The sequence below is a fragment of the Euleptes europaea genome, chromosome 11 (assembly GCF_029931775.1).
Source record: "Euleptes europaea isolate rEulEur1 chromosome 11, rEulEur1.hap1, whole genome shotgun sequence".
Lineage (NCBI taxonomy): Eukaryota > Metazoa > Chordata > Lepidosauria > Squamata > Sphaerodactylidae > Euleptes > Euleptes europaea.
In genome coordinates, this window is record NC_079322.1 from 52,211,603 (window position 1) to 52,333,498 (window position 121,896).

The following is a 121,896-nucleotide window of genomic DNA, read 5'->3' on the forward strand; positions in this document are numbered from 1 at the left end:
GCCAGGGAGTCTCGCTACAACACAAAAAGCTTCTTCAGATATGCAAGGAGCAAAAGCAAGGTAAAAGAGGAGATAGGTCCACTGTTGGGTGAAAATAGGGAAACTCTGACAGAGGACAGAGAGAAAGCAGAGGCTCAATGCCTATTTTGCCTCAGGTTTTTTTCCCTGAAGAAGAGAGCAGGCTCATCTAGAGATGGTCGCAGGCGAGGCATGGCGTCCAGGCTGCTAGTTAATGTTGACAGAGAGTTGTCGAGAGGCACCTGCCTGCATTGGATGAGTACAAATCCCTCAAGCCGGATGGTGTGCACCTGAGAGTGTCAAATATCTAGAGAGCTTGCAGAGCCTTTGTCTAACATCTTCCAGACCTCTTGGAGGATGGGAGATGGACCACGACTGGAGGAGGGTTAAGGAACTGGTTGGAGAACCACACCCGAAAAGTAGTTTTTAATGGCATTTCATCTGATTGGAGGGAGGTGTCAGAGGGCTCGGTTCTGGACCTGGTGCTTTTAAGTGTTTTTATAAATGATCTAGATGAGGAGGTGGAAGGACTAGTCTCTAAATTCACGGATGACACTAAACTGGGAGGAGTAGTGAACACCCCAGAAGACAGAGATAGAATTCAACGAGATCTGAACACACTGTATCATCTGTATCATTTACAAATTCTTCATATTTGCTTGAACTGCTTTAAGTTCCTTTTTGCTCGTCAGCCTCCTCTCTCTTTTTCTTTATACAATTATCTTAACTGCTTGTAATTGTATGGTTAATCTGTATTGTTTAAAATGGATCAAAATAATGAGTCAAAGAAAAGAAAGGAGACAGAGTTCCCTTCGATGAAAAATAGTGCTCATTGATTATGAATGTAACAATTTCCCTGAGATTCCCATACGCAAATGTGATGGGAATTCCGTAACACAAGTTGCACAGTGGCCAGAAATTCAGCCTCTGTAATGCTGAAGTGTAGAGATCAAGAACAGATGCCTTCCTCATAAGAATTGCCTTCCTAGATCCAAAAGTCCATCTGGTCCAGTATTGTGGCTGCAAACCAAAGTGGAAACCAAGATTCTGCTCACACATGGGACTATTCAGCTCCCTCTTCCAGGATTCACTCCAGCATATTCCCAAAAAGCCTCAGACAAAACTAGGAGTCTCCGTGGAATGCTGCCCCTGAGGCACATAACAGTGAAAGGAAATATCCACCCATACATGCCTGGCTGTACATTTAAGGGTTTGAATTTTAACCATGGTACCGAGATGCCTCTGGAAGCTTACAAGCAGGGCGTAAAGGTTGTAACAGGAAAGTTCCTATTGCTTCCTCAAAGTGATCATCGATAAAACTGGATAAGGCTGTAGAGGTATGACTATGGGTGGACACTGTGCTTTTACATCTTTCTTATGTCCTGGCAAGAAGCATGATTATGATAGGAGCTAAAGTCATCTGTTGATCTTTTAAAAACGAAATTACTGAAGGAGAATAATACTTGGGCACTTGTGTTTATTGCACCATACATTTCTGTGTAACTTTTTGCTGCCTTTCAGTGGTCATCCCAGAGTTAAACTTTTTTCACATCTACCTAACTAAATGTGTCAGAAATGTTCTGTGTCCATGGTGAATCCAATGAGAAACTATTCAAATAAAAAAATCTACATTTATTCTTTTACTTTATTTAAAAAAAAAGGAAAATAGAAGGGAAGGAACAATTTTGTTTTGTCACTGGTCACTTCAGGTAACACATATGTATGTATAAATTTTCCTGTCTCCATAAATTGCCCAACAATGTGTTCCTGTTTCCTTTACATCCTTATTCCTTATCCTGAATATTAAAAAGGTAAAGATAGTTTCCTGGTCAAGCACTGGGTCAATACTGACCCATGGGGTGACATCACATCATGATGTTTACTAGACAGACTATGGGCAAAAACGCACGGTCGCTTTAGCCTGCTTTCTTCCCTGTTCCAGCCAGGATTCAGCCAGGATCGAACGCACGAACAGGGAAGAAAGCAGGCTAAAGCGACCATGCGTTTTCGCCCTAAAGCAACCATGTGTTTTCGCCCTATTATGTTTCCAGGGTGGTTTGCCATTGCCTTCCCCAGTCATCTACATTTTACCCCCAGCAAGCTGATTGTGTGTGTGTGTAAAGTGCCATCAAGTCGCAGCCGACTTATGGCAGCCCCTTTTGGGGGTCATGGCAAGAGACTAACGGAGGTGGTTTGCCAGTGCCTTTCTCTGTATAGCAACCCTGGTATTCCTTGGTGGTCTCCCATCTAAATACTAACATGGGCTGACCCTGCTTAGCTTCTGAGATCTGACAAGATCAGGCTAGCCTGGGCCATCCAGGTCAGGACAGCAAGTTGATTATCTCTGCAAAATATTAGATTATCCCTGCAGCTCTATAAGAATCATGTTTGTAATGTGTCCCTCTAAATTCAAGGGGAAATACTTTGAAGTAAGTATATGCACAATGACATCTGAGACTATGCATATTTATTGTGCCAGCAGGATATAACTATTTTAATGAAGAAATATTCAGAATAAAGTTAACCTGCACTCAATAGGACTTACTCTAAAGGAAATGTGCATGTGAGTTCTTTTCTGTTACAGTTTAATGTACATTTGCACACAGTTGGGGCACCTAAGCTTATTGAGTTCCATGCTATGCTCACAATGGACCAGAAATCACTTATTTGTGATTCTTTTCATCTTCTGAATATGTAAATATCATATTTAATCTTTGAAGAGTCGGGTTAGTCACGAAAACGTAAACTTCAAAGCAGTCTAAATGTGTACTTTCCTTCTAATTGTAAAAGCTTCTGAAAGCATGAAAAATTATTCATCTATGACACACATTATGCCTTCACCTTTCTTCCCGTTGATTTTATTTATTTACTTCATTTATACCCAACCTTTCACCCAAAGCAGTGTACAAGAATCTTGCCTTCTCTATTTTACTCTCAAAACAGCCCTGTGGTGTAGGTTTGGCTCGGCTCAGGGTCATTTGGCTTCCATGTCAGAATGAGAATCTAAACCTGGGTCTCCCAGCTCCTATATTCTAACCACACTGTCAGACAGTGTCTTGCCCAAGGTCATTCAATAAGTTTATGGCTGAGGTAAGATTGGACTGGAAAGGGGACTTCCCAGTTCACTTAATCGCCTTCACCACAGCACCACAATAATATTAATAATAAAGGCTGAAAAGGCAAAATGGAACAATAACTTTGATATTTCATAAACAAATATTTGATCAACTAATCAGATGCTAATGTATGAGGCAGCTGATGTATAAGAACAATTAGTTTTATTTATTTATATTTTTATTTATTTTTCAAATTTATAACTCACCCTTCCTGGCCAAGGCCAGGCTCAGGGCAGGTAATTATAAAACTGGAAATGGCTCCATTGTAAAAGAGGTATCCCTCTCCCACACACATAGGAACAAAAGTCTGTTTAAAAAAAAAAGCCTGCCAGGATCATCTTAAAAAAAAGTGTAATTTTTGCTTCTGCCCTGACCTGGATGGCCCAGGCTAGCCTGATCTTGTCAGATCTCAGAAGCTAAGCAGGGTCAGCCCTGGTTAGTATTTGGATGGGAGACCAACAAGGAATACCAGGGCTGCTATGCAGAGGAAGGCACTGGCAAACCACCTCTGTTAGTCTCTTGCCATGAAAACCCCAAAAAGGGATCGCCATAAGTCGGCTGTGACTTGACGGCACTTTACATACACACACACACACAATTTTTGCTTCACAACCATTGTTTTAATTGATATACGCGTTTATTGCTAATTGGTTAACCAATCGGTTGATCACCTAGCACTCATGCCAATCATCGAGGTCATTTTCTTTCATTGGGTGCCAGCCCTAATTCGAATCTGGGTTGTTTTAGGCCATTTACGCATGGGAGGTTTTGCCTTGGATTTGCCACTTGCTAGATGCACAGTTGCCCCATCCAAATTCTCAAAACTCAAAAATAAGGCCCCATGCAGAGTTTTGAGAATTCAGATGGGGGAAATGTGCATCTAGGCAAAAACCTCCCATGCGCAAAGCCAAGGCAAGACCTCCCATGCAAAAGGGGCCCTTGGTGTTTTGTTGACACGTTATTTATTTATTTTGTACAGCGCTGCCGAGCACGGCGGGCCTGGCTCGGGCTAGGAAGCCGCCCATGCACAAATCCCATATGCAAAGCCAAGGCAAGACCTCCCATGCAAAAGCGGCCCTTGGTGTTTCGTTGGCATCTTATTGATTTATTTTGTACATCGCCTGGCTCGGGCTAGGAAGCCGCCCATGCGCAAATCCCATGTGCAAAGCCAAGGCAAGACCTCCAATGCAAAAGCGGCCCTTGGTGTTTTGGCACATTATTTATTAATTTTGTACAGCGCCGAGCACGGCGGGCCTGGCTCGGGCTAGGAAGCCGCCCATGCGCAAATCCCATGTGCAAAGCCAAGACAAAACCTCCCATGCAAAAGCGGCCCTTGGTGTTTTGTTGGCATGTCATTGATTTATTTTGTACCGCGCCGAGCACGGGGTAGGAAAGCCCCCCCCGTCCCCCGTCCCAGGGCCGCTGCGCCTCGCGCGCTCCTCCCGTCCCTGGGCGCCTGCTTCCTGCCCGTTGCGCTCAGCGCGACCCTTGCGGTATGCGGCTGTTTTTTGGCAAGGGAGGCACATGAAGGCTTTCATTGAGTGCGAAGACAGAGAGCAGAGACAGAAAGCAGAAGGAGGCGGCCGCTGCCTTTGTAGTCGGCGAGGAATGCGGAAATGTTGAAGCACTATGTCAAACTTTTTTGAAACGGGGTCAAGTCACATTCAGCCAGCGTGGGAAACCGAGGGGGAGAGGGGAGGAGAAGAGAGAGAGAAGAGAGTGGAGGCGAGGTGGGGGGGGGCGGGCAACTCCGCCGCGGCTCCCAGGCTGAGCACAGGGGCCGAGGGAGCGAGAGGGAGAAGCGGCCGCTCGCAGGAGCCTCCGGGCGGGCAGCGTGGCGAACTAGCGCCAGGAGCCCGGGAGGGGGGGGGAGGCTGCTCTTCGCGAGGCTTTGATCAGCCCCGGAATAGTTCGCGCGAGCCCTTTTACCCCCCCCCCACTCCAAAGGGAGGGGACAGACGGGAGGGGAGGGGACGGGCGGGGGGGTGCGAGATCCTCGGCTTTAAGGTGCTGCCCGCCCCGGCGCTTGCAGGAAGATGCGGATTCCGCGCAGCCGCCGACCCCCGCCGGAGCCGCTGGGACTACCTGTGTGGCCCTATCGCGGCGGCTGCCGCTGCTGCTGCTGCTGCGGAGACCTGCCGGGACCTCAGCCGTCCTCAACCATGTGAACGCTGGAATCCGGCGCGGTTCTTCGGTCGGACCCACCGCGGCTGGTTCTTTCGAGCCCGCAGGAGAAGGCTCGCTCCCTCTCGCGCTCCCCTTTTGGGTTGCATTGCTGAACTGAAGCCCCGCGCTCTCGGGGATCACTTGGGGGGGGGGCAGTTTTCCTCCGAAGACCCAGGCAGCGCCAGAGCGAGACCAGGTACTTTTCCCTAGTGCCCATGTGCTCTCCTGTAATGCAGTGCTCCATTAACGTCCTGGTGGCGGGGGGGGGGGGAGTGGAAGCAATTTTGTAACTTCAGACATTCTTATTCATTCCGACTGTGAGGGGGTCGAGGGGGGAGCGCTTTGTTATTCCGGTTTCCCCCCCCCCTTCCATTGCCATGCATGCCCTACAGGGGGGCTTGCATTGGGTGGTCTCGGCGCACGTTTTCTGTGGAATGCCGTGGCGCGTGGGGGGGGGGGCACTTTTGCGGGCAGTCTGAAGACCCCTCGTTATGGTGTGCGTTTAGCGGGGGGGATGGGGGGTTGCTCTTTGGGGGGGGAATGCTTTTATTGTGCATACTTTCTATTGAGGGGGATGGCTGAGGGAATTGAGGAGGGTCGCCCGCAGCTGCCAGCACATCAAGAGCACGCATGCATTCGTAATGTGACTTGGGAGGGGGGAGACGTTGCATATATAATATATATATATAGAGAGAGAGAAAGATAGATAGATATAGATAGATATGTGTGTGTGTGCTGGGCGAGGGGAGGGATGCTTCTTATCCCGCCGCCCCCCCCCCACGAGGATGTGCGTTTATATGCATTCCTAATGTGGCGTGGGGAGGCTTTGCATGTAAATATATATTTTAAAAAATCCTGCTGGGCTTGGGGAGGAATGCTTCTTATCCCCCCACCCCACGCGGATGTGCGTTTAGACGAGACCGGTAACTTTCCACTGCCGCGGCCGGCCAGCGCGGCTCGCTGACGGGCTGCGTGCGGGGTCTGCCCCTCCGGCCAGGCGCACCGGTGTAGCGGGAAGCCCCGCCTGCCGGCGACCCCACGCGCTCTCCTCCCTCCAGTCCCGCGACCTCACACGCACACGCTCTTGGAGGCCGCCTGGGCAGTGGGGGGGGGGCGGCCTCCATCCCAGAGGCGCTCGGGATCCCACCCCCCTCTGGCCGTCCGAGCTTGCTATTGGCTGCTCCGCGCTTCCCTCGGAGGAGGCTCTTGACTCGTCCAGGGGCACGTGGAGTCTCCTCTTTTCTACCGCGGATGCCGTTCCGTATGGTTTGCTGGATGCGTCTTTTTTCTCTTCGGCCGTTTACGCACGGGAGGTTTTGCCTTGGGTTTGCCGCTCTCTAGATGCACATTTTCCCCATATGAATTCTCAAAACTCTGCATGTGGGGGGCTTATTGTTGAGTTTTGAGAATTTGGATGTGGGAAATGTGCATTGAGAGAGTGGCAAATTCCAGGCCAAACCTCCCAGGCATAAATGGCTCTTCCAATATGCACATTTTTGCCTTGGGTTTGCCGCTCTCTAGATGCACATTTTCCCCATCTGAATTCTCAACACTCTGCATGGGGGCTTCTTGTTGAGTTTTGAGAATTTCGATGTGGGAAATGTGCATTGAGAGAGTGGCAAATTCCAGGCATAAATGGCTCTTCCAAAATACACGGGCGGTTTTGCCTTGGGGTTGCCGCTCTCTAGATGCACATTTTCCCCATCTGAATTCTCAAAACTCAACAATGAGCCCCCGTGCAGAGTTTTGAGAATTCGGATGGGGGGAATGTGCATCTGGGAGAGCAGCAAATCCAAGGCAAAACCTCCCGTGCGTAAATGGCCTTCTAATCCACTGCCGGGCTTAATTCGAGGCAGATTCCCAGAGGTCTACTCGGTGGTGATCGCTTTTAGCATGTGCAGAACTCCTGGCCCCCACCGCAAAATAACTTTACTCGCCGTCCACCTTGTAGAGACTTAGGGTGGGTTTGGTGTGCTTATTTAGCCGGCGTTCATCATTGCTTTTCGGCATATGTTTTCTTTTTTTTACTAGTGTATCAATAGCTGAAGCAACGACACACGAGGATCATAGCGCTAGTTCTCTGATTAGGGAAAAAACATGCCTCGTGTTTCTCCTCCCTGATCATGGAAGGGAGGCTCTGCTCCCGATGTTACATTGTTAATTCTTGACTGTTTATACGTGCAGCTATTTACATGGATTAACCACACCTTTTGCAGAATGAAGCTTTGCTCGCAACAGGACTCAATTACTCATGGTTTCCTGAGGCCTTAAAAAAAAAAACCACATCACCTTTAGGATACTTTTTAAAGGGCATTTTCATATGTGAGGCTTATATTAGTGTTCGCCTTTCTTGCTGTCTGCATTGCTCATGTAAAACCTCAATTGGCTCGAATGCAGATTCGGTTTGAAAATGGCTGCATTGGTCTTTTATTCCCTCATGTAACAACATGCACACATGTATATCTAAAAGCAAAAAAAAAAAAAAACATTTTAGTGTGACGTGGGAAACTGCTCTCCCATAACTAGCTTTAACCAATGACAGAAATGCTGCCTTCGAAAGTTTGCGAAGATCTGGGGGCAAAAGTAAACCAGAGCAAACCGTCTACATTATAAATGTTATAAAATATGCCATACATTTTTGTGTCCCATGTGAAATGAAAGATAACTCAGAAACAACAACTCTGGCCAATGGAAGAATTCAAAACAACCAAAACATATTGCAGAACTGAAACTTTTGTTTTTTCAAGTTACAGTTACATTTGCTTCAATAAATACAATACCTTAGCAGCAAAAGTAGCAAGCTTGTATTGTTGCAGACATTGCTTCTTTCTGTTCCTGTTGCCCTGGTCACCACTGGACACTAAAGTGACCACCCCACCCTGCTACCACTGTTCACGCATCCTTAAGTCACATGCTCAAAATAACTCAGAGCAATCTAATCAGTCGGCAACATGGTTGAGATTATTTCATAGAATCATAGAGCTGGAAGGGACCACCGGGGTCATACAGTCCAACCCCCTGCACAATGCAGGAAATTCACAACTACCTCCCCCCCCACACCCCCAGTGACCCCTACTTCATGCCCAGAGGTTGGATCACCCCCATTATTTGCATAGATGTTTATGTGTCAGTACATTGCTTCTGCCCTGATCTGGATGGCCCAGGCTAGCCTGATCTTGTCAGATCTCAGAAGCTAAGCAGGGTCAGCCCTGGTTAGTATTTGGATGGGAGACCACCAAGAAATACCAGGGTTGCCGTGCAGAGGAAGGCACTGGCAAACCACCTCTGTTAGTCTCTTGCCATGAAAACCCCAAAAAGGGGTCGCCATAAGTTGGCTGCGACTTGACGGCACTTTACACACACACACACACACACACTGCTTCTAATCCATTCTCTGCAGAACTTGTGAACAAACATGAGATTTATTTCCCCAAAAATTAATTCACCCTGAGTAAAAATATATGATAGCTAGACCTAGTAAGGGATCGCTAACATGAGTTGACGGTTCTTTAGCAAATGTAACAATATTAAACATGTCCCATTGCCTTCATGTGCTATCAAAAATTAGAGGATGGCATATGGATGAGGCAGGTGATATCTGAGCCTAGAAAGTTGTGTAAACAGAGGATAAGAAGATATCCTACATAAATATCTGTCACTGCTTATCAGACCTTATACCAAACAGGGTAAACATCTTCTGCAGCTGCTTTCTTGTAATTGTTACTCTGTTACCATTTAGTCATATTTTCTTTCAATCTGTGAGTAGGTGACACTTAGTAAATGTGCAGAGTTCTCTAGAGTGTTCTTATGTTACTGAGGTCCATATCTTCCTTGCCAATGAACGCTGGACAAATTTCATTTGAGCTACTAATGTTGTCATAAACTTCCTCAATATGAGCTCACTACAGAGAAACAGTGAAAATTATCTGATGATATTAGTGATCCCTGGCACGTACACGTACAAATTCTAAAATGGAGGGACAGCAATAGCCCAGTAGCACAATCAGGCACCTACACAATGTTCTCCTTGGTCACTCTGTAGAATTTATATCTTAAGCTATATCTGAAACAGCATATAATTGTTTTTACTTACATTCTCTGACTCCTCACATACCTTAAGGAGTCAATATTCTTCTCATTCTAAGGGCTACAATGTATGAATAAGATGTATCTATATCTAATCCCTTTTTTCAAAGATTTAGTCTCCACCTAGATTTTAGGATACTTTACTTATTTCCAGTGAACATTTAACAGTTCCTAACATGATGAACCATGATAATTCTCATACTCAGGCACATACATTCTTTTATTGCGTCCTTTCTTCTAGAAGGTTCTGTGCTCCAGATCTCCCATCTATCTCCCTTCACTTAATGGTGCTGAAGATACTTCACACATCTTTATTATTGGTTAACTTGACATCAGTACCAGATTTTTTTTTCCAGAAGCATTTCGTATGTTCAACTGGTCCTGTGAAAGTCTGAATGATGCCACTTTGAAAAGTAGATCAGTCAAGACAGGCAGTTATTCTTTATCTCCATTGATTTTTGTTCATGTCAAGTTAATGACACCGGAAGCCTGGGTCAATGTTTGTTTCCTCAGAAGTAAATCCCACTGCATTCTATGGTGCTTACTCCCAGATAAATATCAATAGAATGTGCTGTTATCCTACATGAGTTGCAATCTTGTGTTCATTTATGTGAGACTTAACATTCATGGAATTATTATTAATTATGCATTCATAAGGCTGTAAGTTATTTTCTCTCTCAGGACTCTGACCTCCACTCCATAGAACACTGTAGATATAACTAGTTCAACAATCATTCCATATTTTCAGGCATCCTAGGAATTGTAGTTCTGAGAAGGGGAGCAGGGGACTCTCTAAAAGAAATCTCCAGCTCTTCACCCAACTATTAGAACTACTTCTTCTGAGGCTGAGATAGTTAGAGTTTATAAAAAAATAATATTTAAATTTGTATCTAAGAGCTGTTGCTCCTGGTTTTGTCTTTGTGTTGCTGATGGGAGTTTTCTTGAATAGAGTTATTGAGAGAATTCAATTTCTGAATATCCATCTGCCTCCAGTGGTTATGAAGGAGACACATAATTACTTATTTCATGATTTTCCTAGAGCCATGCATTGTATAGCTATCATGTTTTATTGGTCCACTTAGGATAATCACACTTTCAGATCTACATTTATCTTACGATCTGTTAAGCAGAAAATGGTAGAATCTCCAGTTAGAGGCATGAAGAAACAATTAACCACTTAATATTTGTTAAGCAGCTCTGTTAGAAATTAACAAAAAAGAGTCATTAGTTTTCTTGACATTGAAAGTAGCAGATGGTGGGAGCTCAGAAGTAAGTAATGGAAAGTACTTATCCCAGGAAAGTACTTTTAGGATTAAAGCCAGAGTTACTTGTTATAATACAAAAGCTAGAAGGCACTCTTAATTTTAACTGGACGTCCTTAGTATTGTATTCTCTATAATCAGCTAAAACCTGACAGTCATCCATCTTCCATCTGCCCTTGCTGTTGGCTGAACTGCTGTGGTGTCATGGGATGGCCATAAACCTTTGAAAACTTCTCAAGGAGAAGCTATCTGTAATTATTAGGGTTGCCAACCTCCAAGTAGTAGCAGGAAATCTCCTGCTTTTACAACTCCAGCCGATAGAGATCTATTCCCCTGGAGAAAATGGCCACTTTGGCAATTGGACTCTAAGGCATTGAAGTCCCTCCCCTCCCCAAACCCCGCCCTCCTCAGGCTCTGCCCCAAAAACCTCCTGCCGGTGGCGAAGAGGGACCTGGCAACCCTAGTAATGATAGCAAAATGGTGCAGCATATTGGAGAAGTGAAAACCCTGACCAGAGGAGAGAAAACATTACATATTGCATAGAAGCCGGAGTGGTTTTTGTTCTTGGGTAAAAGGGGAAAAAATAGGCATGGATACTGAGGACTAGTCCAGACTAGGATGGCGCAGGCTGGATCAATCTTGTCAGATCTCAGAAGCTAAGTGGGTTGGCCCTGGTTAGTATTTGGGTGGGAGGCACCAAGGAATTCCAGGGTCACTATGCAGATGCAAGCAATGGCAAACCACCTCTGAACTTCTCTTATCTTGAAAAGCCTAAGGGGTCACCATAAGTCAGCTGTGACCTGGTGGCTCTTTCCTCAACCACTGAGCACTAACAGAGATTGGAATGTGGGACCAAAAGACAGGAAGAAGAGCACCCATGAAGTAGGGAAAAAAGGCAAAGAGGCGGGGTAGCTAAAGAAAGGGAACAAATCAAGGTCTGAGAAGTTGGGCGAGATGGAGGAAGCAGAAAGCTGACAGAAAGAGGAGACCTTATGAAAGCTGGACTTCAGAAAAAGCTGGCACAGGACCTCAAAAGAAAAGGGCTGTATGGTTTTCACAAAAAAAGGCACCGAAAGGACTGGCAAAATGGCATGAAAAGGGCTTAGAGCGGGGTCCCCAACCCTTTTGAGCCTGCATTTGGATTTCTGTCATGGCACGGTGGGTGCCGCAACAAAATGGCTGCCAGAGAATGGGTGCCGCAGGAGGCGGAGCCAGCCACGAAATGATTGCCACGGCTTAACTTCAGTAACACAGTCAGATCCTTGTGCTGTGGGGGCAGCTGCTGGGAAAGCAACATTTTTAAAAAATCTGCACAGCCAGTCAAACCTCCCAATAGTCACTCAGAAGCCTTGCTGGGCAAAAGCCTTACCTGGCCCCACCCACTACCTAAAAACACTTGGCAGGTGCCAGAAAAGGTGTTGGCAGGCACCATGATGAGAATGGGCACCACTTTGGGGACCCCTGGCTTAGAGGATAAATGTTTGAAGGAAAAACAGAGGAAATGGAGGACCAATGGGATCATGGGGAGAAGCACTTAGAGAATGGTGGTCAATAAGAGGTTAATGAAACCAAATGGTTATGTACTGGATGGACAGATGGGCAGCACAACGTCATGTTCAAGGCTCCCTGCATTTTACTTTCAATAACATTTCCAGTTAGTTGTTTTGTTTTCATTCTTATTCTAGTTCACATTCTAGTCTTGAGTGTGCCGAACTGTTAATTGATCCATAAAATACATGAATTGGCCTACTGGAATGTATTGTTAGTGAATCTTGGAACTGTTATGTTAAATGCTAACATTATTAATTTTTCAGTACAGCTTTTGGCAACAAGGTCCCTGGTGGGTCAAGACTGCCAGTTTATTACAGCGAATTTTTGATATTAGTGCGTCATAATTTAGCGATTGATGGAGCAGGGTAACCTGCTGTGATCGCATTTGTAAATGATGTTTTTTTGTTTTCTGTTACCTGAAGGATGAATTTGTTGGTAGCCACTCACAACTAATCACTGATCTTGGATGATACTTTTTGGACACAACGCTTCCATTCTCTCAGTGCTCTTTTACCCCATCCCCTGGTGAGCTGGTCTCATGCTGATTCCTTTGCAGCCCTATTAGCGAAGAATGAGAATTACATCTGTTTTACTCTTCCAATTTTTTATGACATAATATCTATAGGTTATTTTATTGGACTGTTGAATAAATGGAACTATGTGTTCATTCTGCTTTTTGAACCAGAACATGGGAGCGTGATCCAGAAAAAGTCAAGCATTTTTAGAATGACACTGATTTCAGCAGAAGAGGTTTAATTAAGTGTGAGGAAGCTTTCTCATTGCCATCATCGAGATTTAAAAGTGCTTAACTACCGTATGTTGCTCCCTGTGATAATAAACCGTACATAATCTTCTTTCAGTTCTTCCTTTAATTCAGATGAAGAACATGTATCATGATTTCAAAACTTGCTAGTGTACCACTGAACAAGGATCAGATGGGGATCAGTGTCAGGTTGTTTTCTAAATCAAAAAAATATGATAGACCAATAGCTATGGTGTATTTTTTTTTTTTTGCTGTCAAGTCACAGCTGATTTATGGCGACCCCATATGCGTTTCAAGGCAAGAGGTGTTCAGAGGTGGTTTGCCATTGCCTGCCTCCACGTCATGACCCTGATATTCCATGGAAGTCTCCCACTCAAGTACTAGCCAGAGTCAGGGCTGAGAGTGTGTCACTGGCCCAAGGTCCCCCAGCAAACTTGGTGTATTACAACTGGGGAAAGGTTGTTGTTGTTTTTTAATTATGTCATTGTTTCTTTCCCTTTCCAAATTAGGATTAGGAAGGTCTTTTGGTTTTTCATAGTCTTTCAGCAGTGCTGTACCATCAACTGGACAGGCTTCTTTTAATGTTTATCATCTTCTGGACCACACAGCATTTATACTTCACCTGATGTCCGATTACAGGTTGCTCATTGTACATCCACCTCTGATGCAGATTCTGTTTGTCTAATCTAACCATTTTTGTAGCATTGACACAACCTTACTTAAAAAAAAAAATCACATGCAGTCACTCAAAATCCTGTTTAGAAAAAGCATACATATTGAAATAAAGTCTTACATCGATGAGTAGTACATGTTCATAATCAAGCAACACAGGTATGTATCCTGTCATGCATTGGAAGATATATATATTGGAAGTGCTATGTACAGTTAAAAAGGTTAAAAATATTTTAAAAACATTAAAATAGCACAATGGCATATCCTAAGGTTAACGTCTGTAACCACAACCAAACTCGTTTTGGCCTATTGGGCCTTCATCAGTGGTTAATTAAAACCCATGTTAGCCTGCACACATTTACAGAAATAAATACATACATACATACATATACAAATAGTTCAAACCCAACCAGGCATGTGTATAGGTTGTAAAATCTATTACCAATTACTCAAACATCTGATCAGATTGGTTCTAGTTGTAATACTGGTTAGTATATGTCTCTCATATACTATGTGTGCAGGTATCAACCTAGTAGAGCAGACCACTGATGAAGGCCCAATAGGCCGAAACGGGTTCGGTTGTGGTTACAGATGTCAACCTTAGGATATGTCATTGTGCTATTTTAATGTTTTTAAAATATTTTTAATCTTTTTAACCTTTACATAGCGCTTCCAATAAATTATATTTACAGTGTGTGTGTGTGTGTGTGTGTGTATATATATTTTCCCCTTTTACCCAACCTCGGGTACCCAGCTCCTGTCATGCATTGCCAGTTGTACCGTTCAACCAAAAGTGTGTAGTCCTGTTTGATTAAACTGTGCTAAGTAAAACATACCGGTGAAATGTCTAATAACAAGATATTCTGTGATGGAAGCCAGTAGAGAAACACTCCAGGTACTAATGGTGTTCTCTCTTTTCTCCCCCTCTCTTTTCCCCTTTAGATCTCATTAGCTTTACCCAGACAATGATCCTGAAGACTAAGATAACTGCCAGCAGCTAAGCAAGAAGGTTCACTGGGTGACATTGCTAAAATCCTGGAAGGTTGCAAGAAGCTGTCCTGCTGGCTGGTCCACCATCAGGAAGAGCTCTGAGAACACTGCTCCACTAAACATATTTGTAAGCCTGGGACCAGGACAATACCACAGTGCCTGCGATACCACAGAAAGGATTGGGGAAGAAGGCAAGCAGTGTTACCATGGATAAGGACAACATGACCCTAGCTGACCAGCAATATGAATGTGTAGCTGAGATTGGTGAAGGAGCCTATGGTAAGGTTTTCAAAGCCCGGGATTTGAAGAATGGAGGGCGCTTTGTAGCGCTGAAGAGGGTGAGAGTGCAGACGAGCGAAGAGGGGATGCCACTTTCCACCATCCGGGAGGTGGCTGTACTGAAGCACCTGGAAACATTTGAGCATCCCAATGTGGTCAGGTGAGGAAACGGATCAGGGCTTGTAGTCTTTGGCTTGGTTATGTAGGTGAAATAAAGGAATGGTGGATGTCCTGAGCATTGTGTTTGGATGTGTGGGTTCATTTAGCAGTAGAATAGATGGCTTGAAGTTTTGCTCAAGCAAATATGTTCCGAGCCTAACCCATCTTATGCTTTAGCTCTGCCTCCCACGCATTCAAGCATCCATCTCCAGAGGCATAGGTGTGTGACTTAAGTATTTGAGTGGATGGGCATGGAGCCATGTTGTAATCTTCTAAAGTACAAAAAGGAAGTATAATGAGAGAAAAGTTCCTTTGTCCTGAGTATTAGCTGTGCCTAATACTGATGCTAAGGAAATCGGGCATGGTATAGCCCGATTTCATCAGCTCTTGGGAGCTAAGTCAGTACTTGGAAGGGAGTCAGTACTTGGAAGGGAGACCACCAAGGAAGACTCTGCAGAGGAAGGTAAGGGAAAACCACCTCTGCTTCTCACTTGCCTTGAAAACCCCTTGCTGGGATTAACGGAAGTCAGCTGCGACTTGACAACACTTTACACAAACATAGTACCAATGCTATTCTTGTAGCATTACCAAACATTGTGAGCACTAGCAATAACCATCTTAGATGTTTGCTGGAACAATTTGGTCTAAGCTTTTTAGCACATCCTAACCCTGAAATATGAAGGAAAATGAAGACTGTATCAAAATCCTATATAAAATATCAAACTCAAAATAAATATATAGTATCTGAAATGTAACAAAGGCTGAAATTTCGCTCAGTCCTCTAAACTTCAGCCACAAAAACCTGTGTCTAATAAGTCTTGCAGCATTTCTGAAAGATACTCATGTTTTATTGAGATCTCGTGGAGGGGGGAGTTCTGCAGTTGAGAGGAACTACGTAACAAGATTGGTATTGAGATACCTACATTATCTACATGGTTCAGACATGGTGAATACAATGAAGTCCTTTAAGCTAATCCTTAAGGTCATGTATGGAAGATAAGGTTGGAAGCAGTCAATTAAATGTGTTGGGGCCTAGCTACTAACTAAGAAGAAACACTTTCAGCCACTTCGTTGTGTGTGGCCTTCAAGTACATAATTTCTTACAGCAATGCAGACATGACTAGGAGATCCCTGAATAGATCTTCTCAGCATTTTAAAGAGACAAAAACAGACACCAAAGCTCCCCGCCCCATTCAGATCAGAGCTGATGTGCAGGGGTTTTAACCTTTAACCTTGCATTGTTTTGTCAGTCAAAATCATCCCCCCTTGGACCATTAATAATCCTGAAAGGGGGGGATTGCAGGCCTTCTTTTTGCCTTTTCCCATCCAGAATGAATAATTGGGGGAGGAGTTAAAATGGCATACCTGCTCTCATTATGACCTTGCTCTGAATTAGGACTGGTTTGGTTGCCCTTTAAAAAAGATCCTGAGAAGATCCATTCTTGGATCTTCTCATTTCATGTCCATTTTTGCCTTCCACCCATGATAGCTGTGATCTGTTTAAGCAGGCCCTTTTTCTGGTAGTCATTTTGTCCTGCAACTCTCTGAGGTCATAATGTTATGACTAGTGTTAAGAATCAGGGAATAGAAATGACTGCTCTTCATCATTACTGTCCTCAAATCATGATGGCTTTAGCCTTAATTGATAAATGCTCAAGACAGTACAAGACTATTTGTTAGCAACTGTGAGTTCTGATCTAAATTTTCCCCTAACGTTCTTGTTCATTGTGATAGTTGGAGAGGAAGATTCATTGACCAGTCATGGGTGTAGTCCTAAAAGTTTCAATCATACATTTCTTAAGATGAGTAACATGCTAGATATGTGGTACTGAGTGGTTCAGATTTGAGTGGTGATTAATCATTGTAGATCATGCCTGTACATACCAGAATTTAGAAGAAGCCAGGCTGTAAGCTTTTCCAAGCAATGTGAATTCAGTAGTAATACTTTAACTTTCAAGTTTAGTGCATTATTTTACAGAGCAGTAATATTAACAAGTAAGTTAGATGCCCATTTTTTAAAAAGCGAAAAAGCAATTTTATACTTGCAACGTTAAAAAAGAAACTGATTTAAGGAGTCCTGGTTCTCTGCCTTTCCAAACATAGTGAAAAAATGGTGTCACCAGCAGGGAAACTGGGTAGGCTGTCATTTGTGTAAGATGAAGGATGGGATCACTGAAATTGAAATTAGTTCAATTTTTCAAGCACTAATCAAATTCCATTCATTTCAGTAGAGCTCACTCTAATAAAGATCTATCAATTATTCTGTGCATGAAAGTTTTCAGCCAGCTCTTTGACTATTTCATATTCATTCCTTGTTAATGTGTTTACTAAGCTTTCTTAGGAAGGTAAAAGTCTTGCTGAAAACCAGAGACATTCCATTGACTGGCACTGCAATCTAAAGCAGAATGGCTTCTAAGTCCTTTCAGTGGACTTCAGCGGACTTAGACGAGTGTTATTCTGTGTAGGATTGCAGTGTGCATCTTCCCCCTTGTCTACTAAACCAGCTAAAATAGAAAAAAAAATATGTTGGTCTATTTTGACTTGCTCTGAACAAAACCACATTGGTTAATTATATTTATGCAAGCTTTTTCTGAGTTGCCCAGAAATTTTAAAATTCAAAATTAATGTTTCTTGTAAAGTAATTATTATAAGCTATACCCAGAATGTATAACAGAACATTTATTTCTTCTGTATCACATTTTAGAAGCCCATTCAGAGGAAAACCAATAAAAAATGGAATATATAATTGTAATATTCTGAGTAATTACCTACCTTGGTACCAAGGTGCCACCCTCTTTTGAGAAGAGCATAGAGACAAATCCAAGTATTTTTATCAAACATTTTTTTAACACAATACGATGTTACTATATCAACTCTCACAATCTATTTTGGTGATGGGTCTCAAAATAGGATTTTTTTATAATAATTTTTTATTATAAAAATAAATCTTATAAAAATAGGATTCTTAATTTGGAAGACAGTTTTTTACTGTCTACAGGAAATCTGAAGAGTAATTATCAATTTATAGCTTTAGTTGTCTTCTGATTAGAGAATTAAGAACAATAATAAATATTTTGGAACTATATGAGACGAACACGGCACATTACATAAAGGCCTTTCATACGTAATATATTTTCTACATGGAAAATATAGCTATTTGAGAGCTAGAACCTTGACATTTGCTTAATAATAATGTAATGGTCAAGCCCTTAGGGTTTTGGGGTTGTTGTTTTTTTATTAGAGAGTGCTGTCAACCAGTAGGGATAGCTACCAGATTGAAAAAGAGAAACTGCTTTGTAACATTAAGCCTTGGAATTCAATTCCCTTTCTGTGTTGAATTCCATGTTTTCCTGAGTGTCCTGAACAATTGGTTTTGCATGAGTGGTGATCCTGACTGGATTGTGTCCGTATACATATTCCGTATCTGATGGCTGGAATGATTAGTTAGATTGAACTCCTACTCCTCAACATTATCCTCCATACCATAATAGGTGATCAGTACTACAATGTGTGTCCATTTTCTATATACACATGCATATATTGCATATTCACAGAAATGTGGGGAATTTGTCCTAAGATGTTGAGTGAATTCAGGTTGTTCTCTTCATTGCGTTGGTTCCCTTCAATACGATGGTTGAAATAAAATACAAAGAAGTCTATTTCTATTGTTTATAGCATGCTCTAATTCTGATTGTGAGGGTTAATAATTTTCCTTCATATGATTAATGTTCTTGGCCAAGACCAAGGCCAATTCTGGTCTGTTGACCACACTGCATTCTGCATTTAGCAACATCAGGGTTTGTTTGTTGTTGTTGTTTTACAGCTAACAGTGTTTTCTCTAGACAACTCTGATGACCTACAAATTATTCAGGATGGAATACGTTTACCTAAATTTTATTAGTGAACCAAGATACTTGGGTTTCTTGCTTGGGACAATGTTAAGGTAACTTTCAGGCTCTCAGGGGAGGGGCCGTGGCTCAGTGTAGAGCAATTGCTTGGCATGCAGAAGGTCCCAGCTTCAGTCCCCGGCATCTCCAGTTAAAGGGACCAGGCAAGCAGGTGATGTAAAAGACCTCTTCTTGAGACCCTGGAGAGCCGCTGTCAGTCTGAGTAGACAATACTGACTTTGATGGACCAAGGGTCTGATTCAATATAAGGTGTGTTTCTTATATGTGTTCATGTGTACTCTGGTAGGAGTTTTAGGTTCTAGAGCATTAGATTTTGTATCAAACTCCCAAGTAATAAAATAGATCAGTGTTTCTAACTTCTATGCATTTCCTCACTGGTCATCCCAATCTAGAAGACTGAGTAAGAGGGTGGCACCAATCCATGGGGCTCCTTGAGTGCATTACAGAACTCAAGATTGGCCATCAACTTCAGCACTAGATTATTTCATTGCAAGACCAGCCAAGATGAGAAACAGAATGAATTAATTGTTAACCATTCAGGAGTGTTCATAGTGCTGTGGAAATGTCCATAATTTGTCTTCAGGAGGTTCCAGATTCAATCCTCAGCATTTCTGATTTAAAAACTTGTAGCAACAGTACTTGCCAAAGACCTCTGTGTGAAACTTTGAAATGCCAGTCATACAAAAGTAGACTAAATAGACCAGTAGCGTGACCAATTATATGGAAGCTCCTTAAGTAATTACCAAAGAACAAATTTTCTTTCCATATATATGCACAACGTAAGTGGCCTTTTAGAAATTAAACTGCTGATCAAACCCTAGATATATTAACTAGAATTTAGGACATTACAAACTGCCTTGGAAAGAATTTTTGATGGATAAATATTCCATTTTTTGCATTTCTTCTACTGGAAAGCTTTTGTATAAATACCTTTAAAAAAAAAAAGAAAGATCACAAGAATAATCATGTCTTGCTACATTTCACTTATAATATTTCTGATCTTTCAAATGCATTTGTTAAGATATCTTTAGTGTATCCAGAGTTCAAACAAGAGGATGAAATGCTTCATTAGCCTTTATTGAGCAAAGAAGATAAATCTGGCACAAATACATCTTCGAGTTATGTAAGTTACTGCTGCTCTGTTTGTGGAAAACATGAAATATACATAGACAAAGGAGAAACTTTGCCAGGAATAAATGACATACTGGATTCAGGAAATTCCTGTGTGTAAAATTAGAAGTATTTCCTGCTGTAATGTATCTGCAGGAATTATTTTTCTAATTATATTTGTTGCTTTCAGCTTCATCAGCCGGCACAAAGAGAAATCTGCATTTAAAGAGTATGATTCAGAAGTGGAATTACCAAATCAAAATCATTACATTTCAAGATAGGGACAGAATTTTGTTTGTTCAGGCTAGAGAAGGAATGCTCATTTTCAAATGTAAATGTATTGCATTTTGAAGCTCTTGTGATTGTTTTTATGGTGTTCTGCAAGTAAATAGATAAAATATTTAATGTGCTGTAATCCATAACACTTTTTAAATCTGCTGAGGAGTTAACTTTTTAAAGCTCTGAGTACACAAAATCTTTACTAGAATGCAGTAATCTGAGCTCTGTTCCTGTTGCTAAGAAAGCTGCCCAGAATTTGGGTATAAGTGGCTATTTCTAGAAAAATTAGCTATGTGTGATGGAAGTAGTGATTTCCAAGCTTACAAGGATACTTGGTGCATAATGTCTTTAGAAATGCGTGTATCTCTCTCGCTAACTCCCAAGGCAAAAATTTTGGAAAATCAGCTTTAGCTCCAAAATCATGAATCAGTCAGTGGGAAAGGTTACAATGTAACATAAGGCAAACCTCTAGAGAGTGTGATAAGTGTTGTTCATATGTTTGCACAACTCTCTGGAAGTTTAAATGTCATGGTTGCTTATGATTTTGGGGGACGGACCCTATAACTAATGGGGAGGAATGAATCTCAGGAGGATAAAGTGGGAAAATAATCACTTGAGCTCTGCCAGCCTTTGTGCCTTCCAGTCAAGTGTCATAAACTACATCTTCACTCACAACAGCCTCCTCTACACAAATGCTAACCTGCCATTTTCATCACCAAGCTCTTTCACTGAGCTGGTGTGGGTCTTTTCTAGACGCTGCCGTAACACCTCCCACTTTCCCCCAGTAAACTATGCCCATAGTGTAAACCCATACTGCCTTTACTTGGTATTCATTCTGCTTGTAAATTGGCTTTGAGCGTTGTCGCTTGTGACAGGCTTGGTCTGTCCTTGAAGAACTGAGGGACAAAATTCCAAAGGAAAAGAAGCAACATCAAGAATAACTGGAAAAGAACTTCAAATACAATTCCTACAATGTTATGTTAGTTGTAGCCTCACAATTTACCTGGTCTATCATTATTATTGTTTCCATATTGCCGACAGGAGCTGGAGCTAAGTGGCAGTAGGGTTTTTTGTTTGTTTTTTAGTCACTCAGTGGACTTCATGGCTGAACTAAGATTTGAACTGGGGACTTAACCAATTATCTAAAAGATGGTTAGCACTCTTGTACCATATGGAGGAGATTGGCATTTTTTAAACCTTTGCAGGACATAGATATAATCAACATTTTTAAAAGCCTGTTGCAGCACCTGTTGGACACAGTTGCCTCTGTACATAGACTCTATGGAAAGGACAAGGAGGGATGTGTGGTGGTGGTAGGGGGAAGATGGTGCTATGAATGTGAAGGAGGGCCTAGAGTCCAGTAAACTAAAAACATAAGAATAATAAAAATCCTCACAGAGTTGCTATGGATAGAGATAATAGAAACAACAGGTAATAATCCTTGGGATGTATTATCACCCTCCTGACCGGAACTCAGAAAATGCTAAGAACTTATGAAGAACCTTGCTGGATCAGATCAATGATCTTTTTAGCTTAGCATCCTGTTTCGCTTATTGGCCAACCAGTTGCCCTGGAGACCCAGCAAAAAGAGACCAAGGCCTTCCCTGATCGGACCTCCTAGCCCTGGTATTCAAAGGTTTGCTGCATCTGACTGAAGATTCCCATTAGGGACCATGGCTAGTAGCCATTGATGGATCTGTCTTCCATGAATCCGTCTAATCCTTTTTTAAAGCTAACTATGTTCATGGCTGTCACAATGTCCTCTGGCAGTAAACTGCATAATTCTATATGTAATTACTCATTTAGTAAAGAAGTATTTCGTTTTGTACATCCTGAACGTATTGCTGAATGTATTGCTTATCAACTTTATTGGGTGCCCCACACCCAGTAGTGGTGCTATGGGAGAGGGAAAAACTTTCTCCGTCTCATACATAATCTTATAAACCTCATCTGGAGAACTGGATTCCCCATTCCTCCACATGAAGCCTGCTGGGTTACCTTGGGATAGTCACAGTTCTCTCCACACTCTCTCAGCCTCACCTACCTCACAAGGTGTCTGTTGTGGGGAGGGGACAGATGGGAAGGTGATTGTAACCCACTTTGAGACTCCTTAAAGGTAGAGAAATGTGGGATATAAAAACCAACTCTTCTTCTTCATCATCATCATCTCATCCTCCTCCTTAGTTCCTTGAGGGCAGGTAACTCCCTACCTTGAGCAGGTAAATCAGAGGCCCACCCCTTAGTTGTATTTTTTCTAAACAAAAGCTCCAATATCTGTACTCTTTCTTCATAAGAAGCATGTTCGAAAGCCGTAATCATTTTGGTTACCCTCTTTTGCACTTTTCCTTCCTCTGCAATATTCTTTTGAGATATGGTGACCAAGCTATAAGCAGTATTCCAAATAAAGTCATACCATAGATTTAGACAAGGACATTACAATATTGGTCATCTTATTTTCAGTGTTTTTGTTATAATTCCCATCATAGTTTGTCTTTTTTTCTGCTTCCATGCACTGAATCAACATTTTCATCAAGCTTTCCACTACAATGCCCAGATCTTTCCCTCAATCTCTATCAGGGCAGTTCTCAACAGCAGTTGTTGATGTTTTTGGTCCAATGAGCCTACATTTAATTTCTTTTGCCACCTTGTTGTCCACTGATCTAATTTAAAGAAGACTTCCCGTAGCTCATCACAACCCTCCTTGGTTTGTAACCATTCTCAATTCACCCCCACTTCTTGATCTTGATCTGGATAATGAAATAAGGGAGATCCAAAGAAGAAAAGGTTGTAATAATGGTGATTTCATCTACCCTCACCTTGCCAAGAAACAAAAGAGTAAAAGGATTGTTAAAGGGAGATGAGAAGACTGCAGAGAAACTGAATGCATTCTTTGTGTCATTGGAAGACATGGAACAGTTACCCACATTAGAACTTCTAATCAACAAATTAAAAAATAGCAAGACAGAAGATCTTGTTAGTATACATCTGAAGATATTTGAAGAACTCAAATGTGAAATTGTTGGTTTCCTAACGGTAATATCCAACCTGTCACTAAAATCAGCCTCCCCATCAGCATTGGAAAGTAGAAAATTAAACAATGATTTTTTAAAAAAAGGGATCCAGGACATTACAGGCCAGTTAGTTTAATATCTATTCTGGGTAAATTTATGAAACTCGTTATTAAAGACAGTTTAAGCATAGAGGAACAAGCCCTACTAAATAACAATCTGTATGGCTTCTACAAAGTGAATTCCTATTTCATCACGCTTCCGAGCTCTTAGAAAATGGTAACAAGCATCAAGCAGGTTCTGGAGAGGTGGCACATAAAGTTATAAATAAATAAATATGAGTTTGATGTTATGTCCATTGTGGTGGGTGGAAAGTGCCATCAAGTTGCAGCTGACTTATGGGAACCCTGTAGTGTTTTCAAGACAAGAGACAAACAGATGGTTTGCCATTGCCTGCCTCTGCACAGCAAACCTGGACTTCTTGATGGTCCCGCATCCAAGTACTAACCAGGGCCAACCCTGCTTAGCTTCTGAGATCTGATGAGATCAGGCTAGCCTGGGCCATCCAAATTAGAGCATATGTCCGTTATAGATAGCAGCAACAACAACAACAAAAGATAGTCCCATAAGGAGACTTTTCACAAAGTCCCTCATTAAAAGATGAAGTGATGGCTGCTAGCTTAGATAGATTTAAAATTCTTTAGACAAATTCATGGAGGCTGTTAGCCACGATGCCCAAACAGGTCTGCCATGCTCAGAATGCCAGTTGCTGGGGGAGGAAACTACTGAGTCAACTGGTTGGCTACTTTGGGACACAGGATGCTGAGCTAAATGGGCTGTGGGCCTGATCCAGCAGTCTCTTTTATGTTCAATGTCTTTATCAAAATGGGTTCTTTAATAGTTAAATGGGATTAAAGAGTTAAATGGGATTTCTTCTGACTTTTAATATTTGGCAAATAATATTTGTTGTGAGCATTTTGAGTGGCAGTGTTCTTTATTGTATTGCTTTAATTATCTTCTAACTAATGTCTTTATTCTCATGGTGTTCACTTTTTTTGAAGTTAATTATTATTCAAGTGACATGCACTAGGGCTTAGTTTTGATAGGAATAGGAAAAACTAAGATAATACCCAAATAACTGCAACATGTACTTTGATACAAGCGTATTTATGATGGTTGTAAAAATGATGGTGACTCATCATCTCATCCCTTGAAAAATTTATTGGGGGACCCTGAAGGACTTTTTGGGGATGGAATCTCATTGCCCCATGCCTTCTCAGCCTCTTGCTCTTTCATCTTTGCCTGGCTGTGCCTGTAGCCCCTTTCCTTCTCTTCCACTAGGGTTGCCAGCTTGATTCTCTGTGATAACAGGAGCTTTCAGGAGGCAGAACCCTTGAAAAATGTGCATTGCAACATCACTGGAAACCTAGAAGTGATGTCACAACCACCCCTTGATGCTCCAGGAATTCCCCAAAGATTTGGGAGTTCCTAGAGTGTTAAGGCCCTGACCTGGATGGCACAGGTTAGCATGATCTTGTCAGATCTCAACCTCAGCAGGATCGGCCCTGGTTAGTACTTGAATGGGAGACCACCATGGAATACCAGGGTCGTTATGCAGAGGAAGACAATGGCAACCACTGTTAGTCTGTTGCCTTGAAAAACCCTACTGGGCTGCCATAAGTCGGTTGTGATTTGACAGCACTTTACACACACACACAAAGTGTGTCAAGGGGTGACTGTGATGTCACTTCCAGGATTTCACCAGAAGTGACATTGCAACACATGCACCATTGCTCCCCCCTTATTTCCCACTCCAACTGCCCAGAGGAAAGCAGTAGGAGAGTGGCAGCAAAAGTGGGAGAATGCCCGCTACCACTGGCTAAGTGGTAAGTCTATCATGTACCTACCTACTCACTTTTTTTGTTGCTCCCACTGGCAGCCTCTGCTTCCCACTCACTCAACCGCTCACCTTTTTCTGTTCCTCTCATCCCCTTCCCTTTTTACCTTTTCTATCCCTACTCTGTTATCTTATCTTTTACATTTTCTAGACTCTTTCCCCCTTCCCCTGTGCTGATACAAACTGAGGCTTGGAATCCTCAGCAATGTTGGTGACAGGTTGCCTAGAAATCCCCAAAATGGCTCCTGAGATCTCACAACAGAGTACTGTGAGATAGCAGTGGCATACTTTTCTTAAAGAAGCAGACACTGTGTCTGTGATTTGTTTAGTTTTTCTAGCACCTTAATGTATTTCTTTTCTTTTTTACATTTCATACTTTTCTGCAAACCTTGCAGATTTTTGGGTCTGCACTCTATGGCCAAGTTCAGAATTGTGTGTGTGTGTGTAAATGGCTTTAAGTGTTGTGTTTCCTAAATTATAAATATGCTGCCTTGACAGTAAATAAAATATCAGTACAACCTAAATGTTTTCTTTAGATCTTTGTACCCTGCTTTTTCCCCCAGTGGGGACCCAGAGTGGCTTACAGTGTTGTTGTCCTCCTCCTTCATTTTATCCTCACAACAATCCTGTGAGGTTGGTTAGGCTGAGAGTGATTGACTCAAGGTACTCAGCAAGCATCCATTTCAGTGTAGGGATTTGAACCTGGGTTTCCCAGATCCTAGTCTGACACTAACCGCTACACCACACTGGCTCTATAAGGAATTAAGTATTAGATTTTTCAGCAGAACTGTACATGAGATCTGTACATGAAATTTGAGGCAAGGAGAACAAATAGTTTTAAAACAGCGTATGTGCGGGTTTAGGAGGGCAAAATAGTCACATATAATTAAGACGTTGCATTTTTTTCTGACCTTAAAGAAGACAACCCTCTGCCTAGATAAATTATTGGCATAAATCTGTTCTTCATTTTATTTGCAATAATGTTCTAATTAAGTGAGCATTTGAATCATTTTTCAGAACTATACATTTGAGCTGAAAAACCCTTGTTATTTATAGAAAGAATGTTTTGTCAGTTTCCATGGAGAATGGTGTGGTGTGGTTTTAAGTTTCCCTATGAGAGAGACTTTTGAGAAATAGACTAGAAACTCAAGTGTCTGTTAATTGAATATATGAAGCTGTCTTATAATCAGTCATTGGTCCATTTGACTGCATATTGTGCCCCCTGACTAGCAGCAACTGGTTAGGGTCTCAGGCAGAGAGTCTTTCCCACTAACTGCTGCTTAAATTCTTTTAACTGGAAATGTCTGGGTTTGAACCTGGGACCTATTGCATGCAAAGCATATACTCCACCACTAAACCATAGTCTCTCATTAGTGGGCACCTAATATATATGAGGTAAAGGTGCAAGCACTGAGTCATTGGTGACCCATGGAGTGATATCACATCATGACATTTACTAGGCAGACTATGTTTATGGGGTGATTTGCCATTGCCTTCCCTAGTCATCTATACTTTACCCCCAGCAAGCTGGGTTCTCATTTTACCGACCTCAGAAGAATGGCTGAGTCAACCTTGAGCTGGCTACCTGAAACCGACTTTCGTTGGAATCAAACTCAGGTTATGAGCAGAGCTTTGACTGCAGTACTGCAGCTTACCACTCTGCACCACGAGGCTCCTTATATATTTTTTAAAATCCCCTTTATCTTAACATTACCCCTCATCATTATTTTAGCATGTAAAATGGACAATTCTGGAGCTTGCATTACTTATTCCTATGCAATTATATTCAACAATGAACAGCCAAATTTCCCTGGTATTTATTTAATTATTTCTAAAAAATACCTTGCTTCTTAGCTAAAGAGTTTGAAGGTACGTAACAGCAAAACCTCATTAAATCATAACAATAAAACAGGAAAAAAAACCAAGTAAAGCCAATAATGTAAATAACAGGGTAATAAGCCAAAATCAGTGCAGAAGTAGAGTGAGATGGGAGGATTGAACATAAGTAATAAAATAATTCAGACAAAAGCCTAGATGAATAAAAATGTTTTACCTGGTTTTCAAAACTCACAAGCTCAGGAGCCAGGCAAATATCTATGGAGAAGGGAGTTCCCTAGTTGAGGAACCACTACCATAAGGTTGTGGGTCTATTACCTTGCTTCTGAAAGTAAGAGGGGATATGGAGCAGGGCATTCGTGGAAGATCTTAGGCAGATTCATATGGGAGCTAGTGGACCTTTCAAGTACCCTGGTCCGAGCCTTAGAGCACAATCCTGGGGGGGGGGGCAAATCAGAATAGGAGCTGCCATGACCCTGCACTGATGTAAGTGCCCATTTATCCCAGGATAAGGGGCACTTATGCTGACATGGGAGGGGCATTCACACCAACACCGATAAGCCACGCCGCCATCGCAGCCATGCCAGGAGCAAAATCCTGGAAGTGGGAGCCCATGCCAGCGTATGGGAGGGCATTCCAGGGGATGGAGCTGCCTTTAGGCAGCATCCTTACCCCTTTAGCCCCAGGAATGCCCCCTCAAGTTGCAGCGTGGCTACGCCACCTTTTTTTTTTTTTTTTTTTTGGCATAGCCTTGTTGTTTTCTATGGGGGCATTTCCCCCATTTTACATTTTAAGTTGTTTTATTTTCTCCATGGCAGCCATGAAACCTCTGTGGAGGCGCCACGACTGTGCCTGTCCTGGCCGCCGTGCATCCACCCCCCCCTTAAGGAATGGGCTGTCCGAGTTTTAAAAGTAAATAGCCAGTCTTCTGAATTGTGGTCAGAGAGGTGCAGTTCTTTTAAACTAGTGCAGTTCTTTTAAAACTGGTTCCCATCAGCAGCCTTGCTATTGCTGCATTTTGTACTAATTGAAGCTTCTGAGATGTCTTCAAAGGCAGTCCCTTATAGAATGTAATGCCATCTGGATGTGATCAGAGCATAAACCAGATCCTGCTTATATGGGAACAGCTACAGCTGGTGCACCAGCCAAAGTTGGGAGCAACTGCTATGTGCAACAAAGGAAACCTTCTTTGTCTCCATCTGCAAACATGGATCCATGAGGGACCCCAAGCTGTGAATCTGCTCTTACAAGGGAAATGCAACTCCATCTAGCACAGGCGGGTGACAGTATTACAAAGCAACAACGTCCTATTATTCTCTGTCCAGAACTTTATTGTTCTGCATCCAGCCTATGATCATTTCCAGAGAGCAGTTCAGGATATCCATTGTCTTACCAAACAAGGAGAAAGACAGATGAGTGCCATCAGCATAACTGATGGCATTTCACTCCAAACATCTGAACAGCGTCTCCCAGCAGTTTCCTGTTGACAGTAAACTGCGGGGACCATAGTGCAAATGCCACAGTTTTGACCAGTAGTCCTCCTGCCCCACCTTCTGATACTGCTCAGCTGGATGGGACCAGAACAACTGTTGCCCAACTTACATTTCAACCAGGTCAGAACACTTACCGTGGCTGATGGTATCAGGAGCTCCTGAGATGTTCAGAAAAAATCAGTAGAGTTACTGTGCCTCGTGCTCAGCCAAGGTTGTATTCATCACAGTGACCAGGATATTTTCAGTCCTAAGACCAGGTGAGAAGCCACATTGATAAGGTTCTAAATTAGCCAAGAAAGCCTGAAGTTGCCCAGCCATCACCAGTCCAAGCACCTTGCCCCCAAAGGGAATATTTGCTCATTAGTTTTTAAATAGTTCATGCCTAGTCATGGCTTCTTTAGGAGGCGACTCTTATTTGAACAGATCGATATATACGTTTTCTGAAATTGTCAACGTTTGCCTTCTTTTGTTGCTTGTTTGGACTACAGCCAAACCTACTCAGAGTGATAAAAGATAAAAAGGACACACATTCCTTTTCAGATTCCAAAGAAGTCATGTGTTTGGGCCTCTTTATGTAAGTACCAGGGCATATAACAGCTCACGTGTACTAGTTCTCAGTAGAAAACCTTGCCTTGTCCTGGCAATGCCAGTGTGGTGCACTGGTTAGAATTTTTGAACTAGGACCAAGGAGACCTAAGTCCACAGTTCCTCTCTGCCATGAAACTCTTTAGCTACTGTGGGGTCAGTCACTCATTCTCAGCTCAGACTACCTTGCATGGGTGCTTGAGGCTAAAGTCAGCAGTAGAGGTCCATATATGCTATTCAGTGCTCTGTGGGGAGAATGTAAAGATTAGCTAGATAATCCTGCACCTGCTGCCCAGGGCTACTCCCAAGACTAATTCAAAGTCTGGCTCATTTCCCATGGTAAGCTACTCATATGCTTCCACTGTAAGGCACAAAATATGACAAAGTGTTAAAGAAAGTAATATTTGGCATGACAAAAGCTGAATTTCATACCTGGTGGAAGACGCTCAAAATCAGGTCTCCTCAGACTTGGATCCAGGCTTTGTGCTGGCATAGGGATGGGAGGAGGAGGAGGAGGAGAGGAAGAGTTGGTTTTTATATGCCGACTTTCTCTACCATTTAAGGAAGAATCAAACTGGCTTACAATCCCCTTCCTTTCCCCTCCCCACATCAGACACCTTGTGAGGTAGGTGGGGCTGAGAGAGCTCTAAGAGAACTGTGACTAGCCCAAGGTCACCCCGCTGGCTTCATATGTAGGAGTGGGGAAACAAATCCCAGTTCACCAGATTAGCTGCCACTCATGTGGAGGAGTGGGGAATCAAACCTGGTTCTCCAGATTATAGTCCACCACTCCCAAACACCGCTCTTAACCACTAACCACGCTGGCTCTAGCCCTGAATGATAGGATTCCCAGTTTACGTGATCATGTGTCTTTTGCACCCACCACATCCTCTTCTATGCTGTTGCTTGCCCATGCTGTTGCACACTTGTTTCACCATAGCAAAGGCATTGCAATGACTCAGTGCCACAGACTATGCACTCACAGTGTTGTTACACTGAAACTACACAGTTACAGCATCAACATTACACTGGTTTAGTGGTACTTAGAAGTGGTTTATCCCATCTAGTCAATATAACTGGAGAACAGAATAGTGCTGTTAGTCTGTAGTATTTAGAAGACAAAATATTGTTACAGCTTACTGCAGCATATACATTCATAGTAGTGTTGCCAAGTCCCGCTTCACCACCAGCAGTTTTTGAGGAGGAGCCTGAAGAGGGCAGGGTTTGGGGAGGGGAGGGACTTCAGTGCCATAGAGTTCGATTGCCAAAGCAGCCATTTTCTCCAGGTGAACAGATCTCTGGAGATCATTTGTAATAGCTGGAGATCAGTTATAATAGCAGGAGATCTCCAGCTAGTACCTGGAGGTTGGCAACACTAATTCATTGTGAAGATAATTTCAGACAGTAACCTTATTGGTCTGCAGTAAAACAGCTAGATCTGAGCCCAGTAGCATCTTACAGACGAACAAGATATATGGGGCAAAGTTTTTATGAGTCAATGATCCCTTCATCACATTCATAGTCAAGAGTCTACTCACAAGGATCTTTCGAGAGTCAAAGCTCCCTTCATCAGCTTTTCAAGATAATGAATGGACAGAAACGACCAGATTGCACAGTATGGATAGAACTGAAAAGTAGTCTAGTTTAGAAAGCTAATATAAGGGTGACAGTAACAGAGCAAGAGAATTTTAATCATAAATTGTTATGTTTTAACTGAATATGTTATGAGCCACCCCAAGCCCAGAGTTGTCGAGGAGGGGAGGGATATAAAATGAACGAATGCATAAATAAATGAATAAATAAATAGAAGGTTAGACTCAAGGCTTGTAAAAGGAATCTCACCTTCCTTAAGAATGATGCCTTTGAAATATAAGGATGTCCTACAACTTCCGAGTTGACTGAGAGGAAACACTTTTAGCTTGAGGGCCTGAACATTTGACCTGTTGCCTCACAATGGGTTATCACTTCCAAAATCCATAATGGTAGCGTTGAGTAGGCTATTAAAGACTATGGCCCTCCCCAAAGGATTAATAGACCCAGATTTGTCTACTTTCAGAGAAGTTTCATCTGGATTAATCAATTCAGTGGAGCATTCAATAATAAAGTTCATTTGTTGTGTCTAGTAAAAGGCAATCTTTTATTGTGTGGATGCTGCTTGAAAAAGTATCGTGTTGTCACATTGCTGCTGTAACAGGGAAGACTGCTCATCATGTGAAGTGTGCATAGATAGTACTGACTTGGAAGTTCTTGATGATAAGCGAAAATGCTATATGATGTATCACATGAGATGTTATGGCACTGATAACAGGGAAATTCCCACAATCAGTATTCCCTCAGTCAAAACCCCTTAATTCATGTTAAACAGTTGCTGATGCTCAGAATTCCACTGAAGACTGAGTTTACATAGCATCTGTGTATTAATTTGATAAAGAACATGAGAAATGTTTCAGAGGAGGCCAAAAGGCTTCATACAAAGTAACTAAATAAATGCACCAACCAACTATACATAAAGTTGGACCAGAACCAACGGGTTGAAATTAAATCAAAAGAGTTTCTGTCTAGATATTAGGAAGAATTTTCTAACAGAGAGGTTCCTCTGTGGAACAGGCTTCCTCAGGAGGTGGTAAGCTCTCCTTCCTTGGAGGTTTTAAAAAAGAGGCTAGATGGACATCTGTCAGCAATGCTGATTCTGTGACCTTAGCCAGATCATGAGAGGGAGGGCACCTTGGCCATCTTCTGGGCATGGAGGGTCACTGGGGGTGTGTGGGGGAGGTAGTTATGAATTTTTTGCATTGTGCAGGGGTTTATACTATATGACCATGGTGGTCCCTTCCAACTCTTATGATTCTATATAGACTGTGATTCCAAAGTCAGGCAGCTTTTAAAAGTCAAGGTTGCAATTTGCTGGAGAAGGTAAGTAAGACAGAAAAAAAAACATTTCATGTGTGTGGTCACATCGAAAGAATTCCCCTTGTTTGATTATGTAAGATGTACCGGTAAATGAGTCATTATAATTTTAATTGAATCTTGTTTTGTTTTTTTTTAAACTAACTTCAGTATTTCTCAATGCCAGTAATTAATGTGTTTTAGAAGAGATCGGAAGTATGAAGAAGAATGAAAAGAGGGTTTTTTCCCTTTAATTTGCTGTGAAACGAAGTAGGGAGTCTTGACATATGTAGTAGAAAATAAATCACTGGGATAAACAGCCTCTGTTGCTGGTTAGTATTTCTGAGAAATGTCCCTTCTTGAAATCTTTATATTAAGCACTTGTAGTGAACATAATGTTTTGCCAAACTAGCAAATTTATCCAAGCATTGTGAGAATGGAGTTCTCGGCTCTGTTGATGGCTTTTGTTTCTCTCCATCTTTGGAGCTAGATCTAGAATGAAGGGGGTGGGGTGAGGATTCTACATCTGAGGGTTTTTTTCCACATTTGATCTGGTAGTTTGCATACAGCTGCCGAGTAGACAGTTACCTTTGAAAGGAACATTTGGCTGGTTTAATTTGATTAGAGCAAGCCACCTCAATCATTTCTTAACTAAGAGTGCTTTCATTTTTGCTTGGCAGTAGGAGTTGGGAAAGTACTGATTGGTAACGATATAGGGCAAAATAGCAGACAAGAACACAAATAAAGTGAATGATAAAATGGCCTTAGTGGAATTTTTTATATGCATAAACCCCTGCTTAGGTGAGGTTTTCTGTTTAACAACATGCAAAAAAATACCGGTAAGTGGAAGTGGTTTAAATTAACAAATGTATCTTCTGGCCTTTGTGGCAAAAAACCCCTATTCGTAATAAGATTAATTCTGAAAGTTCTAGCAAAAGACTGATTAAAAGGGCTATTTTATATGATATTCCTTAGGCTTTTCAAAATTTTAAGCAAAATGAATAGGGAAAATATAAACATTTTTTCTCCCTTTTGCCTCTTTTTTGGATAGTCATCAAAGAGCACCGCACCACTAAATTTCATTGAAAACATTTTCCATTTAAAACATTTCCTAAAAGTTAAATTTAAAAAGCTATATGCTCTTCCATTGAGACAATTACTCATTGTGTAATGCTCATAGTTATCAGACAAAAATTCTCTGATTTTATTTCTTTGTTTAATCTGAGATCAGATAAAGATACCCTATGTTTCTTCTGCTTAAAGATAAAAACAGAAATTGTGGAAATGAAGGGAGAACAGTTTGAGATAATAGAAATACATTATAGTAGATTAGGATGTGTCATACAAACAGCTAGATAAAATATGAGGGAAAACTGCACTACAAATATGTGATGAGAAGGGTTATCATACATAAGTGATTTGAGTGTATGTTTCAGACACATTTTGGAATGGAAAAAAGACACCGGAATGTTGTATTTGGCTGCATCTTCAATTGAAGGATCTGGCTAGATTACAGAAATGCAGGGCATCATTATTTCACCCACAACCTGTTTAGAAACAGAGGTGTTTTCCACTCAGGGATGGCCTTGTGTGGTTTCCATGTTGCTGCTATAGCTGCTGATACAGCACAGCAGCAACAGGACTTCCTTATGGCAGGTTTCCCTTCATTCTCCCTGCCCCACTCAGCAGCCATTTCTCCTCCTCCATGCCACTTGATTTGAAAGTTTTAAAAAAATTAAGAAGCATTTGACATATTATAACAACGTATTTCATTAAAATGAATTCAGAGAACCTGACAGGCAGAACATTATCAATGTATCTAATTCCCAGCATGGCCAAATCCGTGGATACTTAAATACAGAAAATGTAGTCATGAACAGACAAGACAGATCTTTCTACAAACCTGAAGATGCCCCAGGTTTGCAGAAAAAAATCTTATATAGGCAACCACAACAGTATTGCCAGCCTTCAAGCCTTGGTTTCTGTCAGCAAATGGCAGGGGAGGGGAAAGGCCCCTTTCCAGGGCTGTTATGGCCTTTGAGGGAGGACTCATTGGTGCTCTGCTGGCACCAATCACCAGATGACTTGATACCACACAACATGCTTTACTCACCCAGGAATGACTGCTTGCTACTATTCAACAGCAGCTATCCCACAAAAGGCAGTGTGGTGTAGTGGTTAGAGTTTCAGACTAGGACCTGCATATTGGAAAACCAACACAGCAAGCTCTATCCCATTTCTTTGCTTGCTTTTCTGGTTTTCTGTTTGCAGGGATTGGAGGAGCCTTACAGAATGTTATCTTGTACTTGTACTCTGAAGTAGCGCAATCTAGTCTATTGCCTCCATAGTTTTCCTATTCCAACTTGATTCTTCTGAACATGCAAACCACACCTTTTTAGATAGCTATCTTTTGGGGTGTAATCAAGCAGGGATTGAGTTTTGAGTGAGGGGATGGCTCTATGCTGGACCTCCCAGCCATGTAGTGTAGGCATAAATAAGAGTGGCTTACAACAGCAGGATTTGCTAAAGGAATAGATTGTAGTAAGCCTCCTTTCTATTCTCTGCCCAAGCATGGAATCCAGTATCTGGCACAGGCATCTGTCAGTTTATGGAGTTTCAGCACTGCCAAGAAAAGCTTGAAAGATGTGTGGGCAGAGCCTGGTGAAAGAACTCCTTATTGTTCCATACATTATGAGTTAGAGCAGAACTCAACAAAGCTTTGAAAGGTCAAGGAGTAGGACTTCAATATTCTGCACTGTTCCTTGTCCTTCTCCCATCTCTACCTCCAGGCTATCATTCTAAACTGAAAACGCTTTTCCCTTTTCTATTGTCAGAATTAATTTAAATCTCATCATTTGGATTTTCTTCAGAGCAGAATTTGGGTTTGGAGGAAGGCCCAGGGGAAAAGAGCATTAATACGGGGGCCAAATAACGACAAGTGCTGTCCTCCTTGAAAAGGTCCCATTTTATTTCCTTTGGTCTGAATTGCAGTGTATCATGCATGGCAACATATGAAGCTCATCAACATGTGGGTCCCATTGGACTCATAGAGAAAGTCATCGGTTCGCAGAACATACCAGGCAAATGAAGAAGACATCTGAGTAGACAAACGTATCTCTGCAGAAAAGCAGAAACATTCTTGAGGATTAGAGTATAATAATGATTTTGTTTGACTACCAGTGCAATACTGTGCATAATTATTCCAGACTGGAGTAAATAATGCATAGGATAACACTGTCTGCCAACCTGCTTCCGATAAAAAGTGTTGGCAGTATTGACGTGTCACTGGGTATCCTTCCAGACTACTAAAAAATACACAGCCAGACAAAAATAATTAAGAAGGACTAGGGAGTCTGGAAAAGAAAGTGATGTGCTGAAAAGCAAGAAGGAGCTATGGAAAGAACATCTTATCAGGCACTGTTTCCTTGAAGTAATATTCTTAACAAAGAAACCTTTTACAGGACTGGTAACGTAGTGACTTAATGACTAAAGGAGGCACTGGCCTTTGAAATGTCTTGGATGCAAACTAGGGATGAGAAAATTAGTTTAGGTGGATTCAGCCTAGTCCCTACCAGACATTTGTCTACATCCCAAAACCACATTAGAATTTGGCAGTCAGGACCAAATTCTCTCAGCTCCAAAGTGGTCCAGGGTAAGAGAACCTGGTGCTGTGGGTCACTGTTAGCCATGTGCTGAAAGCTTGCCCAGTCTGACCTTACTGGTTTGGCCTTGATCCCGGACTGTTTACTTCGTTTTCAAACCAAGTCTCTTTTCTGAACACCAATACAGGGATAAAAAAAAAGTATAATTGGTAAAACTGGTGGCCTGATCCAGTCTAGGCCATCTCCTGGCGGGTGGGGGATTATTGTTATTTATTTACTTATTTATAGTCCACCTTTCTTGCTGAGATTCAAGGCGGATTACAGAATTAGAAAACAATGCAATGAAAACAATATAATGCCATACAATTAACAATGCAACATAGACATTAAATCCACAGTCTTATTTGCATTGTGAAAATGCACTCCTGAACAATTCTGTTTTATACATTCTATGGAACAATAAAGCGTGAATGATAAAATGAGTATTTTGGATGGTGTACCACGCTATCCTTGTTCACAAAAGCATGTATATCCCTTCCTTTTTCATCGCTTGATTATTTGACGCTTGAGTAGTAGTTGAATGTATAAACTGACGCCATTGGACAGTGAGTAGCAACTGGGCAATATAAAACTTCTGTCAGTAGTGATTGAACAGTAATGGCTTATTCACATATGCAATCCTTCACTTATAACTGTGGTCACAGAGTAATGAAAATGTATGTGTGAATGTGCTTAGACCTGATCTGCATGTCTGGGTAAAACCACATGTTTAAAAGAGTCTACCACATTTTGAAAGTTTGAGAGCCAGCGTGGTGTAGTAATTAAGGTGTTGGAGTAGGATCTGGGAAACCCAGGTTAAAATCCCCACTCACACCATGGAAGCTTTCTGGGTGACCTTGGGCCAGTCATACATTCTCAGCCTTAACCCTGTCTAGTATTTGGATGGGAGACCTCCAAGGAATACCAGGGTCATGACACGGAGGCAGTCAATGGCGAACCACCTCCAAATGTCACTTGCCTTGAAAACCCTAAAGGATCGCCATAAGTCAGCTGTGACTTGACAGCAAAAAAACAGAAACCACACTTCACATCAAAATTTCCCTGTCCGTGGAAAATCAGCACATCAGAGAGAAGTTTCTATTTTCCCACATGCAGGGATCTTTCTTGGGGGAACATACAAACAAGCAATGTCACCTACTGGCTCAATAAAACGACCTCAGGAACTCAATTATATGGATTGTTTCACTTAAAGGGAACATCAGCAAGCATTCCACAGCCCTATCTGCATTCCTAACAATCAACACACTTCACACTAAAAAAAGGAGCAAAAACTGACTTACTTAAAATGTCTGGAAGCAAAGAGTAAAGAATTACAGTAAGCAAGCTCAAAAAGATGAGCAACAGGCAGCATAATTATTGTCTGGCAACATGAGTGACAAGACAGGGATAACTGGTGGACATTGTTCCAGGTTTGTGACAAGGAAAAACATTTTTTCTCACTATACGAAGACTAAGTAAACCAAGGAAGAAACCAGGAGGAGGAGGAGCTGCTGTGGGCCATATGTTTCCATTGTCTTCTGTGATTCTCTGTAGCTTCCCTGGTTGGCAACAGTTTTGGTGGCTGAAATTCTGAGATGATCCTCTGGCTTTGACCTCTGCAGTGTTTTCTGTCTTTCCAGGAGTTTATGCCCCACTCCAAGAGTCTTTTAGCTCCCCAAAGGCTCACCCATAGTTTGAGATCCACTGATTTAGGAGAAACAGGTGATAGATGGAGACATGAAGCTGCCCTTATACTGAATCAGCCCATTGGTATACCAAGGTCAGTGTTGTCTCCTCTGAGCGGCAGCACGTCGTCTCCAGGATCCTAGGCAGGTCTTTCCCATCACCTACTACCTGCTCCTTTTTGCTGGAGATGCCAAAGATTAAACCTGAAACCTTCTGCAAGCAAATTGCATGTTCTTCCTCCAAACCACAGCCCCTCCCCAAATGCTATGGCTGATTTTTTCTGTGCAATTAATTTTTTCTGCAGAGCTTTTGAGACCTTAAAAAATGCAGGTGCCTAGTTTTGTCTATTGGTGAATCCAGCTCTGTTTATTCCTCACCATCACCCAGGAACTTCTTGATCTCAAAGAAAAGAAAATGGCAGTTGGGACAAGGGAGCGATAGGAGACAGCGGTTGGCATCTGGCTTGGAATCTGCATTTACATTTATCCTTGATCCACTCTTACTCCCGTCTTACTGCAATCACTGTAAATAGTGGAAATATCTTTTTAGCAACAAAAACAAAAATACAATAGGTTGTACTTATGGTACCTTCAGTACAAAAATCTTTTATCCAGTTTTTGTCACTTTTGTTTCTGAATATAATGTGACCCTGTACACACAGTTTTCACATGCTCTAGCTTGTTATCAAGAAATAGGAGCCTGAGAATGGCCGGGGGTGGGGGGGAACCATCAGGACTCCTAAGTGAGTCTTTATTCTTACCATAGTAGGCAACTGTTATGGAAACACATCTGCATGATTTTCACAGTGGATATAAAAAGGATACAATATACAACAAAGGACTCTCATCCCCAGCAAGAAGGAGTTTCTCATAATTTTTTTTGTCTGCTCTTTAAAGAACTATTTGGCAGGCATCCTGCTAATGTTGCCTTGGTAGCTTCAAGCCTGATGCAAGTTTTAGTTCAAGGTGCTCTGCTTAGATAGAATATGTAAATGGAAGGACAGAAGGGCAGGGAGTGTTTGTTTAATGGAGAGTTTTCAAAGTGTTTTGAGATCTATGGGATGTATGTGATGGATCTGTTATGACTTCAGAGATAGAGATTCAGTATAGGCTTACTGCAGTTTTATACCAGTTTGACTGTTGTGGATTCTCCAAAACAATATGAACCATTTTAGTATGAGGAGAGTGCTAAGAATTCTGCATTAGCGCTCTCTAACCCCTCCCCCAGGGTTGCCAATCTCCAGGTGGTGGCTGCAGTTCTGCTATTACAACTAATTTCCAGGCGACAGTGATCACCTGGAGAAAATGGCCATTTTGGAAGGTGAACTCTGTGGCATTACACCCCATTGAAGTTCGTCCCCAAAACCCACCCTCCTCAGGCTCCACCCCCAAAATCTCCAGGTATGCTTGCAGATGCCTGGGTACAATTTAGTATGCATACAACCCATATAGTGTGGACTGGTTTGAAATTAGACATTTAGCAGCTCTGTGTACCTGGGCTTTTAAGTAAGAAAATTCCCTGTTTGCTGTCCATACATGTAGCATAATTCTGTAGCATCAAACCAGATTGCTGTGCTAAATAGCAATAGTTCCTAAATACTGTTAGGAGCCAGGGATGTAATAATTGTCTTTAAGTCCAGAGATCTAGCTGTCTTTATCACTTCGTTTAAAATGTACAGAATATTGATGGTGTTCACATTCTGCACAGTGGAATCTTTTAAAAAATATGGCATGAGTCGAAAGGGTAACTTTGCCAATGTATTAAATACTTGGCAAAAAAAGGTGTTTAAAAATTAAGTAAATGTTGTTCAACAGAAACATAGTTGGAAATATTTTCCAGTGTTTATGTTCAGATTTCAGACCTGTCTGGCTACTCTGTGTTTGCATGTACCGGGATGGATAATTAGCTAAATATATTGAAGAGTATTAAATCCTCAGCCAGATTTTGCAGAATTTAATCAGTCCATCTAAATCCCTCTATCTAGCAATATAATTCTGTGAAGAGAGACTGACCCCTGTCGTTGACTCCACAACAGGCTTCTGATGCACAGGAGATTGATGTGGCATTTAACTAATTGCTAAAAGAAAAATCTAATCTATAGGCACAGAATTTTTAGCCAAAGTTTAAAATGTCTATATGCCTTTGATCTTGGGGACTGGTATGTGGATAAATTTAGATGCATGATACCTAATATAGCAAAGAAGGTGAAATGATTTATCTCTAGAAGTTGTGGGGTGGAGGTTGATAAACTTGCTGGTTTCCAAGGGGTGTTCTAATCTATTAACGAAAGCAACAAAATTGGATGTGGCAGGGGACTCATAGTTTGTTTTTGTGACCATAGTTGTAGTCAGGGCAATGCTCTTCTTTTGACCTTACTAAGCCTCTCTAGCCACATAATTTATGAGCCAGAGTGGCTATAATTCAAATTCAACCCATGCAAATAACTGTACATGCAGTTAATCTGGTCACAGAAACAGTATCATATGGGAAAAGAAAGCTAATGGGTTACCACTTCTCCACAATTAGACCTTCCATGCTCCCCTCTTCTGGTGTTTCACAGTTCTAATGAGGAGACAATCTAAGACAGACAAACCCAGTAGAACCTTGTTCCGTTCAGCGGTGGGTCCATGTCTCAATGGTAGAGCACCTGCTAGGATTGTAGAAGATCCCAAATTTAACCCCTGACATCTCCATTTTTTTTTAAAAAGGGTTAGGTAGTAGGTGATGTAAAAGAACTCTACTGGAGATCCTGGAAAGCCCCTGCCAGTTAGCGTGGAGTGTACTAGGCTCTGAACTCTGACTCAGAAGCCTCTGAGAAAAAGCCCAAGGAGCCAGAAACATGGCCTGGGGGAGAGCAGGAAACTGGAGCCCTCTGCAGTCTGTAGCCTTCTTAGAATAGAAAGTAAATTTTTTGGCTGCATAATTCCATTATATGTAGATGTAACTTGGAAATATGCTGACATAGCTCCCTAGTGACACAACACTGGTATAAATCCGGTGCCAGAGTTTCTACACTGGCATAGGGTCCAGAAATGGTTCGTTCCAGGGGCATGCCAATGGAGGAGAAGTAGGTTATGACGCACACACCCTCTTTCAACCGCTTCAATATCCCACTCAATCAGCCCGGCCGTATATGCTGAGGGAAAAAGCGTTGGCCTGAGTATATTTGTGAGGAGATTATTTTCCTTCTCCTCCAGTCCCACACCAGTATTTACCTCAGAGAGAAATAGGACACAAGAAGCTTTTTAACTTAAACAGACAAAACAGGGATGTTTATTAAACAGAACTCACAGAGATTGATTTTCAGGGAAAAGGCAGAAATTGGAGGGAAAACTCAAAGTCAGGTTTATCTACATAAGATTACTTCAGAGAGATATCTTAGATGTTTTCTTCACTCAAGTTCCTTCAGTTCTTAGTTTCACGCTTAGTTCTGTCCCTCAGAACTGTTTCTTAGATTCAGATTCACAGACTCTGTCCCCAGCCTAGTTCACAGGAGCGAAGGAAGTCTGAGTTCCTTTCCCTCCTCAGAGAACTCACAGAAGTTTGGGGAAATATCCAAAATACCTCTTCCAGTTCTCTCTCTGATTACCCCACACCAGTGGCTGTAATCCTCCACACCTCCCTGCTACCGGAATAGCTCTACCTCAGAGACTAATTCCCCTTTGTGACTTGAGAATGGGCCCTCTCTAACCCAATTCTCACTCCTGTCACTACCACAGGTTACGTGTTTCAATAGCTTCGGCTTTAACAGAATCCCTCAGGTTCACAGTCTGGCTTCTGCTCAGTTTCGCTACCAAACTCAGAATCTATCACAGCCTTCTCTGGCTGGTTCCAATCTTAGGACTCCTTTCACAGCCTCCTCTCAGGCTGGTTCCTAAGCTTCCAGTCTATCACAGCCTCCTCTCAGGCTGGGTCCCCAGTGCTATCATAATGTTATGCTTGCAAGAACAATGGCATAAACACTCCCTTTGGATGGCAGTGAAAAAACAAGGTCTCTCCACCTGCTTCCAACCATGCCTACGGAACCACAGTGCAGTTTGGGATACTAGGTCTACAGCCAACTACAGATCTCCTAAGCACTGCATAAACATCAGTCATGTCTCAGATGATAAGAGTGTGTGGCATAGGGTTACATCTCTTTGGCCTCATGTCAGACACATTTAGAACACACATGGGGGATTTTGTCGATGGGGACTCTAGAGAAAGGGCACTTTACACAAAACGGAAGCACTTTGTACAAACAGCTAAGGGGGGAGAACAAATATTGTTACAGCATATTATACTGCTCCTCTCAGCACCCTTACAGGAACCAGTTCAGGACACAAACACTGACCCTTCATTCGTTCAACTCAGGATGCAGCTGCAATGCATCCCACACAGGTAAGCAAGGGAAGAGGGGATACCCTGCCTCAAATTTTGGCTGCTGCAGATGTCTTTCCCTTCTCACTGCAGCATAGACTTGCTATGTATTGGATCAACCACTCTTTTTCCTTCGACAGCTGCTATCCGAACTTTCCCACATAGGGGATAGAGGGGATAGATAGTATACACAGTACTGAATAGGGCCTTTCTTTGAGACATGCTGAAAGAACATTGTAATGTTGTCAGCTACATGCAAGTGAGGGATAGAGGTGCACAACCAAATTTCTGATTAAACACTAGCTATTGCAAGCATTGCTGCTGTTGGCCAAATACTCGTGACTCTTTTGGCTGTCCAGGATCAGTGCCCGTAGCAGCCACAGAAACTGCAGATGTAATTTTAATGCAACTGTCTACAGGGGATTGGTAAGAATGGGCTCAGTTACTATGCTGCTTCCCCCACCAGGTTTCTCCATCCATGCAGAAACTTCCGAGGGGGAGGGGGAGGAAAAGCCCCTCCTTTACATTCATAGCTGATGCCATGTGTAGAATGCTTGTCTATTGTTACTGTGGAATATTAGTCTTCGCCGTCCTTGTGTTTCTTTTGGCTCTTTACAGGCAGCCCTCTGACAGGAGTAGAGTCCAAGGCAGACCCCAGTCACAGTTCATTGCCAACCACATAAGGAAGCTACAACATGGCTAACAGCTGCAGTGACCAGTGAACATCTAGCCACTCTGCCAACTCTCTTGTTCTAGATGACTCCTGCATCATTGCAAGCTACTTAGCAAACCTTTTTTTTTATCAGCAAAGTTGTACCTATCCTGCTCATGTAGTGAAAGGGCCTCCTCTGATTCTGTTGTCATCGCAGCTTTCCGAGGCTTATCTGACCAACAGAACTGGCAAATTCATTCATCTGACTTACATTCAGAACTCCATTCCTGATTCTGTCCAATAAATGTTCGGATTGTTTCATAGTTGTGTGTCTGTTTTTAATGGGGATTGTGGGGGGGGGGGTAGGTAGATAGGGATCTATGCCCCCTGCTCATTACTAACCTCAGTTGTCTTTGGGTGGGACTACCATGAGGAGGCTGAGAAGGTTTCTCAGTGATGGCACAATTGTACTGAAGCAAGGGGGAAGATCCTCCAGGTTCTCTATCATTCTGGTCACTGCTGATTGGCCTCTTTCTGGCCTAAAGGTGAGCTTTGCCTTATTCCCAGTTTCCCTTTTGTTGGGATTCAGATCTCTTCCTTCTGTTTCCCACTACTGAGCAGGTGACCAGTGTGCCTTCTCTGAAGTTCTTTCCTCAGTTTATGTTCCCTTGTTGCTCTCTTGGTATTTGTGTCCCTGTTCCCTTCCAAAGGTTGCCTTGCCTTGGGGCAAGATAACCCCTCTGACCAGAATCCTTGTCTAGGAAAGTCTACAGGATTTCCATGGGAGTTCCTTTGGTTGAGTGACTGGTGGAGGTGTCCAGCTGATATGGATAGGCTGTCAATGCTTCCTTCCCTGTGTGTCCACCTGTGAAAAGGATATGTGTGTGCAGGATGGTATACAAATCTTCATCTGTGGTATTTCTAAGGGTCAAGTAATTATATACAAATCTTCATCTGTGGTATTTCTAAGGGTCTAGTAATTATATTGTTCCTATTAGGTACGCTACAGTCCTCCATACAGTGAAGGGTGCTGTGTTTCTGTTATTCCTTCCCTTGTTCGGTATGTGGTGAGGAAAGGTGATGTCAGTGAGGTGTGTCAGTGTGCAGTGGCTGGCTGTTTCCATATATAGCATGACATGGGTGTCTTCAGCATGTACTGCATGATTGGTGGTTGTGGGTGTTGTCGCTATGGATTCCAGTGCAGTTGGTAAGTTCTCAGTTCCTTGGACTTGGGTCTTTTTGGGAATAACAACTTGGGATACCAATGGATGCCGTGCTGGCACTGGTGATGTCACCAGCATTTGGGGCTTCAGATTGACCTGCCCATTTCCTGACTAGCATCCCTCATGCCTAAACAGGTACACTAAAAATACCATGTTACAAACTAGTATTTCTACCAAATTAGTTCTTCAGTTGACTTTCTCTCTCTCTCTGGTTCTGGAATATATCCTGTGAGGTAAGAAGTAATTCTTGATTCATCCATTCAGCTGAAATTTGGAGACTGTTCCAGGAATCCAAGCTCCATTCAATTCAACCTTAATTGGGGCTTCTCTCCTTAGCCCAAGTAATCTTTGAAATAGCAGATTGAAATCTTAAACGGAAGATTGCTATGCTTCCACTTACAGGTTGGTTGGTTCAGCGCTTTGTTCTTAGCGATATTAATGCTCACCCAATTTGCAAACGTCTTTGATATCTGAAGATGAAAAAGTTCTAGACAAAGGCAAAGCATTTTTCTTAACTGCATTGTGACCTGTCTAGTAATATAGTATGTGCAATTTTCTTCACAAGAGGCAGATGGTATCTTCAAGTGAGAGTTGGTAGCAGACAGCTGAGCCTGGAGACAGTGGATGTCTAGGACAGATGCCACTGAGCACTCAAGTTGAAAAAGGAACTCTGGTATCATGGAGAGCCCCCCCCCCATTGCTTCCTAGTGGGTCAGTAGATGTAAAAATACTGACACACATGTGCACAATGACTATACAAATAATCTAAAGGTTTCATTCAGTTATCACTATCTGATCCTGGTTTATATGGTTTAATTGAGAAGAAAAATAGCCTACACTTCACACTGGATAGGGAATAACATGACCAGGACATTGATATCTGAGCAAGAAACTTATATTTATTTATGCAAAACATTTTTATCCATTCTCATAATATGGATTCCCAGAATTTCAGCATTAATGGCAATCCCCTATAAAAGTGGTATAAATGAGTTCTACAATGATAAGCTAGTACAGATTCTTACCCAGTACCAAACTTGGTAACTGCAGGTCAATAAACATAGTGATTAGAGTGTTGGATTGAGAACGGGGAGACCTTGGAAGAAGGGTGGGATTAAAAATAAAACTCAAATGTTCCTCAGTAAAGATATTGGACTGGAACCAAGCAGCTGGTGAAAGGGGGAGGAGGGGGGTCTCCACTGACCATCTAAAGGTCTCTGCTGCGAATCATGAGACCAGTTTGGATAAAAGCCATGAGGTATAGGGGATGTAGTTAACTGGGGAATTGGCCAAGTGTGAAGAAGAATGTTGGACTGGATCCAATCCCAGTTTTCTCCCCAACAGGAACCAAATGCAAGTTACAATACAAAAACACAATATAAACAAACTGATAGGGAAGAAAGGCTTCTGAATGCAAGGCAGCTCCTCCTTTCTCACTGCCAGCAGATATTCCAGTTCCAGGATATAACCCTCAAGCCATGGGGAGAGGCTGTGGTTCAGTGGAAGAGCCTCTGCTTTGCATGAAGAAAGCCCCAGGTTCAATCCCCATCATCTCCAGTTGAAAGGACCAGGTAGTAGGTGATTTGAAAGATCTTGGCCTGAGACCCTGGAGAGCCACCGCCAATCTCAATAGACAGTAGTGAAATTGATGGACCAATAGTTTGATTCAGTATAAAGCAACTTCATGTGTGCCATGAACCTTTTTTCTCTTGTCTTTCATCCTATGCCACAGGCTTGTGTTTGTGGGCCAGTTCAGGCTTTAAAAGGTTACCTGCAGAAAAAAGGTGGGGCAGAGGCTGAGCTACAAAGTCTTGCAGCAACTGGCTTGTGTTCCAGTCCCCTCCCCTTAATATGATACATTGTAACTTACTAAATATATTTATCTTAACGGTACCAAATTCTGTTTGGCTCATAATGTTGAAAATGAAGATTTATCCCTGTTTGGGGTGGGGACAGGGTTGCCGACCTCCAGGTTGTGGCTGGAGATCTCCCGTTGTTACAACTGATCTCCAGGCGACAGAGATCAGTTCCCCTGGGGAAAATGGCCACTTTGGAAGGTGGACTCTATGGCATTATATCCCATTGAAGTCCGTCTCCTCCCCAAACTTCCCCTTTCCTAGGCGCCACCCCCCAAAATCTCCAGGTATTTCCCAACCTGGAGCTGGCAACCGTAGGTGGAGAGGGGGAATGGGACTTTTGACTATATTGCAAATTAAACTGCCTGATTTTCAAAGCATCCAGACCAGCTGTTTGTTTGTTTGTTTGTTAAACATACCTCTAAAGTCCCACTGAGTGGGCAAGTCAGTTGTGCTGGTCTGTAGAGCACATTATTGAAATTATTGAGCATGCCTGTGTTCTCTTGCATGATAAACAGCTTGTAGATTTAGGAACTGTATCCGCTTCCAATCAGGGTATCTGATGAATTATGTATAGTGTACCGGAATTCACCTTGCTCTTCCTATGTTATTTTCTGATACATGGAGGTACATATTATGTGATGCCAACTTATAGCTTTAGTTATTTACAACTAAGTATTTCTATTCTATCCTCTTAGGTTGTTTGATGTATGCACAGTGTCCCGAACAGACCGAGAGACCAAACTAACACTTGTGTTCGAGCATGTCGATCAAGACTTGACCACTTATTTGAATAAAGTTCCAGAACCTGGAGTGCCAAGCGAAACTATAAAGGTATCAGAGAAGGGTAGGGGGAGGAGGTTTGTACATAATTTTATGCAATAATATGCTAACTGCAAAGGGACGTAAAATGGAAATCTCACTAATCAACCAACTATGGCTCTAATTGAGTTGCACTGGTCTTTTTGAAAAGATGTGGTTCAGAATAAAAAATTTCACAGTTGAAAATCATTCTTCATAGAGTGCATACTGTTTAGCTTTGCGCTTACTCAGCTTTATATTGTCACCAAGTTATTTCCTAATTCTGTTAAATTGGCAAATGGCTTCTAAAAGAATTCAGGAAAAGCCTAAGCATGCAGGCATGGTTCAGATGTAATGCTAATCTATATTCTGGAACTACATGAATGAACCTTAGATTCATTCTGTTCTCCCCATCACATGCTTGGAGTCAGTTCATGACTTCCATGTTAACGCTAACCATAGTTGGTTACAAGCTGTGGTTCAGAAGTAGAGCCTCTTCTTGGCATGCAGTAGGTCCTGGGTTCAATTCCTAGCATCTCCAGTTAAAAATAAAAAAAATCACATTATATGTAATTTGAAAGACCTCTACCTGAGACTTTGGAGAACTGCTGCCAGTCTGAGTAGACAGTACTGATCTTGATCGACCAAGGGTTTGGTTCAGTTTAAGGCAGCTTCATGTGCTCACAGTTTACAAACCAGAATTTGAATCTGGTTTATAATCCTTGGTAGGAAAAGACAAACTGAAGTTGAGTTATTCAGATGTAACAGCAAACGATTAATGGTCTGAACTGAAGAATAAGGAACGGAGCAGAGTATACAAGGAGAGCTAGGTCGCATACAGCTAAAAATAAGAGACAAGTTGGTACAGTGTGAGAATGAATTTTAATTCAACTCTGAGACCCCTATGTCTTTTGCATATGTTTCATCAGGGGGATCTGTAAAATATCACAGTCTGAACAGTTCCCACAGCAACAGAGTTGTCACATACAGTTAAGCCATGGGTGGGTATTACATTTGAGCCATGCCATAATATTTATTATTAGCCTGTAAGAAATGATTTTTGCTATATCCTCTAGGATATATGCTACCATATTCTATTCACCATATTCTGCCATATACAGGAGGCTGCTCATGTGACAAGTGTTTTTACATTTTGGATAGTGCACTACTGGTTGTGATAGCTGAAATGCAGCAAGTGCAAAAACTATATAAACAAATTCAGGAGGCCCTGATAAAACCGTTCCAGGCCACTGTTATCTTAAAATATTTCTGCAATAACAACCTACCATAGTCATCCTACCATACTGGGCAATTTGCCGTGCAGTCCTGTGAAGAGTTACTTTAGTCTAAGCCTATTTATTTCAGTGGCCTTGGTGGTGGAAAGTACGGTCAAGTCAAAGCCAACTTATGGCAACCCCATAGGTTTTCAAGGCAAGAGATGTTCAGAAGTCGTTCGCCATTGCCTGCCTCTGTGGGCTTAGATTGGATTAACTCTGCATAGGATTGCACTGTTGATACCGTGCAATTTTGTCTAGTGTGAGAGGCAGATGATACAAGGAGTGGGCCTACAGACTGGTGCTTTTCATGTGGGCAAGGGCATCTGATTAGACCAGGTTGCAGTGTGTTCTCTTTACTGGTCTTCATTCTCAGCGCTGGATCCTGTGCTTCACTAGTGCTGAGCTGTGGAGCATAGTATAAAGTTTCTAGTCATTATCAGCTATGAAAAACAGTTGCCCTACTTTACATGGCTTAAGCAGCTATCCATTATGAGCCTTGTGTGTTCGAAGTGGAATGGACCATGCGTCTGTTGCCCTTTAAGTATACTTTCCATTCTGTCCACAAAGCAGCCAGTGTATGTCATCATCGCACGTCAAAGAATCAATTATTGTGAAGATCTGGCTTTTCTGAAAATGTCAATCTTTCATGTTGAGCTCAGAGTCATATGCCATCTGCCATGTACGCACATAATCGGTTGACCATGTCTGAATTGTACTGCAGGTGTTCACAGAAAGCACTGCAAACAAGGGGGGAAGTCAGGGGACAGAAAGAAATTATATGAAGGGGAAAAATTCCCAAAAGATCTATATCTTGAGCAATGGTGAATGAATATGGAATAGTTTTGATATCATCTTCTCTTTATTGCTACAGCTTGAACAATGCATGAATATTGGCTCTGTTTCACTTCTGCCTAATTGAAGAATATGTGTTAGATTAAGACTGTGTACATTGTGCCAAAAGCCCTGTACAGAAGTGACAAAGTCATATCCTGGCATATTTACTGTTTAAGGCTACAAGCATCCGTACCGGTAGCTGGATGTAAGACTTGTTGAACGGAATGAGACTTCCAAGTAAATAAGCAGTGCATTGGTTTATAAATCTGCAGTATTAAAGAAATTACTTGAAAGTGAATATAAATGCCATCAGTGATATGCGGACTTCTGGGGCTGGAAGAGATAAATTGTCATTAAATGCAATCCTACTCTCCAAGAGGAAATGTTCCACACATTATTTATTTAAATATTTATGCACTGGCTCCCCACCACCACAGTGATATACATAAGCAATAAGAAAATGATAAATTAGCTGCCAAATTTGTGCCTGAAAAGGATGGCCTTATTTATTTTTTTACAAAAGATTTAGCATAGGAGCCTCCATTCCTCTTCATAGAGGCATTTGATAATGCCAAAAAAGCATTGTGACTGACTGAACATGTTGAAAGGATGGTGAGTGGTGAAAGGCACCCCTGGCCAACACTGCTCCCTGATTTCTAACAGGAAGCCCAGGTCTAGCAGCACCCCCCAAGCTACAAACATTCTCCTTTAGGGTATTACAACCTCCTCCAGAACAGGAGATGTCCCAGTGGTCTGACTTTGCCCCCACCAGTAGCACCTCCATTGCTCTGGGATTAAGTTTCATCTTGTTAGCCCTCATCCATCCCATAACTGCCTCCAGGCACCTGTTCACAGTTTCCACAGCCTCCCTAGGATCTGGTGGAAGCACACAATAGAGCTGGGTGTGATATTAGTGGCAGGTCAGCCCAAATCCCTGGATTACCACAAGCAGCTTCATGTAGATGTTAAAAAGCATGGGAGACAAGATGAAACCTTGTGTGACTCCATACACTGGACCCATAATGCAGTCAATAATGTTTGTAGCCTAGCTACTGTGATGGAAGGGAGATGGAGATGTTCTCAGTTTAACATCTCACGGGCTTTAGGGAGGGGTAAGCTGATTATTAAGACGAGGCTTTCAAATGGAGAAGCTAAGAAGTAAAAAGAGCTAAGGAAGGGTGCTGGATAGTCAGTTGACTGAGAAGCAGAACCTGAAGATAGATAGGTGGAGATTAGGGCTTGAGGAAGAAGGCAGAGGTGCAGGAATTGAGGCAAGAAAGCGTTTTATTAGAGACAAGGTTCTGAAGAAACCTCACAGAACTACTTTGGTTCTTAACAAATGTTGCCAACAAAGTTACAATTTCTTCTGTTCAGATTGTGGCTCCTCAAGAGTAATTGAGAATTCTACTTAGATTTAGGAGCCTAGATCATATGTGATCTGACATGGACTCATGAGGTCCATTGGAAAACTCACTATCAACCATATATAAAATGGAAATAACAGCAAACTATGTAACTGGCTCTTTTGTGATAATTATTAATCATTTCGCAAACTAAGAACAATAATTTTTTCATAATAGTGGCCTTGTATCTTTCCCGGATAATAACAGTTGTATGTTCTTATTTGATGCAACAAACCCAGCAGACAACAGATATACTCCTGAGTTTTGCAAGCTGCTACAATTTAGAAATTCCAAAAGGCTTCAATATATCATCCATTAATGGAGATTCCCAGTAGCTTTCCAGCCATTTTTACTGCGGAAGCGGCAATCAGATTGCTATTTGAGTGGGAGCATGCGTGGGTTGAACTATGAATCCATGTTTAATATGATTTCATTTTAAATTAACCCTTTTTCTGTTTGGAAAAGAAAAGTACATATTTGGGCAAATGCTTTTATGTGTGAGAGAAAGACATGGAGAGATACAGAGAAAGAGAGATCAGTTCTGACAGCAATCTGTTCTTCCCCAGTACAATATAAAGGAAATAGCTGCCACCCAAGCTTACTCTCCACAGTTTAATGGAAACAGTTCCAAAAGAATGTATAGGATGTTAACAAATATAAAAGGAGTTTAATGAAAGAGTATACAGATGTCTTTCATGTATTTTAAATTAGAAAGGCTAATTTTGAAACGAAAAGGGGGAAAAAAACCAGAGAGCTACAAAGCCATATGCTTCACATTACCAAAGTATGTCTTGCAAAGTCCTGTCATTCAGTGAGAAAACACACAGACCAAAACCAGAGGAAACACTGGAAAAAAACACCCGACTTGTGGGAAGTCAACCCATCTCTAAATATGTGCTTTATTCTCCTTCTGGTGTTCTTTGCTCAGTTACCACCAAGATTAAACCAATAACTTGCCATGTGGGAGGAAGGTTCCACTCAGGTTTACCTTCCGCCTCCCCTCACTCCAGCATCAGCATTCTGATTGTATACTGGTGAGAAGACAAAGAAGAAGAAGAATTGGTTTTTATATGCCAACTTTCTCTACCACTTAAGGAAGAATCAAACCGGCTTACAATCACCCTCCCTTCCTCTCCCCACAGCAGACACCTTGTAAGGTAGGTGGGGCTGAGAGAGTTCAAAAAGAACTGTGACTAGCCCAAGGTCACCCAGCTGGCTTAATGTGGAGGAGTGGGGAAACCAACCCGGTTCACCAGATTAGAGTCCGTCGCTCATATGGAGGAGTGGGGAACCAAACCCGGTTCTCCAGATTTTAATTATGGTTAGTTTGTGAAACCAGACCCAGAACCAAACCCAGTCCACTGCTTCAAACCACCAGTCTTAACCACTACACTAAATTGTCAATGGCCATTTGCAGCCAAGGCTGCTGTTTTTCACTGTAGCAGACTGTGCACTTGAACTCTTGAAGGCTTATTCCATGCCAGAGTTCTGCTGTTTTATATTGATCTCTTTTTTTGTTCTGATGCTTTTACAGTGCCATCCAAAAGAGAGTTAACACCTAAGTCCATTGAAATAATTAAGTCTGCTTTTGTCTTTTAAACATTTTTTTCTAAAAAACTTCATTTATATCCTGCCTTTTTCCCCAACGGGGACCCAACATGGCTTACATCTTTCTCCTCTCCTCTATTTTATCCTTACAACAAACCTGTCAGATAGGTTAGGCTGAACGTGTGTTCCTGGCCCAACGTCACCCAGCAAGCTTCCCTGGAAGAGTGGGGGATTTGAACCTGAGTTTCCCATGTCCTAGTCTAACACTTTAACCCCTAAACCATGCAGGCTGCTTTGAAAATTTTAGATGTGTCTGTTGTTTACACTATGGATGCATTACTATTGATACATTTTATGCTTTGGGAAGTTTCTAGTTCGCATTTTATGGCGTAGTGTTTTGTGCTTGATTCATGTTGTGAGCTGCCCAGGCAAGAGTTACCAATAGTCTGATAGCTTCCTGTGTCCCATCTGATCATTAGGAACCAGAGGCAGCTGGAGAATGACTGGCTGTACTCCAGCTGCCCAAGTTTGATAATCAGTTGAGGTCGCAGGTCTGCCTGCTGATCATGCCGCTGGGGAAGGCTGTGGAGAGTCACATGCCTTGAGAATTCCACTGGAAAAGAATAGTAGAGAGCAGTTGTGGCCAACTTGCTCCATGTCAGAGATACGGCTGAATACCTTCCCAGCACACATATGCATCTTGGTTTGGGAAAGTTGTCTGGGAACATTTCTATAGCCCTAAACCTACTCTGAGAGGAGCTTCCGCCATAATCGAAAAGAGCAAATTGGGCCTTGTTCATGAAAGTTCCCTGCATTATCAGTAGGGCTGTTGGAAAAAAAAAATCGGTAAAATTTGGATTCGGCAAAATTCGGCCTGTTTTTATTTGGGAAATGCCGAAGTCCGAACTCCCCTGCTTCGGGTCCGTGCAATTCGGCATGAGATCCGGAGTTCGGGGAAAAATTCGGCCGAATAAAGCCATTAAAAACACCATCGCGCCTTTCTGCGGCTCCAGGGGGGCATTTTTGGGGGTAGAGGTCCCAAACTTTCAGCGTAGCTTGAGGGGACCCTTCTTGCAAGAACCCCCCAGTTTTGTGAAGATTGGGTCAGGGGGGCTGAGATATGGGTCCCCCCTCCTTAATGTGCATCTCTGACAATGGGGGTTTGGAATTAGCAGAGCTTGCCGCCCAGCTCCCAGCCCTGACAAACAGCTGAGCTGGGGGGAGCAAGGGCGGATCAGGTGTGAAGAAATTTGCAAACCATGCAACGCAACACGTTTGCAACCATGCAAAGCAACACGTGACGCCTGGGAGTTTGCAAACCATGGAAAGGGACAGAGGCACACTAGCTATGCATAAGGAGCAGGAGGGGGTGGAATTTCCCCTTTTGCATCGGACTCGGGACCAGGAAAATGCATTCTTTAAGTCACAATTTGAAAACCAGTTTTGAGCAAGCATCAAAATAGACCTAACCGATCTTATGAATGAGGGAAAACCTGAGGACACACAACTGAAGTCCCCCCCTCAAACCAGGGAGAGAGAGACTCGAGGGGGCACATCCCCCCAGGCAGAACGAGCGAAAGCCCCCCTTTGGCTTCCCCCCCACCCACAGAAACTGCTCCCTCCCCACACACACACAGACTCTGCTTCACACACACACACACACACACACACACACAGGAGAAAAATTATAGAGAAAAGCCCCAAAATGGGTCTTACTGTGGATGTCTTCTGTTCCATCTTCTTCGCACCTGCCCCGCCCTTGCTCCCCGCAGCTCAGCTGTTTGTCGGGGCTGGGAGCTTTGGGCGTGGGAGGCAAGCTCTGCTAATTGCAAACCCCCATTGTCAGAGATGCACATTAAGGGTGGGGGGAACCCCTTCCCAGCCCCATATTTCGCCCCCCCGATCCAATCTTTACAAAACTTGGGGGTTCTTGCAAGAAGGGTCCTCTGAAGCTATGCTGAATGTTTGGGGGCTCTACCCCCAAAAATGCGCCCCCTCCAGCCACGGAATGACTCGAATGTGCACACGCACCCCTCCCCCCAAGGGGGATCTCTCTCTCACACAAACAGATACTCTCTCTTTCTCTCCCCGGGCCGCGCAGCAGCTGGGCTCATGCACTCAATCACGACTGATTGGCCAGAAGAAGACCCAGCTTGGACACGGATTGGCGGCGGGAGAATGCTGCTTACTAACTGACGGTTATGCTGCTGCGCCAAACCCCGAATTTGCTGAATTTATTCGCCGAACACCCTGAACTCGCTGAATTCGGCTCCCCGTTTTCCCACCTTTTTAAAGTTCAGTTCCATCCGAACTAAAAACCGCCAAATCAGGGGAAATTCGGCTGTTTTTCGGTTCGGGACGAACTGAATCGACAGCCCTAATTATCAGATCTACTGGGCAGCAGTAAGAAAATATACAAGAGATTGGGCCAGCAAGACTAGACTTTGCTCAGTTTCCTTCATCTCTAGTCCACTGATGTTGTCAAATTCACAGTTAACTCGGTGATTACAAAGAGTCCTGCTTTGTAGCAATCCCCTCCAAAATACCCAGCAGGCAATTATGCTGGGTTGGCATTTGGATGCAAGAGGATGCGGTATAAAACTTGTAGCTGGAGCAGTGCCAAATTGTATTGCAGTGGTGAGCTGCTTGAGTTTTTCATGGCTCGCTAATTTTTTTCTGTTTAGTCCGGTTATCACTATTGATTTGCTGCACATAGCCCATAACTGAGGTATAGGAGGTCAAGTCTGTGGATTGTAGTAAGCCAGAGGTGCAAATGACTCCTAGGAAGACTTTTTAAAAACACAGCTCCACAACTTGTTTCTGGAGCAAAATATATATATATATACAGCAAAACATCTTCATTGGTAGGGTTGCCAGTTCCAGGTTGGAAAATTCCTGGAGATTTTGGGGGTGGTATCTGGGAAGGGTGGGGCTAGGGGAAGGGAGGGACTTCAATGGCATATAATGCCAGAGTTCAACTTCCAAAGCAGCCATTTTCTCCAGGGCAACTGATCTTTGTTGGCAACCCTATGGGTTTTCCTTTTAAAAAGCTGACTTTTCATGTTTCCGCCTGTCTAGCTGCCATAGGCTCAGTTGAGACATCAGACACACAAAATAATTAAATTAACGATCTCTGGTTAGTGTGACTGTCTGAACATAGGCCCATTCTACTAACTGTGGCTAGTTAGGATATGTCATAAAAGGATTAGAAACCACAGCTTGAAGTCGGTTTGTTAACTACAGTTAACCTTCACTGTGGTTTCATATGACATACAAATGTAGACATCCTTTCTGAAGCCTAATTTGTTCTCTGTCACTATCCTTGGTGAATTGCAGGCAAGGATACCACTTGGGTCTATGAGATGGAAGTCGGAGAAAGGCTAAAACAATAATTTTTCAAAGCAAACCAGGATGTACGGTTATCTGTGAGCTGAATCCTGGTTTCACAAACTAACCATAATTAAAATCAATAATTGTTTCATGTTATATAGAACCAGCATGGTGTAGTAGTTATAGTGTCACATTAGGTTCTAGGAGGCCCAGGTTCCAATTCCCCTTTTGCCATGAAAGCTGACTAGTTGACCTTGGGCTAATCACTGTCTCTTACCTAACCTACATCACAGGATTGTTGTTGCAAGGATAAAATAAAGGAGAGGATAATGATGATGTGAGCTGGTTCAGGATGCCATTGGGACAAAAAAATTTCTAAAAAAAATTCCAAACTGAGCCACAATGATGACATAGGACTTTTCTTTCTCTAAAACTAGAAAATTGGGGGTTTTAAACCTGAAATGATAATGAAGCATTATCATTTTACTGCACATATTACTGTTTCATAGTTTTCTTTTGAGGTAGTATTGTTTTGGGGAAGGAAGGCAGGATGGTATAGTCCCATCTCATCAGATCTTGGGAGCTAAGCAGGGTCATCCCTGGTTAGTATTTGGATGGGAGACCACCAAGGAATACCAGGGTTGCTATGCAGAGGAAGGCACTGGCAAACCACCTCAGTCTCTTGCCATGAAAACCCCAAAAGAGGTCGCCATAAGTCAGCTGCGACTTGACAGCACTTCACACACACACAGAGTACCGGTTTTCTTCATTTTATCCATACTGTATCATGCCTAATATAATGTGCTCAATTCAATTTGAGTAATTCTAGTCCTAGTACATTGCTCATTCAATGTTTCACACTGATTGTATTGACCTAAGCTGTGCTTATTAGATGTCTCTTTGTATGAACTGTTATTGACTTAACCTGTGTAATTTGCTTTGAGTCTCAGTAGGAAGGGCGGACAATAAATACAGTAAACAAATAAATAAATAAGATAATGTACTGAATTCTGCACTAATACCACTAACGTTGTATTTGTGGAACTGCCAAAGCATAAGAACACATAGTCCTGGTTATGGGTTGTATGGAAGTAAGTTGCTACAAACAGCCTTCAAGAATTCGAAGTCCCTAACCTCCACAATCTTAGCAAGACGACTTGGTTAGGCCTTTTACTGTATGGTTTGTTTCTTACAAATCTTTTGAAGATAGCCCCTGATGTGCTAGTTAGCGAAGTCATGCTGCGTTGCCAACAGCAAACCGAGAACCTTTCTCCAGCAAGGATAACAAAGACCCACCCCATGGTGATTGATGAGAATGTTATAAAAGTGAAATGAGCTGGAAAGTCATCATCTTGTCTTTTCCTTTGCCACAGGAAAAGCATACCAAAGAGATCTCTTTTCTTCTGGTCTTGATAAGAAGTCTAACGAAGCATAAGGAGAGGTTACATGGCATGGAAATGTGTTCCACCCAGCTGCTCACTAGTTTGCAAGGCGCACAGTAAATAATACTGTTAGTATCCAAGGCACAAAAGAGAACAGCGCTCTTTTGATAGTGATTCCTAGCCTCTTTCATTTGCTTCCCTAAATATACAGTTTGCTTCCAATTCATTGAGTGGCATTTTGCAACAGTGCATACTTTCGTGCGGTGGGCTCTCTGATTGGTGGGTTTGTTTTTTCTTAATTGGCATGAACAAATGAAAGGTTACTTAGGCCCTGATACATCAGAGGCATTGTAAGTTTAAAGTTGTTTGCTGAACTGAGCAATATCTAGTTTAACCCTCTGGATTCATTCTCCCTGGAGTCATTTGTAGTGAGAAAAAGTTGTAGTTTCTCACCCAACTGCAATTCCTTGACACAGTCTTATTTTATTTAGAAAATAATATATAATTTGGAAATCTTTCCAAAGCTTTCATTCTGTTGGTCCTTTGGCAAGTGCATGTTAGTTTCTGAATTAGTTGGTGCTTTTTTCAGCACAATGTGTTGGGTTTAACACTTTTGCTGGGTCTGGAAATGTGTTTTTCCACAGTTGCCTATTTTCAAAACACTGCTAGATTGGATCCTGTTTCCCTTTATGTGCGATTACTTCTTATAATTGACAAATTTTACCTTGTCATAGTTCAGAGACAGAGCACATGATTTGCATGCAGACCGTCCCCATTAATCCTTGGCATCTTTCCTTAAACATTCTTCAGTAGCAATGCTAGGAAAGACCGCCACTGAGACACTGGACAGTCATAGCCAGTCAGAATTGATGGCTTGAAAGACAAGTGGTCTGAGATCAGAGTTTCTGGGATAGATGACCACATACATTCATTATATCTAAACTGATTGTCAAGATGGTGCAAAACATGAAGGTCATGTTCTCAGTTGACATAAAATCAGTATAGATGTATTAACATATGCATTAACAGTATAGATGCATTAACACAGACAAATGCTTACAGGAAAAGTTTCTCATGGTTTAGTAATGTTTTGGTCACCTGTGGCAGCAGCTTGCCAGTGAAAATAGGAGAAAAGAAATACCACTTTTATGGATGACCATCCTAAGTACATCCCAAATATTCCATATAATTACAATACCAGTTGTTGTAAGGAAACAGATCAACAAAGCCAGAATTATACCAAGGATAACGTGCTGCAAGATAGGCCCAAATGAAACAACAACAGAACACCTCAGGTGGTCACATAACAGCTCTCAGTTCAAACCAGTTTAACGCATCATTAATTACCTGCAACCTCTGCTGGACAATGATACTCCTCTCTCACAGGCACTGGCAGGCAAACCTTTTCTTCTCCACAGAGAGCCTCCTAACCTTAAACAACTTCTCACCCACAATAATACATATCCTAACATTAATGGACTCTGGAACCAGGCCCTGCAATAAACCAAGATGCCAACTCTGTCCCCATATTCACATTGAAAACACTATCACCAGACCAAACAACACCAGCCTTACTATCTGAGGTTCAGTCTAGCATTATATATGCCACCAAGTGTCAGCAATGCCCTTCCACTCTCTGCATTGGAGAAACAAATCAGTTCCTACACAAAAGAATAAATGGACATAAATCTGACATAAAAAATCACAACACTCAAAAACCAGTGGGAGAACATTTCAGTGTTCCAGGACTTTCCATTGCTGACCTAGGAATGGCAGTCCTCAAACAGAGACTCTTCAAGGGGAGATTACAATGTGAGATTGCAGGACTTGAGTTCATTCACAAATTCAGAACAATAGAACCCTGAAGGCTGAATGGGGACACAGGATTCTTAACTCACTACAGATGCTTATTTTCTGCCCCTAAGCATTTCTCCCCTGCTCTCACCAGGCTGATTACATTCTGCATTGCACCTCTGAATCCTGATGCTTTTCATTGCAACACCCCTCCCACCTTCTGACTGGGATATAAGGACTCAGGGATCTCCATTCCTACTTTCATCTGATGAAAAGAGCTTTGACTCTGGAAAGCTTATTCCCCAAAAATCTTGTTGGTCTGTAAAGTGCTACTGGATTCAAATCTAGCACCCCAAATACAGTTATAACAGAAACAAGTAGATGCATAAAGTATTCCAGGTGCCAGAAGACCGAGGGGGAAGAAGGAAGGACAGTCCCTCTGCTCCTCCCTCACTGTAATGTCACATCCCTCCCATACCTTCCAAAGGATAGGTCAGTTTAGGAAAGAATAGCCTTAATCCTTCTATGTGTATCCTCTTGATGTCTCCTGATAGAAAGTACAAAGACAGGGGAGTTTCCCTCTCATATGGCCATTGGAAAATTTGGGTACATTGGTGATGGAGATGGAAGTCCCCACCTTAATGCATGCTTTAATGCTTTGCCTTAATGCATGTATGGGGACATTACTGAAAAGAATATGATTCTCCGTGATGAAACTGCACGTAAAACGCATAGGGGTTGTAAAATTATTTAAAAATTCATTTCCCTCTGCACCTTGTTTCCTTGCACACAGGTAATTGCCATATTATCATTTTAATGGTGCTCTTCCACATACCTTTGATGATAGCTAGGAAGGTCCAAACACATTTTTCTGGCTTCTGCCAGGTGACTAGAGTAGAGTTTGAACACTTCTGAACTAGACAAATTAGCTTCCCATTTCATCTATGAGGTCCATATGTTTAGTAGGAAAGCTGCAACTGAGATCTGAGTAAAAGTCTGCTTCCATAATTTAAAGGCTTAACTGAATTTATGTTCGGGTTGTTTTAAGAAAGCTGTTATCAGCTTTTGTTTTTCTTTTGGGTGCTTTATTTCACCAGGTACTGTTTGCGAAGAGGTAGCTCCTTGCTGCTAGACAAGTCATCCTTAGTCCACAGAGTCGATAAATGCGTAGATTCACTTATTTGAGCAAATTTGATCTCCTGAGTCTGAAGCTGCGTGCAAAAGCTTTTTCCCCCCTTGGTGCATTGTTTCAGCTTCCTAATCACTGACCAGCTGTCTTGTTAGTGAATAGAACTTGTGGGCCCCTTGCCATGTTTCATGTGAGGTCTTGGCTGGGTGGCCAAGCAGGCGGCCTGCAGCCACTGTCAAAGCAATTCAAGAGGCATTGGCACAGCAGTGCCCCCATTAATTTCTGTTTGTCACATGCTGTCATGCAAGTTACACCAGAGAGGAAATGACCGTTGGGGGGGGGGGAAGTGTGCTTGTGGCACTTGGTCCCCTCCAGACATTGTGCCTGAGGTAAAACAAGTGGATACAATTAGCTGTTGTCCACAAGCAGCTGTGAGGAAGGAGAAACCCTGATCTGGGCCCCAGAGCCATGTGTCTTTCCTGTCAGCGAGGAGACTTATCAACATCTGCCATATTTTAACCCTTAAGGGTTCTGCTGTAAACAGCCCAATCAACAACTGAACACTGTAGTGTTGAACCAGTTGATATATTATAGAAATTGTGTCACAGCATAGCTTAGGATATGAGGCCTGTAAAGTGCATCATTCCATAGTTCCTAGAACTCTAGAGCCGGTGTCTGCTGCCTGTGGGCCCAAGAGCCACATATGGCTCAGTACCAAACTGCGTATGGCTCTTTAAAAAACAAAATCAAATCTTGAATTTAAAATATCTTGAAAGGTTAGGTGGCATGCTGCAATAACCAGTATTCATTTATTTACTTCGTTTATAGGTGGGGTTGCCAACCTCCAGGTGGTGGCTGGAGATCTCCCGCTATTACAGCTGATCTCCACCCAATAGAAATCAGTTCACCTGGAGAACATGGCCGCTTTGGCCATTGAACTCTATGGCATTGAAGTCCCTCCCCTCTCCAAACCCCACCCTCCTCAGGCTCCCCCCCCCCCCAAAAAAAAACACTCCCAGGTATTTCCCAACCTGGAGCTGACAACCCTGTTTATATCATGCCTTTCTCCTAAGTAGGCACCCAAACATTGTTTTACTCTCCTCCATTTTATCCTTATGACAACCCTGTGAAGTTGGTTAGGCTAAAGGTGTGTGACTGGCCCAAGAAGAGAGGTGAACAGTTGCCAGTAATCCAGTTGCCGATTTAGACCAGGGCACTGAAACAATTGTGTAGGTTGCACCTGAATATATTTATTGGGAGACCTTGTCTGTACTGCTGCCTAATAAAGGGCTTGCAGAAACCAGAATTTGGGCTGCAGAAAGGTTAGGGATTATTAATGTGTTGATAATCATTAAATTGTACTTCATCTTTTTGACGTGGTGAATATAATTTCTCATGAAAGCACCCGTCTGCCAAGAGTGCCAAAGATAAGCCCGCACGTTTCTGTCTAACCTGACAGATACCATTTGCCATCAGTTCAGTTATAATACATTTTCATTGGGTGAAATTGGTGAGGTATAAATAATTGTATGCTGATTATTCCACAGGAACAATGAGCATGGAAATCAGACCCAAGCAGAGATTTCTATGCAGTAATGTAAAGAATGACCTGAGCAAAGTTATTTAAAGGCCTAAAGTAAATTAAATGTAAATCGGCTTTGGAACTAAATTTCAGTCAAAGAGAAGCATTAGTTGAATTTATATTTACTGAGATGGGAATTGCAAACATGGTTGTCACACCAAGCATGGAGGATGCTTTGATAGCTTTGGAAACATTTGATGCTGCCATTCCAGTTGCCTAATTGGTGACATCTCCTTCTGCAAGTCCTTGGTGTCCTGTGTTCAGTCCCAACAGAAGTTGGCTTCAGGCAGCCGGTTCAAGGTTGACTCAGCCTTCCATCCTTCCGAGGTTGGTAAAATGAGTACCCAGCTTGCTGGGGGTAAAGGGAAGATGACTGGGGAGGGCAATGGCAAACCACCCCGTAAACAAAGTCTGCCTAGTAAATGTCGGGATGTGATGTCACCCCATGGGTCAGGAATGACCTGGTGCTTGCACAGGGGACCTTTACCTTTATTATATAGCACCACATTGGTTTATTGTTTCTATTTGACTGACACCCGCCACTGGAATGGTTAAGCATGCCATTAGAATTTTAAAGATATTGAAGAATTTGAACTGGAATTGTATGTTTTTAAATTGTCTAATATGTTGTGAACCACCCTGAGCCCAGCATTGCTGGGGAGGGGTAGGATAGAAATAAAGTAAATAATTAAATAAAAGGAAAACTGCATTAATTGGTGGAATTGTCACTGTTAGGAGCCAGAGCTACTTAAAGCAAATATAATATGATTCAGAGAGGGACTTAAATTGTTGTAGGCCAAATCGGTACATCAAATCTCTCTGTCTATCTCTCTCTCCATTACTCACTCATTGGATTTTCTTCAGGTTAAGAGTGAATTCAAGGTTTTCAGCTACTTCCAGGAGTTGCCAGTTCCGTCTTCGCCACCAGTGGGAGGTTTTTGGGGCGGAGCCTGGTTAGGGCTGGGTTTGAAGAGGGAAGGGACTTCAATGCCATAGAGTCCAGTTGCCAAAGTGGCCATTTTCTCCAGGTGAACTGATCTCTGTTGGCTGGAGATCAGGAAGTAGGAGTTTCATTTTATAGGAATTTTTGGTGCACTTTCAGACCAGAACTATAGAGGTGGGGCTTTAAAAAAAACAAGCCATGTAATGCAAATAGCTGTATTGGTTGAATTAGAGGAGAATAATTCAATGGAAAAATCAGTTTAAAGCTACTTTCTGAAAACAGTAATATGTAAAAATGATAAATATTTCATATATGTATAAAAAGAGGGGGGAGGGAGGTATTTTTGAGCTTCTCTCTTGTTTCAGGGGCCTCAGAGGGTGCATCCCAGCCCTCAGCTGCCACCTGCTGGGCACCCTAATTCCCCTGGCTACCCACAGGGACACATTTCATCATTAGTCTTGCACCAGAAGTCCTGGTCTTTTTGGTTGTTCATCTGCTGGCTACGGGCTGTTGTCATGACCCCTAGCAAGAGATTTTCTCCCAGCAAGGTCCTCTCAGACAAGCCACCTGTTTCTAGCAATATGAACTCTCTTGTGTCCCACATAACTACCAGATCCCTAAGGTTCCTGCAGACTGAGAGGCTCACTCTCCTGCAGCGGCCCCTTAACTCTTCTGAAAGAGGACCCAAGTGAAGCCTTGCACCTCCAGGTCTCCCTGAAGGGCCCCCCTTCAACTGACCAGATACCCTCATTTGGAGCCAGGGCCAGTTTGCTGCCACCTGCAAGCCACCGCTGGGGAGCTGAGGGAGGTTCTTCCTTACCTCTTTTGTTCCCAAGCTCCCTGGCCACAAAAACAGCCCTGGGTGAGACCGGGGTTCTGGTTTCAAAAAACATGGCCCCTACAACTATTTGTGAAAGTTCTGTGTTGTTGTTTTGGTCCAAATTTGGCAGAGAATCTGCCTGTACGTATGGTGAATTGTAAAAGAATAGGAACACAGCTCTTGGATTTACCAATTCTTTCATGTGCAGATTGCTAATGCTGAAGTAAAATGACATTCTGATCTTGAAATCCATGTGAGAAGTTCAAAGTGTTTTGAGTATGCTAGGCACTCCCAGTTATCCTCACAGTTAATTCTTACAAAGTCAGTATAGCATGGAATTCTGTGATTTGATTCAGTTAAACACGTTAATATGCCAGTTTTTTCTTGTTCAAAGTAATTCTAATATTTACCACCTTGCAAAAAAAATATATACAAGCACGCCACTTTGAGTTAGCTGGTAACAGTGTGTATTCATTTTCTGCCTTAGCCAGTATTGTTGTGTAATTTGCCAGGCCAATAGAAGTATCTGTGCATAGGCAGACAGACAGATGTCTGTAGCTATAGATACGTTCCTTTAAAATAGATGCTTTCTTTCATGCCTTCTGATCAAAACTCTTGATTGCTTACTCTTAGGACATGATGCTGCAACTGCTACGAGGCCTTGATTTTCTGCATTCACACAGAGTGGTCCACCGTGATCTGAAACCCCAAAACATACTAGTAACCAGCAATGGACAGATAAAACTAGCTGATTTTGGGCTTGCGAGGATTTACAGTTTTCAGATGGCTCTTACCTCTGTGGTAAGTTTCAGTATGTCTTAGTTCTCTTCTAGTCTAATTTCCTCATTTGTCTTTTGCATAGAGTTTGTTTATTCATGAGTTTAGAAATCGTTAATGGCAAAAGACAGTTGCCAGTATTTGCAAAATATTCCGTTTGGATTTTATCTGAAGCAATTGCTGTTGCTCTGGAAAGAAACTATTCCCACAAACGACTGGGACTGAATGACACAGTAATAAGCTTTTGCATATTTATTTGCATATTTATTTGCATATATTCTTTAGCATCTTACAGTAAACTAGTTATTACTAATAATATTTGCAGTGTATGTGACAGTACATATCTCAGTAGAGATAGGATACTTTAACAGAAGGCATGCAACTGTCTTGAAAAGAACTGCTGCTGCTGGCTTTTTGCTTAGCAACCAAGGCGTGAAAATGTGCTCTGAGGGTTCCTTGCATGACTTCTTATGTCTTGAGACCTGACTACTTCAGTTATTATGATTATGCAATCAAATTGTATGTTTGAGCCTGGAGAAAGTGAAGTGAAGCAGGGGAGAACTCTAGAAACCCAGGGTTCTTTTCTTGATCTTAGGGTGATCGTGTTAGTTAAATATGCATTTAAAAGAATAAATAACCCTGCTGTGAGTCCCACTTATAGTTTTCCAGTTGTCATTTGTGCTACCTTCCGGGAACATTAAATAGGAGCATTTGCCTACTGCCAAAGCAAACCTGATAATTCCAATGTGGAAGGAACAAGAGCTTTGTAGTGGTAGCTATGATTGAAAAATGGTATTTGAGAGTTGACCCCAAGCACAGGAAATCCAAGAAAAAGTGACCAGTTCTCCATGAAATTGACTGCTTATTAACCATCTGATCCTACTAAGCTATAGGCTTAAATCATAGCAATCAAACGTCCAGGTCTTGCCACTGGTTCCCTGATATGACCCTGAATAATGTAGCTACTGGCCATTTATGCTTGCATGTTCCAGGCTGAAGTGCCCCGCATATTTTTTTGAGTTTTTCACACTGAACCTCAGGTGAAGCCGGCACATACCTGCTTCGCATTTCTTAAGAGCCCCTTTAACGTGACCTTTTGTGTATGCTCCACCCCTGCCTCGAAGAATCCCCTCAAGGAAGCATGCAAAATCACAGAAACGGTGGTTGCTAAAGGAAGGAACGAAGGAGCAGGCCAGTGGGGGTGGAATTTCTCCTTTTGTGTTGGAACTGTGAATAGGCATTTTAAAGGTCGCATTTAATGAAAGAACTTTGAGCGAGCATCAAAACTGACCCTGCATAAATGGCCATAGATTCTTCAAGAATGCTAGAATCATCTCCAGAGTTCATTACTGTGGGGCAGTGCTCCAACACGATCTTATACTAATATGTGCCAAGTCTGCCAACACTTCTGAATGAAGAGAATGCTAGAATGTTTGGGCTTGTCCAGATCAAGGTAAAGAGAATAAAAGTATATCAAATAGTCAATATATTCTTGGGTGGTGTTTGCATGCATTTGCTCCTTCCATTCCTGCCTGATGTATGAGGAACCAAGAGGAAGGGACATGATAGACATTTTCAGTGGTTTATTATAAAATTCAGTAAGTTAAAATAATATTGTAATAGCCTTTCCATAATATTGCGTTAAAAATAGTATTACAGTAATGGCAAAATACATGTTTCACATTGTCCAGAAATTTGTCATTCCAATACATTAGAAACAATTACCATCTCTCAATAAATGAATTTGTCATACACCTTAGTGCAGTATTTCTCAGAGGGGAGTCTTTGGACCCTGGGGTCCACTAGGGTAGTGCATGGTTTCCAAGGGTAATTTGTAGCCACTCACGTGCCCATCCTACTAACATGAAAAATAGCCCTCTGTTTTCTAGGAATTGGGGACAAGGATTCTCTACCTGGGGGAAGGGGACCAAATTGTCTTCCCCTTACTTAAAAGAGTGAGAGCTAGCAAATTCTCCCACCTCCCATGGTTACCTAGCTTCCATAACACCTCACAGCACTAGCCAGAAAATGCACTGATTAGTTACCAGGATCCAGTAGCTGAGACCTAGGAATTCTGATTGGCTAAGTGGCAACAATTCTAATAGTTCTAATTCACCAGTTCTAATACAGTCATCGTAGTTACTTTAGGCAGAAAACTGAGCTAGTTTTCACTCTATTGTCCAATGCAAATGATTTCACCATAGACATACAGAGATGCCACTCTGTGCCCAAAGACATTAATACCCAACGGTAGTTTTCTGCTGAATACCCAAAGTTTAGGTTTTGTGTGACGCTCATCTTTTTCTGTTTCCATGAGCAACTTTGAAACTTTTTCGCGGCCTTTGCCCACCCCTGTTCAGCTAGCCTCTGGTTAGAAGATTTTGCCTCTCTCTGGCACAAAGTCCCTTCCAATCAAGGGGTGGAATTGATTAGACCTTGGGTCAGGGCCCTCAGGTCACTAACCTTTGATAACTATCGCCCTTGTCTGTTTATCTTACAATATGTCAATTTAGTAATTATAGCAGTTCATATTTTTAGCTGATTCTGAAATTGCGGGGGTACAAAATAATTTTACATTTGCCTAAAATATTTAGAACCTCCATTCCACTGTTAAATGTATCATGCAATGTTTTAAATCAACACAATAGGATATAATCAGAAAACAAAACAATAAACACTTTTTTAAAGTTCAAAATGACTACATGAATCAAATAAAATTGCAAAACAAAACATTTACAGAAAGAAGCCAAAGGTGGGCCAATCCTCACATATAAATGCAAGTTGTTCCAAATCCTAGGGAGTTCATACAGTAAAAACCCTGTTTCTTGTTGTCACAGTTCTAAGCTTTCATGATGACGGCATATGAAGCAGGGCATTATCACTTGACTGCAATTGCCCCCTGGCTGATATAGGGAGAAACAGTCCCTCATGTATGTCCTAGGACGGTCCTAGCATTCATAGGTCAGAAACAACAACTTGCATGTTGTGCCTAAAAAACCGTTACCCCAGGTATATCTGATCAAGGATAACGCACTGGAGATCAGGAAGTACTTTTACAGCTTGCTCTATTTAATGGTACCAAGTTTAAACATAAAAGCTGGGATCAAAATCTCTCCAACCGAAACACAAAGAGTCAGACTGTAGAAAGAATCACATTGCTGTTCAGTATTCTTCCACCTTTATACATTTTCTCAATAACAATACATTTCTTCTTTTCCCATGGTTTCATTTTTAATCAAGCAAACAAACAGTTCTGCAATAAGCCAGTTCTTTTACTGAAACATGATGGTTCCTTTGCCTAGATAACGAGCTAGCAGAGCAGAGAAAACCGGCAGTGTTTTCGGAATGTTGCACATTGAGGAATGTTAGTGTATGTGCTTTAATGCAAACTAAGTGAATTGAAAGCAAGACGAGGGGGGGGGTTTGACACGCATTTATCTACACGGGTGTCATGTCTAAAAGGAGGATTCCTGCACCTGTTTATGTACACGGGCAGTTAATAGTGCCACAGGTAAAATACCTTTATTGTGGGCACTTCATGCATTGGTCCAAGAAGCAAACGATTAGCCAATACAATGGACAAAATAGATTGGATAGGCCCATGCCCTCCTGTGCCCATTAAAAGATGGGTGGCCATATTTTGTACCAGCCGAAACTTTCAAGTCATCTGCAACATTAGCTGCCCCATGTAAAGTGCACTGCAGTTCGCATGCTTGGGAGTTACAAAAGTTTCAAAGTCTCCTTGACACAGAAAAGGGCAAAGCCAATGCAATAGATACAAATGACAAAAGGACTTCTTTACTATGACTGAAATTTCCCTCTCAAAAGGCTATGTCTAGAAGCATATGAGTGAGGAAGCAATGTGATATGGGCTGACCAAATATTAATGCCACCCCAAACTGTATGAGAACTCCTTTCTTCCACTGACATTCTGTAGATGGTTGCACATTGATACAACCATCATGTAAACTTGTGTCAAGATGGATCTCCGTTTGTAGAATCTTCTTGTCTTTGTCCTTTGTAATGCCTCTAGACCTTGCCTAGGCAGTTCTGATTTGCATTGTCTACTAATTCTGTAATTGTCGTTCAGTTGCATTGTTCATTGAATGTCTGATGCTGTATGAGTGTGTCTTTAAAATCTGCCATTGCCTTGAGTCACTGCATGAAAGGCAGGCTATAGATAAAGTAGTTAAATAAATAATCATAGAACTAGTCTTACAAAGGAGGCAATAGGTCATCTAACCATTTATTGATTGCTTTGTATTATATCCTGCTTTTCAGCCTGGAAGTCCTCACAGTGATTTACATTTTAAGGTGAAATGTGAATAGGTCATCTAACCATTTATTGATTGCTTTGTTTTATATCCTGCTTTTCAACCAGAAAGTCCTCACGGTGACTTACATTTTAAGATGAAATGTGAACTCGTTTCTGTCCCCTCACCAAATCCCAGTGTATTATCTCCCTTTACTAAGTTTGGATGAGTTCCCTGATGCTATCACATCAGTTGATTTTCTGTTGGTGTATTCCAGAATGGCAGTTGCTAGATGGTGTGCACTCTAACCCCATCTAGTTCATCCCCCTGCCCTGTTATAGGACATTTTGTGCAGCAGGGATCCCTCGCTGATGCCTGTCTAAGCTTTTCTAGGAAACTGACCATGAAAGAGATTTCAGTCTCTTTAGGTAACTTCTTTCATCACTGAACTTTTCTTATCAATCAGAAAATTCTTCATAATATTTAACCTCAATCTTCCTCCATTGCAACTTGTCCTTGCCTTGGCAGAGAAGGTAAATAATGTCTGAATTACTTCACAGAAATCCCTATATCTGGTTGACCGCCTCATGTACTGACAGTGGTCACACAATGAGCTTATCGAAGTCCCTTTTCAGTACTGATGATCAATGGGCATGTTAACTCTGTCATTTCTTATATAGCAGAGCAGTAGCTTACTGCCAAACAACCTCCCAAAATTATTTTACGAAGTATCAATTCACTCCCAAAATACATCTTAATTCTCTGGCCATTTTCCAAACTCGGTCTCTTCCAGGGGAACAGAAAGAGCTATGAAAGAAAGAAATGAGCCAGCCCTAGTTTACTGAGTACTGCAAATTGATAACTTCAGAGCATTTAATCTGTGAAAGTTACTAACTTCCTGAATATCCAGGCATTCTTTTGACAGGTGGCCATATTGCTGCTGTTTGCAGCTCCTTGTGGCTTCGTCTGATAAAGGAATGAAAGCCCCAAAAGAAATGGACACAAGTTTGTGGAGACAATAGCATTTGCAGATGTAGCAAGTATCAGAACTGATAGTCCTAAGGATAATCATATCTGGCCTTGTTCTCAGAGAAGAATAGAGCAGCCATTCACTATCACATGGGATTAGACTGTTTTGCTAGTGTTTGTGCTGACTCTCAGGAAGGCTTTGAAAGGTCTGCATGAGACATCAATTGACAGAGGGCAGTTGAGATGGTTAATTTTAAAATGACATGGAGTTTAATTCACTACTGTGATTTTCATTGCTTAGAAGAATGAACACCAGATATCACAGTGTGGCACCCTCATATTCAACATCTGTTAATGTAATATTCTTTGTCGTTTGCTGATTTTCTTAAGGAGGAAATATTGGTTTTGTTTGGTAAAGCAAAATATTGTTTTTGTTTGGCGAAGCAAAGTGGGTACTATTCTGATCAAGGCAGATAAAATGTGAGGCAAACGTGTCAAACTAATATATGAGTATTTAAATGAAAATAAGCCTCTGTAACTTCTATATGCTTCTGACTAACTAACACTGGAAATCTACTGTGTTGCTAACAGTACACTTCCAATACTTGTGGTTTAAATTTTGCTGAATCATAAGCAAGATTCTGTTCAGTGCACACCCATGTTTTGAAACATAGTTTTAGAGGAGTTTTTCGACTGCATGAAATGTTGAGGTGGGGGGCAGGGAACTGGCCTTCAGAAAAGAATTCACCATATTTTTTTAATGAAGAATTTTTCTATATCCCATTGTAGAAAATTATTTATTTATTTATTTGCTGTACTTGTAGTCTGTTTCTCTCATTGAGATTCAAAATGGATTACAAAATTGGAATAAACAATGGAATAAAGGAAGCAGTAAGACATACCATAAACAATGCAGTAACTGAATAACAAAAATTCAAAACTGATGCACCACAAACAGAATATGTATATACAGCAAGCAGCACAAGAAACTGCAATCCTATATAATGCATACAGCAAACAATGCAATAAAATACTATCCTGTTCCCTATATGAGGACGCCCTCCAATTTCAGTTATTACAACCCTTATTCCCTTTATTAAAAAAAAAAAATCCCTCCTGACTATTTGAAAACAATGCAGTACAAACAAGATAGTATATACAGCAAACAGTGCTCTAAACTAGAATCGTGTTGCCTATATGAAAATTACTAAACACTATTTTATATTTGTTTATAAAACTGTACTCCTGAGCAGTTCTGTTTCATAGAATCACAGAGTTGGAAGGGGCCATACAGGCCATGTAGTCCAACCCCCTGCTCAATGAAGGATCAGCCTAGCATTCCTGACAAGTGCTTGTCCAGCCTCTGCTTAAAGACTGCCAGTGAGGGGGAGCTCACCACCTCCCTAGGTAGCTGATTCCACTGTTGAACACCTCTTACTGTAAAACGTTTTTTCCTAATATCCAGCTGGTATCTTTCAGCCTGCAATTTAAACCCATTACTGTGAGTCCTACCCTCTGCTGCCAACAGGAACAGCTCCCTGCCCTCCTCTAAGTGACAGCCCTTCTAATACTGCAGAACAATAGAAATGGGGGAGACTTCTTGACCTCCTTAGGCAGGTCTTTCCACAGAATGAGAGCCACAATCAATAATAATCTGGTTTAGGCAGTTGTGGATTTCACCCACTTGAAGAGTGGCAATTTCAGCAGGCTTTGCTCAGATGAGAGCAGTTGATGCAGCCGGTCATAAAGGGAGAGGTATTCCTTTAGTTTTGGGATCCTAGACCATTAAGAGCTTTAAAAGTGATAACCAGCTCTGACCTGGATAGCCCCAGATTTGTCTGATCTCATTAGATCTCAGAAGCTAAGCAGGGTCAACCCTAGTTAGTATTTGGATGGGCAATCTCCAAGAAATACCAGGGTTGTGATGTGAAGGCAGGTAATGGCAAACCACCTCCCAATGTTTCTTGCTTTGAAAACCCTATGGGGTCAGCATAAGTCAGCTGTGACTTAACGGCACACACAAAAAAGTGATAACCAGCACCTTGAATTGAAAGTTTAGGTTTGAATATATCTTCAGGATAAGTTTTCATACTCTTAAGGAAAACTGACAAATTGCTTATGTATTGTCCTTTTCCTTTCCTCTTTCTTTTTATTTCAAGCTCATCCGACCAAAGATCTTGAGCGCAACATACATAAGACAAAAACAAAATTTACAACATCTTAGAGTGATAAAATATTTATAAACAAAATGGCTTTAAAATCTTGGAATTCATAAATTATTTTAAAATTACAAACATAAGAATAAATAAATATCTTTATAGGGAGCAATATAGACAGTACATTGATAATATTTCTGGTTAGGACATGATTTAACTTTATTGTGACTTTAAAGCCAGGACTTTTGCCAGATATTTGGCGACACCTCTTGTTATTCCTGGGTCCGTGTCTCCCATCATTAATGAAACTACCCAGGGGTCAGCAGGAAGATGATGTTTTGATAGGATAGGAGCAATCCAGAGGACCCTGGGTGCAGACCATTGGTCACAAAGTAACAGAAGGTGATCTATTGTCTCAGTTGCTACTGATGCACAAGCACATAGTCTATCTGAGAATGGAGTTTTATCAAATCTCAGTTCAGCTGTCGGCGGAACATTCAATCTGGCGAGCATAAAAGCTCGCCTATGACTAGGAATTGTGAGAAACCTCATGTATGAAGGGAGGATAGCTGGTGGGGTAATTCCTAGTGCGAAAGTGGAACATACTTGCCTTGCCCGGCGCTTATGTATTGTATTGGTTTGGATTTCAGTCTCACTTAATTCCCCTCTTTACTATCGCCATTGTCCCACATGGCTTTTGTCCATGCAGACCTTGTAATCCCCAGCATAGTGTTTTTAATGGTTAAAGCTGACCTCTCCTCCCTTTTTCACCAGTGGAAGAACTGGTTGGATCCAACCCATTGTGTAGAAATTATTTGCTTTTTGGGAAGGCACACAAAATACTGTTCATATACAAAGTAGTTTTTTAAACAAAAACAAAACAGAAACTATAACACAGTTCAGCCATGTAACGCAACCCCCAAATGTTCATGTAATAACACATTTGTTTAAATTATGGTTTTATTCACACATTGATGTGGGTAGGTTTGGGAAATATGCGGCTTATTCTTATATAAGAATACCCCTTTAATTAGGTTGTTCTCTGTTTTTGTCAGAGTTTCTTTTCTTTTAACATAAATCCTGTGTGGTTAGAGTACTGGAGTACCAGGGAAACTCAGAGTCTAATCCATTTAAGCCAGAAAGCCCACTGGGTAAACCTGGGTCAGCCACTATCTCTCAGCCTCGCCTATATTAGAGGGTTGTTTATGGATGAAAGAGGGGCATAATGCTCCCTTAACCTTCCTTAGAATGTGAGTGGGATAAAAATGTCGTAAATAACAGCTTTATGAGAGGCAAGGGGTATATTTTTTCCAATAACACCTAAAAAAGGATATTACAGAGCTTGAGAAGGTGCAGAAAAAAGCAACCAAAATGATTAAGGGGCTAGAGCAACTGTCCTATGGGGAGCGGTTAGGACGCATAGGGCTGTTTAGCTTGGAAAGAAGACGGCTAAGGGGAGACATGATAGAGGTCTATAAAATTATGCATGGTTTGGAGAGAGTGGACAGGGAGAAGTTTTTCTCCCTCTCCCCATAATACTAGAACACGGGGTCATCTGGTAAAGCTGGAGAGCGAGAGATTCAAAACAGATAAAAGGAAATATTTTTTTCACACAACGCATAGTTAAATTGTGGAACTCCCTGCCCCAGGATGTGGTGATGGCTGCCAGCTTGGAGGGCTTTAAGAGGGGAGTGGACATATTCATGGAGGAGAGGGGTATTCATGGTTATTAGTTAGAATGGATACTGGTCATGCTGCATACCTATTCTCTCTAGTATCAGAGGAGCATGCCTATTATTTTGGGTGCGGTGGAACACAGGCAGGATGGTGCTGCTGCACTTGTCTTGTTTGTGGCTTCCTAAAGGCACCTGGTTGGCCACTATGTGAACAGACTGTTGGACTAGATGGGCCTTGGTCTGATACAGCAGGGCCTTATGTTCTTAAAAACATCAACAGTTGATTTTCATTCATATTTTAAAAGATTAAAAAATGAATTAAAAAGTGGCAACTTCATGAATAATGAAAAGTTAGATAACTGGAATTCAGTTGTTCATCCCCAGTGCTCACTTGTATGTCTACTACATACTTTAAAACTATAATACAAAGCATAGGTTTGGGCTTGCTTTACTTCAAGTAATGATGATATAGTAATTGGAATGGGTCTTATCTGAAATATCCATACAAACATATACATCAGTGAGCATGTATTTGTATCTGCAATTTATGCAGAGATGAAATCCACACCGAGTTGTGTAGAAAGGTGAACTGGAGATTACTATGGGTATCACCAGAATTAATATATATTGAAAACTAGACAAAATGTATCCTTGTTGTTCCTATTTATTCTTTACTGAATAAAATATTTTGTTGGAGCCAATATTTTTTTTTACTTCATTTATATCCTACCTTTCTCCCCAATGGGGACCAAAAACAGCTTACATCATTCTCGTCTCAATTTTATCCTCACAACTCTGGAAGGTAGGTTATTGATGATGATGATGATGATGATGTTTTGTTTGATTTCTATCCCACCCTTTCCCAACCAAAGTTGGGCTCAGGGCAGCCTACAATCAGAAATACAACAATTAAACTAACAATACAATATAAATTCTACTTCAAAAAAAAGACTTCAAAAAAAATCCAAATTATATTTCTTTAAATATTGATAAAAGTATGCTGATTTTATAACTATCAAGGGGGCATGGCACGACATTCTAATAATCAGCATTAGGACTATGAAAATAAAATTATCAGACATAATGTTACTTATTTATTATTTATTTATTTAAAACATTTGAATCAACATGGTGAACCGGTAAAAAAAATACAAATTAGCTTTAAAAACATTACATATATAATAACCAGATAATAAAACAAACAAGAACTAGGGTCGTCACATTAAACAGAAAAGTCTTCATCTGCTTGCAGAAGGCAATGGTCTTTTATGCATGGGTTGGATCTCCCTGCTTGGACCTGGGTTCATCGCACATTAAAGTAACCCGGGTTGGGGGGCATTGGCTTGAATGATCAGGGACGAAACTGTGTGCTAATCAAACCATGAATACAGAAAAACATTATCCCAAGCTCAAATCAAGTCCCACCCTTTTAAATGCTGCTCTGTAATTGGCTTACTTTGCAGTGCTCTCGTGAAAGATTTCCTTCCCCCCCCAAAAAAACCAACTGCCGCATAAAAAAGCATTTTAAGAAAATGTAAAATTTTAACAAAAAACTGAGCTACCTGAAAGAAGGAGGGGGGAGAAATTCAAGCCTCATTTTAAAAAAGCCTTTATTTTGCTCAGAAAGAGCTCCGAGGTAGCAGGAAGCACTTGAATCCCTGCCTCATTACACACTGCTTTGTGATTGGCTGTGAGAGAAGCCAATCTTCGGTTTTCCCCTGTTTAACCATCGGCATACTGCTTTGAGGAGGGGGTTGGAAAAGGGTGAGACATGATGGCACAGGGAAGCTCAACCCGAGAACAGAGTATGCACGATCCATGACTCCAGAATGAGCCAGGATAAACAGTTTAATTCGGGCCAGAAGAGGAATGGGAAAAGCCGGGTTCATTTTGCATCGAAACAGCATTGAGCTTCCAAGGAATGAGATATCGTGCATATTGAAAAATTTGATCCTGGCTGAAACGGGGAATAAAGGAGGTCAAAGCGACCATGCATTAAACACCAATGATAAAGGGGGACAGATGAACCTCCCTGGGGAGGGAGTTCCACAGTTTTGGTGCCATGACCACAAAGGCCCTTTCTCGGGTTGATGTTGGTCTGGCCTCAGATGAACCACCTGTCCTCAGGTAAGCTTAATTACATGACCATTCAGCTTCAATGTAAAATATTGCACTCAGTGTAAAATATTGCAGTCAAGTGTGCAAGTGTACTGCTGCCCTCTGAGCCCCAGCCCTCAACAGATCACAAGACTGGGCCTAAGGTTTGAAATAAGAAAAATGGTGGGGAAATAGGTAGAATATATGCTTTCAGCGTATTTGCAGAAAAATATTTACATAGAAAGGAAAAAATGATTTTTAAAAATATACAATGGTGTTTGTTTAACTTTTGACTCTTATATTCAGTCTTTTACCAAATGAAAGCAGCTTTGGAGATGTAACCATTTCAGCATTGAAGAAAGCATTGTCAATACATTATGATGCACAATACCTCATATATTAAATACCCGCTTGTTACAAATAGGGCATATACTGCAAAATTATATCAAACAATTGTGGAATCGCAGATTTAATTACTGAAATCTGTAACATAATCATCATCCACAAATCTGTTCACCTTCGTTGTTACTTTAATTTGCCTTTTCTCTCTTCTTCCAATGTTTGTTTCATGTGTATAGCATTACATTGTTAATGAATACACAATTTGGAAACTTCATTGCAATGAAAGCATGGATAAATTTAAAACAGTTTGCAAATTACAGACTCTTTACTTTATATAATTTAAATGCTAGAAAGTTTAAATCAGTAGAGGCTCATCCATCGTATCAGTTCTTGTGGGAAAATATGCTTCAGTGACTTACTGGCACTGGCTGTGGAATGTGGCATTTAAAAGTACCTTTTTACAGTGGGAAAGAATTTAGTCAAGAATAAACAGTCTGACCTTGTTAAATGGACCAAAGTCTGCACAGATCCTAGTTCCAGAGAGCTAGTTTCTACCAGACTGTGAAAAGAAGCTCAGTTTGCAATTAATGCCATTAGGATTGGGGGAACAGACTGAGGGGATTTCTGTGAGCAACAGAATACTAAAAATTTCCCTTTAAACTACAAGACCATGTCTTATATTATTGTCATAAAGTATTCACATCACATATGGCAGGAAGTAGTTTTCCATCAAAACTTAAAAACAACTTAAAACCTTGTCAGTCATTTTGAACGCTCAGCAAAAATGAAACAATATCATGGCCTTTGCTGATGTATTTATTCATTATTTACTGTTTTTTTCCTATTCTTCTGCTTATTCTGGGGGCTCAGAACAGGTGTAATACTTGAATATTAAAATCAGCTTTAAAAATATAAAAGCTTCAAGAGAAATCCCTTTCATTTAGAACATTAACGGAGCAATCCTGAAAGGGGTGGGGGGAAAAGGCTTCTGGATGTGACGTGACCCCAGCACTGGCGTAGATGCCACTTGCAGTGTGAAAATGGGCATCTACACTGGTGGTGGGCCAGGGCCACCTATGCTTGGATGCTGGAGCAGCCACCTCTGCAGCGTTTTTCCAGAGCAAGGGCTTGTGCCAGCGTCAAGGGAGGCATTCCAGGGGGTGGGGCTAACTTTCGTCTGCTCCCTAAACCCTGTCGTCCCAGGAATGCCCCCTTTTGCAGGTGCTAACTTGTTTGGTTATTAAAAAGCTCACATATATCTCACAAAATAGAAACCAATTTTTTTTATATGACACTATCATTATAACTCAGAGGAAGCTATGCTTAAGCAGGTCTACCAGAAGGAAGTCTCATTTATTCAGTAGGGCTTACTTCCAGGAAAGTGTGTTTAGGATTGCAGCCAAAGATGTCCCAAGATCTTGCAGTGCATACATAGATGAAAGGTCTCATGACGCAAGAACCTGTTGAGGTTAATCTGCTGTTTCAGACAAATAACCTGAAGATAAGTAAATGATTTAAATTCAATACGGCCTGAAAATAAAAATATAGTGATCTCTTGCATAGCCAATTTTATTAAAAGAGATTTAGATTTCCCTTAATTTAAAAAAAATGTAAATTCACATTCCCCCAGAAAGCAAAAATGTGCTATAAACCAGTAAGATTTTTGCAGGTAAATTTAATAAAAAGCAGTGTTCACTTTACCTTTGGCCAAGTTTAAACAAAGATTTTAAAAAAATAGAAACAGAGAAAGAGAGTGCCTTTTTTGAATCTAAACATTGTTTCCAGGTTTTCATAACCAATGTAAACATAACCTGAACTTTGTCTGAGCTTCCTGAATTCTCTTTTTTTTAACAACACAAACAATACATTTGCCATTCAAAAAAAATATTACCAAGTTGCCAAAAGCTACCTCACCAAGCAGTTTCACATTGAAGAGATTATACAATCTCAACTAATCCTAACAGTAATTTGGACCTAAAAAACAAATTAAAAAATTATATAATGTAATGGAAGATTGTACACTTGTTGCTGTTTTTGCAGCACCCAACCTTTCAAAATATACTGAGATCTGTACAACACAGCAATGTTTTTGTGGTGAAGGGGAAGAATGAGCCTGGGTACTTCCCCAGTTACATGTAGGATATCTGTTAAGGACTGAGCTTGCAGTACAGAGTCATAGGAAATCCTATGGGGGGTAGTTGTGGGGCACCCAGGGATGGCACAGCCACACCGCCTCCTGAGCGGCTTGCTGGCCTGGCACAACAAGCCCAAAATATAATTTTCGCCTAACCCTGTGAAACTGCTCCACACAATTCCTTGCGACTGCGCCCCCGTTTTTTGCAGGTGGCAAAAGGGGGTGCTCCCTTTGGCACTGGTGCGAGCTCCAGCTCCGGAGATACACATGGGCTGCACTGGCGCCTATATGTGGTGCTGCCGCACCGCCCCCCAGGGCCAGTGTAAGTGGCCCTGCACCAGTGTTAGTGCCCATTTGCATGGTGCAAGTTGCACTAACACCAGTGCAGGAGTCACGCCGGCTCCTAAAACTATTCGGGGGGGAGGGGGGGCTCCTTTCAGGATTGCACTGTCAGACTCCAGCTTTTGGATGCTTCTCATTTCTCACAGCAGTGGTCTTCTATGGCTAATACGACTAATCAGAATGTAGAAACCAGTTTCCACAGGGGTGTATCACAGGATTGGGGTATGTGGAAATAATTCCCATTGGAAGCCATTAGCAATAACATACATATGGCCTGATCTCCATAAGCACTCCAGTGATCATGCAGAGTTTTCTTTTGCCTATAGAGAGCATTCAGCGTCTCAGAATGAGAATAAGAAGTGGGATATTCTTCAAATGGAAATTGTAATAATTATTGGTAGGAGCCTAGATGGAATTAAGAAATTATTAATTGAAGGAGCCCTTCATTTTAAACGTTTTATCTCCTTGGACATCATCCCCCTTTTTTAGGTGTGTGTGGTTCCCTTCCCCCCCACATACACATCGCCTGCAATTATCGGTTTCCTTATTGGCCAGAAGGCACTCAGTGTTCTTTTTATATTCCTGATATGTGATTTGCTGCATAGCTGAAATTCTTGGCCAGTGAATATGTGAAATATTATAGCCTGGATTAGCAATTAATGTCCCAAATGACATGCTTTTGTTGCTGTTAGTACTGAAAGTGAGTGCATATCCTACATATTAATAAAATAGTTTTCAAACCATTCCTAATAGCTAGGCAAGTGGGAACCCACAAAATATTTTATAGCTATTATGCTTTGTGTCTATTTCGGGGTTACATCCCACCCCTTTTGTTTTTATAGGTGCAGTGTGTAGTCTTCCTTTGGATCTAGGATACCTGCTAAAACTGCTGGATTTGTTTTATATACCTTACCTAATTTAAATATTTTGCCTAAAGTGAGAAAACATGTATACGTGAGGTGACTTAGAAAATGATTTGTATTTTCAACTGTGTTCACAGTGCTTAAAGAAACAGCATTTAATTTACTTTTCCATGGAAAACATATACCATAATGTTGGGTCTGTCTTCAGCGAATTGGTGTGGAGCAATATTTTCTGTTACTTTGCACCCATTTGTTTTAATTGTTGGCCACTTTTATAACTTTTATGATGAAAGGCAGTTTATAAATTGATTAAATAATAATGTTCTGAATGTAGGTTTGCCAACCTCCAGGGAGTGGCTGGAGATCTCCTGCTATTACAACTGATCTCCTGGCGACAAAGATCAGTTCACCTGGAGAAAATGGCCACTTTGGAAGATGGAATCTATGGCATTATATCCCACTAAAGTCCCTCCCCTCCCCAAACCCCACCCTTCTCAGGCTCCACCCCCAAAATCTTCAGGTATTTTCCAATCCAGAGCTGGCAACCCTATCTGAACTGCATTGTATTCTGTGGGTTTTAATAGATAGTTGAGCAATTGTTTCACTCTCCCATTAGAATAAACAGTATTAAATTGTTTCCCTTTGGCTGATGACTCTTTTCTTTAAAAAGGCGACTGCTCTCGGGTAATCATTTGCCTAACTTCTCAAGGTGTGTGTGTGGGGGGGGGGGTACTCGGAGAAAAGCTTTTGATGAAGATTTTACTGCTGGCAGATTCATATGTGAGCAGGAAGTTCTACAGATAAGTTTGGCTCGGTAATGCCCTTTCTTTTTAGCCTTTCCTTAATGAGGACCTCAGTTTACAACCTAAATGCCAAGGAAGTGAAAGGAAAGAGACATCTGTCCCAGCAGTACTACTGCCTGTCCATATGAGGAGACACTGTGTGTTGGAAGTCCTGGCCTTCTTTTCCTCACACTGTTCTCAAAATGGCCCTCCAAAAAAACTAGTTGGTAGGCTTACAAGTGCACCTTTTGTTACTAAAGATACACTCCCAAGTTTTGTTGCATCAGACATGTGATATCATGTGCCAATACATGTTCTTATTTCTGAACAACATATTGATTTCAGTTGGAGGGGGGGGTCCTAAGTCAACTTCAGTTAGGTGGAAAACAATTTCTGAAGCCACTAAGATGTAATTCTTTTAAAGGCTTCCAAATAACACCCATAACTTGAAACGTTACCAGATCTAATTAAGTATCTGTTTCAACTCATTTCCTTCAGTTTGGTACTGAAAAGTTTGCAGATGGAGCTAGGTCTATATTAAGCTAGCATAACAGGCTTACCGCTGTGATCCAGCAGAGCAAATTCTACTTTCCCCTTTTTTTCCTTCAACACCCAGCATGAGGAATAATTCTGTGTGACTTGAAAGTTTGCTTCGAAAATTTTATATATTAGATGATGTAAATGAATCTATTGTTTCACTTGCCTTCTTCTCTAGGATCAATACAGCTCCTAAGACTTAGATCAAGTAATATTTGTCATCTTAAATGCATTGAGAACTGATACTTTTATTGATCGTTTTTAGCCTATTCACAATCCTTTTTTTTTTTTTTAGCTTGAGGAATAGGCCTTTAGCTCAGCAGTATTGTGACTCAACATTTGGAATGTAGAGATGGGCAACGATCCAGAACTACACACTTCGTATCTTTTCCAAGTGGTAGCCCCCTCATGTCATATGACAGATTACTTCAGAATTTCCAGGGTGTTTTAAATTCAGTTTGTGATGCAGCTTTTCTGTAACTAACAGAGGGGAAAGCTACCAATTTCAGAGTCGTGAGCAAGTCTTGAGGCATGGTTAAATAGTTTTGAATTGTGAAAATTGGTTATATGTAGACCACATTAGTGCTTCTGAAACGTCTTCCTTTCATGAAAGATTGGGAACATGAATGTGTCTGCTGCATTTCTGCTGCACCTTGCAGAGGATTCTGTGGCATGTTGTAAGGAGTAGTATGTTCCATTCACATGGGGCACTGGCTAGTCCTTTGGGACCTATATGAATTGAGAACATGCCCAGAAAAACCCAACATCCCTCTACACATTGTGTGTGTCTATAGTGCTGTCAAGACTCAGCTGACTTCTGGCAACCCCAGCAAGGGACTTTCAAGGCAAGTGAGAAGCAGAGATGGTTTGCCATTGCCTTCCCCTTCAGAGTTTTTCTTGGATGTATCCCTTCCAAGTACTGACCCTACTTAGCTTCTGAGATCTGACGAGATTGGTCTATACCATTCCACCTTTCCTCCCCCTCTACACCTTACAAGAGGTTGTGATTGGCAAGCTATTGCTGATTTCATTGAGAAATTGAGAAACCCCTAACAAAGAGAACCCACTTTGAAAACTGCTGGCCTTTACCATAATTCAGGCATACATAATTCAGGATTTTTTTTTTACTTAATATTTTGCTGGGATGTATACAGGGAGTAAAAGCCTGTGTATTCTTTTGGACCTCTCAGCAGCTTTCAGTACCCATCATGCTATCTTTAGGAACCATTTGACCAAAGTAGGGGTTTGAGTCACTGGTTTCTTACCGGTCAGGGAGGTTCAAAAAAGTGCTGGTGGAGGACAGCTGCTCCACCTGAGGGTTTTGTCTTGTGCAGTACCATAAAGGTCAGTCATTGTACCCATGCTTTTAAACATCTCCACGAAACTGGTGCAAAAGGTGTCTTAGACGTTCAGGGTAAATTGTAGACATTATGCATCCAGCCCTTTTTTCCCTTTTAATCAGAACCAGACATGATGGTAGAAATCCCAGTGCCAGGGGAAAGGGTAGACAAAATGAAGCTAAGTCCAGAGAAGACTGACATGGGTGGCTCTAGTTGACATGTTCTGGATCAAGTTCTCAGTTTGGTGGTATTCCAGTAATGGGTCCATTTGTGGACTCTCAGGTAGAGTCTGTAGCAGAGACATCAACAGAAGAGATGTACAAAAAACTGGTGGTAGCAGGTCACTCAGAGGTTTAGTCCAAAGGACTGTCTTTAACCGCAGCCAATTCAGAATGTAGCAACCAACCTATGGACAGGGATTAATTTCAGGGAGCATATTATACTTGTGCTGAGAAAATTAAACCAGTTCCCAGTTCGTTTCCACATGCAATTTAAAATGCTGGTTGTGATATATGAAGTCCCAAAGAGTTTGGTTACAGAGTATCTAATAGAATTCTTCTTCTTGGATGAGCTTTTATATGAAGTGCTGATCAAGCATCATCACTGTCCAGAATGAAGTTGGTGGACAAAAGGGTTAAGGCCTTGGCAGTAGGGACCACTTTATGAGACTCATAGTGCAAATCTAAGCAAAGGTACATCCTGCTAAATCAGAAGGGAATGAATGCTTAGGATTTCACTTTTAAGTCAATGCAAGGCCCCATTGACTATGGTTTTCTAGAAATTAGTGAAGGCTATACAAATCTCAACAAAAAAAAAGGTGGATTTGTAAAACTGTCTTGTAACCTAGGTTCATTGGCAGATTTGATTATTGTCTGGGTTTACAATGGTGATGATGCTATCGGTTTTTTAAAACATTGCCTTTTATGTCACTGATGTGTTATTGCTGGAATATTTATAAATTGGGTTAATGGGATTTGAGTACTCTGGGGGATTTTTAAAGCCATATAAATGGCAAACATAAAATAACAAATGTGTTGTGTTCTTCATTGTGTCGTGTTCCTCTGTTTTTCCAATGACAAATGGGTGTACCATACGACTTATTAATTGCTTTTAGATAGTTGTATCCCACTTTTCCTCCCCAAAGAGATCCAAAGCAGCTCACAACAAAATTAGATATTTCTCTTGAATGGTGAAAAACAGGATAGCTGGGTTTAGGATACAGGTCAATAGATGTAATCACAGTCATTAATTACTTTGAAAAATAGCGGTCAGCCAAACCTAACTCAAATTCCATGATATTACCAGGAATGAATTTACAAATGACTGTAGTAGGTCACAGCTTCAGATGAGATGTGAGATTGTCATATTAGCCAAATTACATATATACTATAATTTTCCTGAAAATGAAGTGAATTAAGAGAGTGAGCCTTTTATTGTTGTTTTCAAATATGAATGAAGAGCCAATGTGGTGTAGTGGTTAGGAGCTGTGGACTCTAATCTGGAGAACCAGGTTTGATTTCCCCCTCCTCTGCATGAGCGGTGGACTCTAATCTGGTGAACTGGGTTGGTTTCCCCAATCCTACACATGAAGCCAGCTGGGTGACCTTGGGCTAGTCACAGTTCTCTCTGAACTCTTTTAGTCCCACCTACCTTACAAGGCATCTGTTGTGTGGAGAGAAAAGGAAGGAGATTGTAAACTCTTCTTCTTCTTCTAGTTATGTGCATCAATACATTAGTTGGTTGATCAAGTTAAGGAAGTACTCATTGTAATTGCATGTTGATAAAAAAGAATTTTGAAATCCTATTGCTAGTATATTTGTAGCACAGGAACAATCTATTTAAAACACCAGCTTAATTAATACATTCAAGAGAATATCGCAGACATATAAGCCCTGGAATTTCCCCCACTGTTCAGCTCTGCTTGCAACCAGGTGCAATCTTGGTACCTTCCATATTCCAAACAGCAAGCAGATGGAAGTGGAAGGGGAGAACAGTCTCTCTCTCTCTCTCTCTCTCTCTCTCTCTCTCTCTCTCTCTCTCTCTCTCTCTCTCTCTCTCTCTCTCTCACACACACACACACACACACACACACACACACACACACACACACACAGGGCCTTCCCTGCTGGTGCTTTTACTACAGCTTTTCATGTGAGGACTTTTATAATTAAGGAGGGGGAGTAAATTAATTACATGAATATTAAAAGGTTACTCATCCGTTTTAACATTTGGTCACAAGTTGGCTAATGAAAAGGAACTTAGGGCTGGAGGCCTGCCACGCTGCTTCTCCTTTTTCTTTAGTGGACCACATGCTGAAGCAACGATTGTGCGTGACAGACTCTAGGAACAATGAGTCTGCGCACAGTTCATCCAGACGGAGCATGCTTTGCTAAATTACACCAATAGCAGGGTGGCCTACAGGCAAACAAAATAGTTAAACAATACATAATAAAGTTTTTATTTGGTATTTCCTGTGAGGTTGTGCCAGTTGCCAGGGAGTGTTCTTTATTCTTTTCCCCCCTTTCGCTGTATTAATTGTTGACCACAGTTGGCAAAAAACCAAACTAGCAGGGACAGATAAGGGGGGGAGGGGAATGGCATCTGGACACTGAAGGAGGAAAAAGGCACAAAAAATTACAGCATATATCTGGAATTTTCCAACTAACGATGTGCGGATGTGGTAGTGCTAGGGAAAAAGAGCCAAACTGAGCCTGCTTTGTTCAGTAAGAGAGAGGCCCCCTGTAACATTCCTTTTAGCTGTGTATATTTTGGCTTGAGTTGTACAGTGTTAACTATATGCTGTATATGGAACAGATCAGTTGTTAACGGCATGTATATACTGATTTTGTCGCAATAAATAAAACACTGTCTATGGTACATGCAAAGTTCTGAGAAGTGACAATGGAGTTGTTTGGGTATTTTATAACTGCTTAATGTTAAGAAGAGGGGGAAATGCAAAAAAAATGTAAGCCTTTACAGCAACAGCTGCCTTTGGGGGGACTACACAGATGGGATGAATGCTGCCTTTTAAACTCGTCGACAAAGTGAAATAATTTAGAGCTAGCTGATGTAATGAAAAGGCCTGTGACTTAACATGGCTGTTTGGGGATAAAAATAGGAGGCACCCTAAATGAGGAGCTTTGATGTGACCTTTCTGTTCTGTTCATTATTGTTAACAGTTAAGCAATTGAGTCTTTGTTAAATAGGGAAGTTTTACAGTATGTTAAGTGGTTCAGCCCCAAGCCCTGGACGTCAGCATATTAGTGATGCTGGTGCAATGCTGACACAATTAGTCAGTATCTTGTGCTCTCTCGGGCTCAGCAGGAATAAAAAAAGAAATGCCAAAAAAGACCCCACTCCAAGGAACTTAGAGCAAATGATCTGGAGTCCCCAGCAATACAACCAACACGTTCCTGTGTCAGCCACGCATAGAAGCAGCCAACAAATGCACACCAATGACAGTGTGTTTCCCTGGCATCGCACTCACCCCACCCCCCCAGAACGCATGGGAAGGTACAAAGGAAATACGGTACGTTCCCATATAGACAAGACTGGGAGAGTCCAATAGCAGCCCAGTAACTACTGCACTCCTGGGTGTTCCGTAGGTTGAAGTTCAAATCCCCTCCCCTGCTTTTTTGGTAGGCAGACACACAAGGAGGGAAGGATGATCATTCTGATTATGTCAGCTGGACACCTCCACGGCTCAGTCAGGGAATGGATCCCCCAACAAAAAAAAACACGGCATTCCCCAGGCAGTGGTTCCGATCTCAGTGGGGAGAGACAGTTCTGAGGAGTACCTCTTTCATTGTCAAGGGGGGCACAGACACAAGGGAACACACAATTGTATATTCACTGACGGAATCCTTGTTATTTCACCAATAGCTCACTGGGGGAAACAGCCCCATAGCAAACAAGGGGGAGGGTGTTCAAATTCCACTAAGAGGGAAGGCAGGAATAAGACAAACTCACATTTTGGAAACCAACAAGTTGATCAGCTACAAAACAGAAGAAAAAAAGCAGGACTACAAGTTGTACCTCATATACTCTAGAACATTTCTGGAACCATATACCAGTTGGACATACAAGGAAAACACACATCATAGAATTATAGAGTTGGAAGGGGCCATATAGGTCATCTAGTCCAACCCCCTGCTTAATGCAGGATCATGAACATTTAGAATGCTTCATTGGCTTTAAATTAAACAAAATACTCCATTGGATCTAGTGCCAAAGCTAGCCACATGTACCAGGGCAGGAAAGGCTACAGAGAAAGGCATAATAACTCTGTAACAGCACACATTTATTATGCATAAGATCCTTGGCTCAGGTCTTGTACAGAGCTGGTTACCAGACAGGCACATATGAGATTTTGCAGAAAATCCATGATGGCCATTCAAGCTGACAGACACATCAATAATTTTGCTTAGCACCATCTCCTATAGCAGTGATGGCGAACCTTTTAGAGACCGAGTGCCCAAACTGCAACCCAAAACCCACTTATTTATCGCCGAGTGCCAATGCGACAATTTAACCTGAATACTGAGGTTTTAGTTTAGGCATTCCCACACATTTGGAATCATGCATAGTTTGGTTCAAGTCCTGCAGCACCTTAGAGACCAAAAAGATTTGCGTGGGGTGGGGTGGGAGAGAGATCTAGCCATTTATGCATGGGAGGTTTTGGCTTGGATTTGCCGCTCTCTAGATGCACATTTCCCCCATCCAAATTCTCAAAACTCAACTATAAGCTTCCATGTAGTTTTGAGAATTCAGATGGGGGAAATGTGCACCTAGAAAGAGGCAAATCCAAGGCAAAACCTCCCAACAAGAAAGAGCCTCTCTCTTTGGAGAGCCAGAGGACTGTTCCTCAGATACAAGCAGGAGCGGAGACCCCGAGCCCCTCTATCCCAGTCAGAAGGCGGGGAGGGGTATTGCAAAGAAGGGATGCGGGGTGGGGGGACAATGCAAAATTGCCAGCAGCTTGGTTAGAGCTGGGGAGGGGGGTGGAGAGGGAGCAAGAGAGAGGGCGAGAAGAAAAGGAAAGGCCATTTATGCATGGGAGGTTTTGCCTTGGGATTTGCCGCTTTCTAGATGCACATTTTCTCCATCTGAATTCTCAAAACTCTGCTCCCCAAACGCACATTTGTCCCAGCCAAATTCTCAGAACTCAACAATAAGCCCCCGTGCAGTTTTGAGAATTCAGATGGGGAAAAATGTGCACCTTGAGAGCGGCAAATCCAAGGCAAAACCTCCTGTGCGTTTTTGCCCAGAAAGAAACGAGGAGCTTCTTCTTCCAAGGGCAAACCCCCCCTCCCAATGCATAAATATCCAAGAAGAAGTCCCAGAGAAACCCTGCAATGGAAGGAATCTCCTGGAGGGGGGGAAGCAGATGGGCTGGAAGGCTCCTCTCTCCAGAGAAGGTGGGCCCCCTGATGCAAAGGAAGGGAAGGGGGCGGGAAACGAGCCCGGGAGAGACAGTTGCGGCCTCAGTGCGAGGCGCGCGAGGCGCCCGGAGTGAGTCACAGGGGTGTCGGGAACAAAAGTAAAGCGGGATGGAGCAGAAGGGCCCCTCCCCCCCGAGGGTCCCAAGCCGCACCTTTGGGGATGGGGGGAAGGGGGGCAGCCCTCAGGCCCAAAGGTGTCCCCACCCCCCACTGCTTCCAGCGGGGATCCTTTGCCCCTCCCCCCCGCCTCTCCCGGGCGCTCCTCCCGGCGGGGCAGGGGGAGACCCCCCTCTGCGGCGGCGGCGCCTCCAGGTTCCCCAGCCCACATCTCCACAGAGGGGGGGGGCGCGCAGGCGGCCAGACCCCCCCCAGGAGCACCCCGCCACCCGCAGCCAGCGCCAGCAGGCCCCCCCCTCAACACGCCCCCCCTCAACACGCCCCTCCACGCTTGGGGGTCGCAGATGGAGGGGCAGAAAAACCCTCCCTCCCGCCCTCGTTTTCTCAGTTCACTCTGGGCTTTTAGACGCTCCTCCCCCAGCCCGCCCGGGACGAGGAGGCGGCGAGTGTGGCGTGGGGAAGCCGGCAGCCCAGAGGCCCCAGCCGCCCGACGGCGGCGGCAGAAGATGAGTGGGGCTGCCCGGCCGCTCCCCTGGGGCCGCTCTGGATGGAGAGGCGCAGGGCGCGCCGGAGAGGTCCCCTGGGCGCAAGGGCGGCGGCGGTCCCTTTCCTCTCCTGTAGCGCCGGCGCAGCGGTCGGGTCCCTCCTCCTGCCTGCCTGCCTGGGCGGCGGAGCGAGTGAATGGCCGGGGTGGGGGGCGCCGGAGGGGGGGGGCGGCGCTGCCGGCTGGCTCCGGCCCCTGCGCGTGCCCACAGAGAGGGCTCCGCGTGCCGGAGTCGGCACGCGTGCCATAGGTTCGCCAACACGGTCCTATAGCCATCCTTCCACTGTATTCAAGAGGTTCATTAATGTTGCATGCTAGAACAAGGAAGTTGGCAAGGACACAGCATATTGGGAAGAGACACTAATGAGTAATGTTCAGCAGCAGCAAAAAACAAAGTAGGCTCAAGCCCTCTTCACATGGTGTTCTTCTAGTTCCTATACTTCCTATACTCTCCTGCCCAGTGGACAGTATAGTAATTAGGCCAATATTTATCCCTCTGTTGTAGGGAGTTACTACTGTGTGTACAATTTCTGTTATTCTTTCATGGGCTCTGATCCTGCAAGGAAAAAGAATTCACGTGTATTTGACCAGCAGTGGCAATGTTTGGAATGGCTGGTAGCCACCAAGAACTGGTGTGGAGACATCTCCATTATGATAGCCAGATATTATCTCCAGATATGATATGATCCATATTAATTTGAGTTATGGTGGGGGGAGGAACATTTGCAGCACTCAAAAATTGAGGTCAGTTCTATTGCTGTTGCATCCCTAGTTGTAGGAGAAGGATCCCATTCAGTGTGTGTGTCCTGACATTAGTATCTGTAAGCATTCTGAGCAGAGCAGAGTTAGTAATATGCTGTAATAATGTTTGTTCTCCTTGACTTTTCTCTGAAGTGCACCCTTTTGTGCAAAGTGTTCCCATCACCAAAGCCTGTGTCTGTATGTGTACAAGTGTATGTGAGCTTAACATAAGGCCAAATACATATGAACCCTAACATAAGGCAAGTAGCTTCATGCTGTATGCCCTGTCATCCGAAATATGGAGTGTACTGACAAGGGTTTACATGTTTATGTGATTGACTTCAGTCAGGATCCTAAGTTGTGCTGTGGCTGTGAGGCATTGAAGGGCAGGATTTTAAAAATACACCTTACGCTGGTGCCAGGGACAGGAGGTGTACTGTAACAAATTGGTACAGAAAGATGCTTGGGTAACGGGTTAGGGACTGTGGACTATATTGCTGTGTACAGTAGGATCCTACTATGTAATTTTTGCATATTTTAATGCGTCATTTTAATCCTTATGCTGCCAAGTCTTTTATGTATATGCTCACTTGAGATTTTATTATTTTTCTAAATATATAATAATAGCTGTTAGTTTTAATGGGTTGTATACTGCCACTTTGCTCAGCTAAATATGGATCCACCACAAGGAACCTTCCCCCTGGAAGATGGCACAGTGGGAGAGAGGATGGCACAATGGGCAGAGACATACAATATATTCATTAAATATTGTGGGTTTTAGAGCGTATTCTATTGAATGTATTACTTGTGTGGCTTGGTAAGCTGAAAAGTGGCATATAAAATTTTAAACACTGCTACTGTTGTTGATTATGATGCTAATGAAAATTATTAATGATAATGTTAAGCATTTAAAATTGCGCTAAGAGGGATGCAAAAAGAGAGAGAGATCTCCAAGAACGGCTTATAAAGGAGGGGAAGGAAGAGGAAAACAAGAAATATGTAGAGTTGAGTTCAGCACACTTTATAGCTTGTGGAAAATTGAATAAAGATAGTAAATAGTTGAAACGTCCCTAAGAAATCACTGGTTGTGAACTTGTGGTGAAAGTAAAGTGGGACTATATGATATCCTTGGCCTTTATGAAATCAGGGTTTCATAAAGGCTGGGTCATCATGTCCACTCTAGGATTGATGTCAGGGAAGAATGGGTTCTGCAGGTACCTAATTAAAGGTAAAGGTCCCCTGTGCAAGCACCAGGTTATTCCTGACCCATGGGGTGACATCACATCCCAACGTTTACTAGGCAGACTTTGTTTACGGGATTGTTCGCCAGTGCTTTCCCCAGTCATCTTCCCTTTACCCCCAGCAAGCAGGGTACTCGTTTTACCGACCTCGGAAGGATGGAAGGCTGAGTCAACCTTGAGCGGGCTACCTGAAACTGACTTCCGTTGGGATTTAAAGGTCATGAGCAGAGCTTACCACTGCAGTTTACCACTGCGCCATGGGGCTCCTAGGTACCTAATAACTAGATCTAATTACCTCAGGATGTTGATGAAGCGCACAGGAAGGTGGTAGTACTCAGAAGATGGATTGGAGCTGTACTGCAGTTGAACCACATGTGAAGCTTTATTTATTTTATTTATTTACAAAACTTATATCCCACCTTTCTGCCTTTCAAGAGCCATCAAGGCAGCTAAGAGTTTAAAACATGCATGATGAAATTATATTATACAATCATTATAATAAAAACATACTATCTAAAATCATTATCATAAAAATATAAAAACAGAGTTAAAATACATACATGTGTGTGTGTTAAGTGCCGTCAAGTCGCTTCCGACTCATGGCGACCCTATGAATGAAAGTCCTCCAAAATGTCCTATCTTTGACAGCCCTGCTCAGATCCTGCAAATTGAAGGCCGTGGCTTCCTTTATTGAGTCAATCCATCTCTTGTTGGGTCTGCCTCTTTTCCTGCTGCCCTCAACTTTTCCTAGCATCACTGTCTTTTCCAGTGACTCTTGTCGTCTCATGACGTGACCAAAATACGACAGCCTCAGTTTAGTCATCTTAGCTTCTAGGGTCAGTTCAAGCTTGATTTGATCTATAACCCACTGATTTGTTTTTGTTTTTTTGGCAGTCCACAGAATCCATAACACTCTCCTCCAACACCACATTTCAAAGGAATCTATTTTCTTCCTATCAGCTTTCGTCACTGTCCAGCTTTCACACCCATACATAGTAATAGGGAATACGATGGCATGAATTAATCTAGTCTTGGTGGCCAGTGACACATCCTTACACTTCAAAATCTTTTCTAGCTCCTTCATGGCTGCCCTTCACAGTCTCAATCTCCTTCTGATTTCTTGGCTGCAGTCTTCCTTTTGGTTGATGGTGGAGCCAAGGAATAGAAAGTCTTGAACAATTTCAATTTCCTCATTGTCATACATACAAAACACAAAAACATGGGTTAGGAAGGAGGGATCATTGAGGGAATGCTAAATGAAACAAAAAAGTCTTTACCTAGATGTGTGAGATAGCGCTGAGTGTCATCTGCAGACTGGTGACAACCAACCCAGATCTTCAGATAGCCTCATCCAGTGGTTTCATGTAGATGTTGAAGAGCATAAGGGATATGATGGAACCATGCGGGACCCCTTGGCCTTTGGCCAAGCAGCTGTTCCCCAGGACCACCTTCTGAAACGTACCTTCTAGGTAGGACCGGATCCACTGCAGAACAGTGCCTCCCAAACTGAAACCAGATTGGAAAGAATCTAAACAATTTGCCTCATCCTAGAAGGCTTGGAATTGTCCAGCACCATCCATTCAGTCACCTTGCTCAAGAATGGAACATTTGAGACTGGTTGATAACTATTGAAATATCTTGGATCAAGGGTAGATTTCTTTAGAAGTGGACGTACCACAGCCTGTTTCAAGGCTGAGGTAACCACTTCCTCTCTTAAGGAAACATTATCTACTTCTTGAACCCTTTCAGCCAGCCCCTCCCTGGGAAGATTTAAGTAACCAGGAAGGGCAAGGGTCATACAAGCAGAGGGAAAGGATATTCACAGTGCAATTCTATGAAGGTTTACTCAGCAATAAGTCCCACTGTATTAAATGGGACTTCCTCCTAAGTAAGTGTACAAAGGATTGCACTGCAAATTGTGGGGGAAACTTGTTATGCTAAATGCTTTCTCATCAGGGGTAATATTATATATGTGGATGTATAGTATCATCCCTACTAGAGTTGGTGATTTTTCTGTGCCTTTAACAGCTGCCTGGCAAACTGCCAGACCAGAAAGAGGGAGAAGAATTGGCATAAAAGCTATATAAACTAGACTGGTATAAAAAGCAGGTTAATATATCTAATTATATTTCTAGGGTGGGAGAGGTCACAGGAAATATAATAAATTTGGTAGGGGATACATGTGAGGGAAAACATATGGTAAAATGAACAGTAGGCCTATCAGCCAAACTAGTGTGGTAGGGTAGTATCGCTGACTCTGTTTAGTTTCTACAAAAGAAGAGAAAGTAAAATCTTTGAGGTATACCTAAGTTCTCTGTGTATTGAATGCTCCCTTTCAGCTTCAGCCTGTCTTTAATTTCAAGCACAATTCTGTTAGTGAGAATTTGCCAGGAGGAGGAATCACCACCACCAGTTCCAGCAAAGCTCATTGGCTAGGCAATTTCTTCCTAAATTGGACGCTTCCTTTTCTCTCCTGCAGACTCAATATGCTGTTTCACAACACTGTAATCTAGTCCATTGTTTGCAGCTATAACCTTCATGCTTTGTGGCATACAGAGAGAGCATGTCTACTTCTAGCATCAGTGACCTTTGGGAAGGAAAAGGGAGACTCTTTCCTATCACCCTGAGAACGGATTGTACTGTTTTATCCCAATACGCTGCCACAGTCTGACAAATTTACTCCTGGAAAAGGGGGCAATGGGGGGTTGTACTTCCCAGGAAAGGTATTTCCTTCCTAAACCTCTTGTGCCCTGCAAGTCTCCAAGGGGTTAACACAGGAGCGGCTTTGAAAACAGAGCAGAAGGTCACTGGCGGCAACAGCAAAAGCTTGTGGAGCCTGCCTTCAAGAGCCTTTCACCCTGCATTTCCCACCCAGGGGATTGTAAACATTGGCTGGAAGCCACAGTGTTTTACAGAACCTCTCTGTCCTACCAGCATACATGGTTACAGGTTTTAATGGAAACGGCAAAGCAGAGTTATTTCTGCATGTCCAGAGAATGTTTCTGTTTCAATGAAGGAGACGGGGAAAAATACCATTAGTATGTTGGAATTTGAAAAACACAGAGATAGACTTGTTTAGCGGTACCATATCATATGTGCCGAAGCTGCTTTCTCAGGCAAAACTTTCTCAACTTTGAGGAATGTGTAGAATGCTGCCGCTTAATCAGTAGCCTTAAGAGCCCTTTTATCTTGTGTTTGTTAGCAACTGGCAATATCATTCTTATCTTGTTGTCCTTTCATTGGATGGAGTGCCCTCCGACATGAGAACTAGAAACATGAAAGCACTTATTACCTTGAACATTATTTGTGGCAAGTCTTTGACCCTTCAATTGGCAAAAAAAAAAAAAAAATCAAGGTGAGCGGAAATAGATTTCAAGCAAGCCTGCTAACAACACACAATTGTTTTGTTTTAAATTAATTTTGATTTCAGAAGTAGTAGCTGAAGCATGAATTATAGACGTGACAGAATAGAGAATTCTAGAAGGAGTAACAGAAAAGCTTTTTCTGGATCCATTTTGATACAATCCAGTCTCTCTCCCTTGACATTCGTATGGCAAAATTACAAATTTTTGTTTTGTCAATGTGCCTTGCTTATTGACAATTCTAGGACATACGAATTTCAAAGTTATTACCAATTTTTCCTTTGGTCTTGATATTTGTTTGAGGTTTTTGTTACATGGTAATAAATGCCTCATAAAAGATTAACCTTTCTCTTGTATTAACGGCTCAACTGTCCTTTAAAGTGCCTTATAAGATAGGGTTGGGCAATCCTTTGTATCCAATATTGGTATATTAAGTGACCTAGATTGAAAGGAAGTGTTGTCATTGTCCATCTGACCTTCAAAGTTTCATTGGCATTGGCTAATCCAAAATCAAAATATTAAATTAGCTCAGCCACTCCCTGGAAGCTGATTGGGCAAAGCTAAATTTAAAGTTAAACTCCTCCCTCTGTAGTTTATTGTTTGAAAAAGTTCTTGCCTATTTCACCCATTCTAGAGGGAAGTGCTGCTTCTCATGTTGTAGACGTAGAATGGGTAGGTTTGCCAACTTCCATGTAGGGCCTAGAGATCTGATCTTCAGACTACAGAAATCAGTCCCCCTGGAGAATATGGCTGCTTTGGAGCATGGACTCCTATGGCTTGCTGAGGTTCCTTCCCAATTCCTGCCCTCCCCAGACTCCACCTCCAAATCTCCAGGAATTTCTCAACCCAGAGTTGGCAATCCTAAGAATGGGGTCTACAGCAAGCTCATAACTCACTAGAAATGCCATCCAAGTGGAACCTGGAGATTCCCTGGAATTACAGCTCATCTCCACACTGCAGAGATCAGCTCCCCTGGAGAAAATGGCTGCTTTGGAAGGTGGACTTTATTGTATTATACCCCACTGAGCTCCCTGTCCTACCCAGGCTCCACCCCCAAATCTCCAGGAGTTTCCCAACCTTGATCTGGCAACCCTACCTCCATCCCCCGCTGGTGACCACTATAACCAACCCATGCACCGGTGTGCTCTGCATTGTTAATGTTTAAGTTGTGCCCAGAAAGACTGGGAGGTCAGATAAGTTGCACAAGAACATGCCCTCCTCAGCAATCCCTACTGAAAGGGTGCCTCTTGTTGGGGAAAGGAAAAGAGAAAAAGAGTTGTCCAGATCTTTCTTTCTGAAACACGAAGCTCAGAGGCATACATTTAGGATGAAAAGCATATCAAGCCTATGTAAGAGGGTTCTTCAAACAGGTGGGCAGTTCTATGACAGAAGGTATTTTATATGGATATTAACAGTTTGGTACCAGAGTACAAGATTTGATCACTATTGTTTGTTGTTGATTTTGTAAGTCTCCTTAAAGGCCAAACTTGACAGAATGGCAGGGTAAATTTAAATAGGGATATTCTTTGCCATAAGGATCTGGGGGGTAGGGAGGAATCTGTTGGGAAGACTTGTCATAACAATTCCATACCACAAAATGAAAAACTTGAATGAACTAAATGTAGTACTTATAGTGCAACTCTAAGCAGAGTTACACCCTTCTGAGCACATTGACTTCAGTGTCATAGAAGGGTGTATATAGCATTTGTATCCTACATTATATGAAGGTTTGTTTATTTTTTTAGAAATGTGTGATATATAATCTAACAGAATAGATGAATTCTTTAAAATATGCAATTAGTAAAGGACAATATTGTTAGCTATGTTTGGCTAGGAAAACACAAGTTTTCTCTGTAATAACAATTGTGTACATGTACTTAATGCTTGACACTTGATACAAAAACCACTATATCAAGATAAAGCGCCTTCCGTTTGTGTTTATACACACATACACACATACTCATGAATATATTGAGAACGGATATACCTAAAAAGATTCTAAAAAAGCGCCACCATTCTAGGATGTGGTGTTTCCTAGAAATATAATACAAGATTCTGATTAAAGTTTTGGTTCAACCATTAAAGGAAGTGTATAGCTTTTCTATTAATCACATTATCTTCTGTTGCTATTATCATTCTTTTTCAGTACACAAACAGCCTAAAACAGGACATATCATAAAGAGTGTTGAACTGAAACTACTGTGATAAGGCCTATAAACAGGGAAAGTTATTTTCTTTGCTGGCTCTTTAAAAAACAAAAAAACAAGGCATTGTTTTTGATGTTTTACCAAACAGGAAAAAGCACCATTAGAATCAAGAGTAGAGTAGTAATGGTTTTCTGGATTTGAATTCACACAGCTCATTAAAAGAAAGGTGTAGTCCCCTACCCCATAGGGATATTGTTTAAGGCAGAGCTCCCCAACATAGTGCCGGTAGATGCCATTGTGCCTGCCAACACCTTGTCCTGGTGCTCACCACGTGTTTTAGAAAGTAGGCGGGGCTTTTGCCCAACAGGGCTTTTAATTGGCCATTGGGTTGTACTTTTTTTTTTAATGTTGCTTTGGCAGCAGCTCCTACCGCAGCACAAAGATCTTCGCTGTGTGGCTGAAGGTAAGCTGTGTATATGCAAGAAAATATTTTTAAACAATATGTTAATTTTAAAAGGCATCCTGTTAAGCCGAGATTCTGCCTGAAGCGTTTAAGAGTTACTGTGAGAGTTATGCATGATCTCACCCCCTGATTTTTGGTGGCTGGCTTGTGGGAGCCATTTTGGGGTTGGCACTGCCTCCTGCAGCAGCCATTTTGTAGTTGTGCCCACCACCCTGTGCCAGAATTCCAAAGGTGCCTGCAGGCTGAAAAGGGTTGGCGATGCCTAGTTTAAGTAATTTGGTGCTAAATATAGTAATAAGAAAACATACTTGATAAAAATCTAGTGCAGTGTGTTAAATGCATTTTATGCGCAGCATTATAATATAGTATGCAGCTCAGGTAGAAGAAGATCGGTATTAATGGAAATTATTTTTCAAAGAACTCACAACCAAATAGGTTAACTGCCCAAAAGCCTTCTTAAAGCTGAAGAGAAATTGAGAAAACACAAACGGTTTGCTCTTACTGTGCAAAGCTTTCCCATTCTGGCTATTGCCTCATAAGATGAATGCAGGTACAACATCAGGGAGAGTTACAGATATGCTTATTAACTCCAAAGATCCATTACTCCATTCTTTGCACTTTCCTTACTCTAAAGGACTTTTCATTCATCATAAAATCATTTTAAAAAGAGAATTGCATAATATTTTGGCAAATCAGTTGTCCATCAGTAATTATAATAGTATTAAATAAATGCATGGGGTTAAGCATTTTGACTGCTGGTGTTAGAAACCATACCTGACGTAAATCAATATTTATTCAGTAGCAATCTTTATAAATCTTAGTCCCACTGACACCTCTTTAGAATAGCCAATTAAGCAGCCAAGCATCAGGTGCCACTCTGGTAGGAATGTACTTGCATAGGAGTGTTTCCTCTGTGATTACTCCAGCAAGTTGATTGATCCGATAATTGCTTTTAAGTAAACTTACAAGGGTAATGCTTATGTTTTGTTTAAACTTATGGTGACCCATTGTTGGTTGCAACCAAGATTCCACAGAATCTAATGAGAAGACATGCACTGGCTTTAACAGAGCCGGATCGCCCTTTCAGTCCCCCTTGGCTCTGCCTTGATTATTAGGGTTGCCAGATGGGTGGTTTCGGCGGACAATTGCCCGCCAATCCACTGGGCTTCTCCGGAGCGGGGATTGCACACGCGTGCAGCTGCATGCAACACGATCACGTCACTTCTGGGGTTACTGCCGGAAGCGCCGGCACAGCTGCTTTAGCACTCAAAACACCAGCGGGGGTAAAGCCAGAAGGGACGCAATCGCCCCAGCCCCACCTCCAAAGCCTCCTGCCCATGGAGAGGGGGAACCTGGCAATCCTATTGATTACATAGTGAACATATGAAAATCCAAAGTTTCATCCTGAAAAGAGTTTTTGGGGTTTGTCCTTCCTCCAGTTTTCTCTAGTATTCCTGGGCACATAAAGATGCCCTATTATTACTTCATCATGATCTAATGCTAATGTTTCCTCTTTGTTGTGAAAGCCAAATTCTGTCATATAAGTATAAGCAAAGCAAAACAAAAAAGGAAGTGATGAGCTAGTTCTTGAGCTCACCATATCCTGTCTTCAGAATAATTTTCACTTCTGCTAAACTGCCAGTGTGAATGGAATATCCTCAAATATTTGTTTGGTTTCTCTGATGAGAAAAGGGAGGAGATAGCAGGAAACGTCTTCACACAAATTCAGCACACCACTCTGTTCTTTTTAAAAGAAGATTCTTAGCACAAAACAGTTATCTGTGGTTACTCCTTGAAAGCAAGCGGAAAAGCTTGCATACCATGAGTATAGCATGCATAACATACTTTGCACCTAAACACTGCATATCTTATCAAAATGCAAACAGACACCTTATCTTTCTTGATGAAAGATTTTAAAATTCCTAATTATTAATGAACACCTCTCTACTGCAATAATCTCAACCCCCTGCATGAACTTGAATTTATTATTTAATTTTGTTATTTTAAAAGATTTCAAAATTACAACTGATATAGCAAGATATTGTCGAAGGCTTTCACGGTCAGAGTTCATTGGTTCTTGTAGGTTATCCGGGCTGTGTGACCGTGGTCTTGGTATTTTCTTTCCTGACATTTCGCCAGCAGCTGTGGCTGGCATCTTCAGAGGAGTAACACTGAAGGACAGTGTCTCTCAGTGTCAACTGTGTAGGAAGATTAATATATAGTCAGAAAGGGGTGGGTTTGAGATGAATCATTGTCCTGCAAAAAGTATCAAAGGTAATGTGCTAATCATTGTCCTGTAAGTATCAAGATAATGTGCTAATGAGGGTGTGGTATGTTAATATGGAACCATTGTATCCTGAAGTGATCTTTTAATGTGTGAAATCCAAAGCTAATCTGCATGGCTATTGTGGACTGTAGTCTCCTCACCTCTGCAGGAGTATACCGTATACCTTGCAGTTGTGGACAAGTTTACATCGGGACCACAAAACGCAGCATACAAACAAGGATAAAAGAACATGAAAGATACTGCAGACTTGGCCAACCTGAGAAATCAGCAGTGGCTGAACATGGACTGACACAAACAGGACACAGGGTCTTACTCTTCCTACACACTTGACACTGAGAGACACTGTCCTTCAGTGTTACTCCTCTGAAGATGCCTGCCACAGCTGCTGGCGAAACGTCAGGAAAGAAAATACCAAGACCACGGTCACACAGCCCGGATAACCTACAAGAACCAATGATATAGCAAGATTTCAGGAGTTGGATTTCAAACACAAAGACCCAAAGCCAGTTTCTGGAAGAACAGTTTTTTTTATTTCAAACAGCTCTTTGGGTCTCCAAACTTTGCCCTCAGGGGCTTTCGAAATGGAGTTTGGAGCACCGGACAAAAGTGGGTTTAGACTTTTATAACCTTTGGTCAGCTCATTATACATCTTCTAAAATACGTCACTTATACATTATACTAATCATTGGTTTACAACTTCTCTGCTAACTCATTGGTTGATTAATATGTAATTCATTTGTTAATTGGCTTACCCATACAGATATTTCATTGGTAAATCATAAAGCAGCAATAACGTGATTGGTCAGATTAACTGTGTATAGAGTCCATTGTTAAAACATCTGGCATTTTATCTAACTGCCCTCCCTAACAGTTTCCAGACATCTTGTCTGCTTTGAGTAACTTTTCTCTGTTTTTCAACCTTGGGCTGACTTGAATAACAACTTCTTTTCCTTGCCTTCTTTGTTTGTTCATGATTTCCCTGGCACCCTTTTTTGGAGTCCAGTAATTTTCCAAAAGGCCTTCTGATTTTCTAAAAGCCTGCCACTTCATTTCCCCCCTTTGATGCCAAGGCTCTTTTGGGCCTTGGTTATCACCATTTAGAATAGTCTGACCATAGTTACCATAGCTTTTACACCACCTAGATTTCTAAACCAAGTTTTAAAACATCCAAGTTATAGTCCTTTTCATGTTTGAACGGGGACATGGGTCACCTTGAACATTGGCATGCGGTATCCCCATGTTCCATCCTAAGTTTAAGTAGCTGGCCCATAAATTTCAATGACACATAGGGGTGGCCATTTGTTTTCTCATTGTGAACCCCCAATGTCTATACTCCTTCTAGTTCGGGTTAAGTCATCGAACATAGGAGTACCCAGAATATTTCCTCGTTGTCTCGGGAGGAGGAAGAACCCCGGGACAATGGTCCCAAATGCACATGTTCCCCACCAGTTGTGTGGTAGCTGGGAGTAAGCACTCCTGCCACAAAGCTGGAAGAATCCAGATTATGCCACTATCCTTGGGATTTGCCCACTGCCTTTTGAGCCGGGTAAACGCCTCGAATGGGTTATTCCCAAAGCAGTTATAAATGGTCCCTGAGGTAGTGCAATTACTAGTGAGGGGGATTGGTGACCATAACGTTTTCAGGGGTTTGGGGATCCAAGTCATACTGGAAGACGTTACTGACAATATTTGAAAACAAGCTGAATCTCCTACAGGTTTTGTGAACCTGTTGGTTGGTTTTCGGGAGATACAGAGATGGGCCACTACTGAATGAGATAACCCCCACACTTGTGGTCGGACCTTTTGGAGTATAAGTGAGAGTTTTATTACGCTGGGCCAAGGACTTTGGGGTGGTCTCCAACCACATCTAAGGCTATTATTCTGTATTATTGTTTTTGTTTTGTTGAATGATCTGGGAGGCACAAACCCAAGCCTTCTCAGGGTAAGTGACTCCTTTTCATCGCCCAGTAAAATAGCCTAAATTTGGAGCCATCATATAAGTTTTTCCCACTTTTGTACAGGTTTTGATGGGAGCTTGGAGGCAACCAGAACTAACACTAGGGAATAACGGAAAACTTTATATGAACGGCCATCTTGCTTTATAAACTTATGGCACTGATGACAGGTAGATGATGTACAACGAATACAAGCCAAAGACAGTGCCAAGGAGCTATAAAGGATTATCAGGAAGGGAGGTGGCAGACTTTTCAAGACATTTAAAACTTTCATAGTGAGGGCTAGAACCTTTAGGACATGAATTAGTAACAGAACGGACACCACACAGCCGCTGTCTTTGAAAACAACAGAAAATAAAAACGAAACAACATTCAATTAAAAATCCCACTAGTTCATAAAGCCAGTTCATTTGAAAAAGAGTCCTGAAACCTCCAGTCGATCCTCAATCTTCAGGCGTGCGTTGACTAGCCAGCGTCCAGGAGTGGCTAGAGCAGGCCGGTCGTCTTGTTGGTGCGGAGCTTCAGGAATTATCAGGGTCCAGTAAATTAGTTTATCAAGTCTCAGCAAATTCGGTAACCTTAAGAAAAGCAGGCTTGATACAAGAGTGGTGGATCTAAAGCTTTAATTTGGCAACCCGGAATGCAGAGGTAGTCATAAGGAGCCACACCCAGTCGCCTGGTTTCACAGTGTATTCAGCACTCCCGGGAGCCCCCCTTTGGGTCCACCTGTAGTGAAGAGATAAGACAATTCTCCAGAGCCATTAGTTGTTTTTACTAAACAAGATTTTTTTCCACTTAATATAAGTTCCCCTTTAGGCACTGAGTAAATAAGAGTGATCAATCACATATAAGTATTTTATTGACCGGGCAGACAAAAGGCTGCTAAGGCAGATATGAGTTTTAAAAACATACATGAGTTTGGGACCACTGGGTGTAAAGCCACTGTGGATCTGTTTTCTGGACTGGGAAGTGCTTATCAGGCACCATTTTTAGAGTTCTGGGAACATCACCCTCTAACCTGGAATAACAGTACAGCTGGCACAGGCCCTTAGGAACATGTAAACTTTTTGTAATAAAGAAGCACAGTCAGAACAGACATTGTTTACAACAGTGAAATAATACAACCGATTAGGTACTGAAAACCACATTTTTCAGGACAAACATTTTTGCAGAGAGATAATGTCTTTGGTAGAGACCATATGATTAACTGCAACATTTACCGTACCTGAACTGTATACTTCTGGCATTGGAAATTGAATGAAATTATTTTAATCTTATATAGTTTTTGCACCAAACATACGATGGTTTTTTCTGATGTTGTTTCTTGTTCAGGATCCAGTTTTTCCCTAAAAATAGAATTCTAAAACAATTCAGTTAAAATCTGTACATTAATAAATATTTTTAGACTTAGAGTTTATATATGAGGTAGATAGATTTTCTTTTCTTTTATGCAGTACTTTATATAAAAACAGACATATTATATTTTTAATTTTAAACATAAAAACATATTTTTATTTTGTATACTGTGGGTACCTGCTTAAGAAATAAAAGACACCATGTATATTAACATTTTTATATTAAAATCAATATAACCATTAAAACAAGACAAATGTTTATTACAATGTGGGCATAGGATTAGGAAAACATATTTGGAATCAGTATTACTGTGAGGTCTGCAGCCAGCAACAGGGCCCTGGTGAAAATTACTTGGGCTTGCGTTATTATTGCATATCTTGACTTATGAAGACTTTCCTGCACAAAAATTATTACCGTCAGTATAATAAGGTACATTTACCTTGGTTTATAGCTGGTTTTAAAGGTCAGGGCGACTGGAGAAGACCTTATCCATTACTTTTAGACAGTCATGGGTTGTTTGGTTCTTGTAGGTTATCCGGGCTGTGTGACCGTGGTCTTGGTATTTTCTTTCTTGACGTTTCGCCAGCAGCTGTGGCAGGCATCTTCAGAGGAGTAACACTGAAGGACAGTGTCTCTCAGTGTCAAGTGTGTAGGAAGAGTAATATATAGTCAGAAAGCTATATATAGTCAGATAGATATATAGTCATTACCTTTGATACTTTTTGCAGGACAATGATTCAGCTCAAACCCACCCCTTTCTGACTATATATTACTCTTCCTACACACTTGACACTGAGAGACACTGTCCTTCAGTGTTACTCCTCTGAACATGCCTGCCACAGCTGCTGGCGAAACGTCAGGAAAGAAAATACCAAGACCACGGTCACACAGCCCGGATAAACTAGAAGAACCAATGAACTCTGACCGTGAAAGCCTTCAACATACCTAAGTCATGGGTTGGTTCCCTTTTAGACACTGGGAGCAGGGTGCCTGGGTTGGGGGTCTTATGGGTTTTCAGAATAAAGCGGGGATTTTTGACCCAACAGCCTTTGATAATTAGCCAGTAATTTTTAGAGTTTAGTTATGTTATAACAGAATGGGGCACTTAAACAAGCAGAGTTTGCCTAAGAATAAACTTGTTAAACTTTTTAGAACAGTTTTTTCTTCCTTTTTCAATATAACTTTGATATATACAGGACAAAAGAGGCGGCAGCTAGAGTCTTAACCCAAAAAGGTTTTATACTCAGAGATCATCTATCAGATCCCCCAGAAATACGGGCTCAGAGCTGTTTATATAACATGAGTTCCGACAACAACAAATAAATTAAAATTATGATAAAATTATGTTAAAACTCTTAAAATAAAAACATGCCCCAACATAGTAAGAAAACATCCACAAAATGTATATAGTGGCACTGCCAGAAGCATGTGGTCCACAGCAGAGCCTGTTAAGCAGTCAGAGCCCCCCACTTAGATTATAATAAATTCGAATAGAAGCGTGGGGGGGGGTACGGAGGCCAGAATCGATGGAGAAAACTGTAGCTGACCTCAACCATAGGCCTGGTGGGATAGCTTTGTGGAAAAACTTCTCTCCTTTATCTCTTCAACATATCCATTTAATAAATGTTATCGTTTCCCAGTGGTCCTGCTGACCAACAAATTAATCTGCTGTTCTGCTGTATTTTTTTCTTCCAAAATATTATTATTATAATAAGGACACGTTTCTAAATTCTAGCAGTGTATTCCTAAAAGCAGCAACAGTATTATCTTGTTCGTTCATATCCATGTAGCTTTAAGCGTTTGGGTATATCACAATTGTCACAAATTATTTTCCCAATGTTTCCATTTATAGCATTATCGTTGTTATTGATTTTTAACTGTTCCCTTCACCTATCCCAGACGTTTCTTCTAAGAATATTTTTTTAAGTCTCAACATAGGGCATCTATAGAATTATACTATAACCTCTTTTTAGAATGTTATTTTGAGCAACAGCAGCAGTGGTTATTTATTAATTAACACAATGTTTACAGTTATATGTTTACAAAAATTAATGAACTAACACAATACTTAGAAGTATATAATCTGAAAAAGGGTGTTTTCCTTAGTAGTGATCTCAAATTAAATTATTAAAATAATTCAAATTTTCGCTTTCCCTCTTTATACGTAGGTTGTCACTTTATGGTACAGAGCTCCTGAAGTTTTGCTTCAATCAAGTTATGCAACACCAGTTGATCTTTGGAGTGTTGGTTGCATTTTTGCAGAAATGTTCCGTAGAAAGTAAGAAATATTTTAACCTTTTTATTATTGCAGAAAATGGCACTAATATACAGTAGAGGATCGGTGGCTAAGGTTGCTAGGTCCCTCTTTGCCACCATCAGGAGGTTTTTGGGGCGAAGCCTGAGGAGGGCAGGGTTTGGGGAGGGGAGGGACTTCAATGCCACAGAGTCTAATTGCCAAGCGGACATTTTCTCCAGGTGAACTGATTTCGATCTTCTGGAGATCCGTTGTAATAGCAGGAGATCCCCAGCTATTACCTGGAATTTGGCAATCCTATCATTGGCCCACATTTGAAATTGTAAACAACCAATCAGTTGATTTACAATGCTCTCCCAATTCTGAACCAGATGTTTTGGAGATCTCTTCTAGCTCCCCACACACACACACACACACAACAGTATATAATCATATACAACAATGATATCCATATTCAGGGTGGGGATAGGAGTCTCTTTTTGAAGACTGCATCCTGTTATTTTCTAAACATTGCTATGCTCTTGCTATGATTGCTAAGATATTGATAAAGAAGTTCACAAAGCCACTTTTGAATACAGAAAGAATACAGAAGGCAGAACAGCTGGGTTCACAACAAGCATTTTTCCTTCAGAGATACTGAGGCTCATGTCTGATTGGAAAGCACATTTCTGGTTTAGAAACCTTACCCCTGTTCCCTGAAGGTGATCAAGCCTTGCTATAATTACTCAGAGATGAGGGAAATACACTTTACTACTAATTCATACTTCAATATATTCTTATTACATATCTTGTAGGGTTGTGCTAGCACTGAAAACTGGTGCCAGAGCTAAGCCCCGGGAAGCAGGGCACAGGTTAAGCCCTGAGAGTGCTGCTTGTTACAAACTCTTCCATACATTTTCCAAATGTCAGTGGTTGTGGTTTTCCCCTATGTAGAGATTATCTCTGTGTAGAAAAATGTGATATGTGGTTTGGGCCTTAGATTTATCATCCATAAAATTTAAAACTACCTTCTTTTAGACTGATGGATGAAATCCCTAGCATTTGAATTACACAACTGTCACCTATAATCTGCTCCAAACAATTTTAATAGTTTAAGACAATTTGTAGTAAAGGACTTAACAGGCTGTACCCACTTTCAGACAGTTGTGTTAAGATAGGTAGAAGTTATCAACTGATCTTAGTAGGAGAAAGAGTTTTATGCTAACTTGTAAACATGATTTCTCCCTCAACTAGGATTGCCCGTCAAAAATCAAAACCAAATCAGAAATCAAAACCAAATTCAATAGTCGAGTTACCACGCAATAAAAACTTTAGTCAACTAATCGTATCTTTAATTGATTAACCAATTTGGATATGAGTAAAACATTTTGAAGAACAAATGTTTGTGGGAAAACACCACTTATTCTAAAAATGGGTGTAACCAATTTCAAAATAGGTAGAAAGGGATTTTGGTCAGTGGTTTCAAAATGGACTCTGAAACAATTATGAATATCTGAGCATTGACATGCCCACTTTTGATTTTCTAAATTGGAAGTGAACAGAAGATTCCACAGTCCTAAACTGATGGAAGGAAGTTGTAGTGAAATCAGGAGGTTGAAGGGAGCCAGCTTCAGTTGAAAAGTTAGGTGATGACTGAGTTGATGAAGACATTGTGGAGGGGTTTGTTTTTGCACTTCCATGTTTTGCCATAATAACTTTCCAAGCCGAATGTTTTACCACTTCATGTGACAGGACATCACTTCATCTCATGAAATAGGGAGTGCGCTAACAGATGGCTGAACTATGTAATCTTGCCATGTAACTGTGACGTGTCAGTCATCTCAATAGACAGTATATAAACAGCATTTAAAATAAATCATCCCACAAGGTTTGAACCTGGCAATCCATGCACTCATCACATCCAGGTTAGATTATTGTCATATACACTACATAATTCAGAATCTTCAGTTGGTACAGAATGCCGCCATGACAAGCGTGTTGACTGGTTCCAACTATGGAGATCACATCTCACAATTGTTAAAATAAATAAAGCAGCCTGAATGAATGAAATTGTTAGAATAACTTCATTGGCCTTTCCATTTGTTTTTGGGATCAATTAAACATGTTGGTCATTTCGTTTGAAACCCTAAATGGTTGGGGACCAGGATATCTAAAGAACTGCCTTCTCCCATATGTTTCAGTTGCCCTCTGAAATTGTCATCTGAGACTCTATTTCACACTTCCCTTAATTTATGGTTTTTGTTCTCATTCCACTGTTTTTATTGCTGCTGCACTCCTGTTGTTTCTAAGCTTCTGTTGCTGGTTATGGGGTAGTCCTTTCTACTTAATGATTTGAATGAATGTTTTTAATTGTAACAGTGAGCTTAAGTATTTTAATTATGCTACCAGCTGCCTTTAAAACAGTTCTTGGTTTAATTTGTTTAAAACAAATTAAATTGCTTAAAACAAATTAAAAGAAGCCCCACCATCTCACTCGTTTGTTTGAATCCGCCTTTATTTCAATATAAACATACTTAAAAAGAGGTTGTAATATCGTTTTATCTTTTTCTCTGTGATTCCCAACTCCCTTCAGCTGTTCCCCTCCTTTTTCCCCCTTCAGACTTTCAAGTGATATATTTTTATGGAATGGACATTTTGTGTTCAGAGTCATAAAAAATTAAACTGAATAAAATTAATCAATGGAAAGTCTGACGAGAATGCTGGTGTCAGCTGTACACGCAACAGTGACAACATGAGGATGATTGTAGGAAATACTAGTGGTACACGGCCTTTTCCTTTGGCAAACATATTACAGGTGGATATTGTACATGCATGGCGTTGCATTTTTGTGCACCCTAACACAATTAGCTTTTTCCAGATGCATGTACATGGGTATTTAAAGATCCATGAATATATGTAGACAATATATTACACATTCACTGTGGCAAACACCAGTACATTTCCAACATTAATTATAATGTGTGGCAGTCTCCAGAGTAACCAACTTAAAATAAAGTAGAAAACAGTTAAGAAGGTCCAGAATGTTAATAATCCTATCGCAATATATAAATTATGTTTTTAAAATAATGTTTATATTAGCTTCCTTCTCCTTTCTCTGTTTTTCTGGCTTGTTATCTTTCCAAGGGCCTACAGTTGAGTTGATTGATAACCGTTAGTCAAATCCAGTAACTGTATCAGTCTGTGGTTGGAGAGCAGTGTTGAAGTGGATGCCAAGCTATTCCGTTGTGGTTTTCCTTCAGGCTTCCAATCGTGCCAGACTTTGTCACAATAGCAGATAAGATGGGCAAAGGAAACCGTTGATAAACCATAGAAACCAAAAACTGTTACTTACCCTAACAAAAGAAAAAGGGAGGGGGGAAAACTCCAGCTTGGCATGCATGGAACACTACAAAAAGTGTATCAGTCACAGAGTTTAATTTTGTTGCAGAACACAAAAAAACTGCATTTTGTTGGTGAAGGCAAAATCTAAATTTTGGTGCGAACTAGAGAGCTTAAATGTTAGCATGGCAGAATCCCTCTAGTAAATTCATATTTTACCACATGAACAACCCTTAAAGGAGCTTCAGGCTTCTTCGTGTATCCCCTGTGTCCCCTTTGCTTGCATGCAACAAAATTAATTAATTTCTTGCTTTACGGAAAACCATAGTTGGCCCTATATGTGTACTGACAAACTGGTTTGTGCTTACCCTGCTAATAAGATGGCAGGAGTTCCTTGAAGACTCATTTGTAGTTACATCAAAACCTATCTTAAAAGGTCAGAGACTCAGTTCTAAGTGAAATATATTTTTCTATCAAAAATGTTTTCATAAATTTGCTTGATTTGATTGAGGGAAACTTTATTTTATCCAGAATTTACATGTGCTGCTCTTCTCCACTTAGCTAAAAGCTGCCAGTGAAGCAAGTTTTAAATGCCAATCAAGAATACAAAATACTTTCCCTACTTTGGGATAAAACTCTTTTAATGCAAACTGCAGATATTTCACAGTGCCTTTGTGTTTGATTTTTCTAATTGTTCTAATACAAAATGTATGGAATAAACCCCTTTTGCTTTCCCTGCATTTTCAAAAGAGCTTTTGCCTTGGCAGTTTTCCGCAAGTTCATCAAAGCTCTATGGTTTTGATTTTTAAACATCAGGTTAATACGCACCCAGGGAAGTGGAAAAATCAAACGGATATCTGAAAGAGGCTGGGACAGCAGGATGCTGACAGGCTCTAAGGACAGCTGAGGCAATAATATAATACAAATCTGAAGCATTTTCCCATCTTGGACCCAAGCAAATAACAGTTCTGAGCCAAGTCTGTTCAAGAGGATAAGAAAGGGAGAACATGTGCGGCATGTGAGACAGTTCCCCCCCCCCCCCCAGCATATCAGCTCTTTTGGACAGGCTACTTCTAGGGACATCACTTAGGGCAATAGGAAGCAGGGACTGTGAGAAACTGTATGAATCAGCGTGGTGTGGTGGTTAGGATGTTGGTCTAGGAACTGAGAAACTCAGATTCGGATCCTCTGCCTGCCATGGAAACTTGCTGGGTGACCTTGAGCCAATCACTGTCCCTCAGTCTAACCTGCCGCACAGGTAGGATAAAAGAAAGTATAAAACTGAGAGGATGGAACAACAACGTTGTAAGTTGATTTGGGGCCCCGTTGAGGAAGCAAATGGGGCCTAAGTAGCTAAATAAAGATACCTTGTAGATCCACTAAAAATACTGTGCTGAAAAAAATCTTGGATATCCCAGGTTAGCTGGGACAAAACCGGAATAAAACCAAAACTGAAGCAATGGAATAGTGTGCAGAACTGTGGTATTAATGATACCATATCTGGTGAAGTAGGTTTTTTCCCTGCTCATTATTACAAAATGGTCCCTATTACTGGGCCAGAATGGATGCCACTTCTTCCCATTAAAGCTATTCTTATCCTGCTGTGTCTCCTCTCAAATAAAACTGTCCATATATTGAGATTATCATCATTTATTAATTCTGTAGTACCTAACATGTGCCAGGTTCTGTTCAGGCCAATAAAAAAGCTCTGCCCTCAGGCTTACAATGTAATTAAGAACAAGATATATATAAGGAAAAGGAACGAAAAGGTAAGATCATGAAAAAAGTGACCTGTATCAGCTTGCGCTGATTTTCTGTGTTGTACTACCTTACTAACAAGTTGCGTGTGTGGTGGAATGATGGGCACACAATTGTAGACTGTGCTAGGGCCTGAAAGCATCCTATTAGAAGCAATTACAGGTGGGCAGGTCTGCCGCAGTTATGGAGAAAGCTCCGTTTCAGCTCCTGGTCAGTGCTAACAGCCCATTCCTGAGCTTTCGGTGCCTCCTAAACGCTCGCTCTTCTCCCTGCCAGCGTATCCGGGACGAAAGGGGACACCACCCCCTGGAATGCCAGTGCGGGCCTTTACGCCGGTGGGACGCCGGTGGAAGGCCCTGTCAGCATCCCTGGGTGGAGCTGACGCGGCAGTGCTGGGAGACCGATGTCCGGGCCTCCCTGCCAGCATTGGGGCCACTTATGGCAGTGTAAGTAGCCATTTTGCCGGCGTGGGGGGGCCCAATGCTGGCGCGGTCCCTTACTGGCCTCCCGAGGACTTTCGTCCTCAGAAGTCAGGAATGCGCTGTAGGAAGCCTATAGTTTGAGGTTATCATTAGAAATAACAGAACAATTTTATTAGCTTTTTATGTAAAGAAAAATAATTGGTCTACATGTGAAGATGGTACTGTAAGGAATTTTTCAGATTAAAAAAACCCTGTAGTATACAAGTTTCAGTTTAAATATACAGACAAAAATAAGAAATTTATTAATTTTTAGTTGCTGTGGGAGGGCGGGGTATAAATTTAATTTTTTAAAATTTAAAAATTAATGTGTTGCTTTAGTTACAAATTGAGGTACCGTAGCTCAGCAATCATTGCTAAACATTTTACTGTTTTATCCTGTATGGTATAAATTTAAGAGGCTTTGAACAAAATGTTAGTTTGCTGTGCTACTGTTATTGCAAATGCTTTCTGACTTCAGTGGTCTCAATTTTTCTGCATATTTGTATTCTCAGTAAGCCTAGACAGCTGTCCTAAATTACATGTTATCACCTTATCTTGCTTTTGTGTCTTTTATGTTCAAACCTAGACAGCTGCTGTAAAAGTTGAAATTTCACCTCTCTCTGCATAATGGCTTGGCATTTAGTGGTATAATGGTTTCTGATGCTTTTATTGTCTTGAAAGTCCAGCTGCTTTCTGAAGCTAATCTGCGCTTCATTACAAATAATTTTGTATATTTGCTTTATCTGATTTAAATGCAACAAGCAGTGCATGCCATTAACCATCACCTGATAAGAGACACGGTGATAGACAGATAATTGTCGATAAACATGGATACATGATTCTTTATCCCAGTGGAAATCTAAAATTTGCATCTACACTGTTAGGCAATTCATGTATATGTGAATTGAGTTGCCTCCTGTTTGTTTTGTGGCAAAACATGCTTTTAAAAGGGTAATAGTATGTAGTAAAGCAATGGGGGCCTTTAATAGAGTTTATCGCCTCATTTTAATTGGTTGTATTGGATCTGTGTTAAGAAATTATGGATGATGAGGAATACCATCTAAGTTTGCCAGCTGGCTGGGGGGGAGAAATACCCTGTCCCTTTAATACAGGGGTGGGGAAACTTTTTCCTGCCAAGGGCCATTTGCACATTTATAACATCATTCGGGGGCCATACCAGGTGTAGATCTCCCGGTGGGGGAGGGAGAGGCTAGGGTTGCCAGATCTCCGGCCACCACCTGGAGGTTGGCAACCCCAGGGGAGGCCACGCAGAGAAGGCCTGGAGGGGTCCCCCAGTCCTCCCCCCCTTCCAGGCGGGAGGGCAGCCAGTGGTGGGCCCGAGCAAACGAGGCACCAGGGAGGCACAGCCCGTGGTCGATCGGCAAGGGAGGAAGGAAGGAAAACAGAGAAAGAGGAAAAGGGAGAGAGGGAGAAAGAAATGGAAAGGGGGAGAAAGAAAGAGACAGAAAGAGAGGGAGAGAGAAAAGCCTTCACACACACACACACACGCCGGCCCCATGCAACCTGGCCCCAGGCTCCATGCCCTCCCCGCCCCAGAGTCCACAAAAGGCCCCCTGAAGCCCGATCGGCTCCTGCGTGCATGCTGTGCCGCCAGGAGCCGTGGGCCTCTTTCCCCCCCCTCGCTGCTCAACAGCCGACAGGCAGCAAGAGGGGCTTACAGTGTGCCCCGGCATTCCTGCACGCTGCGGCTATAGGGGGCAACCTTGGGGGAAGCATTTCTCCCCCTCCTCTCGCCGACCAATAGCCATCAGTCGGCGAGAGGAGGTCCAAAGGGCGCCACAGCCCCCCTGCAAGCTGTGGCCCCAGGAACACCCTCAGGGAGGGCCCCCCATTCCACACCTCCACGGCAGGGCCCCGGAGCTCCCGAGGGCCACAAAAAATGTCCTCGGGGGCCATATACGACCCCCGGGCCTGAGGTTCCCCATCCCTGCTTTAATAGGTGTTTAATATGTGGCGCAGAGTGGTAAGCTGCAGTACTGCAGTCCAAGCTCTGCTCATGACCTAAGTTCGATCCCAACAGAAGTTGGTTTCAGGTAGCCGGCTCAAGGTTGACTCAGCCTTCCATCCTTCCGAGGTCGGTCAAATGAGTACCCAGCTTGCTGGAACTAAAGGGAAGATGACTGGGGAAGGCACTGGCAAACCACCCCATAAACAAAGTCTGCCTAGTAAACGTCGGGATGTGACGTTACCCCATGGGTCAGGAATGACCCGGTGCTTGCACAGGGGACCTTTACCTAACATGCAGAACTGGCCAGTTGAAACTTTTCATGTCATGGAGCCTAAATAACATCTCTTGATAACTGCAGTAGTTCAACTGATACTAAAGGGACAGCTAGAAGAGCCACTTCAAAAATCGGCAAGCCTAACACCATCTGTGATGTGGTACGACTTTGGTGTTGCTCTTTGGCTGTTGCTAAGATCTATGTTGCCTTATGAGGGGCTGTGGCTCAGTAGCAGAGAATCTGCTTGGCATGCAGAAGGTCCTAGGTTCGATCCCTGGCATCTCCAGTTAAAGGGACCAGGCAAGTAGGTGATGCGAAAGACCCCTGCCTGAGGCCCTGGAGAGCCGCTGCCAGTCTAAGTAGACAATACTGACTTGGATGGACCAAGGGTCTGATTCAGTATAAGGCAACTTCATGTGTTCATGTGTATGAATATACCAAGTTTCTTGTATGCATAGTCAAACCATTGCTTCACCAACCTAGTTATGGTTTACTTCCGCTGGCAAGCAGTTCATCCAGTCTCGGGTGTTGATCCTGGAATGTTTTACAAGTAGAACACATGGCCTTTTCAAAGTTGTTCCTTTTCTGGTTGCATGGGATTGTTCAGGATTCACTAATACTTGTAAACCATTTAGCCCACTTTAATTCTTTTTCAAGCAGAGTTTTAGAAACAGGAACAGATGGATTGAATTTCTCCTCTCCGAGATACTTGTCATATATGAGCTGCTTTTATTCCATTTTGTTTACTTGCTCTGCACCGTTGTTAGGAAAGGCTGCAAGGAGGTAAGAGTTAACTTCCTTCATGCTTTCATTCATGTGTACAAACCACTTTCAACTGATACAAGCAGGAGTATGTTTGATTAAGCAAAGTTTATTCCATGAGAAACTGACCTACTGGCATGAAACGTTTGCTATTCAAAGGTTTCCCATCATAGCAGTCGGATTAGAAACCTTTTCAGTTGGTGAGGCCTAAGGCAAATATAAGCTATTGTCTCAAAAATTTAAAAGTAAAACAAAATGACTGGGGGAAAAAATCTATTCCACTATTAAAACCAAGCTGTCTTAATATACATTTAATCACGGCACCATTATCATGAATTTTCGTAAGACTTAGCTACACTTTGACACTCTTTTAAAAATCTCAGTAAATTTGCTTCCCCCTTTTCTGGGATGCAGTAATTATGTTTGGGTCACACTCACCTAACTGTTGTTTATTTAATTATTTTTTCCGTGTATGGCCCACCTTTCTCACTGAAACTTAAGGTGGATTACAACTAAAAACATTGCAGTAAGAAGAGTACAACCAGCATTTACTCTGTAGTAACTGGGGTGGGGTTGCTGGTTGTTGTTGGCGGAAGTGGTACTCCAAGATGGTGCTGGCGGAAACTAGTTCTCTGTGTCCTGAGGGGGTGCCTGCTGCTGGGCAACAAGGCCCACTTTCCCTGGGGTTGCCAGGCCCCTCTTCGCTACCAGCGGGAGGTTTTTGGGGTGAAGCCTAAGGAGGGTGGGGTTTGGGGAGGGGAGAGACTTCAATGCCATAGAGTCCAATTGCCAAAGTGGACATTTTCTCCAGGTGAACTGATCTCTATCAGCTGGAGATCAGCTGTAATAGTAGAAGATCTCCAGCTAGTACCTGGAGGCTGGCAACCCTAACTTTCCCGTTTATGTGCTTTGGGGGTATACGAGAGCCCCATTTGTGTTCCTTACGGCCATGTCTTTTGTATACCATAACAACTGTAAACAACATTTAGAGAATATTGCACATTATAACAGAAACAGTAACACAACCATTACAGTGTTTGTTAATTTATGCCACTCGACAACCATAATACTGGGTGAGGATACAAATGTATTAAACGATCGTCATAGAACTCTCCACAGATGTTTCATATATTTTAATATTCTCTTCAAGCGAAGAGTTTACTTATTCAGTTGAGGACTATCAATAGATGTACTATTTCCAATTTAAAGGGGGAAAGTCATCATAGCTATAATTCAGAAGTATAAATGGGGGAGCACTTTTCATTTGCAGAACTTTACATTAGATTTCCATATTGTTTTCATAATGTTTCCTTTTCCTAGCCTTCAGTATTTCTGTCTCTACTTTTTTTGGTGCTAGTAACCCCTAGAATTCTAGACTTCCTTGTCTTGCAAGAGTGGGAGCTGATAAAACATCTGCACGCAGAAGTGAATTGCTTCTTGTTTTAACAAAGAGAACGTCTTGAAATTTGACCACAATTCAATTTTTAACTGAAAACTGTTCCCCCCCCCCCCGCACCTCTAAGGTTGCATCTAAGGTGCTACCAGACTCAAATCTAACTTTAAAACTTTGCGTAACTTGTGATCATGTTTAATAAGTGATACATAGTGGAATTGTCTCCAGTGCCGAGTCTCGCATCCATTCACACAGAAATACTAACCGAAGAGGAAGCAGTACGTTTAACCCCACTGGAAAATGTTATGTTTAAAATGCAAACTAGGACATGCAAAGCTGTTGAGGCTAGCTGCTTTGGACTGAATGTAACGAGAAATGGGTCAAAACATGTAAAGCTGTCAGGAGTGGCTAAGGACTTGTCCAGATGGCAGCTTTCTCCATGGCTGGTCTAGAACTATAGCAGGCAACCAGAAGCTGGGGGAAGTGCCAAAAGCAATAGCTATGGCCATATTAGTGCAGGGATTCTGTTAGATGGCCGTTCCTTTGGACTGTGCCATCTGGCACTCCCTGGTTTGCATTATGACTATCAGGAATCAGCACAATCGCTTTGTGGCTGTCAGATGAATCAGCTCAGCAAACACACACCAAAAAATGGGGCCTTCTAAAGTCTTACAGCACAATCCAATGCATGTCTACTCAGAAGTAAGCCCCACTGTGTTCATTATGGCTAACTTCCAGGTAACTGTGCATAGGATTGCGTCTTTTAGTTGTTTGTACTGTCAGTATTCAGCTATTGGGGAAGATTTAAACAGCAGCTATGGCAAGTCTGGGGAAATTGCATTTTCTTAGCACACGCACACTGCAATTTGCTGTGACAACATGATTTGTGCTGGTAGAGCTTTAAGCGAAGTAATGTGAGCCAAGATGCAGGGCTCTTGTGAAAACATTTGATGCAGTATTATGGAGAGAACAAGAACATCAAAATGTGTAACTGCCATCTTAGCTGGCTATACTGTACAAACAGTGACAGAATCCAGATATTTGTCTTTGGAAGCTGTTTCTCTTGCCTTTCATTTCTGGCTTCCAGCCCAGAATTTGAGGCTGCTGTATTGGCAGTTCTAGAGGTTCTCACATGGCTCTGTAATGTATTTGGATTAGAAATAGAAGACCTTCTGTTGTTGTTTTTCTCTCCTAAACATTAGTTTCCCTTTCCTATGTTTCATATTTGGTGGATTTTGTCATGCTGTGAGGTGGTTTCCAGTGAGTTAATCTGTAGAAAATGCTTTGATACTCTTGCCTGGCTCAAGATGAGTCATTCTTAAGGAACTAGTATGAGACCTGCAAAAAATAGCCTTTCCGCTTTTTAATGCAAGCGACTTCCTTACAACCAAAAGCACATATCTCTTCCTCGTGTTCATAAGTGACTTTGTGCCTCTAGTTTGTGTAAGGGCTTTAAATCAACTTATGTTTCACAGGCAGTGATGTGGACATAAAATGTACTACCACCATTTTGGAGTTGCAGTCAGTGGTAATAATGAGAAGAATTCATTTAATTGCGTGAAACATATGACCTTTAAAAAAAACTTTTTAGCATTTCAGAAGGAAGAAAAATGTTATGTTAGCTATGTCTTTCAGAGAAGACAACAACAAACATTTTTTGTCCTTAATGAGCTTTGGGGGGTTTTTGTCACCAGGTGGTGGTAAGCAACTGAAACTCTGCTGCCTGGAGTACCCAAACGAACAGTGACCTTTGCTGCTACCATATGTAGGAAGGGTTTCAACATTTGGGTTTGGTTGATAAGAAACTGGAGCTCAAACAGCTACTATGGGAAAGCACATGAAAAAAACCACACACAGTGAAAAGTCAAAATTTTCAATTATAAAAAGTCTTCTCTTTAAAACGTTTCTCTGTTGTTGTTTTTCAGAGCCCTATTTCGTGGAAACTCTGATGTTGATCAACTAGGAAAAATCTTTGAGTGAGTAATAATTTCCTGCATGTTTTGTCAAGGCATTTCTAAGTCATTGACTTGAGCACGATTACAGTGCAATCCGAATAGCCTTTCCTGGGAGTAAGCCCCACTGAACAGGCCTGAGTAGGACTCCAAGTAGACCGGTTTAGGATTGCTTTCAAACAGTATGATCCTAAACAGAGTTACTACAGTCTAAGCCCATTCATTTCAGTGGGTTTAAATTGGAGTAACTCTGCATAGGATTGCACTGTACACTTACAGGACATTTGTCACATCAGCCCCAGACGCTATGCTTCTGTTGTCCTTTCCTCACACTGGATATGTATGTTGTATACTTACTGAAAAGCAGTTTTCTCTCCAGTCTGAGAGCCCACTGCTGTGGGATTACTATGTGGAATGTGACTGGGTGTCATCAACGTGCATTGGCTGTGTTTGCCTGTAAGGCCATTAGCAATGGCAGCACAAACCCATCCTCTCTACACTATTTAGTGAACTTTACTTCTTTTTATTTTTTTAAAACATCTGCCGATATCTGGAGTGTCTGTGTTCTCCCCCTGGTACTCATACAGTTCTATAGCCTGGAGCACATACCCTTCAGTTTTTTGGGTAAAATCAAGAAGTAGCAATACTATCTCATACTGGCCTGCAATTTTAGAAATCTACATAGATTTCTTTGCCGGTAAAGCACTCCTCTGCTGTGCAAAGCCAGTGCTACGTCGGTCATCTCACCTTCTTTTTTTTTTGCATTATTTCCAAAGGTAGTATGACTAGATCCATTCTATCTATGCTCAGTTTATTATGTGAAGATAAGATATTACAATACAGCTATCGGCACTGGTTGGCTAATATAAGGCACATTACAGATAACTGCTTCTGTAGAACAAGAAGAACGAATTCACCTTTAGTACTACCGTGGTACTAACCCTGATAACTTGATAACTATGCAATCAAAATGTGGGGGAACAGTTGGTGGGAAAAGCTTAGACTGTGTTTTCCTAACTGCAGCTAGTTCTACTAACTCAACAAACTGGAGAAAAGAACGATAGATTGCAAGCAATTTATGTCCTATTCAGTTTCATTCCTAAGCAAAACTTTTAAAAAATAAATTATTTGAATGCAGTGGTTTTTTAAAAAAAAAACATGATTTAAAATGTTCTTAAGGCAGTACATCACTGTTGTCATAGCCTTATGCTATTTTTTTCTTCCAAGACCTATGCAGATTTATTAGTTTATTTATCTGTTTTAATTGTCCACAGCAGTTCAACAAAACCAAGCAATAAAATAAATCAACAAAAGGAGATTTAAGCAATGAGACTGTATTAGACAAGTTATAAAACAGCCTTGTAGGTTCTGAGGCAAATGCAACCAAGCCAAACCAGAGCACTTTAACCAGAGGCGATGAGCAAGTTTAAAATGGCAGATTCAAAACAGGCAAGGTCAACAGATGATATCAACCATGAGCCAAATGAAATATTAATTTGGCATCTAAACCACAAAACAGAAGGTGTCAGACCAACCTCTGTGCTCTAGAGACCCATTCACAACTGAAAAGACCCATGGACTGACCTGGCATTCAACAACAACACCCATGGTACATGGACATGTTAGAGGAGAGAAATAAGGTCCTTGGGGGAAGGGGGGAGAGATTGGGTTGATTCCAGACAATCTTACCTAACTCGACTACCTACTGCAGCCTCTGTCCCACATGGCTTTTGTACATGTATGTCCCATCAACCCCAACATAGCCTTTTTGTTGTTGTTGTTGTCAAAGGGAATTCCTCCCTCTTTTCGCCAGCAGAAAAGATGGTTCAATCCAAATGACTGACTAGAGTACCCATGGTTGGGAGACGGCCAGAAGAGGGAGATTCATACAAGTATCTAACTTGCTTCCCTTTATCTATCTTGACCTTCTCTGGCCATCCATCACTATCTATAGGATCACCATGTCTTTTTCCCAACACATAATAACCCACATAAATGCATACATCACTCAGGAACTGCAGGTATAAATCATGCACATCTGAATTTGCATCTCTTCGTGAAACAGAGACACATTGGGTGTACATCTAGTGCAGCTTCCATTGCAGGCAATTCAGCACAGACAGGAACAAGTGGATCAGGTGAAAGAGAGAGAAATCCACTTGTTTCAGAACAGTTCCTTCCATTTTCAGGAGCAGTTTTAATGATAATTTTTTAATGATAATTGTGTGCTGTCAACTTGCAACCGACTCACGGCGACCCCAGGACCATGGGGTTTTCAAGGCAAGAGATAAACAGAGGTGGTTTGCCATTGTCTTCCTCTGCATAGCAACCCCAGTCTTCCTTTCTTAGACAGTACTCTAAAAAAATCTTAGAGAGTTTTTATTTTGAACTTAAAAGTTTTCAGTTGCAGGGTTTTGGTTGAAACATGTTGGCTTCTATTTCCTGTGCTCTGTGCCCAATGTGTATGAATCACTAGCATGGTTAATTTGTCATGCCCCCAAATAGCGTTTCCTGCAATCTAGAATGTTTGTTGGCCCTCCAGGACAACTCGTTGGCCGCTGTGTGAACAGGATGCTGGACTAGACGGATCTGACCCAGCAGGCCTGTTCTGATGTTAAGTCAATAGTTTCTGGGTCTGACAATGATCCTTTCAATTCAGTTATATTTAGTGTGATTAGCTAAAGAATGCTTTGATGCTTATGCTATGCATATTGTCATAGTTAAAAGGAAATATGATAGACTTCTTTTAAAAGCACCATGTTTTCTATGACATTTCTGGTGAGAAAATGAGCCAAGATAGGCTTGAACTAACAGCAGCCGCATACAAGCCTTTCTGTCTGTTTTTGGTAAGTGTCATTACCTGTGCAGAAAAGAATTTGCCCATTAATCAAAAAGAGAAAACGTTGCGCCAATTTGAGCAGCCACAAGAGGGTGGGGGAAATCTGTTGGTCTTTATCCCAGTAAAGCAATAATCTTCTAACAGTTCTAGTATCTCTCTTGCTTTGCGCATACTTTGGTGCATTTCTCTGTTTTCACAGCTGGTGGCCTCTAAATTTACAGTGTGGTCCTAAGTGAACTTAACACTCTTATAAATCCGTTGAAGTCAATGGGCTTACAAGGGTGTGGAACTGCTAATTGCTTTATGGAGATACTGTTTGTATCTTAGGATGAATATATATGTCATTCTTTTATCTACAAAGTAATTTTAGTGAACATTGGGGGGATAGGGAAAAACTCATTTGGAAGAGAATGAAAGATTATCTGGTTTTTCCCATCTGAGAGGCAGCATCATCCACCAGTTCGCCCACACACTTTATTAGTTCCAGGGAGGTAGCCACACAAAGCTGCAGCCACAATAAACAGGAATCGTGTGGCACCTTAAAGACTAACAAAACTTTAGTGGCCTAGAGGAGGCTTTGACAAACTGGATCTAGGGGCCACCCTAAAAAAATTCAGGAGCCATACTTTCCAGTGAATGTTGTTTATCTTTTCTTTCCAATGGGCTCACAGACAAACCTGTCCGTTGCGATGGCTCTGTGTTTTCCTGGCTCCCTGCTGCAGTATCAAGCTTCATTTCTGTGGTTCAATAACAAAACAAACATAGAATAGTAATTTGTGTAACCCTTTTAACTTAAAAGGGGCCAGGTTAGTGGTCACAGAGTTGTGGATGCCCTCTTCAAAACATGAACCGCTGCTAAACATAGTATTTAAAAGCAGGAAAAATGAGGGGTATGGCTAGCCAAATCTTGTTAGATCTCAAAAGCTAAGCAGGGTCAACCCTAGTTAGTACTTGGTTGGGAGACCACTAAGGAAGCCCAGAGTTGCTACACAGAGGCAAGCAATGGCAAACCACCGCTGTTCGTCTTTTACTTTGAAAACCCTGTGGGTTTCAACTTGTTGGGGGGGGGGGATAAGGCTGGGAGTTTTGAATTAAAACAGTGTGAACAATTAAAAATTGATTTGAGGCGAAAGTGGGCTATATTGCAAAGCCAGGGTGCAGGAAGAGGTAAGTTCCTTTTGTCTTTGGGCTCTTACTAACTCCAGGAGGGTATGGACTCTGTCTCTGGATTAGGGTGGTGGCGGAAAGTGCCATCAAGCCACAAGCTGACTTAGGGTGGCCCCATAGGGTTTTCAAGGCAAGAGACTTCAGAGGGGGTTTGCCATTGCCTTCCTCCACATCACAACACTGGTATTCCTTGGAGGTCTCCCATCCAAATACTAGCCAGGGCTGACGCTGCTTAGCTTCGAAGATCTGATGAGATCGGGCTAGCCTGGGCTATCGAAGACAGGGTCTGGATTAGGGTACGCAGAAGATATACCAGCAGAGTTAGTGTGTGTGTTAGTTGGGGGTTGCTTGGTGAGGTATAGCCTCTTTAGAAGCTCTGAGCATGAACTTTGCCAGATGCAGTGGTCAAAGTAGACTTTTATGTATTTAGTTTTTTCATACCTCTTACACAAAAGGTTTGCCACTCACAGCATCTGAAGAAGCAGATCCACCAGTTTATGGTAGAATACATTTTTGTTAGTCTTCAATGGTGCCACTAGACTCATTTATTTGTTTCATGCATACTTGGAAAAGTAGTCAGTTGTGTTCAACACTTTTTTTAAAAGCTATACATAAATATTGGGGTTGCATTCACTTGGAAGCACATTCCATTACAGTCAGTAGAATTTAGGTCCTTGTGTCCCAGGAAATGACCACATTGTAGTAATCAGTGCATTGCATATATATTGATTCATAAATGTTTAAATGGATAATAACCAGGTTATGCATTTTTGTGCGATTGTGTGAATTTAACAGATACAGATAGATCTACCTAGGGGTTGACCGCATATTTCACATCACTCAACAGTCTTGGATTGTACATATTTAGCTGCCATCATGGGTACCTTTGGCCAGAATTGACACCCTGAGGCCCCCTCAACTTTCAATTTTTAGGAGGCAGGTGATGGCAGTTTTATTTAGGACTGCATTTGAATGATTTTTTTAAATTTATCAGTTGTCATAATTGGAGATATTAAACTCATCTTTTATGTGTTTTATAACTGTTTTATTTATATTGTAAGCTGCAATGAGTGCTGCACGGTAGAAATAAATGTAATAAATAAATAAATAGTTTCTGTACTAGCTTGTACAGAGATCTTAAATATTATTGATGACATTTTCTATTAGAATTGGAGTTATTTAGCTGATGTCAACGAAATATCTCCAATAAAGGGAGTTTAGAGGTTAAGGTCGTTTAGGATTGAGGGCAGTAACGGTACCATTTAGAAGCTGGCTTCTTCCTTCCCCCTCCCGCAGGACCAGGAATTTGACTGAATAAAGGCCGCCAAATACCTGCTCTCCCTCTAGGGATTTATATTGGTGCCATGATGTGCCGAGTCAGCGCGTTATAATGTTTTTAATTGTATTTCATAGGAATTTATTGTATTGGTATGCATATTATTATGTTGTTAGCCACCCTAAGCCTGGTGCTACCGAGGAGGACAGGATATTAATTTGTTGTTGTTGTTGTTGTTTCCTGCCCTCCTCCGGTATTAGAGTGAACACAGTAGAATGCAACTATAATTTCTTTCATTTCATTTCATTTCTGTGTAAAAAAAACCTGCCAGCTTCATCAGTAGATAACAATATTTAGTACTAAAGCAGGCATATAAGAAGTAAAACTGGAGACAAGTAAAAAAAGGGGGGATTTACAAACAGTCTGATGACCACCCTGCTGCTTTAGCACTGGCAGGATCAGCATGGGGTTGATGTGATGCCATGCAATTTGAGTGTACTGTGTTGGCTAGATCAGCACCCTGACTTTTGAAAACTTCCATATGGAAAAGCCCTTGCTTTCTATACAGGCACTAGAAGAGACTGATCGCTTGGTAACAAGAGCAATCCTGCACCCTAGTGGTACATCACAACCAAGTCGGTTTCTATCTAGTTCCGAGCCAGATGATATTTTGCCTTGAAGAAACACGGTTCAATTGAGTGTAATAGTTTTGTATGGAACAGAGCACATGAAGTGATTGCTAAATATTTCAGCTAGGCTTTTTGTTAAGCTTCCTGATTCCCAGGCTTTCTATTCAGCAGCAGAGTTTATTTAACTCAGCTGCTCTAGAGTCTATCTAACCAGACTCTTTTGGTTCTGTGTTAATTTGACCAATTGTAAATATGAAAATGTTCAGGAGCACCTGCTGTAAAGGTGTTTCGGGATAAAAATTAGAGCATACCTGTTCCAGAATGAAAACTCCATGGGCTTCAATGGAGCAAGGTATCTGAAGCGTACAGATGAAAGATTGCAACCTTTCCTTGAATGGGAATACACCCATACGAGCATTAACTGGATTACTAATTAAATTATTCGTGAGAAATTTCATTAGAGATAGCAAAGATGCATCTGTGTGAACTAAGCAGTATTTTATTTATTTATTCAAATTTATATGCATTTGTTTATTTGAGGTTTGCTTGTTTGTTTCTTTCACAGTGTAATTGGGCTTCCAGAAGAAGAAGATTGGCCTAATGATGTTGCCCTTCCAAGAAATGCCTTCACGTCTAGAACCCCGCAGCCTATTGAAAATTTTGTAGCTGATATTGATGACCTAGGCAAAGACTTGCTACTTGTAAGTTTTTGCCACATTAAACCTTTAGGAACAGGCTCCCCCCCCCTTTGCACTGCTTGTCCCAAAAAAAGCAATACATTAGGTTTATTAAATTAATAGTCCTAGTGATGATGGATACCAATGTCAAAAATTTTGATTACATCTTAAGGAAAGATCCCAAAATAAAGTGTGTTGACATTTGTTCCATTCACTTTAACTATTAATTATTATTGCAGTTTCCTTCTCTTATTCACAGTGAAAAAGAAGGTCTAGAAACAAAACAAAATTCATTTTTCCATTATTGTTCTTTAATCATAATCAATTAAACTCTTTGTTAAGTGTCAAGATGCATCTCAATTGCATTGCTGGATCAAATTAAATATAACCTCCTGATTTATGTCTCATTTTTTCCCCTGTATACAGAAATGTTTAGCATTCAGCCCCACAAAGAGAATATCAGCGTATGATGCCTTATGTCACCCTTATTTTCACGATCTGGAGAAATGCAAGGAGAGTATGGACTCTGATATGTCATCCAGTCAAAACTCCTCTGAGATAAATACACCATAAAGATGCTTCAAACTCAGCCTGCAAATAGAACCAATACGGTCACTGTTGAAGGTGAAAACCATAGATGTTCAACTAAAGACCATTACTTGAAAAAATCATCACTTCATGGATTGTCTATGTGCTTCTTCAGGATGATCATCTGCTTAACCAAGGAAAAAGATCTCATTTTCCTTCAATGAAACAATGCAAGAGGCAAGGCTCTCACTTTGGCTTTATGTTTGTTTTGTTTAAGTCTGACTCTCTGGAGATCTCCAGGTGAAGACAAGCTGCTGACCATATCAACTGCCAGTTTCTTCTCTTAACATTGAATGGTGCCAGAGTGGATTAGAGTAATCTAGTCTCACTACC

The 121,896-nt window shown here is 41.7% G+C and overlaps 1 protein-coding gene across 1 annotated transcript; it reads left to right on the top strand.

Moving 5' to 3' along the window:
• Positions 1-14,748: 14,748 nt before the first annotated feature.
• CDK6 (cyclin dependent kinase 6) lies at positions 14,749-121,564 on the top strand. Its single transcript, XM_056857496.1, has 7 exons — positions 14,749-15,063; positions 46,180-46,315; positions 62,958-63,125; positions 102,415-102,524; positions 114,361-114,411; positions 120,864-120,999; positions 121,402-121,564. The coding sequence occupies exons 1-7, from the start codon at positions 14,831-14,833 to the stop codon at positions 121,546-121,548; spliced, it is 981 nt and encodes a 326-aa protein (XP_056713474.1). The 5' UTR covers positions 14,749-14,830; the 3' UTR covers positions 121,549-121,564.
• Positions 121,565-121,896: the final 332 nt, after the last annotated feature.

Excerpts from the sequence above, each read along its gene's own strand:
- CDK6 (XM_056857496.1), top strand. The coding sequence starts at position 14,831 with ATGGATAAGGACAACATGACCCTAGCTGACCAGCAATATGAATGTGTA. Across the intron at positions 46,316-62,957 it reads TGCCAAGCGAAACTATAAAG|GACATGATGCTGCAACTGCT; the intron begins GTATCAGAGAAG and ends GCTTACTCTTAG. Across the intron at positions 121,000-121,401 it reads TAGGCAAAGACTTGCTACTT|AAATGTTTAGCATTCAGCCC; the intron begins GTAAGTTTTTGC and ends CCCTGTATACAG.